At 36.6% G+C, this 144,179-nt stretch overlaps 6 protein-coding genes and 1 long non-coding RNA gene across 12 annotated transcripts; 6 read left to right on the forward strand and 1 right to left on the reverse strand.

The window, feature by feature from the left end:
• The first annotated feature begins 5,380 nt into the window (after window positions 1-5,380).
• Window positions 5,381-24,204, forward strand: LOC132280746 (protein ROOT HAIR DEFECTIVE 3-like). Its single transcript, XM_059782470.1, has 23 exons — window positions 5,381-5,561; window positions 6,589-6,738; window positions 6,979-7,045; window positions 7,127-7,229; window positions 7,831-7,901; window positions 8,034-8,097; window positions 8,185-8,250; window positions 8,407-8,454; window positions 8,532-8,594; window positions 8,706-8,762; window positions 12,042-12,200; window positions 12,303-12,371; window positions 12,605-12,696; window positions 15,489-15,567; window positions 17,119-17,284; window positions 17,433-17,557; window positions 18,274-18,536; window positions 18,652-18,748; window positions 18,844-19,005; window positions 19,715-19,819; window positions 22,249-22,343; window positions 22,452-22,548; window positions 23,517-24,204. The coding sequence occupies exons 1-23, from the start codon at window positions 5,558-5,560 to the stop codon at window positions 23,760-23,762; spliced, it is 2,448 nt and encodes an 815-aa protein (XP_059638453.1). The 5' UTR covers window positions 5,381-5,557; the 3' UTR covers window positions 23,763-24,204.
• An 8,325-nt stretch (window positions 24,205-32,529) lies between these two features.
• On the forward strand, window positions 32,530-38,430 carry LOC132286123 (protein HOTHEAD). Its single transcript, XM_059788387.1, has 6 exons — window positions 32,530-32,726; window positions 33,483-33,867; window positions 36,134-36,444; window positions 36,563-36,948; window positions 37,465-38,033; window positions 38,167-38,430. Exons 1-6 carry the CDS (start codon window positions 32,648-32,650, stop codon window positions 38,219-38,221), a joined length of 1,785 nt encoding a protein of 594 aa, XP_059644370.1. The 5' UTR covers window positions 32,530-32,647; the 3' UTR covers window positions 38,222-38,430.
• A 6,977-nt stretch (window positions 38,431-45,407) lies between these two features.
• Window positions 45,408-72,916, forward strand: LOC132286633 (uncharacterized). Its single transcript, XR_009472826.1, has 5 exons — window positions 45,408-46,666; window positions 57,151-58,034; window positions 64,000-64,089; window positions 64,183-64,284; window positions 72,689-72,916. It is a non-coding gene; the product is annotated as an uncharacterized LOC132286633 (long non-coding RNA).
• An 8,827-nt stretch (window positions 72,917-81,743) lies between these two features.
• Window positions 81,744-89,806, forward strand: LOC132286400 (putative disease resistance RPP13-like protein 1). 6 transcript variants are annotated; one of them, XR_009472763.1, is made up of 7 exons: window positions 81,744-86,262; window positions 86,531-86,877; window positions 87,666-87,728; window positions 87,859-87,928; window positions 88,019-88,317; window positions 88,637-88,738; window positions 89,389-89,806. XR_009472763.1 is itself a non-coding variant. In XM_059788732.1 (2 exons), exon 1 carries the CDS (start codon window positions 82,033-82,035, stop codon window positions 86,221-86,223), a length of 4,191 nt encoding a protein of 1,396 aa, XP_059644715.1. In that variant the 5' UTR covers window positions 81,744-82,032; the 3' UTR covers window positions 86,224-86,262; window positions 86,462-86,488. The 6 variants fall into 6 exon arrangements, 1 of the variants encoding a protein (XP_059644715.1); XR_009472765.1 differs by having other exon boundaries at window positions 88,668-88,738; XR_009472764.1 differs by lacking the exon at window positions 88,637-88,738.
• A 15,982-nt stretch (window positions 89,807-105,788) lies between these two features.
• Window positions 105,789-106,882, forward strand: LOC132285273 (NDR1/HIN1-like protein 6). The gene has a single exon (XM_059787440.1). It carries the CDS (start codon window positions 105,937-105,939, stop codon window positions 106,702-106,704), a length of 768 nt encoding a protein of 255 aa, XP_059643423.1. The 5' UTR covers window positions 105,789-105,936; the 3' UTR covers window positions 106,705-106,882.
• Window positions 106,883-129,370: 22,488 nt separating this feature from the next.
• LOC132284817 (chaperonin CPN60-like 2, mitochondrial) lies at window positions 129,371-138,414 on the forward strand. The gene is made up of 17 exons (XM_059786946.1): window positions 129,371-129,653; window positions 130,002-130,133; window positions 130,874-131,033; window positions 132,625-132,800; window positions 133,538-133,633; window positions 133,721-133,825; window positions 134,210-134,296; window positions 134,416-134,505; window positions 134,631-134,711; window positions 134,809-134,877; window positions 134,967-135,044; window positions 136,495-136,590; window positions 136,667-136,766; window positions 136,854-136,957; window positions 137,050-137,155; window positions 137,411-137,489; window positions 137,573-138,414. The coding sequence occupies exons 1-17, from the start codon at window positions 129,594-129,596 to the stop codon at window positions 137,676-137,678; spliced, it is 1,725 nt and encodes a 574-aa protein (XP_059642929.1). The 5' UTR covers window positions 129,371-129,593; the 3' UTR covers window positions 137,679-138,414.
• Window positions 138,415-138,961: 547 nt separating this feature from the next.
• LOC132281263 (LOB domain-containing protein 22) lies at window positions 138,962-139,906 on the reverse strand. Its single transcript, XM_059782981.1, has one exon. It carries the CDS (start codon window positions 139,670-139,672, stop codon window positions 138,962-138,964), a length of 711 nt encoding a protein of 236 aa, XP_059638964.1. The 5' UTR covers window positions 139,673-139,906.
• Window positions 139,907-144,179: the final 4,273 nt, after the last annotated feature.

Here is a 144,179-nt window from a genome sequence, read left to right on the forward strand (position 1 = left end):
CTACAGAACAATTCATCGAGGTGTGGTTTAATGAATGTGGTTTAGAAGCTAGAGAGAGGGATCTTGAGTCTAGCTAAAATCGCTGAGTATATATTTGCAATTTCTATCTCTATCTCTTACATTAATTGTAGTGATGCTTTCTTTCTGCTTGGTCCATAAAGACAAAATGTAAGACCAGTGACATAGTTCGTTATAGGAAAAAAGTACTCACTGAACTGGAATCGCTAATTAGCATTTATCTAATACCAATCTAATGAAAATATAATAGAAAATATTGATACTAATATTAAATAAATTAAATGAAAAACATTGTTAGCTTCTCATTATTTCTGCATATAGAGATGTCATCCCATATGCTCTTATAATTGTTGCACATTAGGTTTGACAGTGTTATTTGGCCAAGGTGAAAAAGAAAATGACCGACTTAATTTGTCCTGTACACAAGGTAAAAATTAAACTATAAAATTCAACGAATACCAACCCAAAATAAATTTTTTATCAATCGATTCCAATGTAAACAAAGTTGGAAAAATGAAAAGTAATTTTCTTTATAAGGAAAAAAGCAACACGATTTCTATTTATTTTTCCCTTCATCTCTTTATGAAGGTCATAACACACTGTTTTCCACAAAAAATAAAATAAAATAAAAATAAAAATTTTAAAAATAAAAGTCAAGTTTTATACCATAAGAAATTTCTATTCTCAAAGTTACTCAAGAAGAATTTACTTTTATCTTCTTGCATCTCAAAAATGGAAAGAAGGGATTGTTAAATAAAAATCATAGAGTTAATTAATGTTATTTCTATGGACATATTGAAAATCATAGAGGCCTATATATATATATATATATATATATATATATATATATTTATAGTTGGTACTCACACACACATGCTTTTACTGAGGCTTGAAGTCTTGATCTCTGTTTGAGAAATAAGAGTCTGATACGATTAGGCCACTGACCCGTTGGTAGTCTTTTTAAAATTTTTTGCCTTTATTGAGAGTATTTTTTTACTATGAATATTGCAAAAAATTGATTAAACAGTTGAATGAGAGATTAATGAATTCTTATTTGGTAGCATAAATAATGAAGTTATGGTATGCTGTTTTTAAAATTGTTGAGGACTAATGTAAACTTACTCGATGATGATATAAATTAATATTAATATTATTATTTTTGTTTAATATGATAGTTTTATTTATTTTTATTCAAGGCTATCCTCTCTCATATTTTATTCAAATCCGTCACCGACTATAACAATCATTTTTCGAGTGAATAAAAAAAAATAAATAAATAAATCATTTTTTGACTATAACAATCATTTTTCAAGGTTGCTTGTGAGATTGAGCAGTCTTTTTGGGCTATATGGAATCAATACTGCAGCATTTGATTCTTAGATCCATTCTCTCTTTCCACAGTCTTTTGGATTATTATTATTTTTTGTTTGGATCAGTTTATGTTTGTTTCGTTTTGTTGAGTGGGGTTATAGTGTTCTTGTGTTTGTTGCTCATATAGGGCTTGCTTTATTTTCTTGTTTTTGGCTTTTCTTTTTGTCAGACTTCATATATTTTTACCTTTTAATGCTTTGATTGATTTGTTTAAATGAAAATATAAATATATAGAGAGAATAAAGTGATTGTGGATGGAACACCATGTTGAGTAAATTAATTAATAAAATCAAATTATTGGACCAGTTTCTGTTTGTTTTTGCTCAAGTAGTGGACCCTTTAGTCATGTTGTACACAATAAAAAAGGACACTAAAACACCCTTTATATAAATATACCAATGTAATTTGTTCAATCATCCATAGTTGTATTTTATTTATTTATTTATTTTTTGGGTAAGGTGAGACAATCATCCATATTTGGAAAAACTAGTAAAACAAGTTATAAAAAATAAAAAAATAAAAAATGAAGTGGTAAAAGGTTTGTTAAGTTAATTAGCACGAGTGGCTAGTGGATGAGGGATTTTTTGTGGACAAAGGTTCTGAATTTAATTATCACAGATCACACAAAAATTCAAATTTAAATGATGACGATATACATACTTTACAGATGGTTGCGTATATGCAGAGTTCGCAACCGAACGGTACCCTAGAATAACTATAAAAAAAATGATTGGTCAAGATTCAGGCTTAAAAATGGATTCATTCAATGAACACATTAGTCAGCAATTGAAATGGCTCTGACACGCGTCATTGTCAGACTGCACAACACTTAACACATAAAGTTTCCATCCTTATTTGATTATCCCTAGTTTGATGTTGAGTTTCTTTTGGATGTGTACGTGTGTACATGTTTGCACCATAGCAATATGTGAGTGTATATATATAAAAAGAGGTTTTTAATTATATATATATATATATTGACTTCTTAATTATTTTATTTTATTAAAAAATATATAATTATGTTAGTTTAGATTTTTACTTTATTTTAAAAAATTAATATAAAACTTAATCAACTAAACACATTTTATTCCTCCGGTGTTCTCATTGCATTATCACTTAACAATATGTATTATTCCATTTTTGTGTACGAAAAGGATACACGCAAAAGTAATACTGTATAATTTAGCAGCTTCAATTTTTTATTTTTGTATGGAATAATTATGTAATTATCTAGTTCCATTAATGACTTGGTGGTTCAATTTTGGAAAAAATTATAATTTAAAGGAATTTTTTTTTAAATGTTAGAGCATTTTCGTCACTCTGTTAAGATACACAGTTATGTCACCAATGTACACTGTCGCGTATGACGTGTAATTTTTTTTTTTCTTCAGCAGTCTGTTAAAATACGAAGTCATGTCACAATATGTAAAATTATTGTGTATTTTACATAAACTTTTTACATACTCACATCAACAAATTTAAAAAAATCAAGCCTATATTAAGTCTATTTATAAAAATTATTATATAGTCATGTCAACATATTTAAAAAATCAAGCCTATATTAAGTATATTTATAAAAATTATATGGGGTCTAAGCATAACACTAGTTGATTGTTATTGTTAGCATCTCAAACTGTTTGTTAAAACACAATTTTATATAAACTATACACTGCCACGTATGATGTGTAATTTTTTTTTATCTACAGGCGTGGTTCACTTTACACAACCAAATCAGCATATTTCATTTCCCTCTCTCTTTCTCATTTCATTAACAAATTAACCTTGTATTAAATAGGTTTGTAAAAATTATGTGGGGACCGTGGAATCCAAACATGATAATTATTTATTGTTATTGGAGTATATAAAGTATAAAACAACCATTAAAATAAAAATTAAATAATTCAAATTTTTTTTATGTAAATCTATTACTATAACACATTAGATTTACTATAAAATAAAAAAAAATAAAAAAAACAATTGAAGATGAGCTTATAATTTATTTGAATGTGATATATGCATTTTGTCCTGTCAATCAAAAAGTGAAAATTTAAGTATCAAAGTCAATGAATACCAACCCAAAATAAAAAAATTTCCAATGTGACCAAAAGTAGGAAATAGAAAAAGTAATTTTCTTTATAAAGTTAAAAAACAAAACAACTTTTGTTTTCATTTTTTTATTTCCTCTTGTATGTTGGAGAATGTTGGCCTGACTAAGCGCGTGTAGATCTAAGCATTACGACGCCGTCCTCTTTGTTGAGAAAGGTAAATGGGCGGTCATTGGGTCCCACAAAAAGAAAAAGTCGGTGCAGGAAGGTTTGGCACCACTAAAAACCTCTCATCATCTTTGTCAAAATTATATTCATAATTATTAACCTTTTTTTAATGCACATTAAGTTCATTAACCACCCCTTTTGACCATTAAACTATATTTTATTATTCTGTTTTTTTATACAAAAAGACTTCGTTTTTTTTGACATAATATACAGAAAGATTGAAAAACATCATATTCTTAGATACCTCTCATTTCCTCTGTACTTGTATTTATTTTTCACGCAATGTTGTCTACACGATTATATTTATACAACACTGTGTAAACATGTGGTGTGCTTGTATATACAATTGATAAAGAGGAAAAACAAAATGGCAAATGGCAATTTCAATATTTTAATCTGTGAAATTCAATTCAGCATTTAATTCCATATCAGTGTTTATCTAATTAAATATATTTAAATAAATTAATTTGAATATCACTTTTAAATAAGTAACCAGTACTTAAATGGAATTAAATTTAAGTGACAGGATTTCACATTTCACTTAATGCTTTACTGTTTTGTTTTGTTTTAAAAATTCTCAATTTTTACTACCATAGTACTTATTTTTGGTTTTATCAAATAACAATTTTTGGTTTTATCAAATAACACTATGATGAATAAATCCACCAATGCGTCCAATGTCCTTGTAATAAAAAATGAATAAAACCTTTCACGTCTCGTATTTGACGATAGTCAAAAGGGTAAAATTGAAAATAAAAGAAATGGCTTATTAAATCGTTGTTTTTGTTACTTGGGGCATTTTTTTTTTCACTTTGACAGAAAACGTACATTTTTTTGTTTATACTTGGGCTCAAACACTTCCCCACCTTTCCGTTAAGGGTGGACAAATTATATTGAGTTAGACGTCCATTGTTAAAATGTTGAATCTTTTAAGATATTCTATAATCCATTATGAAATAAAATTTTAAAAATATATAGTCTTTTGTCCCCAGTATATCAACCAATTATCAGAAAATTTTGTGGAAGTGACCGGAGACTTAAGATAATACATTAAATCATATGATAGGTGATAAAATAAGTTAATTTTGTAGGTCATTGTTAACCATGTAACATAATAAAAAAAAATAATAAAAAAAAGCCAAAAAATTTGATGGTCACCACATAGGAATGCTATTCTTAAGGTCATAACTCTTTGTAGTTTTATTTTATTTTATTTATTTATTTTTGTAATATCAGTTAGATATTGTTTCAATTTGTCTAATTTGTAGATCAAACTATTTATTTATTTGTTGTTGAAGATTTGTTGTTTTTTCCAACAAATTTTGAAATTCTAATAAATTGAATGGAAACATTGAATCAATCAATAATCGCTAAAGAAGTTAACACAACCAATCCTATTATTATAATTTAAAATTAAATATATTTTTTTTATATATTTATTTAGTAGAAATGCTAAGTGCAATGCAACTATACAAATACAATATTAAAATCGTGAATTTAATCGCGACTACACAAACACAATTCCTAAATTTGTTGTTCATTGCCGGATTTGCTATTGGTCCAAGGTGATTCTTTACTTTTTATTTTAAAATTTTTTTAATGTTCAAATTATATATATATATATATATATATATATATATATTTCACTGGTAAAAATTTATGTTAAAAGATAGTGTGTATCAAGTGATTCTATAATTATTATTTATTACTCTCTGTGTTCTCTTCATTGAATATTCGGGACAGTCAAGCCTACTTTTAAAGAGCACAAAGGGGTTAAATGCCCATTTGAAATCTTTCTTTGGTTCTCTTCTCCAAAAATCAATCTTTTGCTGAAAAATTTCTCAGGTCACCTCCACCATCACCAATCTACACCGTCCACCAGATTTTACACACACATGGGTATGTATCAAACTTCCGATGATCTGATCCAATTGATTTGCAATCTGTCTTTAAATTCAATCCGTTTTGCATCCACAATCCGCTAATTGAACCAGGCGATTAATGATCTGCTTTTATTAGTTCCACAATTTAATTCGACTGTTTGGTAGGTTTATATCTATATAACGGAAATTCGTACATATATATGTATATGTATATACGCGTTTTTAGTGGTCTCATCTGCAACTGTTTGAAATTCGAAAGCTTGAATCTTCATGGTTATTTATTCACGATTTCATTGCTCTCCCCAATTTGATCTATTGGTTTTGTTGAATTCGGGTCCTATAGAGTTGTAAACTGGTGAAAACAAAGGCGCGATTTAGTTTACCTTTTTTATGTGGGTTTTTGATCATTTCGGTAGATTTTGTGAAGAAACGGTAACTGGGTCAGAGCTTACTTGTGAAATTCCATGGCCAATGACAATTTGAATCCGTTTATTTGCTAAATTACACGTGTATCATTTGGGATCTGAAAAATTGATAAGATTTGCTTTACTCAGTTTATTGCAACTACTTCGCATAGTCAAGGTGAGCTTTTTTTCTTTGCAAAATTGAAAAATCCAAGCTTAGAGTAAAGTTTTATATCTACTAGTGTTCATCTACTCAATTTTATAAGCAACCAAGTTCAGGGTTTTGGAAAGTATTAGATTAAGTGTGAATTATGTGGTTGTTGGTACCATTATTATATCTATGTAGTTGGTTAATGAAGGTGGCACTAGCAGGTATGAAGATTCACCAGGAGAATGCCATTTGAAATCGTTCGTTGATTATTCTTTTTGGGACTATGGTTCAAACACATGGAATATTAAAAATGTTATTTTGAGCTGAAGAAAGACTATTGTGTTGTGAAGCAATGAAACCTACTATAATTGATGGATTTGGCTCGTCTCTAACATAGATAAATATGATTTTTGCAAGCCATGATCAAGTTGTTCACTTACAGAAAATGTGATTCATACATTCTTGCTAATAAATTATTTATTTTTCAGATAAAGACAGTGAATGCTATTCTACTCACCTTATAGATGGGGATGGTACATTCAACACTGCTGGAATTGAAAGTTTTATGAAGGAAGTGAAACTGGCTGAATGTGGACTTTCCTATGCCATAGTCTCCATCATGGGTCCTCAAAGCAGTGGTATGTGTTCTTACCTATATAATCTAATTACTTTTGCGTTTCATCAGAGAATCATTGGTGGTGAGGCTTTATGTTTTCAACTTTTCGTCCACATTTCACATTACCATAATTCATTTGAAAAATATGAATAATTTCATGAACAAGATGATTAACAGTTAAGTCCTGTGTAATTTATTTTTCTCATTGGTTGTGCTGTACTTTATCCAATGATTTTGACGAGGAATTCTGTCATGCTAACAGGGAAGAGCACGCTGTTAAATCATTTGTTCGGTACTAACTTCAGGGAGATGGATGCTTTTACGGGAAGGTATAACTCATAAAGCATTATGGTGGGTCACATTTGGTTTTGTTCAGACATTAAAAGCTGACTGGATACTATTCTAATTAGGTCTCAAACCACTAAAGGTATTTGGCTGGCAAACTGTGCTGGAATTGAACCTTGCACTCTTGTAATGGATTTGGAGGGCACCGATGGAAGAGAACGAGGAGAGGTACCCATGCAGAAATTTTATTTATGATCAGGACTTTGCACATGTATTACTGTTGCGATTACTGAATGGTTTTCACAATTACTATTGGTTTTCAACTATCTTTATTATACAGTCCTCAAAAATTGAACTCATTTACCAAAATATAAAATCTTCCGTGCATGCATGTATATGTCTGCAATCATGTGATTACTATGTCAATGTAAATATCCATACATATACTTTTGTACATTGTTTGAGTATGAAACCCAATGATTTCCTGTTCCTAAAGGTTGCGTCACTTTGAATTTCTTTAGGGACTCAGTTTGTTGCATCTTCACTCACCTTCAGCATATTCATACTTACCTATATATATGAAATCATGGTCTAGTTTTGCAATTATATCAAGTGAAATTTTATTGTTGTAAAAAATAGGTGTATATATATATATATATGTATGTATTTATATGTTTGTGTGTGTGTGTATTAAATTTATTGCCATGAGTCCAATCGTTAATAGTATCTCTATTCTTCTCTATTCCTATTATTCTCTTAAATTTGAGAGATAAATGGACAACTGCAGTATTGCTTGCTGTCCCTCATTCAGTTTCGTTGTCCTTTTCAGGATGATACTGCATTTGAAAAGCAAAGTGCCCTTTTTGCCCTTGCTGTTTCAGATATAGTACTAATAAATATGTAAGATTGTTTCTCATAGCACAATCAAGATTCTTTTATATGGATAGATCACATTTTGCTACAATCTATAATTGATACATTCAGGATCATTATTAGTTTGTGCGAGTAATTTCCTCAAAATTGTATTATTAGGTGGTGTCATGACATTGGCCGTGAACAGGCTGCAAATAAGCCTCTCTTAAAAACTGTATTCCAGGTATCTCCTGTGACCTGCATTATGATAGCAATTATTTTGAAATGCGAATGCTTTAATTGATTCAACATTATGATGATCCTTCTTCAGGTCATGATGCGATTATTTAGTCCACGAAAAACAACTTTAATGTTCGTAATACGTGATAAATCAAGGGTATGTTTTCTCTCTTCTCTTTTATTTTGTTTTGGCTTTGAACAACACTATTTTTATTTTATTTTATTTATTTAGCTTCTGATGATCATCATGGATATGGCTTTGTTTATTTGTATTCAATTCTGACAGTTTGTGTAACTCTTTGTTTGTGTTTAGACACCTTTGGAGAATCTAGAACCTATTCTAAGGGAAGATATTCAGAAGGTAATTCCCCCCTCCCCCTTTTGCTTCTCATTTGCAATCTTGATGTTGCTGACTTTTAAACTTTTTCTTGGCTGTAGATTTGGGACTCTGTTCCTAAGCCACAAGCCCACATGGAAACTCCACTAAGTGAGTTTTTTAATGTAAGATGTCGTGTTCTCACTCTACATAAGTTAGGCATGTCCTTATATGTTTAGTGCCAAGCAATGATTTTACACGCATAGTAAGTGTGTTATTATTGATCAAATGGCCAGGTTGAAGTTGTGGCACTTTCCAGTTACGAAGAGAAGGAAGAGCAATTTAAAGAGCAGGTATACTAAACTGGACATGCAAAGGGTACCACACTGAAATAAAATTACTCAATTTTGTTCATATCGTATATGATGGGCTCGTCTTTTTACTACTGTTCTTGACTATGCAAAAAAGAAATAAAGGATAAATTGCTGTTGTTTTTTTAGTGATTCCCATTATGATCATTCTTTATTGTTAGCAGCGGTTTTATTGTTTTTTAAAATTTTATTTTATAATTTCTTATAAACTGAGTTATTTTATTTTTCATTTTTTTGAAAACTCAAATTTGATCATTTCATATTGTGTTGTTTATTAATGCCTCGTTATTGCGTTTGTAATTTGGAACACAAGTGTCACAGTTACTGACTGATGTAGGACAAGGGAGAAGCCTTAAATAGTTAAGAACTAAAGAATTCAGTGGCTGAAAGTTCAAAGAACTAGGGCTGAAATTTGGAGGTTCGATAGTAGAAATGTAGAAAAACAAAAGAGAAGTGGCTGGAAATTTAAATAAACAGAGTTATGGTTCAAGATATTAGTAGAGAGAAAGGATTGTAAACAACAAAAACTTATTGGAATCACACCAATAGGGCCTAGGCATCACACCTAGGGAAGGCCTCGCACCCTCAGAATTTGTGAATCACTCAAAAAGAAATCTCAAAGATATTTTTATTCATTCATTGACTGAGTATTCAGAGTTGCATAGTATCCTTTTTATAACAACTGATGACCCTTGGATTACCCTACACAATTGAGGTAATCAAAAGTTGATTGTAGCATAATAAAAGTAACAAATAACTTAATTGATGCAATTTACCACAATAATGCAATTTCATTATAATTGATGCAATTTACCAAAATTATGCAATTTTGACCCAATTCTCCCAACTATGCAAGACTGCAAGTGGACCCCACTTCACCTAACATGTGCCAAATCAAGGCTTGAGCTCTAGAATCCTCTTTCCCATGCCTTTTATACATTTTAAAAGGCTGCTGCCACTGTCCTCTACTTGCTGCCACTATTCTATACCAATTCTCTCTGGCTTGGAAAAACTCGTCTCCGGCGAGTTAAAGGGATGAAATTGCTCATAAGTGTGAAAAGAGTTAAGAAAATTTAAGCCTTGTATTCAGCAATTTCCATAATTTGCACCAAAAACAGCGCTTAAACCTCAGAGCTTGATCAGAAACAATAGTGTTGTGCAACCTATGAAGTCGGACAACTTCTTGATAAAAAGGTTTGGCATTGTGGACAGCATTGGAGGTCTTAGAACATAGAAGGAAATGCCCCTTTTTCGAAAAATGATCCAGAACAATGACTATAGCATCATGTCCTCGACTAGTTCTAGGCAACCCCAGAACAAAATAAGCATCTGACCCATCATCTCTGATACCAACTCCATGGCCAGTACCATGTCGAAAATCAAGGCTATCCTAACACGAACGTATTTGAGCAAGAACATAAAGAGCAATCCAGTTGGTTCCATCTAGGTACTGTGCTCTCGAATCGAATAGACAAATGCTGTTTAGATCAAGTCCTAAACATGTTTTCTCCTCTAGTTCATAATGCATATTTGCTGCATTAGGACCAACTGAGGAAATATTAGGCCTCTAAAATGCTCTTTTGATGCGTGAGACCCCTCTAGCTTCTCACAGGATTAGTTTCTTCTGGCAGTTGGTTTTTCCAGACCTCATCTACCAAGTTGGTGGATGTTTGAACCAACTTCTGTTACTTCTTGGCACAAGCATGCTCCCATTTCTGTGCAGTGCCCACTAATATTCACCAAGTATCTACTCCAATAGCCACATCTTTTGACAAATTCAGAGTAGAAGTACTATCTATCCAAGCCACTTTGAAAGGATGTGGACGTGGTTGGATCAAAGGCTTGAGGCGCTCAACTGTGACTTCAGACACAACATTCATGCAACTTCCGTCATTTCCACGACGAACTTGCATCTGAAAATTAGATGTCTGCTGCCCATCTTTGCCACCAACTTTAGGGTCTTCAAGGATATGCCTAACAACAGAGTTGGAGGAAACATTCTCTCCAACTTCTTTCAGATGACCAGTGTTGCAAGTCTCATTATCAAGCAGGTTCTCACGATCCTTGCTAGCCATCGTACTCTTTCCTTCAGAATGAGCCATGTTATAGAAAGATGCATTTGATCCACCATTTGGCAGCATTGTTGTTGTCAGTGTGCTGTGCGTTCCATTGCTCAACTTCTTTGGAATATCTCGAGCGGCATCATGTGGTTCATGATGATTCACTTCTAATGGATTTCTTGGAAACTCCAACATGGGAGGTAGTGGTGGATCGGCCATCACATTACACCTTTGCCGAGAGTTTAAAGGCTGTTGTTGCTCTTGTTTTCTGCCATCGTTAGTGCTGAATGCAGTTTCTTGTTCAGGGGCTACCGATTTATTAAAAGGCTGCGAAATTCGAGCTCCTATCTCACTGCATCGAGTATTCAGTCCTTTAAGTTGTTCCAAAATCTGTGAGAGCAATTCAATCTCCTGATTGCTATCCAATCTTTCATTTCCCGGTCATGTAAACATAATTTCTACTTAGGCTCTGATACCAAAAACTGATGTAGGACAAGGGAGAAGCCTTAAACAGTTACGAACTAAAGAATTCAGAGGCTGAAAGTTCAAAGAGCTAGAGCTGAAATTTGGAGGTTCGATAGCAGAAATGTAGAAAAACAAAGGAGAAGTGGCTGGAAGTTCAAATAAACAGAGCTATTGTTCAAGATATTAGTAGAGAGAGAGGATTGAAAACAACAAAAACCTATTGGAATCACACCAACAGGGCCTAGGCATCACACCCTCAGAATTTGAATCACTCACAAAGAAATCTTAAATATATTTTTATTCATTCATTGACTAATTAATCAGAGTTACATAGTATCCTTTTTATAACAACTATGACCCTTGGATTACCCTACAATTGAGGTAATCAAAAGCTGACTGTAGCATAATAAAAGTAACAAATAACTTGATGCAATTTCACCATAATTGATGCAATTTACCACAATAATGCAATTTCACCGTAATTGATGCTATTTACCAAAAACTATGCAATTTTGACCCAATCCCCCCTATTATGCAAGACTGCAAGTGGACCCCACTTCACATAACATGTGCCAAATCAAGGCTTGAGCTATAGAATCCTCTTTCCCACACCTTTTATACATTTTATAACGCTGCTGCCACTATCCTCTACTTGCTGCCACTGTTCTCTACCACTGAACCACAGGAGATAAATATTTATTTATTTTTGGTCTTATTTGTGTTTTTTATGATGAAGGTGGCTAATTTAAGACGGCGATTCTTCCATTCAATAACACCTGGGGGGCTTGCTGGAGATAGGAGGGGTGTTGTTCCTGCTACGGGGTTTTCTTTTAGTGCACAACATATCTGGAAAATCATTAAGGAGAATAAGGATCTTGACCTTCCTGCCCACAAGGTAATGACGTGAAAATATACTTTACAGAAGCTACCTCTCAAATAGTATTTTTAGATTTTTTTTTATAATAAAAATATTTAGATGCTTTTGATCCATTTGTAGGTCATGGTAGCTACCGTACGCTGTGAAGAAATTGCCAATGAAAAACTTGATTCTTTTGTTGCAAATGAGGTACCTGCTTCCATTTATTTTAACTTGTTTCTAATGGTTATTATTTATTTATTTATTTAGTTTGATAAGATAGATTATATAGAAAACGCTCAAAAGGGGAGCAGAACCCCATGAAACACTAGGGCCAAAGGCACCTCAAACCTTCAAAGAGTCCAATAAAAAATGATTATTTTTTATTTATGACTTAAATATCTTTGTATTGTAACTAGCCTGTTTGATCTAAATTATCCCAGGACTGGTGCCAACTAGAGGAGGCTGTTCAATCTGGTCGAGTGCCGGGCTTTGGCAAAAAGCTTAGTTTAATTCTTCACAGTTGTTTGTCAGAGTAAGTATCTGGTGTGATATTTATTTTTTAGTGGTTTAGCAGCTGGTTATGTATGGTTCTTGTGATAAATAAACTTTATACTCACATCCTCTTCTGGTGCTGGTCGGAAAAGAGTACCCAAGTCCAAACCTGCTTCATTGCCTGCCCTAATTAGGCTGCAAAATATGATGGTTTTATTTAATATTTTGCTGTTTTGACGTTGAGTAGGATTGAGGTATGATGGCTAATCTGTATGAATGCAATTAATAAATGTGGGAGGATGTAAGGGTTTTTAATATTTCGGCATTCTTATTTCTAAAAAACAATTGGAATAACTATAAAATGTAATCTTCGATGAAAAAGCTTCTAAATTTACTGTCATATTCTTATGGAAGACAGAAATGAAGAAAATATGTGAAAAAGGATGGGGAGTAACAATTAGCTTTGTTACCACCATGCTTGTTAGGTCTGCCTGTTGGATATATGAGTCATGTGTTGCCATATTCCCTACTCAAAACTTGTGTTATAATGTGTCAAAGTGTCTTTAGTCATTCTAGTATATTTGTGGAAGGCAAGGCAGACACAAAAGTGCAAAGAACACGACAGGTAATTCGCAACCTTATCACATATTTAGGGCACAAGTAAAATGACCATAGAAAGACCTAGTTAGATATTGGTGAGACTCGCAAACTTATTTTATTTTATATTATTTTTTTTTTTGAAAAATGGCCTTTTAGATTTAAAGTTTCAAACATTTTTTGAAACTTTATTTTACGACAATAGTATGCATCGATCAGTCAAACACCACCTAGTAGCCATAGGTCAAATGGTCAATCTATTGCGTTTAAGACTGAAAATTATTTTGAAATCCAGTATGCATCAATTGAAGGGTCGATTGATTGAGGTTAGTTCTGCAGGCGTCGATCGATTGAACCTAACAGACATATTTTTGGTAATTCTCTCAAAACACAAATTACTCTCAAAACTCAAGTTTACAAGTATTCTACTTACTAAAACATATAGGCTACCTATATTGGCTATAAATATGAGGTTATAGGCAGTCTAGGTATGAACTTGAAGTCTCTAATCATCTAAAGAGATAATCCTTGAGTAAGAAGGAAAATTCCCAATTTACTCAATCTAGGGTTTCTTTGACTACATCCTATGTGATTGAGGAATTCAACAATCCGATCCAACTGAACTAATTAATTGTTAGAGTAGATAAGTGAGCAATCACTAGAGAAATGAATTTGAGGATTGAAATCTGTTGATGAGTGGATGGACGGCCTGGAGACTTTTTGGGAAACGTTTGGCTCTGTGTCAAGAGGTAATTAGGGGTTCTAGGATGTGGTAACAGTTAATCTTCTTGTAATCTCTTTCTTATATAGTGGACTGTGCCTCTTTGGGCCTAAGTCACATGATTTGCCAAAGAGGGTCGGCGATTTACATTCCGTGCGCGGATTTACGAATTGAGAGCGGAATCGGCAGGAATTCGCAAACTCATTTTTGGGAATTCGTAAACTCATATTTTGGAACGTGGATTCAAATGAATCCCCATTCAACAGCCGCCGCGTGTACTGTCCCACTATTTAAATCACCTTTCAACAGGGCTTGGTTATTAACCATCACCGATTCAGGAAATCGCCTGTCTCTTTCATGAAATCCGACCTCCCATCTCCGACAAGGAAGAAGAAGAAGAAACACAGATCAATTTTTAAAGAAGAAATCAAATATTCTAATGCTTGACCTTAAGATTTGAAAGAGAGATATAGTGACCAGATCCATGAGAGAGTGCGAGCTGTGTGAATTGCCGGCGGATTATGCGGTGGCGCTGATTCGCTGAAGAGGACTTTGCTGCTGGTTTTAGTTTTAGCCTTTAGGGTTTAGTTTATGATCAAGGAAACCAAAGGTTGAGATAAATCGAAATTTAATGGCTGGGATGAAGTTTTATTTGGATGATGGGCTGTAGAAAATTATAATTCATTGGGCCTTATTAATGAAATAATGTTTATTGGGCCAAACTTATACTTATATGGGCTATACCATTAACTGTAGAAATTTATATAATAAGATAAGTGCATAATATATATATATATATATAAAATCCAGACGCTCCCGCTCTCAAATATTTTGGACTTTGGCGCTCCCGCTCCCACTCCCGCATTATGTGACTTAGCTCTGGCCAGATCTTGAGGTTTTTCCTGGTTTTGTTTTCCATGTAAAAAGTTCGCTTGTCTCCGCTTGTCTCTACTTTATTTTTTAATGATGCTAAATTGTGATTGTGGTTGTGATTGATAGAAATTGACAACAAACCAGTCCAAACTATAATTCAAAAATCAATAATCACAACAAACTAACATAATTTCAAATAGGGATATTATTATTTAAAAAAGTTAGTTAAGTGCAAAATAATATACTTTTTTTTTTTTCTTTTTTTTTTTCCCCTGGTTACAAAATAATATCCATGAGACCTATTCATCCCCCCTCTAGGTCTAAGTCGCCGTTTTTTTTTTGTGTCACGTAACAGACCCTTGGGTAACGATCTTACAATTTATAACTGCATTTAATAATTGATTTTTTAATCCATTTCCTGTACTTTCTTGTTTATTCATATCAATTGTATCTAATGGCATCCTTTGCTTCATGAGATTGTGGAGCAATTATTTTCAAAATGCTTCTTGTAATCTGATATGCTATCATTTTAAAAAGTTTTCCATAGGTGTTTGGATTTTTTAAAATCATCTCTTCAACAATAGTGTTTATTTTCTGTGACAAAAATTGGGTGATTTTATAACTTTTTTTTATTCTTTCAGGTATGATGTGGAGGCTACATATTTCGATGAAGGTGTTAGATCTGCAAAGCGAAATCAGTTGGAAGAGAAATTGCTTCAAGTAATTCTCTAAATCTTGTGTAAAATTGAGGTCTTTATTCTGTTCTCGTGTGATACATGATGGAAATATTTTTCAATAATATAGTTGTTATAAGGTTAGCAATCTATCCCTGCTGTATAATATGAAATGGTTCAGATTGTGAATGATAGCAAATTGTCTTATTTAATTTGTAATATTGGTATCTGAACTCTTGCGAGAATGTATGTACAGCCTATGGGTTGTTACTAGGGCTGCAAATGAGCCGAGCCGAGCCGAGCCAAGCTCTATGTTGTTGGGCTCGACTTGTTAAAGTCAGAGAGATGTTTGAGCTTGGCTTGTAGTTGAGTGAGCTTGACCTAGCTAAGCTCAGCTCGAACGTTATATGCACACACGAGCAATTAAGCTCTGTTTTTACTGGTGGAGGATTTTTTTTTGACATGACTACTACTTTGAACCTCTCGTTGACCTTCAATCTCCACTGTCGATGCCATCTGTGGGTCGTGCAATTCAATGTGAGCAGATGAGACAGAACATCTGTTTTAAGGCAAAAGTGGAGGTGAGAGGGAGTCATGGGAGAGTGTGAGAGGCGAGTAGATGAAATCACTTGAGAATAATGAGATTTTGTCTTGTATGATATGAAAAATGATGGACAGTTTTGGATGCAAGAGAGAGATCTTCATGGGTAGTGTTTTTTGATATGATTATGTGAGAGAAATGGTTTTGGACAGTATAAGGATATCGGAATGGGAGAGGGATGGGCTTAATGGGCCTTGCAATGATGAAGTAGATACGGACTTGATGAGTTAATCTTATATGAACCATGTTCACGAATTCATAAGACCTGAGCTGGACATTGCTCAGGCTCAGCTTATTTGTTAAATGACCCTTAAAATTATCTCTCAGCTTATTTTTTAAATGAGCCTTAAAATTAGCTCAGGATTGATTCGTTTTTTAAATTATTGAGCTTGCAGTGGAGGTGGCCTGAATTATGCATGAATAGCCTGGTTAATCTGCAGCTCTAGTTTGACATTAACTTAAATGAAATATGTGTAAGCTACATATGTTTTCTATTCACATGTTAGTTTTGAGACCCAGAATTTTGAATTATAGGATGTCTATGGTGTTGCATAGTGGCACAAAGAGGGACAAAATATCACTTGAAGAGTGTGGAATGCTGATTAAATAAGGGAGAAAGCCGAAGGAGGCTCTTTTGTGTCCTTATGGTGCTACCAAGTTGCCATTTACTACATCACATGTCCATTGAGTTATAATTATGTTCCTAAAATCTGTTTTATTCTTCTTTTGTTCATTTTGATAGTTTCACCTTGGACTTCCTCACCCATTAAGCTGTTACTGGGAGAGGACTTGGTCACTTAGAGTGGCCAGTCATTGAGGCTTCTTATTACCTTTGGGTCTCAAGGTCATTTGTAAAATTTTGATTGTTTCCTTATGTCTGTGATTTACAATATATGGCTTTATTTATTTCTGATAGTGACCCTACCATTCGGGCAGCTGTTTATGCATTTATATTTCCTCTTGTCCTCATTGATTTTCTTTTGATTTATTAATTAGCTTGTCCAACCGGCCTACCAATCGATGTTGGGACATATACGGTGTGGAACTCTGGATAAATTCAAAGAAACATTTGATAAAGCTTTGGATGGAGGGGAAGGGTTTTCTGTGGCTGCTCGTGATTGCACCGAGTCTTTAATAACTTTATTTGATGAAGAATGTGCAGGTCTAGTTACAAACTTAACAATTTCATTTCTGTTAGTGAAATTTATGTGAATCTAGGACAGCAGGATCGGTTCACAAGGCTTATTTTTTTATATTTATCGAAATTTCATTTTACAGAGTAAACCTAAACTAATCCTATAACTATACAGATGCCAATATTGAACAAGCAAACTGGGACTATTCCAAAGTTAGGGATAAGCTTCAGCGTGATATAGACGCACATGTTGCTGCAGTTCGTGCCGCCAAGCTGTCTGAGCTTACTAACCTGTACGAGGTAATGATTAGTGGTAATTCTTTAACCTTCAGATTGTTTACTTCCTCAAGTGATCTCAAGCTGTGGTGACAAATCTGAGATTGACAAGAATTTGGTTTTGGGTGACAAATCTGAGATTTGACAATAATTTGGTTTTGGGTATCTTTAGAATAGTTGGTAGATTACCAAAATTACATTCAACAAGGATTCCTGAAAGATGTGTATAATCTCTTGAGGTAGTATGAGTGGTTAAGAAGCAGAATATGGTGCGGGAAAGAAGCACAAACTGCCGTTCTGTAATTTTTTTTTCTTAGTTGATACACCCATGCCTCCACTGACGCTCGAACCCTTGACTTCTCTTTGAGAAGTAGGGTTCTAGTACCGTTGGGCCACTGGCCTGTTGGTATTCTGTAATTATTTGTCATGATGTGCTATTTACTGTGATTCATTATAGTCATGGAATACCAAGGGCCCTATAGCCTAGTGTTACTTCCCGCCTTCCAAAGTAGAAGGTTGAGGGTTCAAGTCTCCATAGGGTGTGTTTCTTACCAAGGTAAAAAAAGAAAAAAAAAAAAAACTTATGGTCATGGAATTTTGCATTTTATTGAGTTCTTGGTGATGAAAGATAGTTGAACATGGTGAATGACAAAGCTGCATAATTAAGGACTTCAAATTTGTTGAGCTTGTCCATGTTAATTGATTCCTACCATAAAATACTGATAATTATTCACGCGCAGGCAAAATTGAACGAGGCTTTATCGGGACCTGTGGAAGCTCTTTTAGATGGGGCTAGTGATGATACCTGGCCTGCCATAAGGAAACTTCTTTGGCGTGAGACTGAATCACTTGTCTCTGGGTTCTCTATTGCAATTTCTGGTTTTGATATGGATGAACAAACCAAGGATAAAATGCTTGAGAGGTTAAAGAATTACGCTAGAGGAGTTGTTGAAGCAAAGGCCAAAGAAGAAGCTGGAAGAGTTTTGATTCGCATGAAGGACAGGTAATGACTCTTTGCAGCGTGTGAATTAATTGTTTCGACATTTGGCCTTCTTGAAATAATTGTATCAGTTTTTTTGACTTTTAGCTGATGTGAATTTACTGTAAATTACCAACAGGTTTTCAACATTGTTTAGCCACGATGCTGATTCAATGCCGCGGATCTGGAGTGGGAAGGAAGACATTCGAGCAATCACCAAAACGGCGCGCTCTTCAGTATGGCACGCTTCATTAAATATCTTTGGTGAAATTTCAGCTCATATTATATTTGGATTTTTGTTAAAATCTTATTTATTAATTATTTTTTCCAGTCTTTGAAGTTGCTTTCTGTTATGGCTGTGATCCGTTTGGAAGATGAGGCTGATAACATTGAGAATACTCTAACTGTGGCTTTATTGGATACCAGAAGTGGTGCTGTTACCAACAAGAGCACCACATCATATGATGCATTGGCCTCAAGCACTTGGGAAGAGGTGACCATTATCAATTGTTAAAATTTATGTCTGAAGCTTTTGATTGTATGCTTGAAATTTTATTCTCTATCACAGAAAGTTGATGTTATTAGATAAATAACATGGGCCTTAAGGACTACAAACTTCCTATGTGATTATTATCAACAGGACTGATTTTTCTGGCCTAAACCATATTAATCTTTATGAGCTACTTTATTTCCAATGCTTTTAGCTTTAAACATATTTAATATCATGTCAACACACCGCTATACTGTTGCTGGTGAGCATTTTTTTAATTGCAGATGCCTGGATTTATAAGACAAAATTGGGTGTATTGCAAAAGTTCTAATATATATATATGTATATGTTCATTCCATTTGTTAATTATTGTAGGGTACAGACTGCCAGAGCTCTTCACAGTTGTTCGTATTCAGTGTCACTCTCTCACACATGCGCACACACATTGCACATACAATTCTTGCCCCCCACCCCCCACCCCCCCCCCCCCCCCCCCCCCACCACCACCACCACCACCAAAGAATGGGATAGTTTTATAAAAAAAAAAAAGAGCGCTCAAAAAGTTACAAGAAGAGGTGAAGACCAACCTTTACAACCAGGACATGCACCACATAAAATTTATTTTCAAGTCCTGTGAGAGCATTTCTTGAGAACCTATCCTCTCTATATCCTAAAGCACTAAAGTGTTTCTTGCTGTGATTTTTCTACTCAGGTTCCAACATCAAAAACATTGATCACACCTGTACAGTGCAAATCTCTATGGAGGCAATTCAAGTCAGAGACAGAGTACACTGTCACTCAAGCCATTGCTGCTCAGGCATGATCTCGTACATATTATACATCTAAAAAATTAACTTTATCATTTCTTATGCATTTTCCAAAAGCACAAACTGACACAGGATGGATTTTGAGGGCCTTTAAAGTGTTATGTTGTGTTCTTTTAAAAAAAAAATCACTGGCGCTAAGTTTCAGTACTTAGAAATGACAGGACAAGCGTAATTTTAGATGACAAAGAAAGAATGGGAGGGGACTCAAGACATTAAGCCGTAACTTTGTGAATAAGGGAAAAGCTTTGCATATGAGTGAAAGATGTAATTGCTTAAATATATGTGGGGACCCATGGGTTGTTACTGGTCATGTTTTTTTGGGAGGGTGGGCCTTGGCGTGAAGATAAGGTTTCCTCCATTGTGACTTGGAGGCCACGGGTTCGAATATTGAAACAGCTTCTCCTTGTGGAGATTGCGTACATCTGACCCTCCCTAGACCCCGCAATGGCGGGAGCCTCGTGCACAAGGCTAGCCCTTTATCTATAAGCTATTAGGACAGCAATATATATATATATATATATATTTTTTTTTTGAGCCAAAGGAAGAGAGAATAATAATTAGAACATATCCGAATTAAAAATGTTCTTGGCTACTTAACTCCTCAGGAGAAAGATTCTAATAAAGTCTTTTAACACATAAAGAGGGAGAGGAATGAATGTGAAATTTTGCTTTTCGGACTGCAGCTTTGGCAAGGCTGTTTATGCTTACCTTCTCTAATGTTGTATTTGCTTGGAGGGAAGAATTGGAGAGGCTTGCCTTCTTTGGTTGGAAGGAAGGGAAGGGAGGGAGGAAGCCAGGAGGGATGAAGATGAAGTATCCCTCCTTACCGATAAGGAAAGAATGAGCTATTAGTCTATAAATTTGTAATACCTACTTTAACCTCTATTTAATTTCAAAATGACTTATTTTAACCTTCATCAATTTTGTTTTGTTGTAATTGTGACGTTGTACTTCTCGTTGTTTGGTTAGGTGTTTTATATTATCTATTGGGTAATACTGCTGCAGATTATTTTTATTCTTGCCTTGAGAAAGGTTCTATAAAATGATTGTGTCATGCGTCCACCCTATTTGACCCATTTGTTGATCAGTATATGCATTTTGGTTAAACACATGGACTTATGGTTAAGCATGACCAGTCATCAGTCAAACTGATTAATGACGGTCAAAAATACGTGGTACGTGGACAATGCATATCAACTTAATTAAGGAGGGCATATTGGTAGAAGTATATAAAATTCTCCTTTCCTTACTTCCAACCAAAAAAAGAAGAAAAGTTGTCACTTCATCAATCCTTTCTACTATCCCTGATTCCCTTCTATTCAACCAAACACAAAGTGAAGGAGACACTTTCCTTTCCCTAGGGATGCCTCATCCATCCCTCCCCCCTCTCCCTTACATCCATTTTTCCATCTTTTCAACCAAACGGAGCATAAAGGTGTAGGGAGACGATGCATGTCCCCTTAAAAATTACTACTCCCCAAAAGCGATACTTAAATTGGGACGGAGGGAGTATATTATAAGGCCTGTGCTCTCTGACTGGGTATAGCACAGTGGAATTCAGTTACTTTGTGAAGAATCAATGTGTGTCGGACACGCCTCAAACACATTTAGAATCCCCAAATAAAATTTGACATTGCAGATGGCCAACACAAGTCAAGTACTCTTAGTACAGTTTTTTGTATGGAAAAAGAATTAAGCAATATAAAAATTCAAATACAATTAGAGTATGGTGATATTTGTACTGTATATAATGTATAATTGTTTGTATATCTAGTTTTAGTTAAATGAACCAGGGTATTAGATTTTTGCTATGACATCTAACTACATATATTTTTCCTATAACATCTAACTATATACATATATATAAATTCACACTTAACATCTAAGTATATACATGTAACATATGCCTTCACAGTTAACATCTAACTATGTACATAGAACATATATATACATTCATATTTCAACACTTAACTATATTAGCTGTCTTCTCATTCTAGTTGTCCTACTGTTCAAAATTTGCCGTGTCGGTGTAATTCTGTTTTGTCTGTGTATATGCTACATAGCTTGAAGTCCAGACCTCATTTATACAGAGATCAACTCTAAATGTATTATGTATAGATATAAAGTGTATGGACCCTTATCCTGAACCTTAGACTTGGCTTGAACTTGTTCTCATCTTGGTGAATGTGAGCCTGAGCTCAGCTTGTTTTAAGTTGAAAGCTGGAGTGGCTTAGTAAGTTGTTTGAGAGAGCGATTAATGTGTTTCTTTTGACTTATTATTGTACCAAAATTTTCAGCTGAGATCCCCATACATGCATTGATATGTTCATGTAGTTTTATTTTGCTTGTGAATATATTTCAGTTTTCACTTCATTGCGGATGAGGTCTGATTGTGTTTCCTCTCTCTTTCGATTTTCAGGAAGCTAGCAAGCGTAGTAACAACTGGTTACCCCCTCCATGGGCTATTGTTGCCTTGATTGTCCTGGGGTTCAATGAATTCATGACACTTCTGAGGTACTTATTCTCCAGGCTTATGGAGTTGAATTGTGTTGGCGTTAAACCATAAGTTTACCTCCTCGTCTACTACTGTATTTTACTTATTTTGGCTTTTCTTCATGACAGGAATCCTCTATATCTAGGTGTAATTTTTGTTGCTTTTCTACTCATAAAGGCCCTTTGGGTGCAGCTAGATATTTCGGGTGAATTCCGCAATGGCGCTGTGAGTGTCACACTGATTAAAACTTTAAATTATTTTTGCTTCCTAATTATTGTGGGGCTTGCTGGAAGCAAGTTTATTGAAGAATGGGCTCCAAGAACTGCCTTTGCTCAATATACTTGTTCAATCTTTTGTACAATTTTCTGTAGTGGTCCAGAATTATAACTTAAAGCGATTTTGCTGTTGTCTGAACTTCTGGGATTTTGCTGTTGTCTGAACTTCTGGGAGCAGTGGTTAAAAAATAATAATAATAAATCTTGGATCAGATTTCATTTGCTTAATGTGTAACGGGTGGGCGCTTGTCCATTTACCCAACAGCTCGAACTATTGGGTAGTGCTGCATACCCATCCATTTATACCCAATCGTCACTTTCCCATCCGATTCTGACGTGGGACAAATGACCCTTGTTACATTCTCTCCCACCCAAAACTCGCAACGCCCTTGTTGCGGCTCGGGCCACCTTGCCTACCCGAGGTGCTCTCACCCTGACGCCTTCCGTGCCGAGTGCTTGGCGTGACACCAGATCAAGGACTGGGTTTGGCTCTGATACTAACTGTAACGGGTGGGCGCTTGCCCATTTACCCAAAAGCTCGAACTATTGGGTAGTGCTGCATACCCACCCATTTATACCCAATCACTTTCCCATCCGATTCCTATGTGGGACAAATGACCCTTGTTACAGATGTCCATAAGAAAATTCTATGGAAAAAAGGGTTTTAAGATGGATTGAAAATGATGTATTTTGATGTTACATGCCCAAGCATCAGTTTCATTTCAGCAGAATTACTTATACCTGAAACTGATATCTGGAATGGGCATTGCAAGTTGCTCTGGTAGTCATTAGAAGTCATTGTTCCTGACAATTCCTACACACACCCTTAAATTTTTTGATATCAGCTTAAGTTTTGTTTCATGAAAGAATTCTTAGACGCCTAATTATCTTTTCTTTTTCTATGTTGCATACTTCCAGCTTCCTGGGCTTCTCTCCTTGTCTACCAAGTTCCTTCCCACTGTCATGAACATTCTCAGAAAACTAGCAGAGGAGGGCCAAAAACCTGCAGCTGCTGATCCTCAGAGAAACCCTCCGCTAATGACAAAGAACTTCCGGACTGGAGTGAGTGATGGTGATGATTTGTCATCTAGTGCTTCATCTGAGGTAATTTCCTCTGAAAATGGAACTGAATTCTCGAGCCCTCCAATGAAAAAGACCATGTGAAGTATTCTATCCGTGTAGAGATCAACTGTTTTCTGCTTGGCTGATGCTCAGCTCACTCTAAAGTGGACGCTGCAAGCCCATGCATGCATTTTAACGCTAATTGTGAGCATGCTAAAGGAACAAACATAATGGCATGAATTTTTGTTCAGATGCCACATACTGGGGCTGTGGTTTGTTGTGAAATTCCCCATGATAGTTTTATTTTTTATTTTTATTTTCTTTTACCCATAGTCTTTCAGGTGTCTATTTTGTTTTTGGTTTGTGGAATAATTTACGAGGCTCTCCTTTTTACTTCATTGATTCTACTGGTTTGCCTTCTCTTTTGTATTGTGAGTAGCACATTGCCCACATATTTGTATTATCAAAGATGATTGTTACAACAATTATGTCTCTGTATTTTTTTACGAGAAATATATTCAAGCTAGAAGATGAGTTATGGTCACTTGTATTATGATGATACGTATTTGATTTATGTTACTATATACAAAATGAATTATGTCCGCTTTGAAATGATTTTCATTTTTGGTCATGTTTAAGTTATTGCTTCCATTGGCAAGAATTTATTATTTTTCCTATTGTTGGGGTTCTTTTGTTGGATCAAAATCTTCTCCTGCGATACAGTGTATCTGTCCCATCTGGTAAGGAGAATGATGGGATGCTGGTAGGAAAAAGTTAGGATGCAAACATTTTGAAGAGTTCTATTAGGTTCATCATCGCAGACAACTCAGGGTTGGTCGAGCAAATCCAGCCGAGTCTAGTTTTAAATTGGGCTTGTGGGACCTTCAAACCAGTGGATGGGCTTGATGTTGGGACTTGGGACCTTTATTAATGAATGCAGGACCCAATTGGGCTATGTTTTATACGTTGACCACATTGCCGATGCTGTTCTCTCACTCTAGGACTGGGCACCATTGCATAATATGGCTCTCATGAATATGAAAAACAAATGTTATGCTGACAGAGTGGGTGTAAACAATATATTTAATATTCTCAGTCATGTATGGTTTCTTATTTACATGAACAAATTATATAAAAAGGGCTAGCAGGCTCTCGGCATTGCAAGGTTTGGGAAGGTACAGACGTACAGTGTCTTACCTTAGGTCTGGGGAGAGTCAGATGCACGCAGTCTTTCCTCCGCATGAAGACTTACTTTTGAGCCAAGCACATCCTCACGCGACCAAATTATATAATTTATGTAAACAAATTTTTAAAAATTAGAGAGTGACAATATTTGAGTATAAGATCTGAGGTCTAGGTCATTACCATAATCGAGGTGGTGGGAAGAAACAGATTGGATACACACCTAACCTTTTTTCGTCCACACATCACATCGTGTTGAAGAAACGTACACGTTCTCAAGGAATTAGTGTTGGGCCAATAGCCATTGAAACTGGTGTTTGAACAAGTGCAGCAATAGGCCACAGTGCCACATCAAGGAAAGGCAGAATTTTAGGTCTAGGGCTTTAAAGTAGATGGAGGTTGGGGCCCTAGAGTTGCTTTGCTTGTTAGATTGAATTGAATGTGAATGAAGTCTGCAGAGATGGGGATTAATGAGGAATTCAAGAGGGACGGTGTCATCAGTTGTTAACATGTCTTAAGCTCATCACATTCAGGTTGGTGGATTTGAGTTAGTTCAGGTTTCGATTTTTAGGAGAATATATATATGTGTGTGTGTGTGTGTGTGTTGTAGGTGCAGCCTATACATTACAATGCTCAAAAGTAGAATGGTGGTTTAGATCAATAAATGAAATTCCAGTACAAAAAGTGTTGTTTTTCTATTTAATACTGTGAGGGCAGCTGCCTTCTCACAAGAAGCTTGAAGCTAGGTAGTTTCTCTTCAATGAGGTGGGATTCAAGACAAATATTCAGTGTCACAAGCTAGTTAGGTGAGGTTGTCGAGAAATTATTTAATAGTTATGAACTGTAACACCTAGTAGTTCAGTTCAATTAAGATTCTACGATTAAGATATGTGGACTTACAAGAGTGTAATAAGATAGTATACAGAATTTAGATTGTAAAGTGACAGATCATCCACAACCATATAATAAAAATTTCAACGTGCCCATTATTTATTGTGAAGCCTTTTGACTGTCGAAAGTATTTTTTGTGAGTTATGGTTTCTAAGAAATAAAACCAATGCAGATTTAAAATTCACATGAATTTGTGTCAACTAACTCCATTTTCCTTCTTAACTCTTTCTAATCTAGATAAATTAATGGATCAGAATAAATCATTTGACAAGTCCTGCATAATGTTTAATTTTATTTTATTTTATAGTATTTAAAGGTTCACCTATAATAAATGATTAAAAAAAGATGGAATTCTATTCTTGTTCCGATTTCTCTAACCTATTTAAATTTATTTATTGGGCCGAGCTCCATCGGTTTTATTGTTCGGCTAAATAAATAAGCTTATTGTACAAAAGGACGTTATGGATGCAACCCTAAGGGTTGTGAAAGTAGCAATTTTTTTTCTACTTCAAATAAATTGATTGAACATTTGTTTTGAGTAAAGTCAATGTGTTAGGTTGGAATTACCAAATGAATGTAAAGCCTCAGTTAATGTCAAAGATTAGAGTAAAGATTGAAGATAGTGGTGGGAAATATCGGAAACAAAGTCTTGTTTGGCTTGTTTCCCCAAAAAAATGTTTTGGGATTCACAGATTCCAGCTTTCTGAGTCTACTAGAAATTCAAGGAAACGGGGTAGAATTTTGTGGATAATTGAATGAGCACTGAAACCTCTATAATCATCTATATATATATATATATATATATATATAATATAAAAATCCGTATATTACACGTTTTTTACACATGGCTTTTGGTTAAAACATCATCGTTGATTGGCTGCAAGTCTGCAAAGCCTTCTTTCTGTCTTTGTCATTAATTCCTTTTACAAACCCTTCTTTTTGTCTTTCTCAATAAGTGATTAATATCCATTATCCACACACACACACACACACACACACACACATATACACATTACATATTTATCATCATCGAAAATTGAATTGAGAGAGAATTATTTCGTTGATCACAGGATTCCAGATGTAACACAATTATATATATATATATATATATATATATATATATATATATATTTTGAGAGGAGAGGTTATTCTAATGGTTGGTTAAGTAACGAAAATAAAAATTTACGTCAGAATTAATCTTGTCCAATTTTCAAGTCCCAATGTGAGTCAACCTCCATATTGACCTTATATATTTGTTGAAAAACAAAGTAAAAATAATAAAGACAAAGAATATATTAAAAATTATTATCAAAAAAAAATTCTCATGACATGGAAAAGGAAAAAGTATCAATATATTAGTATATGATTTTTAAAATAGAGAAAAGGTCAAAAACAAAAAAAAAAAAAACAAACTAAAAATTACCATCTCCATAAATTTGTAATATAGTTTAATTACCATCAGATACTTATTGGAGTAAATAGTAATATCTCATCCCTCCTTTGGAGTTCTGACGTGAATGCCATTAATTAAGTTTGATGACTCTCCACCTACACACAAGTAATATATACAATATGCATGGAGAGCATGACATTAGTGGTACCATGGCATCCACACATTCCATGATTGATGTCAAAACAGCACATTCTTAAGGGTTATATATATACACACATGTATGTATATTTAATTGTATATGTACATATATACATACATGCAATAAGTGTAACATAATGCATGACATGTACGACACTGTTGTGGTTGCAGGTCGGTGACAATACAATGCGAAATATTAATGGTGGAAATGCAAGTCCAGTAATTTCGAAATAAATGTCTTGCAGTAAATTATATATCTACCTTTGTTATTGTTCTTAAATTACCATAATATTATCTGTACTTTTATTTATATATATATATATATATATATATTTTTTTTTTTCAACAGCTGGATAGATAGCTAGTTCTCGTGCAAATGTCTCTGTGGTGTTAATGGGACAGGTCCGGGTTGGGTGATTATTGTGTTCAAAGTAAATCTGAGTTACAGGTATGCAAATTATATATGGACCATGCAATGTGACATTTACCACATTATAGTGTGTGTATATATATATATATATATATATATATGAGGATGTACTCTAATAGAGTAATGCTATTCTGAGCTCTACTTTAGGACAATATATCTTATGACAATTGTCACGAATTCTCTTTTAAATTAACACATTTTAAACAAAAAAAAAAACATAAAAATAAAATAATGCACAATTACATAGTTACGTAGCTAATATTATGGTGATTTCATTATAAAGAAGAAAAAAATCAGCTCAAAATACCATGAAATAAAATTATACAATCAAAATTGATAGTGCATGTAATTTGGTGAAATGAAGTCGAGAGAAAGAGTGTGCTAAAATTTGACTGATTCGGATAATTTGCAGTAAATAAATTTTGTTATCAAATTTTGACTGTATTTATGGTTAAACGGTTAGATGCAAGCCTTAATATTTGTACATAATTACAATAAAAAGAAAGAGAAGTCAGGACAATGGTCATGAGACAGAGATTACATATGGAAAAAATTTGTCCTGACGTAGACTTCATTTATGTTACAAGTAGATATTTATCTCGTATTATATCCAGATGAAAAAGTGATTGAGTATAAATAGGTGGATATATAATATACCCAATACCTCAAGCTTTTGGGTAAATGAGTAAGCGCCCACCCGTAACAGTTGGTATCAGAGCCTAACTTAATTCTTAATTCGATGTTACGCCAAGCGCCTAGCCCGAAAGGTTTCTGGGTGAACCATTCGAGTAGGTAGGGTGGCTCGACCGCAATGAGACCGTTGAGGGTTTGGATGGGGGAGAATGATACGAGGGGGATATTTGTCCCACATCAGATCCGGATGAACAAATGATTAGATATAAATGGATGGGTATGCAGCTTTTGAATAAATGGACAATCGTTTCTATTTCAATACTATGTTTGAAAGTTCCAAATCAACACCATAGAACTAAAATTAAAATTGAAAAAATTTAAGCATTTTTTTTTTTTTTTAAATTGTAATTGAAGACGAAAATTTGATACTCCTAAATGAATCATAAGTACTGATATTTAAAATTTCTTCATAACATATTGCTCACTTGCTCCAAAACATAAATCGACTAGTGCATTTATTTGTTAGTTTAGCTGTTTCAATTAAAAAAAATTGAATACCCCATTTCACAAAAAAAGAAATTAAAGCAACACTTCATCCGTATGCTTAAAGAAAAATGGTTGAGCCGCAATGTCTCACTTTCAAAAACTAGTACTCCATTTTATATGAATGATTAAAAATTCCAATTAATGAAGAAAAAGTAATTGGAGAAGGAAAAGAAAGGAGTGAATAGATGATTTGATTATTATCTAATTTCATTATTAAGTTTTTGAAGGTTTTAAATTTTAAAAGAAATAGAAAGAAATGGAAGGGCCTTTGGCTTGGGTTGCTTAGTCCAAAAATCACCTATAATTGTGTTTATCCTTGGCATTTATCCAATCTTATTTCTCGCTTACTTATGTCTAGTATCTAGTCGAATTTGATTCTCATCTAATAAAAAAACTATTGATATTCACTCCATTGGTGTATGTAGCACCCGCTCTTGTATTTTAGAATTTTTTTTTACCAAAACTTACTTTTCTTGTTGAAAGACAAATAAGTCCTAGAATTTTCTCTAGGACTAACAAAAATTACTTTTAAATTTTTTTTTTTCTTTCATTTAAGTCCAAAATCACTAAATCTTTCATTTATACCCTTACTAAATAGAAAGTAAAATTTTATTATTATAAATTTATTCAACAATTGCGATATATAGATTCCTCTAAGTTTTAGTTACTTGATAATATTGCATTATGACTTAAAATAATAATTAATTTAATTTAAATTCAATTTAAAAAAACTCTTGCGTCGAAATGCACTATTTTAGTACATGTTTTTAAAACTAATCTATTAAAAATCAATAAAATGAATTTTTTTTTTCTTTTTATTCAATTTTTTTGGGTCTAATTTTGTAAGCGGATATATCAAAGTTTGATTTTATATCTAATTTAGCAGGAGTATATCTAATTTACTAAGGATATAATAGAAGATTCAGTGATTTAAGGCTTAAATAAAAAATAAATAAATCAAAAGTAAAATTTATTGGTTCTAAGGGAAACTTTTTAAAATTTATTTACCTTTCAATTAGAAAAATAGGACTTGATGGTAATTTTTCCTATATTTTGACATGCCACTTATTTCCCAATTTTCGCCATATTTTTGTTTCGAGAATACTAGTAAATATGAACTGAAATAGACTTTGACAAAAACTGGTCAACAAATTATTGAAACTTTGTCACGTGGGACACTGTCATGCCACATGGGTTGTGTTGAATATATATATACATATACGGACTATGTATTAGCCAGCTCCATCGATCAACCGATTGGGGGACTGCAATAAATTCAATCACTTGCATTGCATTTGAACAAGCATGTGATGAAATAAAGGAAATATATAATAAAATTATTCATGATAAAAGGAAAAAGAAAATGAAAAAGAAATGGAAGATGTCAGTGTTAAGCTCTACTTGTGTTTAGATAATTAGTAAGAGAAAAGAAAGGATATTCACTTTTTCATCATTGTTTGAAATATTATATAAAAAAAAGAAAGAAAAGAAAGAAAAGGGAAATGCAAATTGCATAAGACTCTTTTTTCACTTTCAATTTTTGGCACAATATTTCCTTACAAATTACCCAAAACCCTCCTAAACTATTCATTTGTTGCAATAGGCCCCCAACGTCACGTATCCGTTATAATTTAATAGCTAAAATGTGCACGAGTTTCAATGATGAAAATTCTCATTAATAAAAATTTGGACACATTGCATTAATTCCCACTCCATTTTCAATTTTTCGCACAATACTTTGTATAAAAAAAATTTGATTTCTGTTTGGTTTGCAACTCTGAGAATAGTTTTCTGTTTTCTAAAAACTGAAAACAGAAAATTGTAAGGAAAACTATATTTGGTTCAGTTTTTTGAAAACTCTTTTATAAAACCCAATTATAAAAAAGTTTGTTTTCAGAAAACTATCTTTTATAATTTTTGAAAATAGTTTTCTGTTTTCTGAATTCTTGAGAATTGTTTTCAAAGTTATAAACCAGGTCCTTATGATTTCTTTAAAATGATTTTTATTTTGGGTTTTCTTTTCGTTTTTAATTTTTTTAAAATAGAAATTTAAGAAAATTTTGAAAATTGTTCCAAGGTGTTTTAATTTTCTTATATATAGACTTATCTAATCAGTTTTTAATACAAATGTAATCCATTTAAATATTTCTTTTTCTGAATTTTTTTTTTGACAACACTATGCCGAATGAGTTGTTTGTATTAATTTTAATCTTATCACTGAAAAATAATTCTAAAAAATAAAATAGTTTCATCCATAAGCATTAAAGTCCTTTTCAAATTTCAAATTTATCCATTTTTTACAATAATTTTAATTTTATTATTGAAAAATAATTCTGAATTTTTCATATTTTTACAATACACCTGTTGCAAAGTATTTTGGTCCATTCAACTCTCCATTAGCCCCAAAATTGACACCCTAAGGGCACTGCAACAATTGGATAATACAATGCAGTTTTAGGTCAATTTATTTATTTATTTTTTTGGGTAAGGGTTATGTGCCAAAATTTGAAATTGGAGGGAGGTCTTATGCAATTTAGCTCTATAGTAAATCATGAATACACTCACAAATTCACAATAAGATATTGAGACAAATGAGTATATCACTAGTTATTGTTTTAAACATTATCCTATATATATATATATATATATATATATATATATTAGAAAGATACATTAATGGATTAACGAGATTCCCACCCTTCTTGTCTACTACGCGAAACCACAACTAAGGTACAAGCTTGGAGAATGAGCAGGGAAAGAAGACCCTGTGTATTATCCAGCTACAAGCACTTCTTTATGAGACAATCTGAAAGACAGGAATGAACTGTGGCAAAATCTGGCTCTCTCCTTCCCATTCTATTCCTCTCATTTCCCTTTTTACTTTTTTTTTAGAACAAACATAATGACAAGGGTCCTGTATTCGGTTGCATAGCACGTCGGAGTGCCTGAGAATGGACATTTCTGATGAGTCCGGTGCACCAGACACACCGAATATATTATTCTTATAAAGGTAATGCCAAGTGACGGTGAAGGGAGACAACTGCGGACTCATTTAGAAAAGTCATGATGGTACATTACTAAAGCTATGACATTGATAAAATGGAAAAAGTTACAGTGTGGTGAAACTGAAACTGATTTATGCTATGCGCGTGTTATAGTTGTACTGGCATAGACTTTTTCTCCTTTCATGTCCTTTCTCTCCAGCTATTTTTAAATAATCCAAATGCATTGTTAGGTGCACTGATTTGAATTAATTTTAGCTCTTTTTGGTTACCCAAATACGAAAGCTAATTAAAGCTGGTCCTCTTTTGGTGGTAAATGTTAATTTCAAATTGAAATGCAGGCTGGTCTTATTTGTGAGCTGTCCGGTAATGGAAGAAGTTTCATCAATGGCATTAAATACTGCTCCAACTGTGGCATTCATTTCTCCATTAAATGCCCCCCTTGGTGTAGTTTCTGTGTTCTTAAAGACAGTAAAAAGAAGAAGCCTCTGTTGGTTTTCTCATCATTATATGTTAGTTTCGCAAATATATTATTATGAGATAGTTATTACAATATTACTATATTAAAGAGTGTATATATATACATATATAATGTATGTGTTACACAAGAAATAAGGCCAACCAGAGGCAGCCACATCTAGGATAGGTTGAAGAGGGGAACCACTTCTCCAGCTGCTGAGTCCAATTTCTCTGAGGTGTTTGTCTGCTCTCAATGGCTTTGGTTGGCTGTGCAGCAGAGAGACTCTCTCTCTGTTTACTTCTATGGCTCATTACACTCACTTCTTGTCAAGGTCTCTGCTTCCACCTCTTTCACTGTTCACACACGCACACATATATATGTGGGTTTTTTTAAAATTTGTTTTTGATATTGATCATCTCTCTTTCTCTCTCTTCATATATATATATATATATAAAGTTCTCTGCACACAAACACACATACATAGAGAGAATTTGATAGTTGAATTACTCTTTATTCTACATTTTCTTTCAATTTTTATGGAGGAGGAAGAAGTCATTGGCTTGAATTTTCCTTGCATTTGCCTCATCTTCCTTTGTTTTAGTTAGTACTTATTCTCTCTCTCTCTCTCTCTCTCTCCCCCAGTAGTGCTAGAGGGATAAACTAGTAACATTGTGACTGAATATCCATAGGGATTAAGAAAAATTAAGGGAGTCTTCTTAATGCATTTTATTTTTTCTTCTCTCTCTCTCTTTCTAAGAACCAAATAAAAAAGATCTACAGCAGATCAGATCATATTTATATTGATCATCAATTAAATTAATTTTTTTTTAATGGGTTTATCCCAAAACCTCAAAGTGCAACATTTCTTGGTGAGCTAGTGGCATTTTCAGTGTAAAGATACTGCAAAACATAACAAATATTTGGGTTTTTGGACAGAAAAGGTTTTGTGGACGTTTTAGCCAAATTTACTACATTCTTGAACATAATTTCACAAACTATATTGCATATATATGTGTGTGTGTAATATGATCTGTTTGTGTATAATGTTGGACATATTATTGTGACATATATGAAAAGTGTAATGCAGGTAAGAAGAATTTCTGGGAAGATAGATATCCATTCATCAAACAAGCAAGCACTTTTTCACCATCACCATCATCATCATCAGCTACATCACACGGTGGCTACAAGGCGTATGACTACATAATTGTAGGGGGTGGCACAGCTGGGTGCCCCTTAGCTGCTACCCTCTCTCAGAAATTCAATGTGTTATTGCTAGAAAGAGGGGGTGCACCTTTTGCCAACCTCAATGTCTCTCATTTGAGAAACTTTCACATCTCTCTAGCAGACATTTCACCAAGATCTGCTTCCCAAACTTTCATTTCAACTGATGGGGTCTTCAATGCTAGGGCTAGAGTCTTGGGTGGAGGCACTTGCATCAATGCTGGCTTCTACACCAGAGCAAGCTCAAGGTATGGGTGCCAATCTGTGTGTGTTTGTGTGCAAGGTGGGGGTACACAAACTATACAGACCAAAGCATTTTTAGGTTGTTAATTATTATTATTATTATTAAAAGTTAAAAGCGAACACGCCCACCCATACCCACAACAAGCCCCTAGTAGGGCTTGGAACTCTGGACCTCCTCTCTGGGAAGGAGAGATCATACCATCTGGACTAGAGGCCTGGTGGTTAGACTGCTAATCATTTCTACGGTTCTAATATCTATTGTTCTAGTGGTAACTCACTAATTATTGAGAAAAAAGAAAAAAAAAACTCAGATATTAATTACCGTGGTCTTTGGAGCAGAGTTGGGGTTCAAACCCTTTTTCCATAAAAAAGAAAAAAAAAACTACACAACTTATGGATTGTATAGTTTTTCTGAACTTGTAACCATTTAATTTTTCTAATGCAAATTGTGTTTACATATCTAAATCTTGCTTGACCATGTTCTTACTACGCTAGTACCAATCTTTAAAACATTGACCTATAGTTGGTATTGTACTCATTTCCTTTAGTGCAAAGGTAGGTTTTTAGTATTACCTATGAATTGGAAATTTTTACTAATTCAAGCCAACAGCCTAGTGTATCTATAAACACACACACATTCATATTGAAAAGACCACCATGCCCACATTTAACATGGTTTGTTTATGTATAATGATGTTCATATTTGGCTTTTCCTAGAGTTGGCACCTCTTATTCTATTGAAAGCCACATAAGTGATAGAACAGTTTAATTAAGTCATAGTGGGTTCCACCCTACAAAAGGAAAGAGAAAAGAGGGTATGATTATCTAACATATTGTTCTCATCATCTAGTACAATGTCATTATCACAAAGACATATTATGATTAAAGATTTAATGCTTCTCTAGATGTATATGTTGTTAGAATTTATTACCTAAGTACTAACAAGTATAGTCTCATGGTCTTTTCAAATTAATAAAGTATAAATTGATTGTCATTATTAGTCTAATGGGCCTCACTAGGAGTCCTGGTTGGTCTTCTAGCTGCTGATTGGTCATGAAACCATGTTAGTCAAAGTCACGAACATTAACGGCCATGATGGTTTGATGAGGCTTGATTAATGAGGGTTGCAAGTGCTAATGGTGATCATATGATGTAGATGACATATCATTGTACTCAACTCAGAGCATTTATGATTTCATCTACCTCTTCATTTGCTTGTGTTAAATTCTAGGGTGGTCCTCATTTCAACTTTTTCCAAACTTTCTCATGCATAAAGGTGATTAGGTAGAGAGTTTATGTAGATTTAAATATATTTGCACATTTATGGCAAGTATATGGTGAATGAAAACTATCTTTGACCCTACATTAACCAAACCACAACCACCAATATATTTTGGCATTGAACTACAAAAATTGCTTTTTGCAGCTCAGATATGTCCTAATCATGCCACACAACATGTCATGTATTCATTTCGATTAAAAAGTGTGATTCAAAAACTTACCTACAAGTTCAAAAGGCTTGATCTGTAGCTGGTTTGGCTTAATGCTTTACCTTAACAGAATTAACAAGTTATAACTGAGTTGGGTGTGGTTGAGAAACAGAAAGTTTTGGAAAAACCATATCAAATACTAATTTTAGGGATATGTACTGCAAGAGCTTTCTGATTAGGCAGAGATTACCAATAAGACTATCTTCAGCTGCATATGGATTAATGGGCAACTCTCATGCTCCACTAGCTGTCTTGACAGCCCGGACATTTCCAAGTAATCCCATGCGAAGCAATCCTTAAACTCAATCAAGAGATTGATTAACTTGGCTTTGAACTTTTCACCCAAAAGACTGCTGATGAAGATCGGTCTTGGATCTTGGTTGGTACCAAGATTGATTTCTTCCAAAGGGTCTTGTACTTCGGCCTTGAGGTTGTCCAGCTTTGGCGGGACATTTCCAGCTCCTCCAATTGGATGACATTTGTGGCCAAAATTCCTCCCCTATTTCAACTTAGACAATGTGCAATTAGAAAATTTGGCAACATAACAACATAAAAGATTTCTTATTGAGAACTTGAGATAAGAACATGCTATATAGCTATATAAGCAGTGTGTTAGTAACATGAAACCATGACGATAAATGGGTGATAGTAGTATAAATGATGGCTTATTTGGATAGTAGTCATGCAGCCCTTGATAGACCATTATTTTTTGATTGATCAAATAATTGAATATTGAAAGTTACGTTAATTTGTGTTGACGCTGAAATTTCTGGCCCTGCAGTTATATTAAAAAAGCAGGTTGGGATGCTAAACTGGTGAACGAGTCATACCCATGGATTGAGAAGCAAATTGTTTACCAGCCAAAGCTTGGGCCATGGCAGACAGCGGTGAGGGACAGTCTTTTGGAAGTTGGGGTCTTACCCTTCAATGGATTCACCTATGATCACCTAAGTGGAACCAAGGTTGGGGGAACCATTTTTGACAACTTTGGTCGCCGTCACACAGCTGCAGAGCTACTTGCTTCCGCGAATTCCGAGAACCTTCATGTTTTGATTCATGCTACAGTACAAAAGATCATATTCAATGTAACAGGTTCGTTAGTTGCACGTACTCAGTATAGGCTTTTAGTCGTAAATAAACCAGTAAGATTGGCAACTATAGAATGTGTACTTGTTAACAGGCAGTAATGAGTTTATAATGTCCAATACAGGGAAAAAACCGAGGGCAGTAGGAGTGATCTTCATGGATGAACATGGGACACAACACCGAGCATTTCTTGCAAAGAGGCCGAGCAGTGAGATAATAGTGTCGTGTGGAGCAATTGGAAGCCCTCAGCTGCTGCTACTCAGTGGTATTGGACCTAAGGCTGACCTCAAGAAGATGAATATTTCAGTGGTGCTTGACAATGAGTTTGTTGGGAAAGGCATGTCTGATAACCCCTTGAATACTGTTTTTATTCCCGCTAATCAACCTGTGGAGCAGACACTGATACAGACTGTAGGGATTACCAAGAGGGGTGTGTACATTGAGGCTAGCAGTGGATTTGGGCAGTCTTTGGATAGCATTCACTGCCATCATGGAATTGTATCAGCTGAGGTTAGTAGCTAACTAATGATCCACTTATCAGAACTATTTGAACTATAAATTCAGTTGTTGTGGCTAATTTGCTAAAATTTGGGTTGGGAAAGTACCTTGATAGTAGTTCTTGTTGCTATTAAGAGATGTCCATGGATTAGAAAGAAATGCATAGACTGAATACTATGAGGCTAATGTCTCTAATCTTACAAGTTAAAAGTCATACCAAAGCCAGTTTACCAAAAATATGCTTTTGAAAGAAGCCTCAGAGAAGAATGACTTCTAATGAACATAACTAGAATGGTTGCACATGGCAATTGATATAAATTTTCTCCCAATTCCCCCTATGAAGTCTGTTTAATTTCTTTAAAGTAGGTCTACATGCATATCCAAAAATCACTTTGACATAAAAATTGATAAGACTACTTATAGAACTATATATGTATGTAGCTGCAAATTATGTGTAATTGATAGAATACTTATTGAGCACACACACACACGCACACAAGTAACTGCATGTTGCGTGTAATGAACCAGATTGGGCAGCTCTCTACTATACCTCCAAGACAGAGAACACAAGAAGCCATTCAGGCCTACAGAAAAAACAAGAGAGACCTTCCCCGTGAAGCATTCATGGGAGGCTTCATTCTAGAAAAGATTGCCAACCCCATTTCAACAGGCCACCTCAGCCTGATCAACACCAACGTCAACGACAACCCCTCTGTCACCTTCAACTACTTCAGCCATCCGGATGATCTACAGCGATGCGTTGAAGGTATTCGTATCGTGGAGAAGCTTGTGAGCTCCAAACACTTCACAAACTTCACACTGTTTGATAGACAATCAGTGGACAAGCTGATCAACATGAGTGTGATAGCTAATGTGAACCTTATACCAAAACACACTAATGACACAGAGTCATTGGAGCAGTTCTGCAAAGACACTGTGATCACAATTTGGCACTACCATGGTGGGTGCCAAGTGGGCAAGGTGGTGAGCCCTGAGTACAAGGTACTCGGCGTCCATGGACTCCGTGTCATTGATGGCTCGACGTTTATCAATTCGCCAGGCACTAATCCACAAGCCACTGTCTTGATGATGGGCAGGTAAGATCTTAATACAATGTATAGGTAAACCTTATAAAAGATTGTCCTGATTCTTGTTTTTCTATTATTCCTCTGTGATTTTAGGAGAGTAATAAGCACACATGGTTTATTCTCATGATTTGGACTTGTACAGGTACATGGGAGTGAAGATTTTAAGAGAGAGACTAGGAAGAGCAGCTGGTATATAAAGACCGATCAAGACCCCAATTAAGGGCAGATGCATGTGTATGTTGTGATACGGAAATGTAATTTTGTTAGTCTAATTGTTAGTGAGCAATTATATGTAGAGATAGGTTTGTCAAAAACCAATATTGGTTTCCACTTCTTTTGTATCTATGGTTTGTATGAGAACAATTTTTATTTTATGAAGTCACGTGTTGGTCTGTTTGCTGATTCACCTTCCATTTATTCAAAGTTTCATGTTAGTTTACAGTTTAGTCTGAGCAGTTACATTGATTGAGAAGGTGTGCGTAGAAGCAACTTTATGTGATGCTGAACAGGTGGCACGAACTATCTGGAGTAGTTAAACTATCAAAAGCTTAATCCGAAACTATAAAAAATTAGTCCAAATTTTAAACAGCAATAACTTTTAATCTAGGATGAGTTACAACACAGGTAAAATATACATGGTTAACATCCAGCTGCAGACAGTGACGGAGCCAGAAAATGATTCAAGAGGGACAGCCTTGAAAAGTAATAAGATAAAAAACTGGGAGGCTCCAGCTCATCAAAAGTGTGTTTTTTTCCTTTCAAGTTTTTTGGTCTTCCCATTTTGTCTTGCCCAAGAAAGTCTCAGACCAAAATCAGATCTGATTTATGGAAAGGAGTTGAGAATTCTACTTTTTCTAGAGTTGTTTGGTCAGCTATATCCTGTGATTTTCAAGAAGGCGGCTTGTATATTTGGAATAAAACTATTACTGCTGAGCAGATACATACATATATTATAGAAGGTCACAGTTTATGGGATGTTAAGATTCCTTCAAATTGTTCTTGGGTTTGGAGGAAGATTTTGCAGTCAAGAGAAACTTTTGGACCTTGTATAAAGCATACATTTGGTAATGGACCCTTGAATTCTCTCTGGTTTGACAATTGGCTTCATGTTGGTCAAGTACTTACTATCATGGTTTTGTTCTCCAACTGATAAGTTTTTTTAAAAATATGTGTGGTTCTGTATCAAACCTCAATTTCCTAAGGTGGGATGGTCCCATTTGGCTTGGTTTAAAGGTCATGTCCCTAGATTCAGTTTTATTGGCCATTTTAAACAAGCTTCAAACTCAAGATAGACTTCATAAGCATGGTCTTTTAGGAGCAGCAAACTGTGCCTTTTGTGGTGTTTGTATAGTAGATCACAACCATCTATTCTTTGTCTGTCATATTCGTTACAAAATTTGACATCATAAATAAAGATTCAGGCATTGATAATATAATAATAACACTTCAAAACCAAAAGATTACTCAAAACAACCAATTTTGTTATCTAGGATCGATAATACAAAATGGTGGAGAGATAGATAGTGATATAACAAGTAGAATTGAAGCAGCGAGTTGGATAAAATTGAGACAAGCTAGTGGGATATTATGTGACAAAAGCATAGCACATAGGCTAAAAGGAAAAATTCTATAGAACCATTATTAGACCAACTATGTTGTATGGAGCAGAATGTTGGGCCCTAAAAAAGAAACAAGAACAAGGCATTCATGTAGCAAAAATGAGAATGTTAAGATGGATGAGTGAAGATACTAGAAGAGATAGGGTCAGTAATGAAAGTGTGAGACAAAAATTAGGCGTGACACCTATGGTGGGAAAATTAGAGAAAGTATATTTAGATGGTTTGGACACTTAAATTGGAGACGTAGTGACGCGGTCAAATGAGGAATACTAGTTGTAAGAGAAAGTAAGAGACCATACATGGGAACCAAAAATAACTTTGGATCAAGTTATTAAACATGACTTAAAAAAGCTAAATATAGTAGGTGAAGTGGCATGTAATAGAAAATATTGCCCACTTATATGAGTTTTAAGGCAAGGATGATTAGTTCTAAGTCTGGCTTTTGTGTCCCATTCTTCTTGAATTCTCAACTGGTGTTTATTATATTTGGGTTGGAAGGAAGAATAGGTTGTTTGCCAACACTCTAATGGATCGTCTTGCTATCATCAGATTGGTTGAGAATTCAGAAAGATTAAGGCTGACGCTCACTAGTTTCGACTTTCAGAGCTGTCCTTCCCTCTTCTATTAGTAAGCATCTTCAAATTCTGTGGAGCTTACCTAAAGAAATTTTCAATGATTTCTGGTATGCTTCTATTTTGGCCACTTGCGTTCTTATACGCTGAACCTTTGGCCTTTGCTATGGTAATTTTGCCATGTTCATGGCCTGGGTTTCAATTTGCAGCACGGATGGAGTCTTGGATTTCAGTTCCTTGTTATTCAATTCTTAGCTATTCATGTTTTTAGGATCTTTGTCTTTAAAGTTTCTGATAGGTGACTTTGTTCGCTGTGCAAGATTCATGCTTTGTAATTTCATTTCCTCCAATTTTTCTCTTTCATATTTTCATTTTAGACCGGTGGTTCTGGTTTTTTTTTTTTTAATAGGGGTATGCCCCTTGAATTCTTGTACTAAGTTGTTTCTTGGATGAAAAGCTTGATTACCAAAAAAAAAAAAAAAAATTCAAATTAAATGATTTCTAGAAAGAATCATGTATATTTATAAAATTTATAATTTAGAAAAAAATATAGAAATTATAAACTCACATATTTGATATGATTAGTCTTAGATTTTTTTTTTTTGGTAAGATCAATATGTCAATTAAAGGCAATCTTAAAAAATTTGTGGTAACCATATCAAATATAGGACAATTTGATTTATGCAATACTACCAATCCAATAGAATAGGGGTTTATCTTAGCATTTCAATAATATGGATTTGGGCAATCTTCGGAAAGCATTTAGTGCCATCATGAAATTTTATCAGCTGACGTTAGTAGCTAACTGATGATCCACTTATTGGAACTATTTGAACTAGAAATTGGGGAGTCATAATGTGGCTAATTTCTTAAATTTTGGACTCGGAAAAGTACCTTGATGGTAGTTCTTGTTACCACAAAGGTCTGTCCATGGATTAGAAGGAAATGCATAGGCGGAGTGTAATGTCACTAATCTTAAAAGTCATACCAAATCCAGTTTACCAATAAAGATGTGTTTGAAAGAAGCCTCAGTGAAGCATTCATACAGTGCTTGGTAGCACTTGAAAGTCTTACGTTCACGGGATGCAACTAACTACTGGTGGCTTTGTGCAAGTATAATCCACATATATTTAATTCAGGACATTCTTCTTCATTGAATGTATACTCATTTAGATATTTAATTTTGTTCATTACGTCCTCGTGCAAGAAACCTTATTTCTAATTTGCTTTGTTCGTCTCGCAAAATGAAGGGGGAAAAAAAAACTAACACCATTTGGGAATTTTAATCACTTTTCCATTTACATGGAGGAGGCCTATTTAAACAGCCATTTTGGGCTGCTTGTGGACATCAAACTCTTTTTCCTCTGTGCATCACAGAAAGAGTCCCCCTTTTTTTGTTTCTAATTTTCCAGAATAAGAGTGAAATTTACATCTTGTCAAGGAACTATCAAAATGTCATTATTTCGACCTTTAGACACAATAATTATCATTTTCATGTTGTGTAACATTACTATTGACTGAGTTAGAGTGTGTTGTCATTGGAGGATACATATATATATATATATATACAGATGAAGTATAGAAGACTACAGAAATGTTGTTTAAATTAGACGTGCATAAGAGAAAATATATCAAACAGTAAAACCACCGACTCTTTACACTACACTACACATAATATAATAGTATCAGATAAACAAAAAGAGACATAAAAGAGAGAGATAAAAATTAAGGGACCTGTATTTGATTATAAATTTGTGAAGTGTGAATCGGTATAGCACTCGAAGCAGAGCAGCCATGGACGGAGTGATTTACCATCTATTAAGGTTAAATTACAGAGTCACCCCTTAAACTATGAAGCTAGTGATGACCCTAAAGGTTAATTATTTAATTGACTCATAATATGAAAAAACATTAATGTATTTTCTTCGGTAAATGAAAGGAAAAAAAAAAAAACGACCTCACTCTCCATTTACTCTCTCAGTGGATTGGTCTAGCGAGGGGTAAAAATGCTGACTTGGCACTTGAGTTAAATTCGTATTCATGAAGTTATCAATTTATACATGCCCGTGCACATTTCGTATAAAACATATATATATTATATATATATATATATATATTGAAATATTTAATGAATTTAATTTTCACTTTATGGGTCCCCACAATTTATACATACAGCTTTGTATAAGAGAGGCGATATTGGCACTCCACTTTTCAATGGTTGTACTATAATTATTAAATAAAATGACAATTCTAACACTAACTTTATAAATAAATAATTATTACTTTTAAAATGACAAAACTATCCTTTAAGTCTTTATTATTTAGGTCTTAATTGAATAATTGAATAATTTTTTTTTACGGGACCAAGAAATAAAAATTTATGTTGAATAAATTGACTCTTACCGGACCAAAAAAATAAAAAGTAACCATTAAAAAATTATCTCTTTTGACACGAAAAAAAAACCCGAAAAAAAATATTTATAGAAGAAATTATCCCTCCCTCCCCCCCCCCAAAAAAAAGTATGAAAAGAAGAGGATTAAATTTTTTTTATTTTTTATTTTTTATTTTTTATTTTTTATCTATATTGAATAAATTATCTCTTTTGATAAGATGCAAAAAAAAAAAAAAGAAAAAAAAGAAAAGAAAAAAAGAAGGTTATTTTTTATCTAATAAATTATTTCTTTTGACAGGACCCATAAAAAAATTATAAAAAAAAAAAAGTTACCTCTTTTGACTCAAAAAAGGTTAACATTGTTGAATAAATATCCTTTTCAATTGTACCATGAAAAAAAAAAAGTTATTGTGGAATAAATTATTTCTTTTGACTGTCAAAAATTAAATTATTAGTATAGAATAAATTATTTTCTTTGAGAGGACCTCTAGAAAAAAATAGTAAATAAAGTAAAAAAGGTAAAAAAAAGTTAAAATTATATAAATGGTAATTATGGCATTATAAATTCAGGGATAATGTATTAATGAATTTAAGAACCTTTTTGTCATTTTCTGTAAAAGAAAAAGATAAATGTAGTGCAATCGAAAAAAAGTGAAGTGCAATATTTAATGACTTTTAATAAGACAGACCGTCACAATTTTAATAATGAATCTGTCATCAAGAGTTCATATTGTTTTGTACATGACTAGATATTGTTTTGTACATAACTAGACATATGACAAATTATTATTAATATATTTTTTTGGGCGAATTGCAAAAAACCCCCTCGAATTTCACCGGTTAGCAAAAAATACCCCTTATGAATTGTTTTAGCAAAACCCCCCCCTTAACTATCATGAGGGGGGTATTTTAACTGTTGTCTGTTTAAGGGGTTATCTTTTTGACGAAAATACCCCTTACACATTACACCGTCCCTATCTCATCTTTGGCCGTTGTTCGTAAATCACGTGTTCTGCACCCACCACCATCACTTGCGTCATCCATAATTCCCCATCACCGCTGACAACTGATCAAGTTCAATTTTTGTCGCAGAATAATAATATTATGAAGCAACAACATGACTCCAGTAAGTGACGGATATATTCCAACTTCCAGACTGAATGTTTATCCCCAACAAAGGGGTAAAAAAGAAGAAAAAAATAAGTAAAAATGTGATAAAACCTCAAAGTTGTTTGTGTGTGTGTGTGAATTTGAAGAATAAATTAATTTTTCTAGAAAGTAACACACAAATACTTTGCCCCGTCTGTGAAACTGACCCGTCCCGGCTGTGTATTCGCCGGCCGCTTCAGCCTCGCCACCGTATTCCCTTCCATTCGTTTCGGTACATCTACAACTCTCTGTTCTCACTATCACAGTCCATTGAGTCAAATCACGAGTTGACTCGGTTCCAACACCAGAGCTTCATCGAGATACTCTCCGACGAACCGCAGTTGTGGGACCAGTACACAGCGAGAGGAGAGAATGTGATGTGGCCGGAAGTCCCGTTCGAGCGATTCCGAGTTGGCTCGCAGTTTTTCATATTGACTCGTCTCATTTGTTGATGTTGATCAGAGACAGAAAGCTATAGAGGAAGTTCAAATTGCCTTATTTGAGTCTCGACTCGTGTTACCCAGAAGTCCCGTTCGAGCGATTCCGAGGCGGCACGCGGTGGAAATGAGCGTCGGAGAGCCGCACTCTATTTTCTTGGCTGGGATGAAGCGGTTGACGAATACACCGCCGGGACGGGTCAGTTTCGCCGACGGGGCAAAGTATTTTTCAGATTCACATACACATACACAAAAACAGCTTTGAGGTTTTATCACATTTTTACTTAATTTTTTTTTTCTTTCTTTTTTGCCTTTTTGTTGGGGATAAGCATTCAGTTTGAAAGTTGGAATATATCCATCACTTATTAGAGTCATGGTGTTGCTTTATAATATTGTTGTTAAGATTATTCTGTGACAAAAATTGAACTTGATTGGTTGTCGACGGTGATGAGGAATTATGGACGACGCAGGTGATGGTGGTGGGTGCAGAACACGTGATTTGCAAACGACGGCTGAGGATGAGATAGGGACAGTGTAATGTGTAAGGGGTATTTTCGTCCAAAAGATGACCCCTTAAACAAACCGCAGTTAAAATACCCCCTCATGATAGTTGAGGGGGTAGGGGGGCAATATTTGACACGACACGAGATAAACAGGTTAGGGTTTGGGTTAATCGTGTTCGTGTCATAATCGTGTCGACACAGATTGACCCGATTAATAATCGTGTCGTGTACATGCTTGACCCTGCAAATACGATTATGACACGATTAACCCGATTAACTAAACGTGTCAGATAAACGTATCGTGTTCGTGTAAAAAATGACCCATTTAGCAAAATATGTCGTATTCGTGTCGAAAATGACTTAAATGTGTCTTTTCGTTTCATGTCAAGTCTTGACCCATTTATTAAACAGGTTATACGTGTCGTGTCGTGTTACACGTATAATAATCGTGTCGTGTTCGTGTCAACCCTAATCGTGTCCGTGTCGACATGAACACGACACGCCAACACGAATTGCCACTCCTAAGGGAGGTTTCTTGCTAAAAGGTGAAACTCGAGGAGGTTTTTTTGCAATTCATCCTATTTTTTTTTTGTAGCCAATCCTATTATAACTCGCACAGTATTAAAACCCTAGGTAGTTTGCCCGAGCCCCCTACCCATCATCTCTATCTACCCACCACCGGCCCAAAGCAACAGCCCACGAGGAACCAAAACAAAAGCCCACCCCAACCCCCTAATCTTACAAACCGAAGCAGAAGTAGACGCAGCATTAGAATCATAACAGAGATAGAGCAAGAAACAAGAAGAAGAACAAGAACACAATCAACGTACCATCAACTGAAGCATTGGTCACCATCATCTCTCTGTATTTTTTTTCTCATCTCCGGTCGTGATCTTTGATTGTTCTCCCTCCGAATGGATTGCAATATTCGTGTAGTGCATGGCAAGGGGATTTTGGAATCATTGCCATCGCCGACCCAAAACCTTACAACCAATTCTACATCGACTTCCGCGTAGGGTTCACATGTCCACCATCCGATGATGATGATGATGATTCGGACGATGATGATTATGATTCGGAGGATGATGATCGCTACGAATACAACACACGGTCTATGCAATTTTGGGTTCCATGCGACCGATTGACATGTCACAACAACAATTGGTCCACAATATCAGATATGCTCTATCACATAGGTGTCCCCCTACATGTTCAGCCTTTCGTGATTCCTGGTATCATTCAATCTGCCAAATTAATGGTGAAACAAAATCTCCGAAAAAACGTACCGGTACTACCCACGATAGTGTCTATAGATGCAGTGGGTTGTGCAGAAGACGAAGAAGAAGAAGAAGGTGCAGATACAATGGTGCCAATGGAGTTGAGGCGAGTGCCGGCCTGTGAGGCATCAGTTGAGGCCTTAGAGAGGGTGAAAGTCGAAAATTCGGGTACTAGGATGAAGTGTGTGATATGCTTGGAACAGCTCTTGGTTGGTTCGGAGGCAACCCGGATGTCTTGCTTCCATCATTTTCATACAGACTGCATTGTTCGATGGCTTGGAGTTTGTAACTTCTGTCCACTGTGCCGCTTTCAGTTGCCCACTTGAAGTATAACTTTTGAGATTAGTAACTTTTGAGATTAGCCTGATATTATAAAAGTTAAGTGTTATTATCTGTATTGATCAATTCATTGTTATTGTTTGAGAAATTCAGAAATTTTATTTTTTGGGCTAGCTATTGATCTGTTTATTTATTTATTCACTTTTTCGGTTAAGGTACACATTTATTTATATTTATTTACTTGTTCAACTAGATATAAATGTTACTGGTATAAAGTTTGTGGCAATAAATGTTATCATGTTCACGGTGATGATTATATGGTTTAGTCTCCAAGTAGCAGATTATATCTCTATTGGAAAGGGACATGACGAAATAAAAACATATGAATTTGATCTTTGGAGAGGCTCCATTGGGTATCGTGGAGGGAAAAAAAACTCCCTCCAATAAAAAGCGCACACGTTATCACTATCAATGTTTACATTCCAAGGACATATAAGACTCATCATGCTCAAGCCCAAGTTAAAGGTATTTACAGCCCAAGACCATTGTTATTTGTCCTCCAACTTCCATCAAGGCCGAATCAAGAAGTCATCAGCCCAGCTTATGAGTATTTAACATCCGGCCTGTTACTCAAGCCCAGCCGGATCAAAATATATTCAGCCCAAGAATGCACAAGTCATACCATTTGAAGGATTTACTGTAGAAGGAAAATTCTGATAGGAAGTTCTGTACAAGGCAAGTTCTATATATGGAAAATTCGACAATGGAAAGAACTCTATTAGAAAAGAATGGTTATATAGAAAGAATTGGAGGGCAAGTAAGGCGAGTCCTACCATAATTTTGCAATCTTTTGTGTATAAATAGAGGCTAAGACCTCCAATAAAGGATCAAGCAATTCCACGCTTCTCTATACACTGTTCTTATTTATTTTTATTATTTCTGAGTGAGTTGTTTTATTTTTCTCAATCATTATTGGTTGAGCGAAATTTTGCACCTACACTTTGGCGCCGTCTGTGGGAACCGTATAAAAATATACTCCCACTTGTTCTTCAAATTAAATCCTTTAGTCGTGTCTGGAATGTCAAATGGAGAGTCAGCAATGAATCAACAGATAGAATTGATGCAAAAGATGCGAGAAGAGTTCTTGCACCAATTTGAGACACTCCGGCAAGCAAACGATACGAGTGTCGCCCAGATAGCTGCGCTTCAGCAGCAGACTCATACGCTGCACACGACCATGGCTAGGCTAACGCCACAACCACCACCAGGCGATGCTGCAGCACCACCCCCCACCCAGAATTTACCTCCGGTTCACGAGCCTCCAGCCAACGAGACACCACCCAACAGGGCGCGACCTAGTGAGGTTCAGCAAAGGCAAGGGATGAGGTCCGAGGCGGTTGCTTCGGATAATCTCCCGCATCGCACACAGGACGAACAGGCCGAGTCCAGCCATAGGCTTATGGTATGGTCCAATAGCGTTCCAGATGGCGCACTCGCACAAGATGCCTTCGACGAAAAGAAGCTCTTGAGAGTCCAGACACCAGCCGAGATGGCTAGGGAGCACAAGAACTCCTTGGTCAAGACCCCCTTTACTGACGAGGTGTACCTTGTGGAGAGGCCGAAGAAGTTCACTATGCCATCCTTCACCCAATTCGATGGGGCAGGAGACCCCGCTCGGCATCTCGATCATTATGTGCAAAAGATGGCACTGGACGATCATAACGATCCGTGGATATGTAAGGTTTTACCTACCAGTTTAACCGGAGCAACGTTAGAATGGTTCAGGAATAGGCCACACAAGTCTATCCCTGACTATGAGACCTTGTGCACTATGTTCTTAGCCTAGTATTGCGGAAATAAGAAGCAGAAGAAAAGTATCGCCAGCCTTTTCACCATAAGGCAAAGGAAGGGAGAAACTCTGTAAGATTTTTTATCCAGGTTTAACATGGAGGCCTCGGAGATAACAGATTGCCACCCTGCCACGGCAATCGAAACATTTAAGTTGGCAATGATCCAGGGAACCAAGTTTCACACATCCTTGGTCAAATATTCCCCCCCGGATATGCAGACTTTGAACGCTAGGGCACAAATCTACATTCAGTTGGAGGAAAACGTAGCCCACCGTGCACAACACGCTACCCTCGTCACAGTAGAAAACAAGTCTCGAGAGAAAGCTGCGAGCACAAGGATGCAGAAGGTTCCTCATACCGCCACACAAGTCACCCAAGCGTCTGAGAAAAGGTGAAGGACAGATGACAGGCTTACCCCTCTCCGTACTACCTTGGCGCGCCTATTCCAAGAGAATAAGACGAGGCTTGCGACTCCTCAGCCCATGAAACAACCCTTGGAGCAGAGGGACAAAAGCAAACATTGTGCCTACCGTAGAGATTATGGGCACATCACCAATGATTGCAGGTCCCTACAGCGACAGGTAGAAAGCATGATAGCGAGAGGAGAATTGGTGGAGTATCTCGCCACGAAGGAGCACGTAAAACCTCGGGAGGTTAACCCTCGACGGGTAGAGGGCGGCCAGGTAAAGGTTATCCATGCTATACACGGAAGGTCAGAGGATAATGAAGAGTCTGAAGAGTTGTACAGATCCAGGCTGAGGGAGGCTCATAAGTTACGAAGATTGTCTTCGGTAAACACGATTGCACCAGGCAGCATCAACATTGGATTCGGTAACAATGATCTTTCTAAAGTCCAGCGCCCGCATGAGGACCCCTTAGTCATCAGCCTCCTGGTAGCGAATTATATGATCAGAAGAGTGCTGATAGATCCGGGAAGTAGCGCCAACATCATTACAAAAACAGCTTTTGATCAGTTGGGGGTTTCACCATCATCCATCAGGCCAACTTCCAGCCCCCTAATGGGATTTGATGGCACTAAGGTGAATCCGCTTGGGGTGATCGATCTATCCGTTACTGCAGCAAAGAGGACTCTGAAGGAAAACTTCGTCGTGACAGAGATTCATCTATCTTATAACCTCATTATGGGGAGAGGTTGGATCCATCGTATGAACGGAGTCCCCTCTACACTTCATCAAGTAATGAGGTGTTTATCCCCGGATTCCAGGTTGCTGCAAAAGAATGTTACATGCTAACGCTACATGAAGCAAAGAAAGCGTCGAAATCACCTCAGTCAGAGGCGAATCCCAAAGACGCAATCAAATAGCAGTTACAGTACCCTCTGCCCAAGTATCTCAAGGTAGAGGAAGAAGCCGAAGCTGAAGCACCTACCGAGGAGTCCCTCGAAGCTATAGAGGTAGTCCTCGGAGACCCTCAGAAGATCACCTACATTGGCTCATCTTGCACAGCCGAAGAGAAGGAAGCATTGATCAGGGTCATTCAGTGCAATTCGGATGTCTTTGCCTGGGATCACTCGGACATGGTGGGGATCGATCCTACAGTCTCATGCCATAGTCTGAAGGTTAACCCAGAGTTCAGGCCAGTCAAGCAGAGGCACCGACGGTTCGCACCTGAACGGAATCGCATAATAGCTGAGGAAGTAAATAAACTATTACAAGCAGGATTCATTCGAGAGGTGCAATACCCACAATGGCTCTCAAATGTAGTAGTCGTTCAAAAGAAGAATGGGAAATGGAGGGTATGCGTAGATTATACCAACCTTAACAAAGCTTGCCTAAAAGATAGCTTTCCTCTGCCCAAGATTGATCAAATGGTGGATGCTACGACGGGTTATGAAAGGCTCACATTCCTCGATGCATACTCCGGCTATAATCAGATTCCCATGAATCCTGAAGATGAGGAGAAAACCGCTTTCATCACAGAAACGGGCACTTACTGCTACAGAGTGATGCCCTTCGGTCTAAAGAATGCCGGAGCCACCTACCTGCGACTTGTCAATAAAATTTTTAATAATCTGCTGGGAAATACAGTTGAAGCCTATATCGATGATATGGTGGTCAAAAGTATACGGAAAGAGGACCACCCGAAGCACCTCCAGGAGGTCTTTGATACTCTCAAGAAATACAATATGAAGCTGAACCCCACCAAGTGCTCCTTCGCCGTCTCGTCAGGACAGTTCCTTGGGCACGTCGTAAATAAAAGAGGAATAAAAGTAAGCCCAGCTCAGGCAAAGGCACTCATACAGAACCAGGAGCCGAAAACCCGCAGGGAAGTGCAAGTTCTAACCGGCCGAATTGTGGCTCTCAGCCGGTTCATATCCCGATTATCTGATAAGTATAAACCTTTCTTTGATGCTATTCGATCCAAAAATAAAGATATGTGGGGACCTCAGCAGTAGGAAGCTCTCAATCAATTGAAAAGCTACATGACAAAACCCCCAATCCTTTCTGCTCCAACGCCCGGAGACACTCTCATCCTGTACCTGGCAGTATTAGCTGTAGCAACAAGCGCAGTGTTAATCAAAGAAGGAGGCAAGGTTCAGCACCCAATCTTTTACACAAGCAAAACGATGACGGATGCCGAGACACGGTACAGCAAGACAGAAAAGGTAATCCTGGCGTTAATTTATGCCAAGAGGAAACTTCGACATTACTTCGAGTCTCACAGCATAGTGGTACTTACAAATCACCCTATAAGGGCTATCCTAGCTAAACCAGACCTGTCTGGTCGAATTACCAAATGGGCTATTGAACTTAGCTCTTTTGACATCACCTATGCACCAAAGGTATCTCACAAGGGGCAGTCGGTAGCGGATTTCTTACTAGAGTACGAAGATCAACCTGAAGAACCGACACTTCAAGAGCCATACTGGGAGTTACGGGTTGATGGCTCTTCCAACCGGAAAAGGGCAGGGGCCGGGATTGACATCACAACACCCGAAGGTACCAAGCTGCAGCAGTCAATTTTGCTAGATTTCCCATCTACTAATAACGAGGCCGAGTATGAGGCGATGCTCGCCGGACTTCGGCTAGCTAAACAGCTACAGGTACGATGTTTAAAAGTTTTTAGTGATTCACAGCTTGTGATCAATCAAGTGACAGGGCAATATTCTCCCAAGGAGGAACGAATGAAGTCGTACAAAGATGCTGAAGAGAGTGCTATCCGGGAATTCGATCAAATCGAGTTCCATCAGGTACCACGAGATGAAAATGCCGAAGCAGATCGATTGGCCGCAGCCGCATCATCTTCAGATGAAGAGTTGATTCGGCTTGTTCCAATCGATGTTCTCGAAGAACCCAGCATTAATCCCCGGCAAGAGGTGATGGTGATCCCGGAAGTACCACGCGAGCCCTGCTGGATTGATCCAATCGAGGCCTACCTCAAGGAAGGGGTTCTCCCGAATCAGAAAGCTGAGGCAAGGAAGCTTAGGCTTACCGCGGCTAAGTACGCAATCATCAATAACCAGTTGTACCGAAGGTCATTCTCCGGTCCCTATCTTAAGTGTTTAACCCCTACTGAGGCTCTCACAATTCTAAAACAAGTTCTTGAAGGAGATTGTGGAAACCACTCCGGAGGAAGATCCCTCGCACACAAAATTCTAACCCAAGGTTATTTCTGGCCATACTTGGCTCGGAATGCCGAGGAATACTCAAGACGATGTGACAAGTGTCAGCGCCATGGTCCAATAAAGCACCAACCTGCCGAAGGTTTGCACGCCATGGCTAATCCATGGCCGTTCGCCCAATGGGGGATTGATATAGTAGGACCATTACCCAAAACCATGGAAAAAAAGGAACATGTGCTTCTGGCTACTGATTATTTCACCAAGTGGGTGGAAGCTGAAGCCTTCTCCAGCGTCACCCACGAAGAAGTAAAGCATTTCATTTGGAGCAACATTATTTGCCGGTTTGGGGTACCAAAAGTCATCGTAATGGACAATGGTAAGAACCTCGATAACAGAAGTACAAGGAAATTCTTTAGCGAACATGGAATCCTGCAAAAATTGGCTGCAGTTAGTCATCCACAAGGCAATGGGCAAGCTGAAATAACTAATCGCACGATATTCGGGTGCTTAAAGAAAAAATTGGAGAAGTTGAAGACAAAGTGGTACGAGAATCTCCCTCAAGTGCTTTGGGCCTATCGAACCACTCCAAGACGACCCACGGGAGAAAGCCCATTTGCTATGGCATATGGATCTGAAGCTGTCATTCCTACCGAGTCCATAATCCCAACCCTTCGGACATCCTTGGTACTGGAGGGAACAATGAGCAACAACTCGAACATAGCCTTGATTTGGTAGATGAAAGGAGAGATGCAGCAGCAATTCGTCTCGCGGCATACCAACAGCAGGTGTGTAACAGTTATAACAAATGCGTCAGATTCAGGAGCTTTGTGGTAGGTGATTGGGTTTTGAAGCAGGAGACAGCTCATGTAAAGAAACTGGAACCTAATTGGACTGGACCCTACAGGGTTACGGAAGTAGTGGGGAAAGGAGCATATCGTTTGGCCGAAGCTGGCGGACGTCCCATTGCGCGTCCTTGGAACGCAATACACCTGAAATGGTATTTCCATTAGTTAAGTTTGTCCATTTTGCTACAACTTCTTCGCAAATAAAGTTGCGTATGTCCACAGTCAGCCAAGCTTTTCTTTATTTTGCTTCTATGTTCTGTACCACTTTCCTCTATTTTTGTTTCTTTTTCTAAAAATGGGGGACCATACTATGCATGGCATTCGTCTGATTTTTTCCCAAAAACAAAACATGAGTTATGGCCTGTGCTTAAACCTTTCTATCCCATATCGACAAAAAAGTATGTGCCACATTCTGTTATATATGGAAATATTCAAATAGTTAATCACGGTGTAAGGAGGGCCCACTGGTATTTAAGGCTGTCAAGCTCAATACCAGAGGCATTCCTTACACCGACCTTTTTGACAAAATTTAGTCTATGTCCCACATCGGATAGAAATAGAAAAGAAATGTGGTTCATATATGCGTGGTCCACAACATTTGGTTGCCAAGAAGGGAGTATCAGTGGAGGCAGGTCTCTAAACTCAACAAATGGAAAACTTCACAGCCACTGTTACTCGCTTTCTTGGCCTCCTATCATTTTTGAGTCCTCGGCCTCATGATAAGTGGTTTGAGGAAAAATGTAAAACAAACCTCCCCTCAGGCTCAGCGCCGGGGAGTAATTCATTCGCCTCGGACCTTAAGTGTCCGATTCGGCACAACCTCCCCTCAGGCTCAGAGCCGGGGAGTAATTCATTTAACCTCCCCTCGAGCTCAGCGCCGGGGAGTAGTTCTCTCGCCTCGGACCCTAAGTGTTCGGCTCGGCAAAAATTTCGCCCCAGACCCTATGTGTCTGACTCGGCAAAAATCTCGCCTCGGACCCTGAGTGTTTGGCTCGGCAAAAATCTCGCCTCGGACCCTAAGTGTTCGGCTCGGCAAAAATCTCGCCTCGGACCCTAAGTGTTCGGCTCGACGAAAATCTCGCCTCGGACCCTAAGTGTTCGGCTCGACAAAACCCCCCTCCGGCTCCACGCCAGGGAATGTATAATTCGCCTCGGATCCTAAGTATCCGAGACAGCTTCGGACCCTAAGTGTCCTATTCAGCACTAGTCCTCCACGACTCAGTGCCGAGGGATAATTCGCCTCGAATCCTAAGTATCCAAGATAGATCTGGACCCTAAGTGTCCTATTCAGCAATATTCCTCCACACTCAGTGCCGAGGAGTATTCACTTTAGACCTCTGGTACCCGGATCAGAACTCTTTCCTCCGGACTCCAAGTGTTTAATACCCTGTGGATTCGGATATATCATAAGTTCATCATACTCCACCCCATATCAGGAACACACGAGAAGGAAATAGTATGTATACGTCTACTGCAGACAAGTAAAAGGCAAGGAGGGTTCATTTAACAGTTAAATAATTGTCCATATGAGTTATCCTGCGATATCAACTAAACTGTTAAAAGGATCTCCTTCTTCGCACAATCCTTGCGTTTTCACGGATAGCATAAATCCGAAGCATAAAGACAATGTTTAGTGTTTAAACACATTACCAGTCAGAGAAATATGAACAGTATCAAGAGCATACAGCAAAAACAAGTCAGGCAAGCCTAAAACAAAAAGTTATATTCATTACTTATTATCCCAAAACAGGCTGTTCATAAAAACAAAATACATGGTTCTACTTCCTCTTCGGATCGAAGGTACATTAGGACTTGAGGTAGGAGGAGTTGAAGCCGCAGGAGCAGGGGAGCTAGGAGTACCCTTCAGGTGTGCCTTCACCATCTCGGCAAAGCGGATTTCAGCTTCCAAAGCCTCTGGCCCTTCATCGTATGGGAAGTGCACCCCCACCTGCTTGTCAAAAGCGTCCGGATCCATCGTCTTAGGGCCTGAGCCCTGATTATAGCCAGACCGGAATGCTTTAGCACTAGCCAGGTGCGCCAGACAGGAGTAGCGCCCCTGCATTTGCTTCCCCGCCTTGAAGCAAGTAGTAAGAGCCTCGGTCAGGCGTTGAACCTCGGCCTGAAGAGAATCCACCTTAGCCTCAGAGGCTGACAACTGCCTCTTATACGCATCCTTGGCTTCAGAAGCTATCTTCAGATTGGTAGAGGCAGTAGTGGCTCTCTTCTCTGTATTGTCAAGATCCTTTTCCAACTTCTTGATGGAGAGGGATTGAGCTTTAGCAGTGGCGCAGAGGGCCATGGTGTGGTATAGACTCTGTTTAACAGGGAAGCAAATATAAGCATAAATGGAAACACAAGCAAGCAAGAGTAATATAATTCTGAAGGAGCAATGCGAACCTCTATGGCCTGAACTGGGGCAGAGGGGAGTAGTTGCTCCAACCCCATTTGGCTGATGGCTTCCTCGTCCTTTGGGAGCCACATTCCTCGAGCCACCGCCAGTGCAGCTGAAGGGTCTGTAATCACAGAATCCCCTGAGTGCAGGACTGACCTATCAGCCCTGGTGAAGGAAGGAGTCCAAGGAGTCCCGGTCTCAGCTAGAACAAAGGCCCTGACTTCATCTTCAGGTTCGGCCTCTCCAGCCTTTTTTCCTCTGCTTTTAGAAGGGACCTTGCCCTTGCCAGAGGATGAGGGGTTGAGGCGAGATTTCTTCATTGGTGGTTCCTCAACCTCCACCTCATCCTCAGTTGATCTAATAACGACCAAGGGTTGGGCATCTTCAGCTTTCTTTTTTAAAGCCTCAGCCCTTCGTATCTCCTCCTTAGTCATGGGAAAACTGTCAAAGGATGGTAGAGACAGATCCATGAGGTCTGCAGCAACGGCACTGGAGGCAATGTCCTTGAGGTTTGAAGAAGGTAGTAGGTCCTCGATAGGCGAGGGGTCACTCCAGACTCGTTCCTCAAGAAAAGAAAGTCTGTTCCTTGCTGTGGAGGATGGGAATGTAGCTGAAAAAACACCAAGAAACTCATAAATACGTCGAAACATTAAGACTTTGCAAGGAAAACAGCCAGAACACTTGGTATGAATGGAGGTTAAATATTCTATACCTAATTTCCCGAACTTGCGCGGGATGGGAAGCACAGTTGATTGGGACACGAACCATTTTCCTTTAACTATAACCATCCTTTCTTTCCATTTCTTTTCGGATGAAGGAAGGTTCGTGCATATTCTCTGATGAAGGGGAGAAGTAAAAAAGAAGCGACCAGGCTCGGTCCCATGCTTAGATATATTATAAGTAAGCAGAAGGTCGGCAAGGGTCAAATCTAGAGCCTCTAATTTCCGGCGCACCAACAGTGCCGAAAGAATGCGAAAGAAATTAGGGTTTACCTGAAGGGGGGCAAGACCCAGCTTATTAAACACTAAATGGTAGAAGGGATGAAGAGGGAATCGAAGGGCGTTAAGATGCCCCACCGAAAGAAGCAACTCATCCTCCTCAATTCCCTCGCCGGAGGTAAAATCGGCACCCTCGGGATATTCTGCAATTTCTACTCCCTCAGGAATATCAAATTCTTCCATTACCGAAGCAATAGAGAACTTGATGCGGCGAATAGAGATGATTGCTTTCTTCTCGTCATGAGTAAGAACATAATCAGAGCCTGAGGTAGATGTCTCGGTTGGAAGAGGGGAAGTACCTAATGGATTCGACAAAGGGCGATCTGTAGAAACCCTAGGAGGGGGAGCCCTAATGCGAACGGGGGAAGATGAAGGTGTGGATTCAGAATCCCCAAGGTCTACGTTCGGGAGTAGATGAAGTACTCATAAGGAAAGATTGAAGAGTAAGATGCGAGACTAACCTGACAAAGCGATGGAATGAAGAGCGCAGAAGTGCAGCAAGGGCAAATGTAACTCTTGCAAAATCTTGTACGTCGGAGTAATAATGAAAGACCTCGAACCGTTTCTGAAGCAAAGTAAAAAACCGGTTTCAATTCCCTCTTTAATAGGAGCCGTCGCTCAATTAAAAACGAAATTTGGGGCAAAGTGTGGAGGGAAAAAAAACTCCCTCCAATAAAAAGCGCACACGTCACCACTACCCATGTCTACATTCCAAGGACATATAAGGCCCATCGTGCTCAAGCCCAAGTTGAAGGTATTTACAGCCCAAGACCATTGTTATTTGTCCTCCAACTTCCATCAAGGCCGAATCAAGAAGTCATCAGCCCAGCTTATGAGTATTTAACATCCTGCCTGTTACTCAAGCCCAGCCGGATCAAAATATATTCAGCCCAAGAATGCACAAGTCCTACCATTTGAATGATTTACTGTAGAAGGAAAATTCTGATAGGAAGTTCTGTACAAGGCAAGTTCTATGTATGGAAAATTCGACAATGGAAAGAACTCTATTAGAAAAGAATGGTTATATAGAAAGAATTGGAGGGCAAGCAAGGCGAGTCCTACCATAATTTTGCAATATTTTGTGTATAAATAGAGGCTAAGACCTCCAATAAAGGATCAAGCAATTCCACGCTTCTCTATACACTGTTCTTATTTATTTTTATTATTTCTGAGTGAGTTGTTTTATTTTTCTCAATCATTATTGGTTGAGCGAAATTTTGCACCTACAGGTATATTTCAGGTTCACTCATAAATCTTGTTTTTTTTTTTTTTGGGTATGAATCTTGGTTTTGTATATATAACTTTTGGCTGGCCTAGGATAATTCCCATGTACAGGACTGGGATCTTCACTCAATTGCAGACATACCATAGAGTTCTTGAAGGTAGATGGAATAGGAATATAGATTTATTATTTACTGGATTTGCTCTTGCTCTTGATTTGAATTTATACATTCACAACTGACTTTATTTTTTTTTGTAGTTTGTGTACAGCCTTCAGCTAATAGTTTCTAATGCCTCTGCACTTATTCTTGTGTTGCTTTGGCTAGGTGTTCTCATTTTGATTTTGCTAGGACTTTGCCTCTTGCTCGGTTCCTAGTTTTTGTATGGCCATGTGCCTTGTTTGTACAGTTTTCTCTTTTATATATACAATCACCCTTTACGCAAAATATAAAATAAAATAAAATAAAACTTTTGGGTGATCATAGTCATTTCCTGTTATTCATGTAAGTAGTTTTGATTAATTAATTTAATAATCATGTTTAAGTTCAAAATTTTTAGGTTCTTATATATGTGTCTGTGCAGATGTTGAAACTTGAGTTGATCATGTTTCATTACAAAATTTTAGGGCTTATAGCAATGTGATTATACAGTTTGATTTGGTGTTTTCATGGCTAGTAATTTTATAATTTGTAATTATTGCAGGTTTTGGGAATTTATTGAATAATTTTGTACGTTGAGCTGTTCTATCAAAAGGGTTAAGATGGTGTCGGTGTTAGCCCTAGGGGATCTTCACATACCCCACAGGGCACCTGATCTGCCAGCAAAGTTCAAGTCTATGCTTGTTCCTGGGAAGATCCAGCACTTCATTTGCACTGGATATCTATGCATCAAAGTGAGTACTGTTCTTCAATTATATATTCTTATGTTTAATGGTTTTCTTTTTCTTATTGATTCAGGTCTAATTTGCTATAGCGGTATTGGATTATCTAATTTCCACTGTAAAATTTATGGATTGTTCATTCTTCTTGCATTTTGATGTGTCCGTGACTTATCTCCTCCAAGGTCTGTTTGTTAAGCTTCATACAAGTTTTACCATATTCATAAAGCACCTAACCTAGATAAAAAGCAGTCTATATGGTTCGATGTCTCTGGTTCAACTCACCTAGAAGGTGTTAGATAATACTTTATGCTAGGGTTGTAACTTACTTTCTAGGTATATACTATGTACTACTTGGTGTTAGCCTTAGGGGATCTTCACATACCCCACAGGGCACCTGATCTGCCAACAAAGTTTCCAAGTCCAAGCTTGTTCCTGGGAAGATCTATGGGGGCACGAAATTTGCAATGGTGAACTTGAGTCTTGTAGGCTGTAGAAAATGCAGATCTTTACCACCAGTCAAACAACTACCCAAGCTCAAAGAGTTATGCATTAATAGCATGCATGGCGTACAAAATTTGGGGGATGGACTTCCTTTTCCATCACTAGAGACACTGATATTTGAGGACATGCCGGGATGGGAAAAATGGTCTTCTATTTCCACTGGTGCTGAAGAAGCTGGAAGTCAATTCCCTCGCCTCCGTTATCTTAGTATGTGTGGTTGTCCCAAATTGGTTAATGTTTGCCCTTTAAGTCTTCCATCTCTTAAAAAATTATACTTGGAAGAGTGTGAGGAGGCGGTGCTGAAAAGTATAGTTGGCGTAACCTCACTAATTAGCTTGGAAGTTGTAAATATTAGAGGGCTATCTCAGCTTGAGGAAGCATTGGTGCAATCTTTGGTAGCACTTAAAAGACTTGTGTTCAAAAAATGCAACCAACTATGGCAAAATGAAGGACTGCATTGCATTAATCTTCGGGATTTGTGGATAGAAGATTGTGCGAGTCTTGAGAGGTTGCCAAATGAGGTGAGTAAGCTCACTTCTCTCACAATTGATGGGTGTTCAAAACTTTTGTGCTTTGCAAATGCAGGTGTCCCGTCCTTGCTTAGAAGACTTGAGATAAGGGATTGCAATGCGTTGAAGTCCCTTCCTGAAGGCATTTCTGGTCTTAAAAGATTGGAGATCGGTAAATGTGAATCATTGAGTTCCTGGCCCACTGAAAATATGTCACCCAACACTCTTGAGTATCTTAATATTCGCAATTGCATGAATTTGGAGTACTGGTAATCGGAGACGACTATGCTACAGCAGCAGCGATAGGAGGAGGACTTCAACCTCAAAATTATCGTGTCGTCACTTGAAACATTAAGCATCTGGAATTGGCCAAAAGTTGGAATGTTAGTTGGTGGTTGTGTAAAGAATAACAATTTTGCTAGTCTCCGTGAACTGAATATATGGTATTGCGATGGTCTGGAGTCCTTGTCGTTCCCAGAAAAAGGATTACCCAACCTCAGATCACTTGAAGTCTTTTATTGCGAGAATCTGAGATCCTTGCCTACGACCAACCAGATTCTTCAAAACCTCAATTTCCTACGTATAAATCGATGTCCAATTCTCAAGGACTTTCCGGAAAGAGGCTGCTGCTTGTCCCACCCCCCAACTTGAGATCGCTTTGGATCAGCGGCTGCAATAATATGAGGTCGTTGCCAATTATCAGATTCAAAGTTTGGCATCACTTGAATCCATATGGATAGATGATTGTCCATGCGTTGAGTCCTTTACCCAATGCAATGGGAATGGGAATTTGCCCCCCAGCCTATTTCAGCTTACTATTCACCGTTGTGGGAAAGTGCTGAAGCCCTTGTCAGAGTGGGGTCTGCACAGACTCATCTCTCTTCAACTACTCAGCATTGAAGGTGGATATCAAGACCTGGTCTCTTTTCCTCCTGATGACTGTATACTTCCTACAACTTTAACCAAATTACGCATCAAAGATTTGCCGAGTATGAAATCCATATCACTAGAAGGCCTTCAAAATCTCACCTCTCTTCAATATCTATGGATCGAAGACTGCCCATATCTGAAATCCATATCATCATCATCTAGGGGGACAGGTGGTGGCAGTGGCCTCCAAAATCTCACCTCTCTTCAACGTCTACAGATGTATAAGTGCCCTAAGCTTCGATCCTTACCAAAGGAAGGTCTGCCTTCCATGCTTCATTGTTTAGAAATCAATGAATGTGCACTCCTTGAAAAACGGTGCCAGGAAAATAAAGGTGATTACTGGCCCAACATTGCCCACATCCCCTACATCGGAATACATACCATTAAACTTCACTGTCAGTCAAGTAAGCTCGTGTTCCACAGTCTCTCTCATGCCTCTTATTTTAATCGTTCATCACCCACATCACACATGAATGGAAAATATGCATTTTTTGACTTAAAATTTTGACTTGACCAATATGCATTTTTTCCTACCCCTTTTTAGTATCTTCTCTTTTAAGATTTGTTTTGGTTCACTCAATTGCAGTGTAATGGTCCTCAATTTTACATCTATGGAGTGCATCTGTTGTTGGCTAATGAACTCTTTGCTTGGGGCAAAACAAGTACAACTAATTCACACTTTTCCAAGACTCGGGTGATACTTCTTCTTCATTCTTTCATAGCCTTCTCATTTTCATATCATGTTTAGCCTTTTAAATAATACATTCATGACATCCTCCTACACAAAGATTATTTCTATTTATCTTTCTCTTCATTTAGCAAAAGAGAAATAAAATAAATAAATAATATAAAAACAACAGCCTGTTGGGCAAATTGTGAACATGAAACTTCTGTGTCACAAATTTTGTAAGAATATCAAGTGAATTTTCCGTCTTCTTAAGGAATTGTTCTAAATTTCATTACACCTTGGAACTTCAGTTTCAACAATTATAATTCCCACATGATGTTCAAAATTATTCTTAGCAGAGTTAGAATCTATCGTCATTGGAGGATTTATGGGAACATGGTGTCACGAAGTGATTCCTAACGATGCCATGAGTATGGAAGACACGCATGATGGTTGGCAAAGAGCAGAGATTGACTGAGAATGATTCCAGGGAAGGGGCGTGCAGGACCACAGGATGGTACCTCTTCAGAGTTGAGGCAGGTTGACTTGGTTCAGTTCGACGAGTTTATCGCTGGTCGTGGACTTGACTATGAAGAAGGGAGTTGGCCATCCCTGCACAAATTAGTAGGGAGCTGGAGCCGTTCCCCTGACGAGGTCGAGGCAGGTCCAAACCAGTTAGCATGTATTCTTGGGAGGCCAGGTCATGGTGGTTGATCAGGGTGCTTGCGCGAGTTGAAGCAACTCCTTGGTGCCGCACAGGCCGTGCCGCTGTGCCAAATCTCTAAGCCCGTGACAAATGGTATCAGAGCAGGACTTGGGCTAAGCACAGAGGTGTGCCCCCTTGTCGATCCAGGGGTCTGAGAAAGAAGACAGTGCATTGAAGTAGCGTCGATGGGGAATCAATGCAGTTGGAGGAGAACCTTCATCTTCTCAGGAAGAAGCGTCCTTTGAAGTTGCGCATCGGAGGGTCGGAGGGCCGTGCGCACCAAAGTTTGTGCGAGCTCCTTGGGTGATGCAAACCGTGGAGAACGGCGGGCATTGTACACAAATTTCGTAGTCTGCAAATAAAGAACAAAATAAGGAGCAAATATAATTTTATTAATTTATAAAAATTTGAGTACAATCCTTTGAGATATTCTTTACAAAAGAAAGAAAATATCCTTTGATTCGATCTCCTTTGTTGGTTGGATTTAAGGGCTGTTGGAGCTTGAACTTGAATTAGTTTGTTGGCAATCTTCTTCAAGTATTTGTAAATGAGGAAGACCGCTGATGATTTCTGATCGAGGGCTGATGAAGCTTGATCTTGAACAGTGTTGCTTAGTGATTCTTCAAACTTATTGAATCGCAGGGAAAGAACGGTATTTTGATGTGCTTGTTGTTCTTTGTTGAATTTGGAAAGAACGGCAAGGTTTTGATGTGCTTGTTGTTCTTTGTTGAATTTAAGGAAGAACGGCACGACTTTGGATTGGATGTGCTTGTTGTTCTTCGTCTTCAGAGAATTTGTGGAAGAACGGCACGGCTTTGGTTGTGCTTGTTGTTCTTTGCCTTCAGAAGATTTGTTGAATTTGATGAAGAACGGCACCGCTTTGGTTGTGCTTTTTGTTGATCACTGTGGAATTTTGATGAACAACATGATTTGATGTGCTTGTTACTCTTCGCCTTCAGGTTTGGGTGTTAGGGATGCATGTCGGCAGAGCTTCTGTATTTCTCTCTAGAATTCTAGATTTCTAGAGTTCTCAATTTCTGTCCCTCTAAATTTCTGGCCTTTGGATTTTTGAGTCTCTCAATTTTTGGACCCCTTTCCTCCTTCCTCCATTCCTTTATTTATAGGTTTCTTGAATTAATAGGATGATGACATGTGTCCTCTCTTGATAAGGACAAAATCATAACTGTTCGGACCGGTTATATTATGATAATTATCCATATATTGTGATAATTATCCATAAAAATAATTACTCCAAATATATTTTATTAAGAATTATTATCTTTTTATTTAAACACCTGGACTGGGCTAATTAAATAATTTAAGTTGACCAAGTTTGGGCCAATTAAATAATTTAACTAATTATGAGACCCATATTTGATGGACCAATTTGTCAAGGGAAAAACCGATGAAATTTTAGTGTCTACATGCATCAAGTCGGCAGGAGGCCTTTGCTTGCTCGGGATGTCAGGGAGGTGGCATGACGAAGAGTTGCGTCCTAGAGGAGTGGACGTCCCCTTGGTCCGAGACATATCATTGGGCGAGTGCAATGCAGAGGTTGCACAAGGAAGCGATGGTGGGAAGGCGAGCATACAACTTGGAGGCTGACTTTGGAAAGGAGTGGACACAGTGGAGCAGCGCCGTACTACGACGAGGGCGTCACAGGATTCAGGTGGGAGAGTGTCACGAAGTGATTCATACTGACTCCATGAGTATGGAAGACACGCATGTTGGTTGGCAAAGAGCAGAGATTGACTGGGAATGTTTCCAGGGAAAGGGCGTGCAGGACCACATGATGGTACCTCTTTAGAGTTGAGGCAGGTAGACTCGGTTCAGTTTGAGGAGCTTGTCGCTGGTCGTGGACTTGACTATAAAGAAGGGAGTTGGCCATCCCTGCATAAACTGGTCGGGAGCTGGAGCTGGAGTCGTTCCCCTAACGAGGCCAAGGCAGGCTGAAACCAGTCAGCATGTATTTTTGGGAAGGCAGGTCATGGTGGTTGACCAGGGTGCTTGCGCGAGTTGAAGCAACGCCTTGGTGCCGCACGGGTCGTGCCGCTGCGCCAAATCTCTAGGCCCGTGACAATGGGCTAGCTGTGAACATCATTCTTATGGATTTATCGGAGCACTCTGAGCCACAATTTCTTTTTTCTTCTTGTTCTTCTTCTCATTGATGTGGTTTTTGTCTTATTTTCTTTTGAAGATTACCTTCCTCTGAAATTGATGAGAGAATTTTAGGAGTTGGTAAGTATAATAAGAAAATTCTACTTTTCTGTGAAAAAGTGATTGGTTTTTGATGATCATATAGAAAAGTAAAAGTGATATGAGTACTGTAATTGAAGGGAAATTTTGTAGCAGTGTTAAGAAGTGATTTGTTTTTGCCTAAATTTGAAGGGAATATTTGTTGTGGGGGACATAGCAAGAAAGTGGACTATGATATCAACTGGAGAAAAATGGAGGGATTTCAAGTCCAATCTGAAAAGGATTATTATTTGTGTTGGGATTTTGATGAAGAAAGATTGGCCAATGTACCAATGGGAGTATCTAGTCAAGTTTTGTAGTTCAAAGGAGGGGGAGGTGATCCTTTGGGTAATAGTTATGTTTCTAATGATATAAATGATCGATTTTGTATTATGCTAATTCTGACAGTCCTTATTTTTCTTTTTGAAGAGCCAAAGTAGAAGAAATCAAGAAAACCGCACAAAGCAAAATATGCCTTGTACAACTGGAACACTGGGCAATGCATGTGTGGCTCAACAGGTTTATTGTTTCTTTAACAATTTGAATTACACATTTGATAGTTATTTATGCATTTGAGCTACATATTAACAATATATATGTCATTTTTTATAGATAAAAAATTAGGGAGAGCGCTAACCTGTGCAGAACTATATTGCAAGACACAGGTTCACAAAGTTGGCACACCTAGTGATGAAGGTTTCTGAATAAGTTATAGTAAGACTTCTTTTCTGTACATATTAATAGTTCAAGTTTGGCTTGGTGTGCAAAATTTTGGTGACGCAATTCATTTAGAAGATGTGATGAGCTTGAACTCATTATTAGAGCATCTCCAATGCTAAAAGTCATTTTTGCATGCCAAATCTATATTTTGACAGGTGCTACAATGTCAAAATGCTACATTTTAGCAATTCTGCTCCAATGGTGCATTTAATGCAAAATGTTATTTTTTGACACAACCACCACTCTTTTTCAACTACCATTCCCACCATTCATATTTGCATCAGTAATATTAATATTAGGCACATTCCAAGTAAAGTTGTAGACATTAGAAGGAAACTAAAATTAAATCTAATTTAAAAGAAGCAAAAATCTAAAATATCTGGTCAAAAAAAGACCAAAAACAAAAAAAAAAACAATATTTTTACCACTATTTGTGAATTAATTTTTTTATATAATTTTATTTTTCTTTTTCGGAAATATATATATATATGTATATTATATATATTTGATTATATTATTATTAAAAATATATATATTTTTAGGGCAAATCATTTCCGCCTCCCCAATCGCCTCCATCTCTATTCTCATTCTCATTCTCAACTCTCTCTGTAACTACAAACTACCAGATCTAGAAGAATCAAAAGTTCAAAACCCATATATTTTAGTTGATCTATCTGTCTGCAAGAATCAAAAGTTCAAAACCTAAGACCTATATCAAAACCTATATCGGCATATCATCTCAGATTGTTCAAAAAATCAAAACCCATATCTTTCAGTTTCCATCGCCCGCTGTTCCAGTTCGGGTTCGCCGTTCGCAAGCTTCAGCCGCTGTCTCTCAACTCAGTCCACCAAGAAACATCAAGAAAGAAAATCACCGTCTTCGTCGGAAGAATCCCAGGGATAGAATCCAAACGGATCGTCGCCGAGGAAATTGCCAGAATTGGAAGCTTTTGTTCTGAAATGGACGAAGGACGAGAGCGATTGAGGGCGAAGAAGTAGAAGTGAGAGAAGAAGAAAGAGTGGAGAAGCAGAGGGCACCGGTTTCTTCCTCTGGTTCAGATCGGATGATTTTCCCTCTCTATACTATCAGTAATCGGAATTTTTTTCTCTCTATATTACAACAGACAAGGAGAGAGAGAGAGAGATGCGAGTGGGTGATGACTGATGAGAAACAGCATCGTATTGGAAAATGAGAGACTTGCCAAAAAAAATTGGCAGTTGGTATATGTGAGAGAAAATTTGAGAATCCCAAATTTTGAGAGCCCAAATAAGAGCCCATTGGAGAGGCCTTTTTTTACCCAACTCTCATATTTTGAGTTTGAGAGGCCCAAATGAGAGAGCATTGGAGTTGCTCTTAGGGCTCAATTAGGAGGCCCCAACACTGTTCTTATTGATTTGTATTCATTCATGAATACAGTGTTGACTGATGTACTTCTTTTGGACTGTAGTTCCAATGCAATTTTAACAGTAAGATTAATGTGAAATTATTTTAAGACTACCGTAAAGTAAATTGAAGCCAACAAGTGCAAAGACATCAACAAGTGGAAATAACAACACCATTTAAACTGTCCCAGTTAGGTTGGGGCAGAACTAGTATGGACCTTTTGCAAATTCATTGGCTCAACAAATGGATAAAAGTACTTCGAACAATTCTTAGTGAAGCATGTGTACCTTTACCGAGTCCGATTTTGAGTGTTCGTAGATGCTTGGAAGTGGCTTTGCAAGGTGTATGAGAGAGAAATTCGGCTCCAAATATTTTTCTGAAGTTTTTTTTTTGGTTAGTTGAACAAGCTGAACTATTTTGTTGTGGCTAAATTTGGTCTGATCTTTTGAGCCGGGATAAGCTTGGGCCTGAATATTCAATTTGCTGCTTCCTGAAATGGGCTAGATCTGACTAATTTAAATTTGAGTTTGGTCAAATCTGGTTTATAAGGGAAACAAAATACTCCCTCCGTCCCGCAAAGAGTGTCGTGTTTAGGGAACCGTGTCAGTTCAATTTGTGAGAGTCACGGTTCCCTGAAAGTGACATTTTTTATGGGACGGAGGGAGTATATCCTTTCCAAACCCAAATCTGAACTTTCCAAACCAGACGGAATAATCCAAAGTTGACTTTTCAAAATCAGTAGCGCTGAAATTTTGATGACAATAAGGATTGCAATGACCCAAAGTTGATTTTCCAAAATCAGTCTCGCTCAAATTTTGGTGACAACTAACGATTGCAAAGATTGTAATAATCCAAAGTTGACTTTCCAAAATCGCGAAGAGGATGCTGAAATTTCGGTGAATAATTGCAAAGATCTCGGCAGACGTTGACAGATTAGTGTGAACTAGAACTGGTGACGATGATGAAGTGATGAGTTCGACGGCGAGCTCTGGTGAAAGACATTGGCTGTTATGCGATGACGGCGTGACGGTGATAGACCCTTCGGAGATGGCTGTTGGTTGCCATCGAATTTTGTGGGTAGGGTTCTAAACTGAATGGCTGCTGGTTGGTTGTTCAAGGTTTGAGAACTGGTGTGGGATTACAGGGTTTTTTTTTTGGCTTGGTTAATGGAGTTTGTGTGACGTCACGGATTTTTCAGCATTTTTTGAATTTTCGGTTTCTATTTTTCTCGATGCCTCAGTTTGTGTGCAGGGTACTGATTGGCACACCATGTGGGTTCTGAGAGTCATTTTGGTCATATCTTTGAGTTTAGAACTCCTATAAATGCATTCCGATCCATTTCGGACATTTTCGAGTTTTGGACTGGGGGGATCCTATGTGGGTCCGGGGTGTCCTAAGTGCACGGGAATGGCGAGGGCCTATGTGAATAATCATTGGAGGGCTTTATTATTATATCTCCGATGGATTGTTGCCTTAGGATAATTTCATGGAAGTTGCTCGGAGGAAGGGAGTAATTAGTTATGGAATTTTGGGGTTAAGTGATGTAACTTGTGGAAGTGATGGGGGTCTATAAATAGGAGGAGTTTGACCATTTTTCCCACTATTCACCTTTTTCCTCCCCACACTTTCTCTTTCTATATCTATCGTAATGATCTAAACCCGGGGATTCAGATCGCTAACCGGGTCCATACTCGAACCCGAGGTCACACAAGGGTACTATGGTCATTTTACGTCATTATAATAGTTTTAGAGTCCATAAGGGTATAATAGTCATTTATCATGGTCAAATAATGGTTTAGAACCCAAAAGGGCAAAATGGTCATTTAGTGCGTTCATTATAGCTTCTAAACTTGTCATGGGTAAAACTGTCATTTCCTATTGTCAGTATGTGCTTTGGTTGACGTCTAGGGGTAATTAGGTAATTATACTAAAATCTGGGGTCAAAGTGCAAATACTCGCCCATCTAATCGGGTACATGATTTCATCTAACCGGTTAGATGGCTTAGTCTAGAGAACATGCAAAACTAAGGACCCATCTAACCGGTTAGATGACCCCATCTAACCTCTATTATGTTTGCCACCATTTAGATAGGAACATCTAACCCATGCACTGCCCCGCCCCGCCTAACTAACCGGTTAGACAACCCTATCTAACCGATTAGATGATGCCCATAAATGAAATGGTTGATATGATCACTTCCCAAACTTGTTCAAATGTTACCCCAAGTGCATAAACATTAACTTTAAGCTCATGAACATCATCCAACTTAACATCAATGATTCATTAAAATATAACCATTCATACATTGTTGAGAATCAAATCACCGTAAAACATATATACATGTCCAAAAGAATAGGATTTCAAATTAAGGCCTCCATGGCATAATATAACGACTTCGTATGGAGTCGACAAAAGAATAAGGTCATTACATGTAGTTAATTGTTCAAAAGAATGCATTTACAAAAGATAACAAAATAATGGTCGGCATACTACTTGTTTTACCCGATCCGTGTGGGGGGGGTCGCCTTGTACGGGTCCAGTGGATTAGTCGGGGCAAAGCCCTGGACACCCCGGTTATCGAAAAATGGTTGGCATACTACTTCTAAGCTTGTGGGGGTGTATCATCCACAACATCCTTGTTATGTCCTGAAAATGTTAAGATATAGGGTGAGCATAGCGGCTCTTTAGAGATTGCCTAAAGTATACTTATTGTAATCCCGTGAATCACACCCAAAGCAAGGGATAACAAGAGAAGGGATCACACAATGGGGAAAGAGACAATTATACAACATAAGTTTAAACTTCATGCCTTGCAAATGATGTAATGAGATGCAATGGAATGCACTCTCCCCATTTCCGAAACCATTTGTGTCACAACACAACCCACACCGAAAATGTTTACACAACCCGACCCTAGGCAACTCCTAGGCATCACGAAGGGAATTGGCTAGCCATCCTTGACTTAAGGCATCTCCCTAGCGTCATTTGGGGTCTAGGTAGCTCAACTACACACTTCCAAATTCCGTCTCGTGCCCCTTTCTAGATTAGTTAACCCCGGACCACATGGCAACTCCAAGGCGTCCGTTTTTACAAAACTTTTTCGAATAAAACCTTTCAAAACTTTCAAATCAATTTTTCACAAATCGTTGGAAACCATTTTAAACATCCTTTCCAACCCAAGAACCCAACCAATGTCCATGATATGCATGCAATATACCAATCATTAACATTTCTCAAGGAAATTAACATATAGCATCATCATCATAACATGCTCTAAATCATATACGTCAAATCATCACATTTATAGCATGAATCATGTAAGGCACAATCATCTCAAAAACATTAATTTGCAATTAACAATACCTTCACATATATCATGCTTTTCAACAATTACACATAATAGAAAACTCACAAAAATCAAAGAAATTGCAATTTAAACTTCCCTACCTCAAAAGATGAACTCCAAGCTCAAGATCCAAATACGAAATCCCACCAAATGGTTGCAAGACCGGTGCTAAAACGTAGCCCTCGTAGATCTACACTTTCTCTAACTATGGCTCTTCACAAATCTCACCTTAACATAGAGAAATTCTGGAGAGAAGGTGGAGATATGTAGAGAGAGAAGCAAATGAAAAATGAGGAAGAAGGAAAAGGGGTGGCCGAAAATGGGAGAGATAGAGTGATGAGATTTAGTCCAAGGTTTGACTAGCCTTTCAAATGTGTGGTCCATTATGAGTCTTCCCCTTTGACCCACTAAAGTACCAAACTAACCCCCCCTCTTTTAAACAATCACACACGTGCCACAAAGATATCATCCATCACTAACTACACACACACACACACACACACATATATATTCTTATATATATATAACAACCATCCATGCTCAAAAAAATAAATAAATGCAATAAAATCACCGGGTCCCACATGGCGCGTAAAAAGATGCATGGAAAATAAATAAATAAAAATAAAATACCGAAAAATCCATAAAAATCTGAGACATTACATCTATACATATATCATCCACCATGTATAAGCTTTGAAAAGTTTCGATTTAGAGGCCATAACCTTTGATTTTGAGTGTACCCAAGAAGAGAAAGTTCTTCTCCTTTACACAACCATGGTGAGAAATTAGAGATTTGACTACATTGAGATTTTTGAAATTTCTAGAGGTTGGATTTGGAAAAGGGGCTAGTTAGAGAAGTTGTAGAGCATCTCTTGATCTACACAATGATGTGAATTTGGAGGCCATTGGGGCACTTGGAGATTTCAACCTAGGCTTGGGCTTGAGCTTTTGGGGTAGCTCCAAGAGGAAATATTGTTCCCCTTCTCTTCCTCTTCATTTTGATGGTGAAAGCTTTCGATTTGGCGGAGTTTCAAGCTTGGAGCAAGCTAGAGTTTTGTATCTTTGAGGTAGGGGTTTGCTTAAATTGTGTAGTCCTAAGTTGTTGTAATCAATTTCTTGTTTTTCCCTTGAAAGCATGCTTATTGTGGTGGAATTTGAGTAATTTGTGTTCTAGGGTTTTAAGCATGATCTCCAATTGCTTAATTATTGTTTGAATTGAAATCAGTGCCTTTTTATGTGTTGAAAAGCATGATGATTATGATGCTAAGTGTGCCAAATTGGAAGATTGTATTAACTATGTGTATGATTGTGTATGGTATGTGGTTTAATTGAGGTAAATGCCAAGTCTTGTGAGTTAAACTATGTCTAGAATGCTTATTATATGACAACTTGCTTACACGAGATTATCTCTTGCATTAAAGTTAAATATTATGTGGTTTGGTTGCCAATGTGAACTTCTTGATTAATTATGAGCAAAACGATGCCTATTTTTCTAATTGTAATTGTGTGTTGATGATGGAATGTATGGTTGTCCTAAATTTGTTGTAATGCATCTTCATGAAATTGTTATGGTATGGTGTTGGTGTGGATAGAGTGGTGTGTGCAACGACCCTCACCCTGGCCAGATACAATATTGTCCGCTTTTGGCTCACCCAGACCATAGACTTCCCAGGGGGTCACCCATCCTGGTACTACTCCAAGTTAAGCACGCTTAACTACAGAGTTCTGATGGGTTCACGGCCATCACGGCTTTAAAACGCGTTGTGTCATAGAAGGGTGTTGAATCTACATATAGCACTTGCCCCATCCACACCCAGACGATGTGGGATTGTGCACCTGTAGCTCGCCCAGTGTGGTAGCCTACTGGTGCCCCCTGCACACGCTCACACACACCCGCCCACAAGGTCGCCACAATCACCCCCCTTTGGGGCCCAACGTCCTCGTTGGCCACACTTCCGGCTGGGTTAGGCTCTGATACCATTTGCAACGACCCTCACCCTGGCCAGACACAATATTATCCGCTTTTGGCTCACCCAGACCAGAGACTTCCCAGGGGGTCACCCATCCTGGTACTACTCCAAGTTAAGCACGCTTAACTACAGAGTTCTGATGGGTTCACGGCCATCACAGCTTTAAAACGCGTTGTGTCATAGAAGGGTGTTGAATCTACATATAGCACTTGCCCCATCCACACCCAGACGATGTGGGATTGTGCACCAGTAGGCTACCACACTGGGTGAGCTACAGGTGCACAATCCCACATCGTCTGGGTGTGGATGGGGCAAGTGCTATATGTAGATTCAACACCCTTCTATGACACAACGCGTTTTAAAGCCGTGATGGCCGTGAACCCATCAGAACTCTGTAGTTAAGCGTGCTTAACTTGGAGTAGTACCAGGATGGGTGACCCCCTGGGAAGTCTCTGGTCTGGGTGAGCCAAAAGCGGACAATATTGTGTCTGGCCAGGGTGAGGGTCGTTGCGGCCGTGAACCCATCAGAACTCTGTAGTTAAGCGTGCTTAACTTGGAGTAATACCAGGATGGGTGACCCCCTGGGAAGTCTCTGGTCTGGGTGAGCCAAAAGCGGACAATATTGTGTCTGGCCAGGGTGAAGGTCGTTGCAAATGGTATCAGAGCCTGACCCAGCCGGAAGTGTGGCCAACGAGGACGTTGGGCCCCAAAGGGGGGGTGAATGTGGCGACCTTGTGGGCGGGTGTGTGTGAGCGTGTGCAGGGGGCACCAGTAGGCTACCACACTGGGCGAGCTACAGGTGCACAATCCCACATCGTCTGGGTGTGGATGGGACAAGTGCTATATGTAGATTCAACACCCTTCTATGACACAACGCGTTTTAAAGCCGTGATGGCCGTGAACCCATCAGAACTCTGTAGTTAAGCGTGCTTAACTTGGAGTAGTACCAGGATGGGTGACCCCCTGGGAAGTCTCTGGTCTGGGTGAGCCAAAAGCGGACAATATTGTGTCTGGCCAGGGTGAGGGTCGTTGCACTACCACACTGGGTGAGCTACAGGTGCACAATCCCACATCGTCTGGGTGTGGATGGGGCAAGTGCTATATGTAGATTCAACACCCTTCTATGACACAACGCGTTTTAAAGCCGTGATGGCCGTGAACCCATCAGAACTCTGTAGTTAAGCGTGCTTAACTTGCAGTAGTACCAGGATGGGTGACCCCCTGGGAAGTCTCTGGTCTGGGTGAGCCAAAAGCGAACAATATTGTGTCTGGCCAGGGTGAGGGTCGTTGCAGTATGTAGGAAGTCGTGGGTGAAAACGAGTTTTGCAAATTTTGTGGAGTAAAGGTTTTTCTTAAAACCGGTCTTGGGGAGGTACCTCTTTAACGGCGGTACTAATTGGCTATAAGGACGGAAGGAGCTACCCAAAGTCCGGCCACTTAGTACACTTTTGATGTGAGTGTGTATGAGTCGGTTGTGTGTGTGGTTTAGACACATAATGCATGACATACATTTGATATTTGAATCCTAGTTTGTGTCCTTGGTGGTTGATTGGTGAATTAAAGTCCCTTGCATGATCCCTCTCCATCTTACTATGCTCCTACGTGTTTGTTGCCATGGTTACTCGACTCGAGGAAACGCCGTTTAGGCATCCTCTACTGAGCGGTGGTGCTTACCCCTTTATCTTAAACAATTTCAGGTTTTGGAAGTGACGGAGCAGATGACACCCTTTATATGCTAGGGGCGTAGTTAGGGAATTAGTTGGCATCTTGTAATCCATGCTATCATTTGTAAAAGTTTTGGGTATAAACATGTAATATTTTATAATCGTTTTGACGTTAATGTAGATGTATTATTTCGGTTGTGTATATTTGTTTAAATCACCTCATTTGGTCACAAAGATGTAGCCGGATTTAATTTTGATGAAAGAATGATGTACCAATTTCATTTAATGTTGAAATGTCATTTTATCATTATGTGAGTATGTATTTATGGTGATTGGGCAGACTTTGCATGGTCTAAGTGACCAATTCTTGACTGGGGGGAGAAAACAATTGAAATGGGAGTTAGAGCCACTTTCTGGGCTTGGAGGACCGGTCATTCCTTTGAAAGTTCAAAATTTTGGCCCAAACTTCGCCAGTGAGTTTATGTTTGGATGACCGGAAGCCAGAATCTACGACAGGTCATTGCTTGTCATGCAATGCGCCAGCGTGCTCGGAGGTGTCCATGGTGCTGGACGACCGGTAGCGAGAACCTATGACCAGTTGTCGCTTCCATACTTGGCTAAATTTCTCTCCCTTTCTTGCATTTTCAAACCGAACTTCGTGAAATCATAACTCTCTCATTTCAAAACCAAATGGGGTCGTTCTTTAGTTTAAATTGCACGTTTTTTAGTCACCTTTCTAATGGCATGGATCTTGTCCTGAAATTCTGATTGAAATTGACCATTTTACCCTTGTGAATCTCAAGGTCCCAGAGTGGACCCAAAGTTAAGGCTACTTCTATGTTCCGAGGTGGTTAGAAGCACCCATTACGACCTCGTTATGATGTTTATTGCATGGTAAGGAGTATAATGACCATTTTGCCCTTCGTGTCCTCGGGTCCTAACCGATTCAGACCCCCAGGTTCGGGTTGTTACAGTTTAAGAACGTATTATGTTTGGTGGCAGATGGTGGAGGCTGCGTTGTGTTTTAATTGATGACCAGTAATCAAAACAGTAACTTAGAGATTGTTATGAACACTGAAAGATTTTCTTAAGTATTTGCTTTGAATAAACTTGATCGTTTTGCTCTGATACCAATTGACGCGGGACAAGTAGTGTTTTGATAGTAACCAGAAAGAAATAAAGGGGTGAGAAAATAGAAGAATAGATAGACTAGAAGAAGGGGATGAGAAAATAGACGAAAGGGGCTGAGAACAGAGTGAATAGACAGGTAGGATAGACTGAACGGGTGAGAAAAGCAAGAACAGAAATGGGAGAAACATTAGAACACAGAGAGAGACTCAAAGAACGATAATCAATAATCTCCAAAACTAAGTTCCCAAATTACAAAGGAGCTTTTAAATAGGCAAATTATTAAGAAAACCCTAAAAAATAAAAATACCAAAATAATCCTAAAATTCAAACATGATAAAAAATAACAATAAACATAAATAAAACCCTAAATCACTAAAATCCCCAATTTTATTTCTCTTTCCCTCTCCTCCAAAAGTAATGTTGAAGCATGTGCTACTCATGTATCCGAGTCGTATCCCGTTCCCCATCACTTCTACATTTACAGGGAGGAGGCCCTATTTTAACAGCCCTTTGGGGCTGCTTGTGGACATCAACCCTTGTTCATATGTGCGTCACACCTTTTTGGGGCTGCTTGTGGACATCAACCCTTGTTCATATGTGTGTCACACCTTTTTAGACATCACAGAGAGTCTATCTTTTTTGTTTCTAATTATCCTGAAAAGATTGAATTTTACAAAGGAACTATGACAATGTCATTACACCTTCGACCTTCAAATTCAATAATAATCATTTTTCTTGTTGCGTAACATTATTATTGGCTGAGTTATAATTGTGTTGTCATTGGAGGATCTATGGGAGCATGGGGCCGGCTATGAACACTCTTTTTTTTTTTTTTTTTCTTTTTTATCTTATTCTCTTCTGAAGATTACCAATCTTTAAAATTATATTGCCTTCTATGGGTTCAATTGAATCTGAGGTGGAATTATTTTTTTGCATTCTTCTCATAAAATGTCTTCTAGATAGTGTCCTTGAAAACTGACGATATGCAGTTATTTCCTGTTGGACTGACTTACATCATGGTTAGCCAAAAGGAATTTGGTTAAACTAATTGTCTTTTTCACCAGGACAGTTGAATTTTTCTGCAAACATTAAAGTATGCAGTGATCTAATGACCATTTGATTAGCCAAAGAACCAAAGTTCTCCTTGATTGGTCAAAATAGGGTAATCAAGCTAGCTTTATAAAATCGTGTATTGTTGTGCAACAATAGGGAAATTTTTGTTTGTTTTCCCTCCATTTTAGCCATATTGATGTAATTAAATTTTTTTTTTTCTATCAAATTTTCACACAGAGCACTGGCATATCCACTGGGGGAGTTCTAGTTAAAAGAAGAGGAAGGATTAAAATTCATTAATCCTCAAGCACTTGAAGCTGATCGTGCATAAAAGAAAAGCAAACTGAACGATCTCCTTTTTCACAACATCTACTGATGATAATCTGGAAGCCCTATTTTAATAACTTGGTCACTTGATTTACTTTTAAATTAACTTAATTACTTTGTAGATTTATTGGACCTAGCATAGATGCAATTCTAGCATTTTAAGTTTGATGATCATTATACTCATAACTATATGATTTGATTTCATTGGTTGAGTCTCCCTTCCCAGAAAATAGAAAGTCCTGATGTTAACTCTTATCTCATGCCCCAAGATTCGATGAATCTTGCCATCTGACCTGTAAAATCCTTTAATTTCTTTAATGATTAATGTGACTAATGACCTGGAAAGGATATTGTTCATATTATATATATGTATATATTATAGTAGAAGGCTAGGCAGAAAACCTTGTTTTGCATATATTTCTCTCATTTGATATTCATACTTGCCCTGGACAACCTATTTTTGCTCATTCTTTCCATGAAACCTACCACTGCTCAAGGACTGAATCACACATATATTTTGATATATGCCCTCAGCCTCAGGGTCTATCTAACCTGGACCAAATTGAGGTATATAACGTATACCATTTTGCAAAAGATGATCAATAGATAATCTCATTGCCTTATCTGCAATGTCTAGTCATAGGAAGAAACATTTTTCATATTATCTTCCTAAAAACCATATATAATTGAAGTCCTTCCATTTAAGCCAAGTCCAAAAATGGTGAGATTGTAATTTACTATAATCTTACCCAACAAGTACAGTTATGGTTGTTTTCAACTTGTCGGTATATGTTAGAGTTAATTTTATTTAGAGGTTTATTGCTATGAGATAATATTTTTTGGTTCGTATTTTTAGTATTTACTTAGAGAATTGTCTAGACACCGTAGATCTGCAATGAGGCTACCACTTGTCTGGCAACATAATATTTAAGAGTATCCTTCTCATCTACCTATGTTATTCCAGCTCCCAAGGTTAAGTTGTGAACATGGTTCGAATGTCATGGAGGTCTGAGTTCTATGATTTAGGGTGCCCAAGAAGGGTGACTCTGCATACTTATGGATGCTTGAAGGAGGAATTATGGAGTTGCACAATGTAGTGTTGACTTGATTTATCTTAGTTTTGAAAGTTCTGTATCTGCCCTTGTTTGAAGGAGAAGTGATTTTAAAGGATCGTACACTCGCATGACTCTTTTTCACTCTATGTTTTGAAACTCACATGAATAACTAGTAATTATTGAGAAATAGCCCAAGGATACTTATTACTGTTTGAAAGTTTCAAATAGTTATAATCCTTTAGCATATGTTGCATGGATGTATAGATGACTGTAGTAAGATGTGAGCATTTTGAACAGTTGAGGCAGATAATTAGTTGTAGCAATGTTGATTTCTTGTGCCAAATGATTTGATTGGGTTAAGCTTTCAGAAGTGCAGGTTCATAAAAAAGATAAAAAACAAGTCCAAGAATTGCATCAAATTAGTCTTGGAAATTTCGTAATATGGTATTGTGATTGAAGTAAGAGTTTTCTATTCATGATTGGCCGTAGCTTTGGTATATTTGGACTGGTTCGGGTTGTCTATCTAAGAATAGGTAAGAGTTTTCGATTCAGGTTGTCTTTCTATGAATAGGACTAACTAAACGTTCATTTCTGTTAGTGATTAGTATCTTTCAATATATATCCTTAATAATGTTTCATTTGATATGTTTACACTTGGGCATTTGCATGACGTAGGGGATTCTAGAATAGAGTTGAAGATTAACTTGATAAACTTGGCTAGAGGAGAACAAATATTATTGAAGATTCGAGCATTGCGTTGTTTTCCATAGACGATGAACAAGAACCCTGCTTGATTTTGCTTTAGATCTCCAATTCAAGAATGCCCATATATATTAAGAATGGAATGCCTGCCATTAGAAAGTACAAAGAACAACACAAATATTGAAAATGATTCCAAATAGTATAGGAGAAACTACACAGAGAAAAAGAAAAGGATTGTGTTTCTTCAGCCAAGAGGCACAGATTGCATTATGCATACATTAGGTTGGTGCAAAAGCCTTACGACAGGATTATCCTTTGTATAGAGTCTTTCTAAAGCTGCAATCCATAAACAGAAAAACATTTGGGAATGGATGGCCGAAACTAGATTAAGGACTGCCAGTTTATGTTGTTGGTAATTGGAGGGGAGGGATGGGATAAGAATTCCAAGGTATGACCTAAGTCACATAATACGTCTAAACGGGTGTCGCTCCTGCGCTCCGCGCACGCTCTTTCTTCCGATCTCACTATGTGTGAGTTAAATTTTATCGTTTTCATGCTCCCGCTCTCGCATCTGCTTTGTGTGACATTTTGGGTATGACAAAAAGAAACTTTACCATTCGGGGAAGGCTTCCACAAGATGATATCTTTGTGAGATGAATTAGTGTTAGGTATATTTGATGGATTAATGTTAAGCCAAGGTACTAAATAGGTATTCCAATCTCGATCAAACAAAGCCAAATTGTTTGACAATAGAAGATTGGGTTTGATAGGGAACTTCCGATAAGAAAGTAAAAGAATGTTATTTGGAAGCATGTTATTTGCTGTATTTAATGATTTCGTTGATGCCTTTTTCATATGTTAATTAATTTCCTTGTTTCATATAAAAAAAAAAACCGTAGATAAATTAAAAATAAATTGTATCTAGTGTGAGGGGAACCTTTACATTGACCTTTTGGGCCATCTTAAGCATGATGATGAGACCGGATGGGAATTGCTTCCCGAATCGCTTGAGAGCTCACCACAACTAGAAACTCTTGTTTGTGAGGTGAAGTACTAAGCAATTTGATTGAACTAGTTTGTTGTAATGAAATTCGAAGTTATTTGTGCAATTACACAACAGTTGAAAGTTTTAATATTTCCTTTTCTGTTAGGCACTTTTTTATGACGGAAGAAAATATTTTTATTATGGAGGAGGAGGTAGAACCTACCGATTTGGTTTGGCATTTGCCAAGGAATGTGCCTTCCTGTTTGTTGTTTCACCTCAAGGTCGTTGAAATTAGGTATTTTTATGGGAGGAGTGATGAACTGAAAATGGCAAAGTATATCTTGAAGAATGTTCTTTCCTGTTTGTTGTTTCACCTCAAGGTCGAGCATTGTGTTCTTTCCATACATGATAAACACAAGCAACATCAGTGAGTTCAGAAACAAGAACCCTGCTTGATTTTGCTTTGGATCTCCAATTCAATAATGCCCATATAGGATATGAATGTCAATCATTAGGAAGCACATGAACACAACACAAATATTGAAAATGATTCCAAATTTATGTGTTTCTTCAGCCGAGAGACCGCGTATTACATACATTAGGGTGGTGAAGAAATCTTAAAGCAGGATTATTCTTCGCAGAGTTACTTTAGAGCTGCAATCCACAAACAGAAACAATGTTTGGGAATACAAGGCTGAAACCAGATCAAGGGCTGCTAGTTTATGTTGGTGGTGATGGAAGGTGAGAGATGGGATAAGAATTTCAAGGTATGATGAAAAAGGAAATTTAGCATTTGGGGAAGGTTTCCACAAAAAGTTATCTTCTTGAGATGAATTAGGGTTGGGGATAGTTTCCCACCTTTCCTTCCACTGTTAAACTTTGTGCTGAATTAAGTCCCTTGCAATATGCCCCTACTGGAGTAGTTTTTCCCAACACCAGGATGAGTTGTTGTTTGGAATCTCAACTGTCCAAAAACTCCACCTGGACTAAATATTTTACATCCAAACAAACGGAAAAGCCGTAGTGCTGCCTCTGTTTTTCAAAAAAAAAAGCACACACACACACACAATTACGCACACATGCACACAGATATCAGAAAACTTGAGCTTTTTAGTCTCTCATGAAGCCACCATGGTGAGTTGGTGACTGAATGGAAATACTTTTTAATCCAAATTGTTGCTGGAGAAAGTAGAAAAATGTGCTTATCAACTTTCTTGTGAAAGCCAAATTTTATGGTTTTTGACATACGAAATGGCTTAAGTCAGATGATTTAATTAATTAATTAACAGTCTTAAAATCAAACATAGCTAATTTGCTTTTAAATGAAATATAATGTTATAAAAATTAGGGTTAAAATTTTAAAACTCCTGTCCACTCTTAAAATCGTGCATAAAATCCTCTGGTTAATTAAAAAAAAAAAAAATCATAAAACAACAAAATTTATCAAATTACTCCAAAACTAATAACCAACCCGATAAATGGGTTGTGAAATATCAATTTTGACTTTATTATTTAATATTAAATTAAAACCTACAATTATTATTGTTTTAATTTCACTACGGTTTGATCAAATATCACACAAAAATAACCTTTCCAAAATTACTATTACTTAGACCTCAAATCACTTTTCCGTTAAGTTTAATGTCAAAAAATCATAAATGACAATTTTACCCCTATTATTAAAATTTATTTTAAATCAAAATATCAACTAACTTAAAAGACAATTTTACCCCTCATTAATTACCTCTTACACCTATCCACCCCACTTCTGTCAATATCATTCTCTCTCTTGACCATTTTGCTGAAGAACCTCCTCTACGTTTCACCAAGCTCGCATGTTCCTCTTCTCCTCCTCTCAATATGATAATCAGAATCATTCCAATCAAATCTCCTTTCTGGGTGTAAGAATTGGTAAATCCAAAGAGAGAACGATCGAAGGTGCAACAACTTCATAGGATCGACTCTATCAAATTTCATCGCCGATAACACCATCCAATCGTAGACGACGATCTTCTGGCTCTCACCATGAAATCGCTGACGGCCATCTCGTAAATTTCTGCAATACTTCTTATATCTCTCTATCTGGTTCCAACTTTCCTTTAATTTCTTTTTACTTCTTTGCACAAAACCCACAATCAAAATCTCTCAGTATTAGAGAACTGGTTGATTTCCTTGAAATTAAACTTTATTCCCATTCCAAATTATTAGAGAACTGGTTGATTTTCTTGAAATGCGAGTTGGAAATAATAGAAATAAGTTTTTCCATGCTTGAACCTTACCAATTCATTCTCTATCGAGGCTTGTTCTATATTCACATTAGAAGGAAATTAATAACTCAATTATTCGTCTACATGTAAGTAACTCTGATAAAGTAACAACAATGTCAGCAAGTATATTAATCAATAACATTGTTTTCAGGCATGGCTGGCTATGGAAAATTCCAAAAATATAAAATCATTCGTAAAGTTCCTCTTAATGACCAATTCAAACAAATGAATAGATATCATTTAAGTTGCAAAAATAAAAAAATAAATTATTTTTCCAGTAAATATTTAGGTTTGCTTCAATTGAATGCTACATTTTTAAAAATAATAATAATAATAATCCATAATTGCAATAAGGACGTGGTTGTGTTGAGACTCTGGGTTGACGCCATCGGGTCACTGTCCAACCTTCTACAAGCAATGATAAGTTGAATTCTGTGATTGTCTTTTTTTTTTTCTTTTTCTTTTTTTCTCTTTTTTCTTTATTCCATATTTTTGGAAGTTATTGGAAACTTGATGGTGATGGAGAGATGATGTAATGGTGGTGGTGACTTGGTCATTTCTGCTAATTCCATGCACATATGCATATGTATGTGTGTGTATATATATATATATATGTATGTGTTATATATATATATGTATGTGTATTTACTTATAATTGATTCATAGTTGTCAACTAATTTTCTCTCTGATTTATGTATATGTATATGTATATATATATATATACGTGTGTGTGTGACTGGTGGTGGTGCTGGCCATGGTGGTGACGTGATAGTGGTGATTGATTAGTGTGCGTGACTAGTGGCTATTTTGGTTACTTACCGTGATTTTTATGGGTTGTTAAGTTATTTTATACATTAATTTTTTTTTTAATAAGTCAATATAAAGTCAAAGGGGTCAACAATGTCTTTTCACATTTAAAAAGTGGTCTGACACATTTAAAAAGTAACTTTTGGGATATGAATGAAAACGAACCAAACTTTTTTAATGTGAGTGATAATAATTTTCGAAAAATGTATCTATGTGATATTTGACCAAACATGAGAGGCATCAGTGAAATTAACCCTTATTATTTTAAAATTACAAAAATGCCTCTTTATAATAATATTATTTATGGTTAATTTCAATAACACCTTCCCCGATTTGACTAAATATCACATTAAAACAACTTTCAAAAATAACTATCACTCACATTACAAACGTTTGGTCCATATTTCATTCACACCCCCAAAATTACTTTTTAATTATGTCAAACCATTTTTTACTTTATGTGTAAAAATGTATTGTTACCAAAATTCCCTTTAACCTAAAGAATTAATTAAAAGACGAAAATATCCATACCTTTTCCCAAACAATATAATCACCCAATTCAATTATACACATATTCAAATATATATATATATATATATATATATATATATTTATGGAAAATGATGGCAGAACTATGTGAAACTTTACATGAATACAGAGGCTGAGATGGCATCCTAAACAAATGAGTGACGGAGATTAGTGATTCCAAATTGTTAGTCGTCAGTACTCAAAATAATTGAAGCCTTGGCCGTGTCTCATTTTGGTTCACTTGTTTTTCCAAAGACTTTTGAAGCTTCCAGTCAACTACTCCTCTTGCTCTGGTACTTGGTTTGAATCCCAATTTCATATTCTCATACTGCTCAAATTTCCACCATCGTATCCCTTGTCTTTTCTTGCTTTGGTTATTGCTTTCGTTCACAAACTGATCAACCCCCTCTTCCTCTTGCTCTTTGCTCTTTCGCTTGGTTGGAATCTGATTAGGTGCAAGCAAAACCCACTTTGGTTTGTCAATCTTCCTCAAACCTATACATCTCTTTTCACAAAGGATCGATGGAGGTTGCGGGGATCTTTCTGGGGCCGATCATTCAGGTGCTGCTTGAAAAGTTGGTCTCTCCGGCGGTGTCAATTCATTCTCGTCGGGAGGGAATCCATGGTGAGTTGAAGAAGTTGGAGAAAATGTTGCCATCTATTCGTGCTGTTCTCGCTAACGCAGAGGACAAGCTATTGCTATTGGAAAATGATGCTGCTGTCAAATTGTGGATGGACGATCTCACCGACTTGGCTTACGATTTGGATGATTTGCTGGATGACTTGGCTACTCAAACTTTGATCAAGCCAGAATCTCATGCCAGCAGCAGTACTAGTAAGGTACCAAAACTCAACCCAGCTGTTAAGCTTTATCGTAATGTGAGGTCCAAGTTAACTACTTCCAAAAATGATATGAGGTCCAAGATAAAGGACATCACTAAAAGATTAGAAGATATTGAAATACGAAAGAGTTTTCTGAAATTGAAAGAGAATGCTGAAGTGATTGGGTTCAAGACAATCAGAGAAGGTCGGGAAACGACTTCTTTGGTCTGCAGCTCTGAAGTTTGTGGCAGAGTACAAGATCAAGAGGCTATCATTGCGGAGTTGTTGAAGGATAAAGCTAGTGCTGACAATTTCTGTGTCATTCCCATTGTGGGCATGGGAGGCATTGGTAAGACAACTCTCGCTCAGCTCGCCTATAATCATGAACGTGTAGAGGGTCGTTTTGATGTCAAGGCATGGGTTTGTGTTTCTGATGATGTTCGTGCATATGTTCATAGAGTGACAAAGGCTTTTTTTGAGCAAGTCTCTTTAAAAACTCACGACTCCATGTCTTTGGAAACGCTTCAACAGAATTTAAAGGAGAGCTTGTCAGGGAAGAAGTTTCTTCTTGTTTTGGATGATGTTTGGAACGACAAGTATGAAGATTGGGAGGTACTAAAACGTCCTTTTAAAGTTGGGGCACCTGGGAGCAAAATTATTGTCACAACTCGTAATGGAGCAGTTGCAAAAACCATGGCTCTGTCTCGGTCGGCTTGCCATCTAAAAGGCCTGTCGGAAGATGAATGCCTATCTTTACTTGCCCATCATGCACTCGGGAAAGAAAACTTTGATGCATATCCAAGTCTAAAAGGAATTGGTATGGAAATAGTGAATAAATGTAAAGGCTTGCCTTTGGCTGTAAAAACACTTGCATGCCTCTTGCGGTCTAGACCCCCAAGTAAGTGGGTAGACATATTGAATAGCAAGATATGGCATTTACACGAACAAAGAGGTATTCTTCCAGTCCTTCAATTGAGCTATCATCATCTCCCATCTCATTTGAAGCAATGCTTTGCCTACTGTGCAACATTTCCAAAAGACTATGAATTTGACAAAGCTGAGCTAGTTCTACTGTGGATGGGGGTAGGTCTTTTGCAGCTATCAAAAGAAAAGGATCGAATGGAGGATTTTGGCAATAAGTGTTTTGATGATCTATTATCAAGGTCATTTTTTCAACAATCTGGTGGTAGTAAATCATGCTTTGTGATACCTGACCTTCTACATGATCTAGCTGTACATATAAGTGAGGATATATGTTTTATGCTAGATAAGTTGGAGGGTAATAAGCACTTTGAAATTCCTAAACGAGCTCGACACTTGTCATTTGTTCGTCAAGAATTTGAAGTCTTTCAAAAGTTTAGGCCTATTTCCAAAGTTCAGCATTTGCGGACTCTATTAGCATTACCAAATCAGGCAAATGCTTTGCCGAGATATTTCTTAGCAAACAAGGTTTTGTTTGATTTATTGCCAAATTTGCAGTGCATAAGGGTGCTATCGTTGCTTGGTTATTCGATAACTGAGTTATCAGACTCAATTGGCCATTTGAAGCATCTCAGGTATCTTAATTTATCTAAGACTTCAATCAGATCGTTACCTGAATCAGTGAGTACTCTCTACAATTTACAAACATTGTTATTGCACAGTTGCAAAAATCTTTGTATGCTTCCTCTAAACATTGAGAATTTAATTCATCTGCGCCATCTTGACATTGTTGATACTGTGCAACTACGAGAGATGTCCTCAGGGATTGGTGGACTGACGAATTTGCAAACACTGTCAAAGTTTGTTGTGGGCAAAAACTGTGGGGCACGACTGAAAGAGTTGGAGAATCTGAGGCTTTTACGAGAGAGTATTTCTATTACAGAGTTGCAAAATGTAATGGATCTTCAAGATGAAAATGAGGCAATTCTAATGGATAAGCAGTACCTCCATGAATTAGAGTTGGCATGGTGTACAGAATTCAATGATTTTCGAAATGGAAATCTTGAATTGGAAGTACTTGGCAAGCTACAACCTCACGGAAATTTGAGAAAGCTCAAAATTATGTTCTATGGGGGCACAAAATTTCCAAGTTGGATAGGTGATCCATCATTCTATGAAATGGTTAAACTGACTCTTGTAGGCTGTAAAAAATGCAAATGTTTACCACCATTGGGGCAACTATGCATGCTCAAAGAGCTACGCATTCAAGGCATGCATGAAGTGAAAAAGTCGGGGGATGATTTCTATGGGGATTGTTTTTCTTCGGCAGTTCCTTTTGCATCACTGGAGAGTTTGATATTTGAAGACATGCCAGCATGGGAAGAATGGTCTTCTTCTATTTCTAGTGGTGCTGAAGAAGCTGTAAGACAATTCCCTCGCCTCCGTGAGCTCAGTATACGTTGTTGTCCCAAGTTGATTATGGTTTCACTTTCAAGACTTCCTTCTCTTCAAAAATTATACTTGAAAGAGTGTCAGGAGGTGGTGCTAAAAAGTATAATTGATGTGACCTCACTAACCAGCTTGGAAGTTGAGAATATTACAGGCCTATCACAGCTTGAGGAAGCATTGGTGCAGTCCTTCGTAACACTTGAAAGTCTTCTCATTAAGGAATGTAACGAACTGGTGGCTTTGTGGCAAAATGGGGTGCCTTGCATTAACCTTCAGAAATTGCATATAAGAGATTGTGTGAATCTTGAGAAGTTGCCAAATGAGCTGAAAAAGCTCACGTCTCTCACGTCTTTGGTAATGAAGGGGTGTTCAAAACTTGTGTGCTTTCCAAAGGCAGGTGTCCCGCCCACGCTTAGAACACTTGAGATAGAGAATTGCAATGAGTTGAAGTCCCTGCCTGAAGGCATCTCTGGTCTTGAAGTATTGAAGATTGAAAGATGTTCATCATTGAGATCCTGGCCCGCCCAAAATATGTTATCCACCACTCTTAAGTTTCTTTTTATTTCTGATTGCATGAATTTAGAGTTGATGATGCTACAGCAGCATCAGGAGGAGGAAGACTTTAAGAACATTGATATTATGTCATCAGTTGCAGATTTAACCATCCGGAATTGGCCAAACATTGGAATGTTTCTCGGCTGTGAAAATAATTTCACTAGTCTCTGTGATCTGGAGATACGTGATTGCGATGTTCTAGAGTCCTTATCCATCCCAGAAAGAGGCTTACCCAACCTCAGATTTCTTACAGTCTGTAATTGCGAGAATCTGAGATCCTTGCTTACGACCGACCAGGATCTTCAAAACCTCAATTTCCTTCGGATATATAAATGTCCTGGTCTCAAGTCCATTTCAGAAAGAGGCTTGTCCACCCCCAACCTTAGATGGCTTAGGATCACCAGCTGCAAAAATCTGAGTTCGTTTCCATTGGATCAGGTTCAAAGCCTAGCATCACTTGAATCAATGCATATATATAGTTGTCCATGTCTTGAGTCCTTTCCTCAAGAAAATTTTCAGTTCCCTCCCAACCTTATTGAACTTCGTATTGGCGGTTGGTGGAAACTCAAGCCCTTGTCAGAGTGGGGTCTGCACCGACTCACCTCTCTTCAACAACTTGAAATTGATGGTGGATATCCAGAGATGGTCTCCTTTCCTCATGAGGAGAACTATCTACTTCCAGCAACTCTAACCAAATTACGAATTCAAGATCTGCCGAATCTAATATCCATATCATCCAAGGGCCTTCAAAATCTCACCTCTCTTCAACATCTAAGCATCTTCGACTGCCCAAAGCTTCGATCCTTACCAAAGGAAGGGCTGCCTTCAACGCTTGAATGTTTACAAATGACTGATTGTCCACTTGAAAAACGGTGCTCGAAGGAAGACAGAGGTGACTACTGGCCCAAGATTGCCCACATCCCCTACGTCGGAGTACATGGCAATTTGCTTAACTACTATAGTTGAGACTGAACCCATGTTCTACATTCTATTTTCTTTTGTCAGGTAAGCTCATGTTCTACAGTCTCTCTCATGCCTCTCATTTTAATCGTTCATTTCGAATTAATGCCAGCTTCGAGTGATTAAGTGTAGTTGCTGGTGCACCTGTAATGTCTGTGTATGTATGTGCATATGTGTATATATGTATGTGTATGGTGCAATTTAAAAGCAAAAGAAAAAGAAAAAAAGAAATTCAAAAATATAGGCATGTCTAAAAGAAACTTGAAGCAAAGTGGTTATTTCTATTGTTGAATGTAACTTTTTGTACATGCAGGCATGTCTAAAAGAAACTTGAAGCAAGTCAACCAGCAGCTTCCTCAAGCTCCATTGCTGGCCCTTCCCCTAATGATTTGTACGCTAAAGTGATGGGAGAGGAGAGAAGGGGTTGTGTTCGAATGTGTGGTTTGGGATTTACACCAAACGATACTTGGGGACCTCCTCTCACTTAAGTGGAGCTGATGAGGAGGACCATCCAATCCGAGGAAGAAGTGCGTGTTGTACTTGCATGGTTGGAAGGTGTTGAACAGACCATGTCATATTTAGGCCGAGTGCATAAAATTCAAAACTTACAGCAACAAATGGCCATACTTCTGCACCAAAATGCAAAATTCTGGTAGACAGGTAAATTCAAATTCTACAATGGTGCCAAGTGAATTCTACATAGTTTAGCCTCATACTTCTGTGACTAGCTCTTACTTTTGAATTGTGATATTCTACAAAGGCTGAAGCTTATGATGACTTGAAATTCTACAATATTTAGTAATCAGTGGTGAAGTTGAAATCCAATTTCTATGATGACTAGCTAATTAAATGAAACTAAGAGTTTGTTTCTGAACAATTGATGTAAACAAAAAAAATAAAGTTGATTATGAATAAATAAGACACTTTTTTTCTCGGGCAAGTGAATAAACAAGACACATTACACATCATTTTTTATGAGAAGAGACTAGAATAATTAATTCACACTCATTGCCAAGGAGTGCTGCAAAGAGATCAATGCCAATTGTACATGAAGTAGGATTCCGGTATGTGCGTGTTACATTAATTAAGATTAAGACTAAACTAAGTTATGAACTGAATTACGACTAAGATTACTCTTAAGTTATGTTAGAAAATTGAAGATGGAAATTAATACATTGCAAGAATGTAAATTGTTGGGTCTATGTGAATTGTCTTCTATATAGAAGACTTTACCTTTAATAATTGATTTAGGATAATTGCTGGTGTGAAGTGTTATCTCCACTTACAGCTAGAATCATATATGCAAAATAATTTTTTAATTAAGCAAAATTTAGGAAATTTGATACGTTCAAAAGCCAAAGCAATAATACCCATAAACTGAGCTGAAATTAACATATCACTTGTGAGTCGATGATGTCTATCTTCTAATTATTTCATACATATCATAGTAAGCGAAAATGCCGAAGGATTGAAGTTGCCCTGAGGAAGAAACTGCATGTCGTTATACGGAGGTAACCAGATTTTATGTAGGCTGTTTAGTAAGTTAAATCCTTGCAAAAAAAAAAAAAATCTTTTTAATCACTGAATCAGATTTGTGATAGGTTTCTAATACTAACCATTTTTGGATAAAATTTGTGATAGGTACCTCATACTTCTAGTTCTCCAACAAATTCTCTGCAATTCCTGTTCTAGCCATGGAACTTCGTCTATGGTGATCATCTTAAAAACTCTTACTTCTAAATTTTGAAAAACTGATTGTCTGATTTTGTTTGGTTTTTTTTTTGGGTAAAATCTGTGATAGGTTCCTCGTACTTCCGATGCTCCAACGAACTCCCAACATTTTGGTTCTAGCCGTCGAACCTCATCTGTGGGAGTCCTTGTCCTTCCATCTTCGACTGCCTGAAATCCATATCATCATCATCCAAGGGCGGTGGCCGTGGCCTCCAAAATTCTCACCTCTTCAACATCTAGAGATAAATGCCCCGAGCTTCGATCCTTACCAAAGGAATGCCTACCTTCCACTCTTCGAAGTCTTCAACTCAGGAAATGTCCACTTCTTGAACAACATATTTGCCCTCATCCCCTTTGTCGCAATATATGGTAATTAACTCACCTTTTTCAGATTATGAAACCTACTATATTCTATTTTTTTCTGTCAGGTACGCTCATGTTCTACAGTCTTTCTCATGCCTCTCATTTTAATCGCTCATCATCACCACATCACACATGGAATTTCCTGCTCTCAATATGCATCAATATATATATATATATATATATAACCACCTTGATCAGGTGTAGTTGCTGGTGCACCCAATTAATTTTCAGGGATTTAAATTTTAGGCTTAACCAAAATGGCATTTTCTCCTTCCCCTTCTAAGTGTCTTCCCTTTTATTTGTGATTTGATTCACTCCATTGCAGAAAATGGTCCATAAATTTTACATTTATGCAGTGCATGTGTTGCCTAATGAACTCTTGGTTGGAGCAGAACAAGTAAAATTATTTTACACTTTCCAGACTGAGGTGATACTTCTTCTTCTTTCACAGCCTCTTCATTTTGATACCATGTTTAGCCCTTTAATTACAGTCCTTATACACAAAGTTTATTTCTATTTATGTCTCTTCTTCTAGCAACAGAGAAAGAAAATAAATAAATAAATAAATCTGACACTTTGTTCTGGAATATGAATCACTTTTGCATGTCCCATTTCACCAGCCTGTTGGGCAAACTGTGAACATGAAACTGCTGTGTCACAAACCTTTTTGGACATCTTGGAAGAGTCTATCCTTTTGTCTCAAATGTTGTAAGAATGAGAAGTGAATTCTGAGTCCTGTTAAGGAAATGTTTAAATGTCATTACACCTTGGAGGTTCAGATTCAACAGTTATAATTTGTATGATGCATAAAATTATTGTTGGCCAAGATAGACTATTATGTCATCAGTGGACAATTTATGGAATCAAGGGCTGCCTATGAACATGATTCTACTCTTTTTGCAGAATGATTTTGATAATTTATGGGTGCTCTAGGAGGGCGATTGTATTTGAAGGAGGAATTGTGTTGTATGTTTTGCTTGTGAATATTTTGAGTTGTATGTTTCAAAGGAGTTGTACTGTGTGATCTTGACTTGATTGATCACGTGGTCTAATTTGAATTTCTTCGTCTTTTTGAAGGAGGAACATGTCAACCAATAATGGATGCACACAACCATCGACGATGAAATTCATGCCAGCGCTAATCATGGTGAGATTAGGTGACTATTTACATGTATCAGATGAAGTATAGATGATTGCAGTAAGATTGTTGCAACTTTTTTGATCCTGGATTACAGTTAAAAAAGAGATTGTGTAGCAGGGTTTGAAATTTAAAATCTGAAGCGAGTGGGATTCTACTTCATAAATATATATATATATATATATATATATATATATATATATCTTCCCTTCCATATGTATTTGAAGTACACATTTATTTCATCCAGACATCCAAATGTGTATTATCCAATTTCTATCTCTGTTCTTGAATTCTGCAATCTTTTGCGTTGGGCATTCTTTAATTTGATCCCTAGAAGAATTGTTATCGTGATGCGTATATATTTTTGTGTGTGTTTTATTAGAATCATTGACTCTGCCAGTCCTAAGATTTTTGTTGATTAAGCTCTTGGGAACCACTCATTAAAAAACATTCTGAGGCAACCACTTGTATTGTTTTTGGTCAATCTCATCACTTTGATGTGCATTAAAGTTCATTTTGAACAAAAAAAAAATTCCGTAGTTGATTCTTTTCTAACATAATTTTTACATTGTAGTTAGCCATCTACAATGAATTTATTTTACTTCTATAATATAATTATTTTATTAAATTAACTATTTTTCATAAATCAACAATAATCATTTTTTTCTTTGAAAATTAAATTAACACAATTAAATATATATGTGTATTAAAAGGATTTTTTCATTCTTTGTATAGAATTGAAGAATTATATTAAGCCACTTTCAAAAACTTGTCCTTATGTAACTAAACATTTTTAAGATGATACGTTTGAAATTAATAAATGCATCATTGCTTAGTATGGCACGTAAGACTCGTATTGTCAAGTGCAAGAAATTGGTTTGATTTTAACAAGGTAAACCACTTTGTGAAAGTAATACAAAATTAGATATGCTCACATTTTGTTCTTCTAACACCTCAAATTTACATAATGGCCATTTAGTTTTAAAAATCAATAACAATTTTTAGTAATTTTTTAAATCATTTATGCATAATAATCTTCATATTTTGTTGATGGGTTTTAAATTAAGCCACTATGGCAGGGTAAAAGACTCTGTAGCCACAATACTAAGACCCAAATAAAAAAATAAAAAATACTCAATTAACAAGTTAAAAACCATAATAGGACCATGCTTAGATTTATAATATAATAAATAAAACTATTCATAATAATTGGCATGGAGTCATGGACTAATGAGAACCATAAATCAACTTTTAATAGAATAGACTAATAACAAATATTCTTACGTAATATCTTGGAAATCAAAAATTTTAAATTTTTTATAGTCATTTTCAAACGGACATTATTTGGCGCATGTGAGACGAGAAAATGTGTTCGACGATGGAATTTTGAAATATTCGACGAGGCTAACACCACCAACTTTCATAGACAAATTAAAACCATAATAAGTCCATGTTAAAATTATAATATAAAAATAAAAATATTTAAAATAATTGACATGATAGTGGAAAATACAAATTAATTTGCTGGTTGTTTTGACTTGCATCCAATCAATGATTGAGAGGAGGAGTGGAAGAGAGAAAGAAGTCTTCCTTTATAAGGTAGCAAAAAAAGTGAAAGGAAAGGTGAAGACTGGTGTTGGGTTTCTCTCCTATTTCTTAAATAAAGGGTTTTGATTTGATAATACCAACATCTTTGCTGCTGCATCACATTTCAGGTTTGCCAACCCTTGATTTGTTTGATCATCAACCTTCCAAAACTCAGAGAAAGCAATCGAGCAATGACAACCGTTGATCTTTGTACGGTTATGTGGGCCCCTTCTTCATCATCATTGATCACTTTCACACGTGGTTAACAACCAGCTGCAGATGAAAGAGATAGGTGAGAGAGTCCAGAGTTGGTGTGGTGGAGACATCTGTGTGAATTGAGAATGAGGTGGACAAGTAGGACCTACACTTTCTACAAAGCGCGTGTTTTGTACACTCAAATAAATAATTATTATTTTATCATAGCTAAATACTATATTCAATTATTTGATAGTTAAACATAATTTGGATGTAATTTAGTTTATGGTTCGCGATTCCGCAAAATCGATTCGCGACATATTGATCAGTTTGTAATTATTTTTTAAGAGTTTAATATTGTTACATATTTTTATAAATTGGTCAATTTAATCGATTTACACTGATATTCATCTAAATACGGTATACTGTGATTCAAATATAAACTCAAATTTTCATATATTTGTAACAATTTCTATACTGGCCGTTGAGGGCGCGTTGAAAAATTTCGATTTAAGTTAAATTTGCTTTGGAATTAGGATCGATACATAAATATGAATCAGCGTATAGTTTTAACAAATCTTAACATTTTATAAGTTGTTACATGATTTTTTTTTTTTTCCCCGGTTAAGCAAGTATTAATGTGTATAAAAAAAAATAAAAAATAAAAATAAAAAAAGGAAGAAAGAAATTTATAATTAATGAATATGTATAAGTTGTTACTTGATTGTTTACTGAACATATTTTAAAATTGTTGTTTAAAAATTCTTGAGAGTTTTTAAATTTCTTATTAGAGCCCTTTTGAGATTGTTGTTGGAATAAAATAAAAAAAAATAAACTTTTTTATCAATAGAGCTATCAAAAAATTGCTAAAAAATGTGTTTAGCAATGTTAGGTGTTTGGTGACACATTATAATAAGTATTTTTTATAATTAAATTATTTTTTAATTTATTATGTAACAATATTTTTTTAATATTTCTATTGCTAATTTTACAATAATATTCTTTAATAGGATGTTACCATATTTGATAATAGTAAATTTATTAAGGAATAAGTGTAATTGTCTTTATAAAAAATAAAAAGGACATAATTGACTAATGAAAAAAAAATTAACTAAAATATTCAACATCTATTATAAAGCAGTTTTAAAAGCTCCAAATTATAATTTCATTCAAAAACACTTTTATGGAGCTAAATTTGGTAACCATTAAAAGTGTTTTTAATGGTTTCCAAACACATCTAAACACAATTTTTTTAAATAAATTATTTTTAAGTAGTAGGCTCTTAAAAGTGCTTATGAAATGAAAATGATAGTTTATGAAATTTTAGTTAATAATTCTATGACAAAATTGTATCAGACCAATCTCACGCTCAAGTATTTGAGCTTGGACTATATACATAATTTAAACCAAAATTGAGCTTGTTTGAAATTGAAAAGCAAAAGGCTCGAGTCTGTCCAATTGCATTATGAAAGTCAACCGTCATGATAATAATAATAATAAAATATTTCGAATTAATTTGAGTCAACACCTGAAAATCCGATCCCTATTTTCTTACTAATTAAATCATTATGTGTGTGTATACATGGAAGGTCATATTTATGCTCCACTTTTATATTACTGCACTCTAATTTTAAATAAAATGACACATTTAACCTTGACTTTAAAAATTAATACTGTAATTGTTTTTCTCAAATACCACCCTATCCTTTTAAGTTGTGGTAAAATCTTTTTATTTCCTCCTATTTCCCAATCAATGTTTTTGATATCATACGGTTTTTTTTTGTTAACCTTCTTCCTTGCTTTCAACCTTTCCTCTTTCTATGTATTCTATTAATTTTTTCTTCTCCCTCTTTTGGATTTGATATTGATCTTTGTAAGTAATAGTATAAGATTTAAAATTTCACAAATAAAGAAATAAAAAAATTTAATATGTAATTGATCTTGTTAGCATAAATTTTTTTGAGTAACTATTAAAACTTCATTATTTTTCTTTTATTTCTTTTATTTTTCTTTTGTGTTTTATGCTATGAGTTTATGTTTGAATTTTTTTTTTTTTTTTTTTTTTTAGTGACGTAATTTTTAAAAATTAATTTGGATGGTGATGGGAATGTTAATTTTTTAAAAAAAATCTTTTCTATTTTATGCTTTGAGTTTAGTTTCATTTATTTTTTTGTATGTAATTTTTAAGAATCAATTATAATTTATTTGAATATTTAAGTTTACTTTCTACTTGTTGACAAATAAAAGACATAGTACAGAAAGAAAGAAAAAAAAGAAAAAAAAAGAAAAAAAAAACACCCTCAACTTGTAATCTTTTTCAGTAAACTTTTATCTAATTTTTTACCAAAGAACTTCCTCAACGTGTAACCCTTTCCAAATATTGTAAATAATATATGCACGGAAAACTTATAAAACAGGGATTTCAGAAATATAAGATTTGTTTAACAAAACTTTAACCAAAGAGAAATAGACAATCTAAAAATCTATGCAACAATCTTACTTTATTTTATTTGTATAAAATACTCTGGTTATTTGCAAGAAAATTTTCAGAATTATTCATTTTCATATGGAGAATAACATATAAAAAAAATAGCTCTAATAGAGACCGGATATTTATTTTATTTTTAAATGGTGTGCCTATAAAATAATGAAAATACTTTTATGCAAAATATGATACCTCATTAGATCGATCTCTGTTGGGGTTAAATTTTTATATTCGGCTCCATACGTAGATGAATAATTCTAAAAAATTTCTTTCAAGTATTTTAGTTTTATTTTTAGATTTCTTATTTCTCTCTGGTTATGAAAGTTTGTTGTACAAAATCTTATATTTCTGAAATCTTTATATTATACGTTTTTCGTGTATATCTTATTTACAATTTTTAAATGCACTGTTTGTGATATATGAATTTTTGAAGTTCGGGAGAATTAATATGTAAATAAACAACATTTTGGTCTAAATATCAACTCTTTTACCCCCTTCACATAGTTGAGGGGGTTCTTTGGTAAAAAATTAGACAGGAGGATTTATTGGAAAAAAGGGTTACAAGTCGATGGGGTTTTTTTTTTTTTTTTGTACTTTGCCCTAAATAAAATCCTAACTTTTTTTTACAATAAAATTAAAAGATTAGGAATTTTGTGAAAAGAAAAAATATATATATAAAGAGAAAGGGAGAGTAAAGAAAATAAATAAGGTAAGAAGAAAAAAATTATAGTGAAAAGGGTAAAGATAAGGTATTATAAAATGAGGGAGGATTTTTTTTTTTTTTTTGGTAAGTAAGTGTAAATATATATGTGCTTAATTGTTGACAAACACTGTGTTAATAGGAAGGAATGAAGAGATATAGAGAGAAAATGAAATAAATGAATGAATTTTCTTTATTTAGTGTTAGATGATAGAAGGAAAGAAAGGAGAATGGAATTACGAGTCATCATTCCTCCTTAAAAAAATTTCATCTGCCAAAAAATGGAAGAAAAAAAAAAGAAAGGAGAATGGAATTACAAGTCATTATTCCTCTCTTAAAAAATTTCATCTGCCAAAAAATAGAAGGAAAAAAAGGAGAAATGACAAGTAGTACCATCCTAATTTTAAATTACAGTACTATCCTCTATAAATTACAATATTTAAATTATGAGTTTATTCTCTTATTTTTTATCAACTGAACAAAAATAATAATAATACACCATCTCTTTTTAGAATTAATTAACAAAACGTAAAGAGTGTGGTATATGCCTGTTCGCGCGGTTTTTGTTCCCTACGCCGGTCGATGGACTCTTCGCGGGCGTGCCAGAGTATTTGTACAAAATACCCAAAATATGTAATTGAACACCAGCCTATCCCTTTTTCCGATGGCTGACTCTCAGGCGATTGTGTGGGAGAGAGACTAGTAAGAATTCCCAGCAAGGTTCTTTTATGCCTTGTTTGTAGTAAGGACTTTTTAGAGTGTCTAAAGAAATGCAACGGCTGATGAATGTTTGAATGGATGGAATGGCCGAGTGAAGACATGCGGCAAGAACTTAATCGATCGCCGGCCGAACGTGATGGCGAGAACTTAATCAATCGCCATCAGCCAAACACAATGGCAAGAATTTAATCGATCACCACTGAAACGTGATAGCAAGAATTTAATCAATTGCCATCAGCCAAGTAATGACAAGAATTTAATCAATTGTCACTACGATTCAATGGCAAGAATTTAATCAATTGCCATTGAATTAAAAGCCTAACTAAAATTGCGTAATTTAAATTGGCATAATTGAAATTGAAAGAAAGTAAATGGCTGAATTGAAATAGTTGACAATGATCTAATCAATTGCCATTAAATTAAAATAAAGAAACTAATAGGAAAAAATGACGTAGAGTCAATTGAAAACATTTTTAGTTGAAATGCATGTTTTGTGGTGGTGCTGGACGAATTGGAAATGGAATACAATACTTCTATTTATAAAAGTTCTATCTCAACTTATTTTCCTAATTAATTGCTAGAAAATCTCTTTGCTCCTTGATTTTCTTCACTTTATTATTCAAACTAAACCACGTTCCAGTAGTCTTTTGCGTCTCTTCTCTTCTTGCTTCAATAGAAACTCCTTGTTGAAAACTCACCTTGATTTAGTCAAATGCAAGTTGTCGAATTGTTGCTGAAAAGTTGCTAAAGAAGTTACTGGAAAGTTGCTAATTTTTAGCAACTTCTTTCCTTATACTTGGTTACCATTTCTTCCCTTAAATTGCCCAAAAGCCATTTATCGCTTTTATATTCATGACGCGGCTGCCTTTTGTATTTTTTCCTTGTTCCATCCAACTAGAATTCCTATAAAATATGAATTCAGTTGTCTGATTTCCTTAAAACTTTAGTCTTTCCTTTCCTGTTGATAACCCAACTTGAATAAAGTCAAATGTTTGTTGCTATATTTTAGCAACTGCCTTGTTAATGAAGTGGCTGAGTAACTTTCTCCAATACTTGCTCCTGATATTTCTTAACTGGCTGATTCCCTTGACGCCATGTTAAAAATACTTATCAGCTTTTCATTGGTCCACGTCATCGCTGAGATGGCTGCCAAGTTTTGGTGCCAACAAATGCCCCCCAAATTTCAAATGTCTTATCGGCCACTCAGGCCGATTAGATTTTTGGAATTTTTATAACATGAAAGAAACTGGCAGCTAGCGAGCTTCTAGACTTTATTTCTTCCGAACCACCTCTATGTTGGTCTTTATTTTGCGTCGGCCAGAGCCAGGGCTAACCGATCCTGGTTCTTCTATTATTCCCACAAAGCTGGCTGATACCTCTCAAAACATTGGCCATTTATAAATACATGATAGACCTCACCATTGAAGTTTCCCAACTCTACTAGTAAGGTATGATCATGATCGGCCGGGATCAAGTTGTTATGTAATATTATTTGGGCCGATCTAACTGGCTTCTCCATTAAAAGAACAACATTCTGCCAGTATAGAGCTTTTCTAATGGCTGATCCTCTTGAATTTTTAAACTTTCTTCCGCGAATTTCTTCTCCACTTAACCCTTTTTAGTTTCCATCCCCGCTTTCTTTTCTTGAAATTCGGTTGAGGATGACGAGCTAAAAGAATTCTCTCAGTCAATGATGGTTCTGGCTGAGGATTATATACCACTATCGGCCAAGCATTCTGGTAATCTGGCCGATTTGATCCTGAAATTCTTTTACTTCGTTGAGAAGTGAATCTCTCTTGAACATTTCTGTTAGAAAAATCGAGTTTGGACTTTTATTTTATGAAAATTTTGAATTTTACCTCGGTTAATAACCTTCCGCTGAAGGCAACAACTATGTTGAATTAGAGCAGATTGTGTTTCCTTCAATTATTCTTCTAATTCTTCCACCGCTTTAACACTTGGAGTGGCTGACGGTTTGCTCTCAGCAACCTTAGGCTGATTCCCTTCATCAAACTTTTCCTTGGGAGCCTGGCCAATCACATTACTACCTGCTATGAAAAGATCATTGTTGACCCCTATGACTTTATCATTAGCTCCATTTTTGGCCGATACAGTAAATGTTCGAGTGCCGGATGTGGCTAGTTTTGGCTTTTTGTACATTGGTCGGCTTATTCCCCTAAGGTTATTACCATATTCTTGCTTAATAATATTGGCCACCTAAACATTATCGACTATTATTGGCTGATTAGGATGATCAACGACCACTAGCGGCTTATTTACCATTTGTGGCTGATTGGCCATCGACTGCCCCCCAAGTACCAAAGGTTTTGGCTGATATGCCACTGGCGGTTGATTTTAGCTAGTGGCTAATTATAATTCTGCCAGCTTTGTGGCTGATTAGCCATCGGCTGCCCCCCGAATATCGAAGGTTGTGGTATGGAAGCAACAGGCTGATATTTTGGCCATTCTTGTTGCGATTAATTTACCATTAGCGGCTGATTTTCCGCTAGTGGCTGATTATAATTTGACCAATCTTATGGCTGATTAGCTAAATATTTCCCTTCAAGTCCTGGCTGTGGTAATTCCTGAGCATAAAGTGGATTCGAAGCTCTCCACCATACCTGATTGCCTCCCAGGTTAAAAGATTTTAGCAGATGTATCACTTCCGGTTGATTTACCGCAGGTGGCTGATTGTAAATCAACCAACCTTGCTGTGATTGTTTTACCACTGGTGGCTGATTTTCCGCTTTGCAAGCCTTGGCCTCAATCCATTTAGTAAAATAATCTGTGGCAATAATCACCCAGTGATGGCCTTCGCTTGATGGTGGATTAATTTTACCAATAAGGTCAAGGCCCCAACCTCTGAATGGCTAAAGTTTGATTATTGGCTGTAATTCTTTTGCTGGTACATTTTGAATCGGCCCGTGTCTTTGACAAGCTTGACAACCTTTTGAGTAATCTATGCAATCTTTCCTCATCCTCGGCCAATAATATCCATACCTGCGAATCAGCCATCTCATTTTAATCCCAGCTTGGTGAGCCCCACAGCTGCCCTTATGTATCTCGGCCATAACCTGAAGTGATTCTTCCTTGCTTATGCATTGTAGTAGGAGCCCATCTTCTAACCCTTTTCTGTATAGATCCCCATCTAGAAGCACAAAGTTGATCGCTTTTCTTTTAATACTTCTATCAGCCTTGATGTTTGGATTTCGAAGAAACATTATAAATGGTAACCTCCAGTCATCGTCGGCCAAATCTTCTACATCAATTGTCCAAGTATCAAACAACATAGTATTTCTCAATTCGGCCGATGGCAAAGATCTTCGTGTTATCTTTATCAACTGATCTTCTATTCCGGCTGGTACTCTTATTCCAGAGGCTGCTTGGGCCATGCTGTTGGCCTCCTTATTCTGCCGTCTTGGCCAGAACTTAAGTTGAACATTATCAAATTGATTAATTAATGAAGTGGCCAGAGAATGAAACGGCCTTAATTGCCAACTTAGGCACTTAAAATCTTCAGAAATTTGGCTAAGGACTAAGTTTGAATCTCCCAAAATCTTTACATCTCTAACAGCCATTTCAATTAAAATCTCTAGGCCGATTATAAGCGCTTCATATTCGGCCTGGTTATTTGAACATTTAAAATCTAAAAAGAAAGAGAATGAAGCCTTTCTGCCAGCTGGCGAAATAATAACAATACCTGCTCCTGCTCCATCAGTCGTGCTTGATCCATCAAACATCAAGATCCAAGGAGTCAAGAATATAGCTGATGACTCAAATTCATCATAAACCCATGGATCAATATCAGTTGAAGGATGATCGGCCAAAAAATCAGCCAGAACCCTTCCTTTTACTGATTTTTGTGAGACGTAGATAAAATTGAATTCCATCAAAGCCAAAGCCCACTTACCTATTCGGGCAGTGATCAATGGCCTTGATAGCATATACTTGATCACGTTAGTCTGACAAAGAATGTAAACATCAACAGGCCGCATGTATACTCTCAACTTCATGGCCGAATAGTACAAAGATAAACAAAGCTTCTCAATTGAGGAATATCTGCATTCTACATCAGTCAGTATTCTACTCAGGTAGTAGACAGCCTGCTCCTTTCCATGTTCATTGTCTTGTGCGAGCATACTACCAATTGATTCTTCTGCGGCCGATAAATAAAGCTTTAACGGCCACTTCTTTCTTGGAGGCATTACAACCGGGGGGTTTGCCAAATACTCTTTTATTTTTTCAAAGGCCTTCTGATGGGACTCGTCCCAATGAAATTTCTCATGTGACTTTAATTTCACTAAAGTCGAAAAGACATGCACTCGGCCAGCATGGTTAGAAATAAATCTTCTAAGAAAACCTACCTGGCCGAGGAACCTTTGCACTTGTTTTTTGTTGGCTGGGGCCCTAGCATTTATAATAGCTTTGACTTTGTTCTGATCAACTTCAATACCTCGTTTATGTACCAAGAACCCCAAGAAATTCCCGGCTGAAACTCCAAATGCGCACTTCAATGGGTTCATTTTCAATTTGTGAATCCTCATCCTTTCAAAGGCCCTTTTCAAGTGTTCCAAATGCTGTCTCTTGGCCGATGATTTCACAACTACATCATCTATATAAATTTCCATGAATCGGCCAATCATATCATGAAAGATAGAATTCATTGCCCTTTGATAAGTAGCCCCGGCATTTTTTAGGCCAAATGGCATCACAATCCACTCAAAAGTACCAATTGACCCAGGACATCTAAAAGCCGTTTTATGAACATCTTCCTCGGCTAAATAGATTTGATTATAACCTGAATGGCCGTCCATAAAAGACAATATTTCATGCTTAGCGGCCGAATCAATAAGTTGATCGGCCACAGGCATTGGATATTCATCTTTTGGAGTGGCATTATTTAAATTGCGAAAATCCACACAAACTCTAAGTTTGCCATTCTTTTTCATTACAGGAACAACATTAGACAACCATTCAACATACCTAACTGTTCGAATAAATCCTGCCTTAAGAAGTCTTTCAATTTCTTCTTTAATTTTGAGCATTACTTCCGAAGACATCCTTCTTGGGGGTTGTTTATATGGCTGAAAATCTTTCTTGATCGGTAATCTATGTTCTACCAATTTTCTAGACAGGCCAGGCATCTCTTCATAACTCCAAGCAAAGCAATCCTTATATTCATTTAATAATTTAATCAAATCGGCCTGGAATTTAGGCTCAAGCAAAGCACTAACAAATAATGGCCGATTATCTTTTTTAGTACCAACATTTATTTCCAATAAAGGATCTTGCACCTCTACTTTATTATCTTCCATCCTGGAAGGGGCTGACTCCAAATCTTCAAGTTGGATTGCATCCAGCTTTTCGAAACCTTCTTCAATTATATCGGCCGTGCTGGCCGATACCTCTTCATATAGTTGTTCTTCTCTGGCCAGTCTCTTCTCAGCCAGATATGCTTTCAGTCTGATGCAAGCGGCCCTGAAAGCTTGCCGCTTCTTTTCTTCATTGGTTTTGTGATCCATCAGTAACATCTTCAATGTCCTTGATGGTCGACCTGAAAATATCAATTTTCGGCCGAGCTGCTTCTGACAATAATTCTTTAATATCAGCATTAATTAAATTCTTCTTCATTGTTGCCGCTGCTGGTCGTCCCATCCTGTTAATGCCAACAAATTTGATAGGTACAACAATTTCATCATAAAGTGCAGCCTCAGCCGAATACACCCTAGCTATAAAGGGTTTGTTATCGGCCTCAACAATTTTTACCTCATTTCCGTCCCAAAAAATCAACATTTGATGCAAGGTTGATGGGATGCATATGTTAGGATGAATCCAATCTCGGCCTAAAAGGAGATTATAGGCCGCGGTTGAATCAATGATAAAGAAAGCCGTAAAGGATGTCTTACCGCCAATAGTAATTTCCAAAGGTAGAATACCTTTGGTGTTACTAGATCCTCCATTAAAACCACTGATGGCCACGTCGGTTGGAACTACATCATCCATGGTTTTACCCAATTTCTTCAAAGTAGTTGATGGAATGACATTCACCACCGAACCATTGTCAACCAAAACCCTATTGATTGGCTGACCCTCAACCCATACTTTAACATACAACGGCCTCAACTGTTGTGTCATGGACAAAGGTGGTTTTTCAAAAATAATTTTATCGGCCTCAGATGGCTGATCCTGAGAGATCAATCCTATCCCGGCCGATGAACTTGTCGAATCGTTCTTAATTTCTGAAGATTCAGCCTTTTCTTCCTGCTTGGCTGACTCAACATCCCTGTTCATCATTGGTTCTATCCTTGCTTCAAACACAGAAGGCAAAACAAATACCATGTTACAATTTACCTCATCCGGGAGAGAACCAAAACGAATTCTGTACTTGGCCGCATGCTTTGGATCCTGGTCTGGCTGATCATCTTTTTCTTCATAAAAGCATGCCTTATTCTCAAAGGATGTAGCGACCTCCATGTCTTCAGCCACCACTGGTTCATTTTTCCTTTCTAGTTGATCATGGTCGATCTTGTCTTCTTTCCTTTTGAGTTCTGCATTTTTCCTTTGCATCCTCCTTTTTTGGGTACGTGTAGGAGGCTGCTTAGGAAACTTTGGGTGACTTACTCGAGTCCATCTGCCATGGTCAACCAAAGGAGGTCTAACCGTTCTTACACGGCTAGATTCTTCTCCTTTTTGAACCCATATTTCTGACTGAATTGTTGGTTTCCTTTTGAAACTAAGATAAAAATGTTGTTCTGGCAGGACTCTATCGGCCACCGATGACCGAATGATTCTCACTGCCCTCGGCCCATTTTCTCTAAATATTGATCGATTGATTTCTTCGTGATTCTGTCTAGGCTGATGGCCTAACCTTTCATGGACACTGCGCTTCTGGTTGATTGGAAATAGCCCCTCTTGTTTGAGTCATTCCTTCGGCCTTTGCAATTTGGACAACAACCATGGTTGATGAGGGCAATTTGAGCTTCTCTTAACTGAATTTCCAAGTCCTTAACTTTCTGCTCATCATTACTGGCCGATGAACTACCAAGAACTTTTGGTAATCTTTCCTGTCTACCATTATCAGCGGCTTTTTCAGTTGCCAGGCTGATTACATTGGTACTGACAATATTAGGAAATGGATCGCCATCAACCCCCATTACATCTGGCTTCTTTTCAAGGAATTTCAATACACCTTCATCGATAGATTTCTGCAATACATTTCTAAATACATAACAATTGTTAGTAGTATGATTCCATGAATTATGAAATTTACAGAACTCTCTTCCTTTTAAATCATTGGTCGATGGTATATTGTGTCCTTTTGGCAAAACGATTTGTTTGTCGGCCAACAAATGATCAAAAATTTGTTCTGTTTTGGCCAGATCAAACGTATAAACCTTACTAGTATCAGCCGTACCCTTCCTGGCCGATGAAGTCGATGGCTGAGTACCACTGGTGGATACATTTGGTTTTGTTAAAGCGTCACATACATAAGGTTTATTTAGAATGACTTCGGCTAAATTAGCTTCAAAATCTTCCTCTTCAACCACATCAGTTGAATAAACTTCATAGTTGGGGTCCCTATAGTACGTACCTTTAGAGGAATTTTTTCGTTCTTTCTCCTCTTTAAGAACCAACTCATACCTGGTAGCTTTCTCGGCCAGGTCATACATGTCACGAAATGGAACTCCTTCAAACCTCTTCCGAAGTTCAAAATCAAGGCCGTTCAAAGCCAAACGAATGTACTCCTGTTCTGGAAGAGGTACACGACATCTTAATCTTGCTCTCCTGAATCTTGCAATAAATGTCTCGACCGATTCACTAGGCAATTGACTTAGCCTGGATAAATCGGCCAGAGTAGGTTCTGTCTCCGTACGGTAGAACTGATTGTGGAATAATTCCTCCATCTGTGGCCAATTAAAAACAGAGTTAGGAGGTAGACGAATATACCATGAAAAAGCTGCCCCTGTCAAAGAGTTAGGAAAAAGTCTCAATTTCAACCACGGGCTAACACTGGCCTCTCCACATTGAACCGTGAATCGGCCAATGTGTTCCACGGTCGATTGATTCCCCTCTCCACTAAAGGTTACAAAGTCAGGGACTTTATATCCTCTAGGGAACTCAACTTGGTCTACCACTTCTGGATAAGGAGTTCTATAAATTGGTCGGCCGGCACCTCTAAGTTCCAGGCCATATTCTTCTGTGAGTAAATCAGCTAATTGTCTTCTATCTAACATGACTTGAGGTTGCTGATTTAATATTGGTGGTACCTGATTAAAAATTGGCGGCTGATTAGCCGCTGGTTGATAGCAATTCGGCCAATCATGTGGCTGATTAGCCATATTCTGCCCCCCGAGCCCTACCTGTGGCGGCACATGAGTATACAGTGGGTTCGGTGGCCTCCACCTGATCTGATTGCCCCCCGAGTTCAAAGGCATCCGAGGAGGGTTTGGTAGAATTACCTGTGGCTGCGAACCTACTACTGGTGGCTGATTAGAACCTGCCAACGTAGGCTGAGGATAGCTTTCTGCCCAGGTGAGTAGCGTATGAACCGGCTGACTTGATGTTGCAACTGGTTGGAGTGTCACTATTGGCGGCCATGGCTGTGATGTTTCAATGGCCCTCTCTGGCCGAGCAGCTTGGGATAGATTCGGCTGAGAAGCCGATTCCTGATTGTTGGAGCTGCTAGCTTGAGTCGGCTTGTTCAAAATAAAGGCTGAGAGTTGGGACATATTTTCATGCAAGTCGTTGTAGCGTGCTCCCATCCTTCCCATTGCATCTACCAAGGAGCTAACCTGTGCCTGAAGTACGGCTAACTTATCAGTAGGACCTGCTGCAGAGTTCTCAGCCTGTACTGGCTGATCGCCTTCCTCCAAATCTTCATCAGTAGCCACGGCCTTAGAATTTTTTGTGAGCCGCGGCATATTTGCCTCTTTTATAACACTCTAGTAGTGGTCCCACCGGGCGTGCCAAAACGTGTTCGCGCGGTTTTTGTTCCCTACGCCGGTCGATGGACTCTTCGCGGGCGTGCCAGAGTATTTGTACAAAATACCCAAAATATGTAATTGAACACCAGCCTATCCCTTTTTTCGATGGCTGACTCTCAGGCGATTGTGTGGGAGAGAGACTAGTAAGAACTCCCAGCAAGGTTCTTTTATGCCTTGTTTGTAGCAAGGACTTTTTAGAGTGTCTAAAGAAATGCAACGGCTGATGAATGTTTGAATGGATGGAATGGCCGAGTGAAGACAGGCGGCAAGAACTTAATCGATCGCCGGCCGAACGTGATGGCGAGAACTTAATCAATCGCCATCAGCCAAACACAATGGAAAGAATTTAATCGATCACCACTGAAACGTGATAGCAAGAATTTAATCAATTGCCATCAGCCAAGTAATGACAAGAATTTAATCAATTGTCACTACGATTCAATGGCAAGAATTTAATCAATTGCCATTGAATTAAAAGCCTAACTAAAATTGCGTAATTTAAATTGGCATAATTGAAATTGAAAGAAAGTAAATGGCTGAATTGAAATAGTTGACAATGATCTAATCAATTGCCATTAAATTGAAATAAAGAAACTGATAGGAAAAAATGACGTAGAGTCAATTGAAAACATTTTTAGTTGAAATGCATGTTTTGTGGTGGTGCTGGACGAATTGAAAATGGAATACAATACTTCTATTTATAGAAGTTCTATCTCAACTTATTTTCCTAATTAATTGCTAGAAAATCTCTTTGCTCCTTGATTTTCTTCACTTTATTACTCAAACTAAACCCGTTCCAGTAGTCTTTTGCGTCTCTTTTCTTCTTGCTTCAATAGAAACTCCTTGTTGAAAACTCCCCTTGATTTAGTCAAATGCAAGTTGTCGAATTGTTGCTGAAAAGTTGCTGGAAAGTTGCTAATTTTTAGCAACTTCTTTCCTTATACTTGGTCACCATTTCTTCCCTTAAATTGCCCAAAAGCCATTTATCGCTTTTATATTCATGACGCGGCTGCCTTTTGTATTTTTTCCTTGTTCCATCCAACTAGAATTCCTATAAAATAGGAATTCAGTTGTCTGATTTCCTTAAAACTTTAGTCTTTCCTTTCCTGTTGATAACCCAACTTGAATAAAGTCAAATGTTTGTTGCTATATTTTAGCAACTGCCTTGTTAATGAAGTGGCTGAGTAACTTTCTCCAATACTTGCTCCTGATATTTCTTAACTGGCTGATTCCCTTGACGCCATGTTAAAAATACTTATCAGCTTTTCATTGGTCCACGTCATCGCTGAAATGGCTGCCAAGTTTTGGTGCCAACAATGCCAAAATTGTGAAGGTTCCATTAGTTGCAAGTTAAAATGACAAAAATTTTAAAAAAAAATACTTGAACACGCCCCTAATTAACAAAAATTAGATGAATACAGATGTCAAGTATTATAAAAAATCACCTTTAATTAACAAGAATAAGAATGGAATAGTCAGTAAAAAAAAAAAAAACAAACAAACAAGAATGAGTAGTTAGACTGTTAACGTAACAAAAATATTATTAAATTTATCTTCAAAATACGCGGTAATAAAACAAAAATATTATTAATTTTCTCTTAAAAATTACGCGCTAATAACGAGCGTGTTAAGATTATTTTGGTAACTTGCACCAATATTTATATTAAAGTATCTCTGTCTTCCTCCTCTTGCCATTCCACCTTCCATTCCCTCTCTTTACGAGTCTCTCACACACAGACACACACACACCAACTTTCATAAATAAAAATCAGTCTAAGAAACCCTAAATCCTACACAATTTCCAAGAGAATTAAACATGACAGACAGAGTCTACCCTTCCAAACCCGCCACCAACGGCACCGCCGCAGCACACGGCGGCAACCCGTCGTTTCCCGCCAACAAAGCTCAGCTATACAACACCACCCGCCCTGCCTACCGCCCGCAGCCCCACCACAGCCGCCGCCGCGGCCGTAGCTGCTGCTGCTCCTTCTGCCTCTGCATCACCCTCTTTTTCATTACCCTCATCGTCCTCGCCACCGTCGCCGGCGCCGTCCTCTGGGTCCTCTACCGCCCCCACCGCCCCTCCTTCTCCGTCTCCTCCCTCCGAATCTCCCAATTCAACTTCACTTCGTCTTCGCAGCTCAACTCCAAGTTCAACCTCACCGTCACCGCCCAAAACCCTAACAAAAAGCTCGTCTTCTTCTACGACCCCATGAAAATCAAAGTCACCGCCGACGGAATCAACGTCGGCGACGGATCAATTCCCGCGTTCGTTCACGGCACGAAGAACACAACGACTCTGAGATCAACGATCACAAGCAGTGCTCAGAGCATGGATAGTACCTCAATTAGTACATTGAAGTCAGATCTGAAGAACAAGAATGGATTAGATTTGAAAATCCAGCTGGACACGAAGGTGAAAGTGAAGATCGGGGGGTTGAAGACGACGAAAGTGGCGATTAGGGTTTCGTGCAAGGGTATTAAAGCTGCCGTGCCGACCGGAAAGACGTCGACGACGGCGACGACGTCGGACGCGAAGTGTAAGGTTTATCCCCGGATCAAGATCTGGAAATGGACGATATGAAGAAAGTTCAAGAAAGTTTTATTTTCCATTTTTATTTTGTTTTGAATTTAGTTTCTTTATTCAATTTGTTGTGAGGAATATTTTATTTTATTTTATTTTTCTGTTTTTTTGCTCATTTTCTGTGCTTGTAAATGAAGGAAGATTTATGGGTGATGGATATAGAAAGTGATTGCATATATATATATATATATATTTCAGATATATAGTAGTAATAATTGTGATATGGTAGGGAAGGATTGCATCAAATTTGATTCATGAACAACAATTAAGTTCCATTTTATATTTTCATTTCCATATTAAAGAAATATTTCGGTGACATTTCAATGTATCTAATGCTATTTGTTTGAGGAAATATATTTGTCACGCTAGGCGATTTAATTCTTATGATATCTTTCATGTTGCTTGGTTTCTAAGAAAAGAAAGGAAAATTATAGTGTGAAAATGCTCCTCTTTCTGACAGGAATTTTTTTAGTGCAGTAACTTTTTTTTTTTTTTTTGGGTATAAAAATGGGTATCTTGGCCTTCACTTTTTTATACTGAATAATGATAGGAAGATGAATAAGTATCGTGTTTTTGTCTATCTCATTCATTTAAATAATTTTTAAAAATAATTATTTAACACGTGATAAAATTATAAGAATGATCAATTAGGTCGATAATTCTTTTTCGATTTCCTTGTCATTACCCTTATAAACATGGTTGAGTTGATGATGATAGGAAGGAGATTACTGGTCCCATTCCTGTTGTGCATGTCGACGTTGACTCCTCACTTAGCTATTCATTTATTGAATGATTGAATGTAAAGAGGTTTTTTAGCTTGATGTTGAGTCATAATTGTGAGTTGGACTGAAGTATTGACCTTTAGTGATTCTAAATACATTGATTCAAATTCCATAGGCTTTGATACAAATACAATAACAATGGTACTCATTGGGAAAATTACTTATTGCTTTCCATCAAAGTAGATATATATTGTATGTTCATTTCACCGGTGTAATAATTGTAATGAATAATTTATTCATTTGTTGTTTCATTTGATTTTTGTTACTTTAAAATAAATGGAGGTTTGAAATGAATTGTAAATTCAATAATTTGAATGAGAATGTCATAGATCATTAAGGTCTTATTTGGATGGACAAAAACAGAAGAAAAAGAAAGAGAGAATGAAGTATTTATCGAGAAAAATAAAAACCTACTACTTCACATGTCTATCTAGCTACTTATTAATATAATCAGATCTATTAGTTGTAGACCATTGGTGATCTATTTTATATATACATCACATTGCATCTATTTAAAGACTCTTGAGATACTTGGGATTGCATATCCTATATATAATTAGACTGTGCATCCCTCTTTTATATATAAAAGATTGTGTTCTTGATAATTAATATTTATCTATTAATTTGATAGACATTTGTTAATGGAGAAAGTGATAAATAAGGATAATAATTTTTTTAAAAAATAAATTCAGTCATTTTCCTGCTAAATAAGGATAATATATATATATATTTGAAATAAATTCAATTACCCTCTCTAATTTTCTTATCTATTACTTTCTAAATTTTGTAATTACATATTTGTGCAGTTATGATTCAGCCATCAATAAGAATGTCCTCTCATTAATGAGTTGTTCAAAACAATTTGAGAGAATAAAATATAAAGCTTATGAATAAATAAGCTTATGAAATTAACACCTCGTTGTGGTTGGCATATTGAAGAGGACATTCCAAATTGACATAAATTATACATCTCTTAGAAAGTAGCATGTGAACAAACTAAATGCGCGTTTGGTACGTTTTGCAGCTCTTCCCCACATGATGACGAGTGGTTGTCACTTGCCAATTATATTGTTCTTTCTTAATTTAACCTAGCCAACATTATTTAGTTAGTGTCGGTGGGAGTTTTCAAATCTATATATATATATATATTTAATGTGTAATTGCTTTGCGACCAACTTACCAAAATAAAATAAACAAATTAAATTTCATTTTGACTAGCATATAAGGTGACTCCACAAATTAGATTCACATTAAATTTCATTATTTTTCCATTTGATTATGCCGTGATTAATTATATGTGATTAGAGATTGATTTTATCATAAAGTCAGAAATATTAATGACAGCACTTATTGTTCGATTTTAGATTTTAAATCATTTTTCATATTATAATCACATAAAAATGGGTGAGATTTTAATTTAAACTACATATTAGACATTATAAATGGGACAAGAGTTGATTATGCCGTGATTAATTATATGTGATTAGAGATTGGTTTTATCATAAAGTCAAAAAATATTAATGACGCACTTATTGTTCGATTTTATATTTTAAATCATTTTTTATATTATAATCATATGAAAATGGGTGAGATTTTAATTTAAACTACACATTAGACATTATAAATGGGACAAGACTTGATTACGCCGTGATTAATTATATGTGATTAGAGATTGATTTTATCATAAAGTCAAAAATATTAATGATGCGCTTATTGTTTGATTTTATATTTTAAATCATTTTTTATATTATAATCATATGAAAATGGGTGAGATTTTAATTTAAAGTACATATTAGACATTATAAACTCATCTAAGGTCATTCCTACTGTGGTCCAACCACAAATGCACAAATAATAACTAATTGCAAAATTAAAAAATTGATAAATAAAAAAATCAGACATGATGATTGAATTTATTTCAAAAAAAAGTTATTATCCTTATTTGGTGCCAAACTATTTTTGTCATCAGAAAATAGTTCTGAAGAACTTAAGAAACTATTTTAGAAAAGATACAAAATATATATTTTTATAACCAATTTTTCAAAAAAAAAAAAAATTTAAAATTAAACTAAACAGAATTTTTATACAATTTTTATTTATTTATTTTCAAACATAACTGTGTTTCCAAACAAGTCAAAGTTTGTGGATATCAGACTTCTTGAACCCACGTGGAGAGAAGAATACTATTTTTTTAGTGAAAATCTACCATAAAGTTGTGAAAACAAATTGTAATATTGAGAATGTCAGTGTCATTGAAGTAGTAAACTAGTAGTAATTAAATGTTGTATGGAGAACAAAGCCTGCATAGTGATGGATCCATGACATTATGAGTGACATTGCAGTGGTTGTGGTGGGCCGGTGGCAGTGTAAACTGTAGCATAGGATGTATTAGCGGCTTAAATTTATAAGGCTTTCACAATCTTTCAGATAGGGTTCATTCAATGTGTAAAACGCGAATGAAAAAAGACCAGCCGACAGAAACGCTCCCACCCCTCTCTACCTTTCTCTCTCTAAACCAGCCCTCCTCATCTTCCTTCTGTGCTCCCTTTCATGGTAGTGGGGAGCTGCTATCTGCCGTTCAAGTTTACAGTTGCAATAATTTGACGTGTTCGAATAAGTGAGCTCTGTGAGTGTTTTTTGATGCCTTTTTTGTTTTTGTTCGGCTAGATTTGCGGCGTGTTCAAATAAGTGGACTCGTGAGTGTTTTTTTACGCCGTTTTCGGTTTTGTTCGACTAGATTTGCTCTTGTTTGTTTTGTTTTCGATTCACATGGATAGATTTGTTGCTTTTCTCCAGCTAGATCTCTGATATAGGCCGGTTTTGGGTTTTTCCCCGCTTAGATTTGATCATTTTCTCCTTGATTGGATCTTGTGCGGGGTTTTGTGTGTCGGAGCGCCTTGTGGTTGTAACTTTAGAGCGGTTGCCATACTGACGGCCATACCTTTCAGTCTCTCCAGTTTACTGCTTTCTCCCATTGTGGTTCCGTTTATTAAGTGTTGAACTCTATTTTTTCCACAAATTTGGAGCAAGTTCTTTATTTATTTGCTTTACTTCAAGATTTGTATGCCTTTTCTAGCTTGGCTTTATACTTCTATACTTCTATACTGCTTTCTTGGCTTAACACGCGTAATTTTCACACACATACATACATATAAGATAAATTATACCGACTTTTTTTGAAATTTGGACAAATTACATGTAAGTAAAATATCTTAATATTTTGATTTGAAGTGACAAAAATAACCATAAAATGCCTTTGAAATGCAAAATATTGATTTTCATATCAAATTTATATTATAAATTCTATAAAAACAATTTTTACTATTTTTTTTTGTTAATGACATTTGATTAGGTTTTTTTTAACAATTTGATTAGGATTTTATATGTATATATAAAAAAATAGGTATGGTAGTATATTGTTTATAAGATTGAAAAAATTAATAAAAACATAATAAAGTCTTTTGGTTTGATAATTAACACTCTAACAGTGTGTACTTTGCCTATGGTCAAAAAATAAAAAATAAAAAAATAGTAATTTACCCATATATATATATATATATATATATATATATGCATGTACACGCGCGCATGCATTATATACTACATGGAGAGAGAGAGAGAGATTGGTTTGGCCCACAGTTTTCCCCTCCAATACATGGAGTTGTGTTGTTTCCAACGTGATATTTTGTTAAATGATCGCATGACTCTGAATTGTTTATAACCCCACAATTTTCAATTTTTCTGTCTAAATTCATTCAAACAGATTGATTTGTTTCACAAAGTAATCACATAATCATCTGGCATATGCTTATGGCCCAAATCATTGGTTAAGTAGTTAATCAAATGCCAATCAATAAAGTTGATGATCTTTTTAAGGTGGATTTTGTCGTCTAAGAAACATGACATGAAGGAGTGTTAATTGCACTCACGCATGTTGAGTGTTCTTGCAGTTGTACTTTTAAAATTGAATTTCACGTTAGTTAATTAAATATCTCTTATCATTACGAGGCATTTAAAATATAAATTTATAAAAAAAAACAAATATCTTTATAATTGTTTCTTCTTTTCTAAATTGATCCGTATGCATATACAAACATGTGTACATATATATCAATAACATTCATGATTATTTTCTTTCTAATTTTTTTTTTAATGAATTCTTTTATTTCTTTTTTTAATTGTCTTTCAGCTATACACGGATTGTGTATCTAATCTTTGCTAATCAATATCAAAGAAAGTTGTTGTTTGTGTATATATATATATATATATATATATATAGACAAAGATGTTGTTTGTATATATAGATATTCAATCTATATATACAGGTAGGTGTACAGTGTGAGGTAAAAAAAAGAAAAGAACACACACGTACACACAGTGTGAGGGGAGAAAAAAAAAGAAGAAAAAAAAAAGAAACGAACACGCGCGCGCGTCATCCAAGTGAGGAGAGAGAAGAAATAATTAAACGGATACTTTTGTCTTACAAATTTAAAGACTAATTTCATAAAAATCTCACTACTTTCAAATTTTGATTATAAACCCACAATTTATTTTTTAAAAAAAGCCCTGCACTTTTAAAAGTGATCACATTGACCCGTCAATCGGATTATGAAATGACAAATTTGACCTTGTTATTATTTAATGTTAAATTAAAAACTGAAAATAATTTTTTTTAAATCACAAAACTACCCTTTTCTTCTTCACCCCTCTGAAACTCTCTCCCTTCCTCTGAAACTCTCTAATAGCATGATAAAAATAAAGGAGACAAGAGTTGTGGTGGATTCATTTTTGACCAACTGGTGATAGTTAATTGTGAGGCAGAGGAGGAAAACGCTGAATTGGAATGGGACAATAAACCCTAGAAATCGAACCCTGTTTATCCTCTATCGTGTGATGATTGACCGTCGCTTGAACGAACGGCTCAGATTCTAGGGCTTTGTGTCGTTATCGAGGAGGAGGAAGAAACATGACCTCTTTGGAAACGGGCGTGACCAGTTTTGGTCCGATCAAGCAAGGAAATGAACTTTTTGAACTTGTTGCTGGCGACCGCCCTATAATAGGCATCGCTGCCATTCATGGCCTCTATAATCTACACAGTGACCTTGGTCGCCATGCTCGCACCAGCAATCTTTAAAGACTTAACCATAATTTCTCACCAATCGCAACACCAAACCCAAATCAATCAATATGGTCACTCCTTCCCTTAACACCCTCAAACCATCCTCCATCTCCACCATCAGATTCATATGTAGCTAGCTACGGTGACATTATCCTTTCCCGCTACCCCAATGGCAACTCTGCTACCACGGCGCCACACCCGCCTCCTCTCTATCGAACTCTCCATCTCCTTTGTCTATTAGTCCCTCTTCTAATTCACGCGCACACACACACACACACACATATACTGATAGTATGTATGTACGTTTAGGGTCAGTTTGGTGAAATGGAAAAGGGAGGAAAGGGAAGGGAAGGTGATTGAAGGGAATTAAAAATTTGTGTTTGGCAAAAATTGTTGGAAAGAAAGGGAAGGACTTGGAGGGTTAACACAAGGCTTCAACAGTAAATTTCTTAACCTCCCAAAAAGGGGAAGAAATGAAGGGAAAGGGAAGGAGAGGCTTGGTGTGTGATTTCTGATGCCAATTTTGCCCTTGATTACATGTGAATTTAGTTTGCAAAACAAGAATTACAGACCTTGATTAGTTGATTTAGCAGTTGTAGAGAGAGAGGGGGGCAAGCTTGAAAGTTGAAAGAAAGAGGGTCACTGGCTGAAGCTTGCGAACGGCAAACCCGAATTGGAACAACGGGCGATGGAAACTGAAAGATCGATATGGGTTTTGATTTTTTGAACAATCTGAAATTGGGTTTTGATTTTTTGAACAATCTGAACTGATGCCGATATGGGTTTTGAACTTTTGATTCTTACAGACAAATATATAAACTAAAATATATGGTTCGAACTTCTGATTCTTGTAGTAGTTTGCAGTTACAGAAAGAGAGAAAGAAAGGGCAAGTTCAGAGTTAAGAACGAGAATAGAGATGGAGGCTGAAATGATTTGCCCTAAAAAAAAATTTCATTTTCTGGTGGCCGATCCATGGGCCTCTATATATATATATATATATAAAAATTTATATTTTAAAATATAAAAGGGCATAATAGGAAATTTATTAAAATAATTCTCCCTCTTATCCTTCCCTTTCTTTCCCCAAACATGATTATTATCCTTCCCTTTCTTTTCCATTCAATAATCAACCAAACACGATAAGAGATTAAAATTATCCTTTCCTTCCTTTCCCTCATAAATAATGTTATCATCTCCCTTCAAACCCACCGTACCAAACATAACCTAATTACTTTGTTAGAAGATACATGTGTGGATGTGGAGCGTGATATTTGTGATGTTACAGAACCATCACTTGGTCTGGTTTGGATCTGTTTTAGATAAAGAGAATTAGAGAGAGAGAGGGGAGAGAAGATGAAAGGATATTTTTGTAATTTTATAACAAAAAAAATTCAAGATTAAATAGTAAGGTCAAATTTGTCATTTCATAGCCCAATTCGGGTATGGATATTGAAGCAATGTGATCACTTTTAAAAGTATAAGAGGTTTTTTCAAATAGGTTGTGGTTTATTATCAAATTTTGAAAATAGTGCGGATTTTATAAAAATAGTCCTAAATTTAATTTTAAATGTCCCATGGTGGTAAGAGACATTTAATTAATTAGGGTGTAATTTTTGGAATGACCAAATTAGGAGTGCAACTGTATAATGCACTCTTTGGGGCATCTTTCAATTTTCTTTCGGCAAAAGTGCAAAAAGCTCCAATGAATAATCAAGAAAGTGAAAAACACTACACGAAAGGTTGTAAAAAAGACCCTCTCGATCACCAGACCACATTTACCAGCTTTTGTTGAGTCAAAGTTACTGAAATAACCTCATTTATTACATTATATAAAAAGGATAAAAAAATAAAAAAAATAAAAAAATCCTAAATGTCAAATATATTTACCCCCAAAGTCTTAAGTTGCCATAAATACTACTATGCATATGAAAGAATTTTTTTTTTTTTTTTTTTTTTTCAATGGTATGTGGTATAACGGATTAAAAAATATATTCCCACGAATGTGGTATAACTGATTAAAAAAATATATTCCCATGAATGTGGTATAACAGATTTTTTTTTTTTAAAAAAAAAAAAAAAATTCCATGAATGTGGTATAACGAATTTTTTTAAAAAAAAAATAACAAAAAACAAAATTCCCATAAATGTGGTATAATGGATAAAAAAATAAAATAAAATAAAATAAAATAAAAAAATTCCCATGAATGTTGTATAGCGGATTAAAAAATAATAATAAAAAAACCCATGAATGTGGTATAACAGATTTTTTTAAAAAAATAACAAAAAAAAATAATGTCCCATTAATGTGGTATAACGGATTAAAAAAAATACCATTAATGTGGTATAACATATTAAAATAATAATAATAATAATAATAATAATAATAATTGTTGAAGTTAAAAATTTGCCGCGGTCTAGTACGACACCGTTTCCTGCAAAACAAGGATGGCAAAGTCAAACACCGGTGAGGTGCCGGCCGTTGACCCTCCGACGATCAAGTTAGTAAGGGTTCTCGATAGGGAATTTTAATCGTAATTTGCTTAGTAGGAGTTTTTGTGTGTGTACCTTGTTCCCGAGTCATTTTTGTATTTATAGTCACTTCCCTTATTCTTGATAAGGGAATTTTATCGTCCTTAGCCCATGGAGCCTATCTCGTGGAAATCTTATCCTTGATAAGATTTGAACTTACCCCATGATAAATCCTATCCTTAATACGATTTGTCATCATTCTTATCTAGTAGAAATGGTTATCCTTGATAACGAGATATTATTGCCTGAGAGTTGAAGAAATCTGGTGGCCGGTCAATATTTAATTACCTTTTTTGTTAAGTCAAGATAGGCTAGGGTTATTTTTTCCTATCAGTTGCCCCCTATTTCCGGGTACGTTGTGGACCAAGGAAATACTTTCTATATTCCATTTGTTTCATTTTTACTACAGGCCCCTTTCATATTGTAGTAGAACTCCTTTACAAGAACTTCATTGTTACTTGAAAAAGAATTTTCCTATAAATAAATAAATATATTTACTTATTTATTTACCTTCTTTTTTTTTTTTTTTTTTGTCTGAAATCCTCTAAACTGGATCCTAACTGTGAGTTTCTTGTGGATCGTTGTAGATACGTAATTGGGTCAAGTTGTCTCTATCGGGTTATCGGTGTAATTCCAAAGTGGTTTCGCTATTTTCGCGATATCCGATACCTCATCATGTTCGTGCAGAAAAATAACTTGAATACTGAATCTCAATCCGAGGACTCAACCTCTGAAAGTGTTGAAGAACTCGATCCTGACTATGGTGATAAATCTGGTGTGGATTACTCCTCAAGACCAAGGACTGCTTTTTATAAGCAACCTCCTCGTGAAGGAGAATCCTTAATTAAGGATAAGAATTTACAGAATTGTAGAGTTAAATATTTCATTTCTTCATCTATTCGTCTTCACAAACCCAAACCAGAAGATAGATGTTCTTCTATTCGTTTGGGTGAGGTATGCTTTTTCGAGTTGACTTTTGCTGCGGGCTTGCGTTTTCCGATTCATCCATTTGTAGAAGAAATTCTTTCTTATCTGAAGATGGCTTCTTCTCAAATTGCTCCTAATTCATGGAGAATTATTATAGGCTGTTTGATTGTTTGGGGAAAGTGTGGCAATGGTCGTCTAACAGTAAATCAATTCCTGCATTTTTATTATCCAAAGAAGAAAAAAGACAACTTTTGGTACTTCCAGTGTAGATCAAAGAAGACATTCCTCCTTGTTACAACCCCTGAAAATAATAAAGGTTGGAAGAGTCGTTTCTTTTTTATGTCCAGTATATACGGGAAATTTCTAACTGTTTGGAATAATTCAGATCCAACAGGTAAAATTTATATGTATATAGTTTCCAAATTCTTCTTCTTTTTTTTTTTTTTTTTTTTTTTTTTTTTTTTTTTTTTGCACCCGAGGGAACAGTAGCCTCGGGTACTGTTCATGAATAGTATTATTATTATTATTATTTTATTTATTTATTTATTTTACGTGCAACTTACAATTCTTTTTCCCAGAGTTTAAGGACAAACCAACACTTTCTATTCAAGAAGCCGAGTATGTTGGTAATGCCTCTTCTTACCCAGTGAAGACCTTTAGCGATCTCATGACTGACGAGGCTTTAGATTTGTATGTACGAGCTCATAGCTCAAAGGAAAGCTCCACCCACTCAGAGAAAGGTAAGAAAAACAAAGGTACTTATATGTGAACTTACTGATTTTAGTTAATATCTCATTAAGTATTTCCCTTATTACTCTTTATGTAGGCAAGAAGCTCAGTAAAAGGCTCCTAGCCCAAGTCTGGTCAAGTAATCTTCCTTCTACTCCTGCTTCCAAAAAATTATGAAGGGTAGGAGAAGGGAATCATGGTACATCCTCAAGCCCTGGAGTGTTATCAGGTCCTACTCCTGTACCTCTAGGTTTCAGCGGATTTGGTGGGGTTCCTACGAGTTTCGAAAGTTTTGGTTCGGTATCAACCAACCAAGCCTTTTCCCACGGGGAATCGGTTCTCGATGACACTAATGTCGCGAATGACAGGTTACATAAAATGATAGTAAAAGATGATACTGCTAGATTGCAGAGTCTGCAAGCATTTGAGCTTTCAAATAAATTTCTTCATCTAATCAGCCAGGTGAGATTTTACCCTTATTATGTGCATCTCTTTCCTTTTTATTTATTTATTTTTTTTTTTAACTGTTCACCACTATTTATTTATTTATAGGGCACTACATACTCTGTTGTTATCGCCAAAGAATACGAGAAGCTTTCCCTAGAGATGGCTTCCCTCAAGGCTAAATATGAAGATGTTACTTCTGTACTTAAAATAAAAGAAGATGATTTAACTAATGCAAAATTAAACTTTCAAGATGAGAAAGTGAAACTTACCAAAGAATACTCTGATAAGCTGGAACTCGATAAGCTAGCTGCCGTGGAGAGTTTTAAAAATTTTGATGAATTGAAGGTGCTCATAGGCAAGGCTTGCTGTGATGGTTTTGACCGGTTCAAAGCTCTTGTCGGCAAAGATCGTCCAGACATAGACTTTTCTATGTATGACATTCTAAGTGAGAGCGAAGAGGAAGATGAAATTCCATAGTAGTAGTTATATATATACACACACACACACACACACATATATATATATATATATATATATATATATATATTAGGTTTTTTGATTTCTCAGTATGTTTTTCCTTTAGAACTTTTCAGATATCTCTTAATCCAGAGAATAGTTGCTCTACTTTTGTCTTTCATGGTATTGTTTCATACTTGTTGTTTCCTTATGCAGAACTCATTTTACTTTTCCAGGCTTCACTCAGCCCGTCCTTCTTCCGAAGGAACGTATTTTTCGAGCTTCACCCAGCTCGTCCCTTTAGTAAGGGAAAGTCACTTATTTCTTTTAATAAAGAAGTGGACTTAATATGTTACTAGTCTTTATGTGATTTATTAAATTCAGTAGAAACACGTGCAATAAATACGAATAACCATTTTATTAAAGACCTATCGAAAATAATAATCGATAGTCGAGTATTAACATCCGTTACACACTGGTCTGCTTTATTGAAGCTAAAAATATTCTATCACTTTTAAAAGTGAAATAATAAAATAAAACACAGCCTGGCATGAGTACCTACTGGTAATATTTCCTCAAATGTTCTGCATTCCACGAGTGGGGAAGCTGGCTCTCACCAAGTGACTCTAACCAGTATGCCCCCGGTCTGTTTCTCTGGGTTACTCGATAAGGGCTCTCCCAATTGGGAGCTAACTTTCCTTCCCCTTTTTCCTTAGTAGCCGGGGTAACCTCGCGAAGCACCAAGTCTCCTGGCTCGAACCTCCTTAGCTTGACCCGGGCATTGTAGTACTTGGATATCATCCACTGGTAAGCTGCAACCTTGACCTGGGCCTGCTCCCTTTTCTCTTCTACCAGGTCTAGGTTTAATCGTAGTTCCACCTTGTTCTATTGAGGTTCAAAATACTTGGTTCTGAAGGTAACAACCTTTATTTCTATTAGGATCACAGCTTCACTTCCAAAAGCTAACCTAAAAGGGGTCTCCCCAGTGGGGGTTCTTACGATAGTGCGATAGGCCTATAAAACCACAAGCCCTTGGCCTTTTCTAGGCGTGTCTTGATCATCTTCAATATTATCCTATTCGTAACCTCAACTTGCTCATTGGCTTGGGGATGGGCAGGAGAGGAGAAATGAACTTTGATCCCAAGTTCATTACAAAAATCGAGGAACTGCTCACTTTCAAACTACTTCCCATTATCGGTCACAATTACCCTTGGTGCTCCAAACTTGCAGATTATTGTCTTCCAGAAAAACTTTTTTACTTCATTCGCTCCAATATGAGCAAATGGCTCAGCTTCTACCCATTTGGTGAAATAATCGATAGCCACAATTGCGTATTTAGTTCGTCCTTTCCCTTGGGGTAAGGGGCCGATGAGGTCCGTCCCCCATTGGGCAAAAGGCCACTGCCCTGTAAGAGGGGTTAACTTTTCTGCTGGTTATTTTGGGACACTGGCGAATCTCTGACACTTGTCACATTTCTTCACAAACTCAAGTGCATCTGTCCTCATAGTAGGCCAAAAGTATCCTTGTCGGATAGCTTTATGCGCTAGTGATCTGCCCCCAGCATGATTTCCACAGAGGCCTTCATGTATGTCTTTTAGAATGTAATTTGCCTCATTAATGGAGACACAACGCAAATAGGGTAGAGAAAATCCCTTCTTGTAGAGAACCCCATCAATGGGGGAATATTTTGCCCCACGCATCCTAATCTTTCGTGCTACCGTGCGGTCCTAGGGTAGCTCTTCGTTCTCAATGTACCTGATAATAGGTTCTGCCCACTCCATGCCATGGGCCACCTGGTGTATTTTCTGTGGCCAATCCCAGACCGTGCTTGGCTCAGTCGAGCTAGGGCGTCTGCCTCCTCATTCTCTTCTCGGGGAATCCGGTGAATAGAAAACTTCTTAAAAAAACCCTTGATATCCTCTATCTTATGTAAATAAGTCTTCATCTTCTCATCCTTGGCTTCATATTCCCCCTGAACTTGTCCAGTTATTAGTTGAGAATCAATATATGCTATTAGTCGTTCAACTTCCAAAGCTTTCGCCATCCTTAGGCCTGCTAAGAGGGCTTCATACTCTGTGTCATTATTGGTTGCTTTAAAACCAAACCTGAGTGCATATTTGATGCATTCCCCATTCGGGGAGATAATTACTAGCCCTGCCCCACTTGCACGAGCGTTGACGGACCCATCCACATATAATGTCCAAGTAGATTCGGCTTCTTCCTGCTCATTTGCAGCATGCTCAGGCCCATCTTCTGGTGTGAATTCCGCTATAACATCTGCCAGTACCTGGGCTTTTAAGGCCGTTCGGGGTTTGTATTGGATATCGAACTCTCCAAGTTCTACCGACCACTTCATAAGTCGCCCTGAAGTATCAGGTTTGCGGAGAACCTGCTTAAGTGGTTGGTCCGTCAATACTATTATTGTATGAGCTTGGAAGTAAGGCCTGAGTTTCCTCGCAGAGATAACTAGAACAAATGCCAACTTTTCTATCCTTGGGTACCTTTCTTCCGCCCCTCTGAATGCATGGCTAGTATAATATACCGGTTTCTGGTTTCCATCCTCTTCGCGGACTAAGGCTGAGCTTACTATCGAGGGAGAAACTGCCAAGTACAAATACAACTGTTCTCCTTGCATCGCCCGCGACAATAATGGTGGTGAAGTGAGATACTCCTTTAGCTCTGTAAAAGCTTGCTCGCACTCAGGGGTCCATGAAAAAGCTTTCCTTAGCACACGGAAAAAAGGCAAACACCTATCGGTCGCCCTAGAAATCAACTTGTACAGAGCTGCAATCCTTCCTGTCAATCTTTGAAGTTCCTTGGTCGATGCTGGAGACTGCATGTTGAGAATCACCTGGACCTTCTCAGGGTTAGCTTCTATCCCTCTTCTACTTACCATGTAACCGAGGAATTTCCCAGAGGAGACTCCAAAGGCACATTTACTTGGGTGGAGCTTTATCTGGTGTTTCTTGAGGACTCGGAACATTTCCTGTAGATCAGCTAGGTGGTCTTGAGCTTTCAAGCTTTTTACGAGCATGTTATCCACATACATTTCCATATTCCTTCCGATTTGGTCCTTAAACATCAAGTTTACTAGCCGCTGATATGTTGCACCATCATTTTTTAGCCCAAAAGGCATCACCTTATAACAATATAAACCTCTGTCCGTGATGAAAGAGGTCTTTTCTCTGTCTGGTGTGTGCATTGAGATTTGGTTATACCCCGAGTATGCATCCATAAAACTGAGCAACTTATGTTCAGTTGTCCCTTCTACCAACATATCAATTCTTGGTAGAGGGAAACTGTCTTTGGGGCACGCTTTATTTAAATCGGTAAAGTCTACGCACAACCTCCATTTTCCATTGGCCTTTTTTTACCAAAACAACATTGGGCAACCAGTCGGGATAATGAACCTCTTGGATGAAATCAGCTTTCATAAGCTTATTCACCTCTTCTAATATAGCCATATTCCTTTCCGCAGCAAATGTTCTTCGTTTTTGCCTGATAGGTTTGAATGTAGGATCTGTGTTTAATCGATGCTCAATCATAGTTGGATTAATACCGGGCATGTCTTCATGTGACCAAGAGAATACATCTTGATTCTGTCTGAGGAACTATATAAGAATATTTGTGAAATTTGAGGGGAGCAGAGACCCTATCCTCACCTTTTTTGTTACATCAGTGTCATTCAAGCATATCTCCACCAAGTCCTCGATTGGCTTAGCCCGGTTTTACTCCTTCTCTTCAACTTCATCGACAATCAAAGCCTCCTGCTACCTCTTTTCTTTGAGAGAGGCAACATAGCATTCTCTGGCAATGGACTGATCTCCTCTTAGTTCGCCTACGCCATGCTCCGTAGGGAAACGCATTAATAGGTGATAAGTCAAAGTGATGGCCCTCATCGAATTTAAGGTAGCTCTTCCTAGGATGACATTATAAGCAGATGGACAATCCACCACCAGGAAGTCTACCATGACAGTGACTTGTTTTGGGCTGGTTCCTACAGTAACAGGAAGGATGATCGCTCCTAGAGGATAAACCTTGTGTAATACCCCTGATTTTGTAAGGGTTATAATTGGAATTTTAATATTTATTTTATTGTTTTCATTATCTATTTTAATTATTTTTGGTATTTATGTGGCTAGGTGCTTAATTGTTTTATTTTTTTTTGTTTCCATTTGATTTAAATTTAAATTTTGTATTTAATTGTAATGTTAATTAGGGTTTGAGTTTGGTACATCTCACGCCGACTAGAATTAAGTTTTCCATCGTGGATTAGGATTTGGGTTTAGGGTTTCTTGGGGCTTATATATATATATATACTGCTATGGTCTTCAAAGGGTGGAAACCTTATACACGTACAATATAATGGAGAGAGAACAGAGAGGGAACAGAGAGAGATGGTGAGGAAAACAGAGGAGGAGACGAGGGTTTTGGCCAAGAATTAAGGCTGAACCAAGGAGAGGAGGAAGGGATGCTGCTCATGGGTTGAACCTAGGGCAACAATGGAGTGGATGATAGTCAAGAGGTCACCGGAAAGTCTGGACAGAGGACGGCAAACTAAAGTTACATAGGCAAGTTCTATTCTGTCTCTCTCCCCTTGGCCTGTGTTCTGTGCACTCTTAGATGGTATCTAGGGTGTTAATTAAATATTAATTAAGTTTTTCATGCCTATCATATGCCAAATTAGTCGTCTGTATATGTTTACAACATGTCTGAAAGTTTCCTCGTATCTCTGTTCTTAGTTGTTGGTTTTAAAGCATGAAACTGTTATGGCTTTAATTGTTGTTGTGATACTCACTGTTGTACACTAAGTATTGGGATGATGTGGTATAAATATTAGACCATTAAATTAGTTTCAAGGAAGAACAGAAGGGGTAGGAATCGATCGGAGAAGGAGCAGATTGACGGAAACGGAGCAGAGATGAACTGGAGGCTTTCAAAAGGGAGAGAGCCGGCTCTAGAAAGTCAAGAGCTGGCTCCCCTTCAGCAAGAGCCGGCTCCTAGGGAATTGGAGCCGGCTCCAATAGGGGAAGAGCCGGCTCTTCCATTCCAAGAGCCGGCTCCAATTTGTTTTACGTCCAGAAAGTGTTTTCTAGGGCTCTGTTTGGTATTTTGAGCACTGTTTGAGCTTCTGAGTGATGCTAATGAACTGTAGGGACTTAACAGAGGATCTAAGTAGTTAATTTTAAGTGTTATTAAACTTATTGTTGTATGGTTTAAGTCTCTAAGACAAAGGATGAAGCAGTGTAAAAATATACAACGGTGTATGCTACTAACAGAGAAAGGAACTAAATGGCTTGATTAAATTTTAGAAATTTAATGAGACTTCACGGGGGGGATTAAATAGTTAATTTTGGGTGTTATTAAGACCCTAAATTGATTTAAGGTTAATTCTAAATTAACGGATCAAACTATATAACACTTATGTACAATTGTATACGGTTAGTGGATGGATGAAGTTTTAAATGCTTAAGCTTATTTTTAGGCATTCCAGTGGGATTTAATATATTATAGGGTCATTGGTGTGTTAGATGTGATCTATGCATGCTCTGGATGTTAGTTGTTGATTTATTAAATCATCTCCTGCAACTATATGGTTAACTGTTTGGATTTAGATTACTGAAACTTTAAACAGTTTCTTACAATGGTTTAGATATTGGTTTGGACTGTAAATTGCTAAACTTTAATTTAGGTGTTGTAATTTACTTGGTTTGGATGCCAATTGTGAAATCTTATATATTATTCTGTAATCAACTGGATTAGGGTTTTGAACTGAAATTGCTATAATATTGTATAAACGATGCTGCAATTACTTGGCTTTGGTTTTGGATTTAAATTACTTGCTTATTATATATGTGTGGTAATTTACATGGATATGGATGATTATATGTACCGGTATGGGACGGTGACATACTAGGTATGGATTAGTTAAAACACTAATCCTACCTAATTTGGAATGAGTTGGATTAACCATACAAAGGTTAAGTCCTACTTAAATGGATGTATATGAACCGGTATGGGACGGTGTCATATTAGGGATGGCTTAGTTCAAAACACTAAGACCTACCTATATTGGGAATGGATTAGCTCAAAACACTAAGTCCTACCCAAATTGGATTAAGGTATGGATTAATCATAAAGGTTAAGTCCATCACTTATTTATGTCATGTCTATCAAATAAATTGAATGACCTACCATGGTTTCAGGATGGATTTGTTATACATATATTAGACCACTATACAGGTGGATGATATTTTATTTTAGAAGTACGGACTTTATATATTTATTATATGGGCCATGGTATGAGGTTGAGTCTTAGGACCATGGTTAGGGGGCGTATATCGCCTAGGATGGATAACTGGACATAGGTGTTGTTCCCTGGTAGGTCTAGGTACTCATGCCCACCTTAGGGTGCATATTTGCATGATGCCTTCTATTCAGGCTGAGACAGACCTACTGGACTAGCGAGCGTCCTATAGTGTGTACTATATACATATATGGACTACTCTAGCTATTGTGAGGTATCTATGGTGTATCTGCGTATCGGGTCACTGTATGGATTGTAGTTAGATTAGAACTTGCTCGTGGGCCTGACCCACCCTTCTATTATATTTTTCAGGTGTTCGTCAGTCCAAACTGTAGAGTTTGATCGTGCTGAGCAGATAAAGTCATTCACTCCACCGAAGGCATAGGATTGTATTTCATGTGGTAGAATTGAGTTTTATTTCCAGTTCTTTTGAATACAATTGGAATTTGAATAGGGGTCCACTAGATGGATTCCCGAGTTGTATATGGAGGATCAGTTGTACCATAAAAGTTATTTATTAATGAAAGTTTATTTCGAGGTTTTATTCAATGGATTATCATTTTAGTTTTTTATTCAGCATATTTTATTTATTCTTATTTATCTTAAATTGTACTCTGTGTTCGTTTATTATCAATTTGTTTTGATATCCTCGGGTATTCGGGCGTGGGCCTGGCCAACCACATTCGGAAATCTGGGGGTGTCACACCTTGTCTCCCGTGAATCCCACCAATGGTGATCTAGTAGGTCTGAGTTTCTCCTTACCAATCTTCATCTTGCTGAATGCATCAAGAAAAATGATATCAGCTGAACTTCCATTATCTACCAAGATTCGCCGAGTATTATAGTTAGCGATCATCATGGTGACGACAAGAGGGTCGTCATGAGGTTGCTGCACATCCTTCATGTCTTCATCTGAGAATGTAATAACTGGATCACCTAAACGAGGCATCTTTTGATGTTGAATCTGTACTCCTACTTCGCACACCTCAGATGAGTTTCGCATTCTCCTGGCATAAGCCTTACGGGCTGAGCTCGATTCTCCACCTCCTGCACACCCCCCGGCTATGACCCTGATCTCTCATATTGGTTGTTGATCAGGAGGGTGGTTGTCTCGGCCTGCTCTTAGTGGATTAATGTCGGTTCTGTCATTCCCCACAATAAACTTTCGCATGTGCCCCCTTCGGATTAGAGTCTCAATCTGATCCTTAAGGTCGAAGCAATCCTCTGTAGCGTGCCCATGGTCTTTATGGAACCTGCAATACTTATCACGAGTTCTCCTTGCCATATTTGACTTCAACTTCGGTGGCCACTTCAGATATGGCTCTTCCTGGATCTGCAGGAAAACTTGATCTATCGGCATATTTAAAGGAGTGTAATTTGTATACCTCTCCGCGTTCTTATAGCGAGATGCCCTTTCACTCTGGTTGACCTTGGGTTTTTTATACTTAGTTTCCTTTTCATCTCTGATTGTCAGGGCCGGTCTTTTCTTGTCTGACTTCTTATCCTCCCCTTCTTTTCCCTTTCTTGTAACCATTGCATCTTCAACATTCATATGTCTTTTAGCTCGAACCAATAACTCGGCCATGCTGGTAGGAGGTTTCACTGATAAAGAGAAGAGGAATCTTGAGGTTTGGAGTCCTCCCATGAAGGCGGCTAGGGCCACCTTGTCATCCGCTTCCTCCACCTGTAACATCTCTGTGTTAAAACGACTAATGTAATCTCACAGTGACTCTCCCTTCTGTTGCTTCACAGTAAGGAGGTGGGTAGCCGGCCTTCTATGCCTTTGGCCAGCAATGAAATGGTCCACAAAGCCCTTACTTAATTCTTCAAAGGTTTCGATGGTTCCTGGCTTTAGTTTGTTGAACCATACCCGTGTTGATCCTTTGAGAGTCGTTGGGAAAGCCCTGCACATGATCTCATCCGGCATCGCGTGCAGGTACACAAGCGCCTGAAAAGTCTCCAAGTGGTCAAGGGGATCTTTAGTTCCTTTGAAACTCTCAATTGTGGGCATTCTAAATTTGCTTGGCAAAGGGCATTTCATAACCGAGAGGCTGAATGACAAATTGGTCTTCTGCACCAAACCATCTATGGCTGCAATGCCTTTTCCCTTCATGGCCTGCATCACACGCTCCATCTTTGCCTTGAGATCTTGCATCTTTAGGTCAACGTGGGAAATCTCCTCGGTTTTTTCAATGACAGTCGTGTCTTCATGGGGTTGGGAACTCCGTGGAAGAGAGGGGTGGATCACCTCTCTATGTCGGTTTCCCACCTGGCTTTGTTCAACTTCGGTCTCATGTCGGGGAGGATGAGTATCGTGCTCTTCCAAATTCCCATTACCCCTGTTTGGATTCGAGAGGTCTTGGAGTGGCAAGCTCTGTTGAACCGGTGGAACAAGGTGTTGCAGGAGTGCTACATTTTGTTGGATCAACTGGTCCATACCCTGATTCAAAGTTTGGACTTGCAGTTCCAACGCTGCAAACCGCGTCTGGTCATTTGGGACGTCTAGGTTTCCACCCGACTCTTCCCTTTGACCAGATCCCTGCGACGGTGTTCCTTCGGTAACCATACCGGACCGCAAACGTCTATACCCAACGAGTAATAAATCGATTCAAGGGAATCGTCGTTCCCACAGACGGCGCCAACTGTTGAGGTTGAAAATTCGCCGCGGTCTAGTACGACACCGTTTCTTGCAAAACAAGGATGGCATCCTTGATACGATTTGTCATCATTCTTATCTAGTAGAAATGGTTATCCTTGATAACGAGATATTATCGCCTGAGAGTTGAAGAAATTTGGTGGCCAGTCAATATTTAATTACCTTTTTCGTTAAGTCAAGATAGGCTAGGGTTATTTTTCCTTATCAATAATAACAAAAAAAATCAAATTTCCAATGAATGTGGTATATAACGGATAAAAAAAAAATAATAATAACAAAAAACAAATTTCCCATGAATGTGGTATAACGGAGTAACAAAAAAAAATCCAGTGAATGTGGTGTAATAGATTTTAAAAAAATAACAAAAAAAAAAAACATCCATGAATGTGGTATAACAGATTAAAAAAAATAATAATAACAAAAAAGAAAACAGTGAAAAATAACAAAGTGAAAAATAACCCCCCGGAGAATCCTCAAAAAGGGTAATTTGGGTATTTATTAAAAATACACAAGCATGTGAATCAACCGATACCGATATTGTCTAGAGGATTATTTTTCACTTTCTTGATAATTCAGAGAGATTTTTTTAGCACTTTTGCATTTTCTTTTTTTAGAGGATCAATATCTAGCCAAAGTTAATTACCTTTAAAATGGTACAGTTATTTTGTGGTATGACAATTTTCGAAAATATTTGTAATTTAATTTACTTACCATAAAAGGAAAGAGAGAGAGACGAAAAAAAAAAAAAAAAAACATTCTTGAAGGTTATGGGCCTACTTAAATAAATACGGAGTATTTAAGTTCTTATTGAAGAAAATTTTCGTTAAAAACCTAATACGATCTGATTGAGTATTAGTAGTTGGGAAAAGATTGAAAGCTTTATAATCTACACTTCTTTGACTTTGAGGTTTCCATGGAACTTCAACCTGACTGAGTCCAAATGGATATCACCATAGCTTAGAAGAAGCTTCGAAGGTTTTGGAACATCTTTGCAAGGGTTAAACTACGACACACACACTCTAGTGTAATTAAGATGAGTCTAAAATTTGGTCAATTAGAAATAATGAATTTATCACTATGTTAGCTATAAAATTAAGCCCATTCAATGTTAGGAAAACAATAATAATGATTAAAATAATGAAAGAAATAAATGATCCTGAATTTCATGGACTTTGTTGACAAGAAACAAGACTCATTCACCCACTTTGCTCTTAGTATTACTTTTATGTTATGTCAAATGATTAGGGATGGGTTATGGACGGGGCACCCCTTTCCCAAATAATTTTTTTTTTTTTTTTTGTACAAATCCAATTCGGGGTGCTCCGCATTAGAATCATGATGGTTTGGGGCGTCATGATATAATGTGTTGTTGGAGAATTTTTATATAATTTATAAAACACTAAAAACAATACAATTCAATTATACAACAATTCAAAACAAAATAGTGAACAACGCATCAACGAATAATATTTCAATATGAAAACATAACAATATTTCAGTATTTATTAAAATAAATATTGTATCTATTTAACAATATGGATATAACAATAAATTTAGAATTTCAACAAAGTCAATTACTTAATAATATAACAATATAATATTAACTATAATAATAATTAAGAAAAACAATAATAATAAACTAAAAATAAAGAACTTACTTGGATAATGAGAGACATGCAAACATTGTGTTAAAGTCTTATGACCTTCTTACTTGTAGATAATAACAATCCAATACGGCTCCAAAATACAATCCACGTTGTCTTTTTCAAACACGCCCAAAGAGAGACAATGTTGTACTAATATTGCCTTCAAAATTGCCATAAAATACTATCGCAATGGCCTCATAGCCTTACTCCCATATCACCCAAATATATTTATCTAAAAAGGCACGCACAAAGAATTGGTTGAAAACTCTTTTTATAAGCTTACAACTTGTAAAGTTTTATACCATCAATATAGTATTAAAATGACATAATAATGGGAATAAATATAATCATAATAATAATTTACTAATATTTATAATTATAATATTTTAATATTATTTATGATTTTTATTAAATAGCAGTAACATATATTTTTAAGAATAAAAATTAAAACTTGAACAAATTGAAGATAATTTGTAAAAATTTGTTTAGTATAAGTCAAATATTTAACAAACATAATAACAAAAATATGTTTAAAATTTAACATTATCATAATAAATAAAAATAAATAAACATTATAGCTAATAAAATAATATTTATTATTAATCGGGGTGGATTCAGAACTTTACAGGTTTTACATTCTTTTCCCAAATCACCCCTAATCCGATTAGGAATATCCCAAACCCGTTTCAATAAGGACAGGGCAGGTTAATTTGACATCGTACAAATGATAAATTTGCTTATGTCAATAAAATTAACATTTTAAAATATGTGACTTGCTTTTATCTTTTCAATTTAATTCCGATTTTTAACTAAAATAAGATAGAATCACGCTCATTCTCAAGAATCTCACCCAAAATATTTAACATGAGAGATCAATGTAAATTTTGAATTAATAGAGAAAACCTACCTAAACCGGGTAAAGTGTGATAATTTTTTCTCATTTGAAAATGTTATAAAAAAGCAGGAGGAAAAAAAAAAAAAAAAAAAAAGTTCTCAAAATGGTTTTTCGAGAACTAAAGGGGTAGTGTGTGACTCTGTGTGTGTGACATATTGCAAAATAATAATAATAATAATAATAATAATAAAAAAATAACAAAATAGAAATAAAGAAAAAGAAAACTAAATTCAATCAAAATTGTGAGAAATAAGTTAAATAACTCAAGGAGAGAGAGAGTGGAATCTGTTCATAACCGGGTCCGAAGGTTTTAGCCTTAAACCCTAGCCAACTCCGACTCTGCTTCAAAGCAGTAAAGCCTCCTCCTCCTCTCTCTCTCTCTCACTGTTACGGCCATGTACCGAGTCGCTGCTTCCTTAGCTTCATCGTTCAGGTCCCCTACTTCCAGGAAACTGGTAAAGCCTTCGATCTCCATTAACAATACATTTCAGCAGTTCACTTCATTTCTTATATTTACATTTTTCTTTTTGGTTTGCTGGAAAAAAATTGAGGAATTAGAATTATTGTTCTCTCTTTTCGTCCCTTCATTTTCTGCTCAACCGAACAGATTGTATTATACTACAAACAATTCAACTGCAACATTAAATTTTCAATTTGGCACTTTTAGTGTTGATCGAGACTATCTTGTTTAGATTGAACAAATTAATGCGAAATGCATCTATTTTTTAAAATCTTGCTTTCGCTTTTGATGGGCATGAATTGATTTTGATCTGTTTGCTTTGTTGACTCTTTGGATTGGAAAGTTATGCAGTAGGGTTATATGTAGCAGAGATTATGCTGCAAAGGATATCATTTTTGGGAGTGGGGCTCGTGCAGCCATGCTAAGTGGTGTTAACGAGCTTGCCGAGGCTGTTAAGGTTACAATGGGTCCCAAGGTGATTAAAATTTATCTTCTTGATTTCCTTTCTGTTTGCTTCTTTTAAACTATGGTGAGATATATATAAATAAAAGGACATCATTGGAAGGAACTCTTTAGCTAATCGTTAGTGGACAATGTTTTAAGAATTTGTTGATCTTCCTTCATATTTAGTTTTGTAGATTGAATCATAGACAATAGTTACCGGTGCCTTTTCTTTTAACCTGTAAGTCTTGTCAGAGAAGAAATGTAAGTTTGGTCTCTTATTAATTGGTCAGGACTGGAGGGACTGAATAGGATTTCAAGCTTTCTTATTTTTCATTTCTTTTCTTCGGAAGTAAGCGGAGAATCCGAAAGATGTAGAATAATGCAAGAATTCTCTATTGATCTTTGAAAATTAAACCTTTTGTTATGTTTAAATCAGTCACCTAATTCCTCATTCTAGGTTTACAAATCGTAATCTCTAAGTAGCACAATGGTCCCATAAAGCAGAATGAATATAGCTCCCAACTAATTGACACTTCTTCTTTCATTGATTAATACAGGTTCGTAATGTGATTATTGAGAAAAGCCATGGGGATCCTAAGGTCACAAAAGATGATCTTTGAAAATTAACCCTTTTGTTATGTTTAAATCAGTCACCTAATTCCTTATTCTAGGCTTACAAATCGTAATCTCTAAGCAGCACAATGGTCCCATAAAGCAGAATGAATATAGCTCCCAACTAATTGTCACTTCTTCTTTCACTGATTAATTCAGGGTCGTAATGTGATTATTGAGAAAAGCCATGGGGATCCTAAGGTAACAAAAGATGGTGTCACTGTAGCCAAAAGCATCAATTTCAATGAAAAAGCTAAAAATGTTGGTGCTGATCTTGTAAAGCAAGTTGCGAATGCTACTAATAATGCTGCAGGAGATGGTAATTTCTTATTTATTTCTATATTTTTTTTGTCCAAACATACCTGAGCCTCCCTTCATTTATAGAAAGATCCATTTACACAACATCTCATATATATTTGTTTGCTTTAGAAGTTAAGGAAAGTAGCTAAAAATGTTCACTTGGCTTGTGTACTTTGATTTTTGATTTTTGAATTATTTTTATAAAGAACAGCAATGCTTCACTGTAAGAGAAAAATATTCCTTTAGAGCAGAATTCTTTTTCACCTTGCAGCACAAGCTGACTATTAGTGCCGTCACCTGCATGCCTGCATGTCCACTCTATCACCACCTCCATCTATCTTCATTCACAATCATCAACAACATCACCAACACTAATACTGTCATTGCTGCCATCAAGACAGGCTCTGCCTTAAATACTACCACATTCATCATTACCTTGCATCATCTCTTCTTGCCATGCTTTGCTACCATTCGTATATGCAACCAAACCACAGGCATTGCCACTAATTGAACCCACAAATGCTCTTTCGATATGTCTAAAATGTAATATCGTTTTCTCTAGCATGTACCTTTACAATGCTTTTTGTGGGGTGGGCGGGCAGGGGGAAGAAGCTATAGAGTAAGAGAGGGAATAGTTCCATTAAAAATCAGAAATTTGGCTTTTTCCCTTTTGCCACTATCATTACGGGCACATTATCACTATGTGACGTCCCACGTCACTTGGGGGGAGACGTTCCTGGCACTTATAAGGAGGGATCCCTTCAACCTGTGTAGATGCATTTTGAAAACCGCGAGCGCTTGTGTAGCGCAAAACGGACCGTATCTACATAGTGCGAGGCGGGTCCTAACACCCTACCTTAATGTTCATATGCCTTTATAGTCATTGACAACATTTATTATATGTTAGATTTTATTTTTCTATGTTGGCTATGCATTACACAAAAAAGAGAACTATTTAAGAAAAATCTACTATTTAGTCTTGCTCTTTTGAAGTAGTTTCAAAATCGCGACTACTTGTTATCCAAATAAACGAAATTTTATTCACCAATGTTATGAATAATTATTGCATAATGCATAAAATTGAAGGTTAGAAGGCACTCATTTTCATGCACTACATCTTATTTAAAATCTCGTGTAGCATTTTGTCTATCAATGATATCACTTCATTTTATTTGAATATGTCTCTGTTTCATTGTTTGTGATGGTTTTGTTAGTTCATGTGAGTCTATATAAGGATAAATCCTTGGATCCTCAAACATTTTTTCCATTGAGGAATCGAATTTGACAATTGCATTTCACTCAAGAATCCTCATATAAGTTATTACCCAAAATATACATGAAAAGGGGAGCTTTTGTTGCAGCGTCATCATATATGCAAGACTAGAAGATATTGGTGGTATAAATATTTGATATTACTTTTCTTCCTCAAATGATCTTCTGGTGATTCTTCCATCAATTCAGTTGAATTGAGCATTATTTTTTTGCTTGGATTTGATATATTTATCATGAAACAATGTCTGTCGAAATAAAAAAGCCATTTTATTAGTGCTATTTCCGTTGCATCATTTAGCAAGATTTTATGACAGAAGAGATGTATTATCTGGTTGCAGGTACCACTTGTGCCACAGTCTTGACTCAGGCAATATTCACTGAAGGTTGCATGTCAGTAGCTGCTGGTGTAAATGTGATGGATTTGCGAAGTGGTATTAACATGGCAGTTGATGCTGTTATAGCTGACTTGAAGAGCAGAGCAAAGATGATAAGCACACCCAAAGAAATTACGCAGGTAATGGGATTACAAACAAACAAATGATTGCCTTCTTATTGTTGTTGCATTTAGTAAGGAATAATACATTTAGGAAATATCTATACAATGCTCTCATGTTTGGAGCAGTACAAAGTTGATACATTTTAACATCAAATAAGTTAGTCATTCAAAATGTTGGGAAATATATTGTTTACTGTTTTCGGTTTCTCCTCAAATTTGCTTTGTTGAATGTTGGCTGATCAAAAGGTGTGTTTGGAACTCAGGATGATTTTTGTTCATGTTACATGGATAATAACAAGGGACTTAAGATACAGAGAGGAAAGAAAATGAAGTTGGAAGTAGATAGAGAAACATGATAGAATAAGAGATCTTTAGCAGAGATATTGTGAAGGGTAGGGGTGCATTGGCTGGCATCTCTTGCCCTTGTGAGCAAAATCCCATATTCCACTTAAAAGTGAAAGCAAGTAGGAACTGCTTTGTTTTAGAAAAGTAAAATTAACTTATGTTGCATATATGTATGTTTTTTTTCCTTTTAAAAAATGTTAGTGAACAAGGGTGAGAGCATTGAGTGTTTCAAGAACCATTTTATAGATTTGAATAACAAACTTAAATGAATGAATATGATCACTTTTATGATTCTGGGTTCTAGTGCACATTTGCTAATCAAACTTGCTTAATTAAACGCCGCTACTTTATTTACACCTGTGCTTAATAATTTGCTTCTGTACATTTCTTATATATTTCCTCTGAGTTAGGTGGCCACTATTTCTGCTAATGGTGAGCGTGAGATTGGGGAACTTCTAGCACGGGCAATGGAGAAAGTTGGAAAGGAAGGAGTCATTACCGTTGCTGTGAGCATATTTCTGTCTTTACCGCTGCTACATATTGGTCAACCAGTGTTTAAAGCTTAAGCAAATTCTAACTCAAGGATTATGTAGGACGGAAACACTTTGGATAATGAATTGGATGTAGTGGAGGGGATGAAACTAGCTAGGGGTTATATATCTCCATATTTCATTACTGATGGGAAGACCCAGAAATGTGTAAGTATGGCTCTAGAATGTTCTAAATGCTGATAATTTTTATAATTTAATCTTTGCATGTCGGATATCCAACCTGTCTATGCTAAAATGAGGTTGTGACTTTGAAGTCTGCAGTTTAATTCTTGTGAGCACATTGTTATCTATAAAACACGGAGCTGTTAAATGTGCATATGTTCTAACCTATTTGCTGGTGTTGATAAAAATATATGTTCCAAATTCCAATATGTTAATTTGATCGTCCCATATATTGCCCCTTTCATTTACTTATCAAAAAAATATATATATATTGTCCCTTTCATTTGTTATAGAGCTCTTCTTATTTATTCGGTATTGTAACTTTCAATCTCACATAGTTTGAAAATTGTTTGATTTGCATGTAGGCAGGAACTGGAAAATCCCCTGATCCTTATCCATGACAAGAAAGTTTCAGACATGAACTCACTTGTGAGAATATTAGAGCTAGCTATAACGGTAAGCAATTCTGAATGGGTTATATTCCACTTGGGGCAGTGAAAGATTTTTCATGTTCTTGATCTCATCAAGCAGCTTATCATCAATAACCTCTTTTCTTGCTTTGCATTTATGAAAAGAAAAATCGCCCACTCTTAATTGTTGCTGAGGATGTAGAGGGTGATGCACTAGCGATGCTTATTATCAACAAGCATCGTGCTGGGGTTAAGGTAATGGACTGGCTCTGTTTTGGAGATCCTGGGTCACTGCTTCAATGAATGTTGTCAAGTTATTGTTCCTTTTTGTAATTCATGCTTCTTCTTTTTTTCATTTTTTTTTTTGCATTGCCTTGTAGGTTTGTGCCATTAAAGCTCCTGGTTTTGGGGATAACAGAAGAGCCAATTTGGATGACCTTGCCATTTTTACTGGAGCAGAGGTGAGACAAGTGTCTGCACCTGGTTTTTTTTTTTTTTTCTTGTTTCTGCACCTGGGTTTTTCCTCTCTTTTGTTTATACTCACTAAATCACATGTAGGTTTTCAATGAAGAACATGGTTTAAGTCTTGACAAAGTTCAAATTGATATGCTTGGTACAGCAAAAAAGGTTTGTATGCGATCATGCGAGTTTGTATAATATTTAGTTTATTCTTTATATGAGCCACTATGGAACATATCTGAGTTTCTTTGGAGCAGGTCACTGTTTCTCTTGATGACACTATAATTCTAAATGGGGCTGGTGACAAGAAGATGATTGAAGAAAGATGTGAGCAGGTGCTGGTGGCTTTAATTGAGAATATATGCTGATTTTATTATGTTTCTTTTGGCGTTTTCCTCCCCTTTTACCTTTTGATTATTATTTGCACTTGAGCAATTGTCACTACTGACACAGCTGCACGTGTACGATCTGCAAGCATCTGAACTTATTATATGAAGTAAAATTAGCATGTAGATTTACATTGAAACTGTATACATGAAAGTCAAAATATTTTATATTGCCTCTCTGTAATATAGGTTATGCAGGCTGTTATTTGATTAAATTATTATTACTGCATAACTGTTTAAGATGGTGAAATAATATTTTCGTTGTTTTTCATATTTGTCTACATTTCCAAGTAGGAATCAGTAAAGACATTTTCTCTGCTTGTTTGGGCATCCGTGTGCTTGTGCAAACATGCACAAGTACAAATTTGTTTCAGAACTAAGGCCTGCAGCCGAGACATTTGTTTTGCATTGATGCTAGTAAAGTAAACAAAAAAATTCAGGGTTCACTAACTCAGAAATTAAAATAGGAGAGTTAAAAAAAAAAAAAAAGAATACATTATTATGCTTAAAATGTATATTTAGATATCTTACGTTTAATGTAATTGAATAAGTGTAAATGATTTTTGGGTCTTGTTTTGAAGCTTGCAAGGAAGCACTTCTACATTTTGGAGGATGCATGCATTTCAGCATAGATTTTTCCAAAATGCTTACCATTTTTGCATTGTCATATGCATATAGTTTTTGTCCCTTTTCTTGAGATATTTTCTAGATGGACTTGTATACTTGAATGTGCACCATGTCCAAAACTGTTTTAGGTACTTCCTTTTATAATCTTATGTAATTAATGTATTTAGAGTGTTCTGTCACCTATTTGTAACAGAAAACATGAAATCTACACCATTATTATGTCTTTGCGAAAAGTCATAAATTTTCAAGGCATTTGATTTAATTTTTGTTTTAGCTGTAGTTATTAAAAAAAAAATTTACTTTCTTCTAATGGGAAAATTTTATTTTCAGCAGTTAACTTAGACAAAGAATTTATTTTCATTTAATTGAGATAAAAGTCATCGACTTGCAAAGATACACTGTATTGATCATCAATTCTGAATTGAATATACATGTGAAGATGCATTGTATTGATCATCAATTTTGAATTGAATATAGATGTCATCACATGTTGTGAACTGAAAGGTGCAACCATGGTGAGGTTTACACTAACTCAAAATAGATCATCAATTCTGAATTGAATATAGATGTCATCACATCTTGTGAACTGAAAGATGCAACCGTGGTGAGGTTTCCACTAAAGGTTGTGAACTGTACAGTGCAACCATGATGATGTTTACACTAACTAAAATTAGATCTGTTAGATATATGTTGTGGCTTGTGAGATAACTGTAAATGAAGAAAAATGGTATTTTAGATGGGGTACATTGACAATATACATATGTTTGAACAGCTGAGGGCAGCCATTGAGAAAATTACTGCCACGTTTGACAAGGAGAAAGCACAGGAGCGGTTGTCAAAGCTATCTGGCGGTGTTGCGGTTTTCAAGGTATGTTCTTTACCTTACTAAATCCTTTGAGAGGTATTGTCTCTGATGTCCTTCACTGCAATTCTTTTTCTTTCAGGTTGGAGGAGCTAGTGAGGCAGAAGTCGGAGAAAGGAAAGATAGGGTTACAGATGCACTAAATGCTACAAGAGCAGCTGTGGAGGAGGGCATTGTTCCAGGTTAGTTGTTTTGTGCTCTTAAAAGTTGATCATGTATTATTCTTCAGGTTCTGTACGACTACAATCACAAAGTGACTTTTCTGATAGGCGGTGGTGTTGCTCTCTTGTATGCCACAAAAGTTCTGAAGAGCCTTCGAACTGCAAATTATGACCAGAAAAGAGGAGTCCAAATTATTGAGAATGCTCTTAAGGTTCCATCAAGTGCAAATTTCTCTGTCAGCATTCTCCCAAGTGGTTAATTATAGTTCCATTTTCATGATACTGCAAGTTTCTTAATTAATAGGCTCCTACTTTCACAATTGTTTCAAATGCTGGTGGTGATGGTGCCCTGGTTCTTGGCAAGCTATTGGAACAAGATGATCTTAATTTGGGTTATGATGCTGCCAAAGGTTTGTTATTGTGATTGTACTAATGAAATTTAGGAGAAATTTGCTTTCTTAAATCTCATCTGAGGTTTCAATTAGCGTCTTGATCTTAATTTTGATTAGAAATTGCCCATTCTGCTGCTGCCTTCATTTTAGTTAGTTCCAATTTTGGCTCCTTTTCCTTTTCGAAAATTGATGCTTGTTGGATGTTAATGACTTTATCTACATGTCAAATTATTCGTGTTATTAATGCACTCAAGGTAGCTTTTGCTTTACCAGGTAAGTATGTTAACATGGTGGAGGCTGGGATAATAGATCCTCTCAAAGTTGTCAGAACAGCGTTAGTAGATGCTGCCAGGTGAAAATCATAGTATATCATGTTACTTTGTGAATATGTACAATCCTTCAATATACCTAACAAACTTTGATCTTTGTTGGCAGTATCTCGTTGCTATTGACAACCACCGAGGCAATTGTTGTGGATCGTCTGGGGGAGGTAAACCCACTTGCAAATCGAATGCCAAATATGGATGACATGGGCTACTGATTTGGGTGACAGAATTTGAGGATATGATATTATTGAGACGCCGAATGAGAATTCAGGCTTTCATTCTTTTTTGGGAGTTGCAAAAAATTTCATTTAGAGACCGAAACAATTCAGAAAATTATGAGATAGCTGATAGAAGTTGTGAAAGTGCAAGCATGGTCACCATACCATCTTTATGGAAAAGAGACTTGAGATTTATGTTACAGTAATGTTAACACCGGTTTAGTGTTGAGTACTACACCTGGTTTGATGTAAATATTTCCAGTAAATGACTAAATAGTGCATGGTGGTAGATCTTTAAACCTTAATCTTGAATCAATTGTGCTTAATCCAAGGGGTGGGGTAAACCAAGTGAATCCATTGCATCAATAGATGATCACATTGAAGATCTTGGTCATATAGACCAGCATGGCATACTCCATCCTAATGTGCAACAACATGACAGTACAAGCTTCATTTGAAGATGGCAATTACAGTGACTTCTATTTTTATTTTTTTTCAATCGTCAATATTGGTTCAAGGGTAGAAGGTTAAATTGCTTGTTGTAAGGGCAAAATATGTGGTCTGTAATTTGCCATTACATTCTACTTTTCACATTTTTGGAAACTTCAAATGATGATTTGTTTTTAGAGTTATAAACCAGACCTTTTTTTTCTCTGTTATAAAAATAATAATAATAATAAAAAAAAAAAAAAAAGCCCTAACTTTCCTATTGTTTTAGGAAATTTCTGGTGAATATTTACTGTGCATATTTTGGTTTTTGACTGTTCATGGGCTACTCCGGCCGGTTATTCATAGTAGGGCCTGGGCTTGGGACAAAATCCCAGGATTGGCTCGTTAGCTTAACCGACTTACAGCTGAGTTTGGGCCATTAAAATATCAATGGGTCAGGTTAGGTCCATAGAAGCTCGAAACCCTTTAAAAAGATAGTGAAAAATTACACTGATCTCTTCTTAGGTTCGGTCAAATTTTATGAACTACACTGATCTTTCTTGAGGTTTGTATCTTGAGAACCCGGATTACAATTTCTCAAACGAAATGAAAATGTTATCTTTAATTTGTTCACTCAAATTCTTAATTTTTTATTAATTTCTACTGAGTGAACAAAAATTAATTAAACAAAATACTTTCATCGACTTTGTTCCTCAACGGTAAACATAATGTCTTTGCGTGTCTCTGTGTGTGTATATATGGGACCGTGCGTTTATATGCATTGTAATATTTTTGGTTTCATTTAGTGTCACAATAATGTATCTAATACAAACAATATTTAATTCTGCAACCTATGATGATACAATCGATAATGTCAATGGTTCAAACCTCCCTTCAATTGTTTCTTCATGCTGAAACTTGAACTCCTGTCTCTCTCCAGCTTCATCTAGAGGCAACTTCAAATGATCATCACATTCATTAACAAAACCTTGCTTGTCTTGCAAGCTAGTCGACGTGGAATCCTGCATGGCCCATGCAGTGCTAATGTCTTGCAATGGTACGTGATTATACTGTGTGGTCGTAATATATTGTTCTTGATTCAGTTGGTTTTGATCATGGTAGCTCATCGTATTATACGGATTCAAGAGGTCCACATTCACACCGTCACAATTCAATGCTGAATCAATATGATCATGATTTTGTTGCTGAGCTTGAGCTCGGTGTATGGCAAGCTGATGAAGAACAACGTCGAGCTCAACTTTACTGTACTCGATCTGGCGCTGCAATTCACAAATTATTCTGTAACATCCACCAACAGGATCGCTTGCTCGTACGTCGGACTGGAAGATGATGGTCCTCATGGCTAGATCCTTCTTGTGCTTGTCGAGTTTTCGGATGATCTTGGTGATGTTGCTAACTCCGAACAATTTATGGGCGTTGAGGAACTGTTTTTGACGATCATGTGGGAAATAAGGCGCGAGAATGCAGTCCGGTGCGCACTTTCTGCGCTGGTATTTACATGCAGCGCAAGCTTGGGTGCCATTGCCCCTTGGAATGCTCATGTTGGATGGGGTTTTCTTTTTTGTTTTTTAGGGGAGTGTGGGTCAGATATCGGCTGCGTTTCCGGCGGGGGTGGTGGTGGTTTCTTGATGAGGCTTTGTTTGGGGTGTTATTTTCCTTTCTTTTCTCGAAGCTAAGAAAATGAGGTTTGATGGGAGATGGGGAGAAATATTGGGAGGAAAGACAGAGAAACAAGATGGATTAAGAGAGAGAGAAGAGAGAGAGAGAGAGAGAGAGAGAGATGTATTTTAGCTGAATTTAGTTTTACTATAAACGATATTTTGGGCTATCAATTGTGAGTCTGTTAATAGTAAATGTAGGTTTGAAATTTTTTCTAATTTTCTAAAATTAATCACTGACCATGTAAATGATTGCCATAGTTAGTAAAGTAATTCCGAAAAAATAGATGATATATTGATATGTATGGGTATATATATTAGAATTTTTTAATTCAAAAATACTAAATTTAAAATTTTGACACATATGAAAAGAAATTAACATGAACACTCGCATAAATGTGCATATATATATATATATATAGAATGTGTTTATGCTCGCGCGTGAATGAATATCGACTAATATCAATTAGTAAATAAAAGATGAAAGATTAATAAATTATATTAATTATTTAATAAATTATATTAATTATTTATAAAAGGACAATACTTGTGTCCTTTCAAGGATAAATTTTATATTCCAACTGATGTGGTCCAATGTAAAAAAGTTTAAAGATGGGTATTACCCATTTTGTACTGATTAAACCTTTTTTTATTTTCTTTTCATAACGGTTTTTTTTTTTTTTTTGCGCATCTTAATCACGATCATCTTCCTCTCTTCCTCTTTCTTCATAGCAAAACAAATCCTGTTTTAGCCCTAATATTATTGTATAGCGATCTCTTTTTTAACCCTAATATTATTGTATAACGATCCTTTTTCTTTTCTTTTTTTTTACTTGCAAATTTTATATTCTTGATATACTAATAGATGATTATTCAATGAAAATCAATAAGAAAACCTCATTGTTTTGCTTAAATAATAAAAGTTTTGATTAACTCCATATTAAAATAAAAAATGAGAGATTTATTGATTGAGGGATACTTCGGATTCCATCCATGTTGTTTCTAGGTTTGCAAGAACTAGAATATATATGTAAACGATATTGATTCACAAAGAAAGCTAAAAGAAAAAAAGAGAGGGTAAAGTACATCAACACCCCTAAGGTTTGCCATAAGAACAACCATATACAAGATGAGTAATTTTTGAACAAAGAACACCCTCCTCAAGTTTGATATAGTTAATAATTAAAGATACCCCAATGGTCTTTTACATGTAATGAATTGACATTGTTGCCCTTTGACTTTTATATTGACCAATTTAAATGTTGAAATTACCTTTCTAACCTCCTATGTGTTTAGTTTGTGCATACCCATTTCTTTCCTTCTCTCCTCTCTCTGTTTTCTTTCTTCCTCCTCTTGCCACTCCAACACTAGCCGCCCCTTTTCCCACGACATCGCCGGCACTAATTCCACTAAACCACCACCTCTTCATCCTTCCATTTTTTCTTTTTTACACACACACACACACAAGGCAGCAAAGACGATGAGCTGTCAAGGATAAATCAAGCCGGTGAATTAGATGATGATGATGAACTGGAGGCCTTCAATTTGGCTTGGTCGATTTCGTTTTCCGTTTCGGCGATGGCGGCTCTGACGTCACCCTCATCAACTATGATTGCAGCCAAGTAGCCATAGAAGGTCTCGACATTCTTGTCGGACTTGATGACCACAACAATCTTGCCTTTCGAGCGCTTATCGTACCAGCTGAATGTGGATTTAAGGGCCAAATTGGGGATTACTGTTGTGGGTTATGGATGTGAAAGTGGGTAGTGGTGGCGATGGTAAGTGGTGGGGGGGGTGGGGTCGTGGAGAGAGAGAGAAGGGGTGGGGCGATGGTGGTGGCAATGATGGGTGGTGTTGGAGCGGCAAGAGGAGGAAGAGAGAGAACGAAGAAAGGAGAAATAAGGGGAATGTGTGTGTGTGTGTGTGTGTGTGTGTGTGTATCTATATAGCCCCAAATTGTCTAGCTACGACTTCGACGGTGGTTGTAGTAGAGGCGTCGATACCACCACAACCTTAATGTGCTCCTAAGCGAGAAGGATCCGAAAAAGCGCGCGTGTTCGTCTTCGGCAACGACGTTGACGCCTGATTTAATGTGCTCGAATTTCCCACCCAATTTGGCAACTATATACGAGGATTTTGCTAAAAGAAACAATAACGGTGAGGGGTTTAGGGCTAGAGATTTGGATGTGGAGTTGAGATAGATCTTTCCATAAAGGAAATTGACTTCAGACCAAGAGGCTTACTTCTTAGCAACAAAGACGATTAATGAAATTCTTCAATCGGATTCAATGAAAGTTTAATCTTTGCAAAATATGGGTTTAAGGGAGAGGCCGTGGGTTTGATGGTGGGTTTGAGAGGTGATGATTGCTCATTTGTTGTGGGTTTGAGAAGCGATGTTTCGTTTGTCATAGGTTTTCTGTGATGGTGGTGGTTGTCTGGGTTTAGTATGTATAGAAGTGAGAGGGGTGATATACTAAAGGTAAAAATGTCATTTAAAAGTTATTATATTTTATAATTTAAATTAATAAAATTATTGAAGGGCAATATAGACTTTTCACAATGTTTGGATTCATTTTTTGATAAGGGAGTGTTTTTATCCAAAAAAGACTCAACTTATATATGGTTGTCCTTATCGCATACCTCAGGGATGTCGATGTACTTTACAAGAATAAAATAAAATTAAATAGTTTAACCCTTACAAAATGGGTAATACCCATTTTTAATTTTTTTAAAACAGTGATATCTCTTATAAATGAAAAATTGTTAGTAGAATACCATTAGAAAAAAAAATTTAGTGAGGGCAATTGCCTATCGACTATATACTTCGTGCTTGACGGTAAAGGTTCAAGTCGTTGGGAGTCTTGGGACATAATTGGGCAAATGAGTTTCTTGGCAAGAAAAAAAACCTATAAACACATTCATGGTTTTATGCATATTTGGCAGTTCGATCATGATTTGTTTTTTTAGATTATTATTATAATTTTCGATTTATCTGCCTATTTTATATTTGTTTGTTAGGACTGGTTTCTGTGATGGCTATTTAAGGTTCCAATGGATCAGACCTTTTTGAGAAAAAAACTAAGATTTTTTAATACATTATAAATGAACAAAAAAAACACACACACAGACACGCATTAATAGACACACACATATCTTATGATAAGTTCTGGTTTGAATGCGATTCTTTGTTTATGGTCCAGGCAGTTGATGGTGATGATTGTGGTCCGGTTGAGATTCAGTCAGTAGTGTTTGATATTCGAGTGGCACTTCGGCGACTCTCTTATTCTCGACTTAGCCATGTACTTAGCCATGGTAATGAGGTCGCTCATGTTCTTGCTCAGTTTTACCGTGAACACATTATCAAGGATACTACTTTAACTTTTATTCCCGCTTATATTCTTGCTCTCGCAGCCAAAGATTGTGTCCTTGATTAGGCTGTTGTTGTTTCTTTGTCAGGGAAAAAAAAAAAAAGAAAAAAACATTAATATACTTTTTTTCTTTTTCTTTTTCTTTTTTTTGCGTATCAAATGCCATTATGTACTTAAATTTTCATTCAGAGAAAAATAGAAAAGTCATTTGATTATAACAAATGACAAACATGCCACCATCTCCTAATCCTGCCATCTCTCTCTCTCTCTCTCACACACACACACACACACACACACACACAAGAAACAATCAGATACAGACAAAACAAACAAAAATATATGATGAAAATGGGTGTGGGGTTCAGAGGAATCTCCTGTTGTGTAATCTATTTTTTTCATTATTTCCTTTCTCTTGCCACTGGAAAGACATGTGCCAACATCACCTCCCAAGCTTGCCAAAAACTCTCTTTGACCTCAACGTAACAATATCTCTAGAGATTTGCTTCTTTCACTTACCTTTTTATATAAAGTTTACCTACACCTATATATATATATATATATATCTTTTATGATGATGATAGGCTAATCATACATTCATAGCCTAGATTACAACAATAACACATGATTACACACAATAACACACTCCTTTTTTTGTTTGTTTTTTTTCTTTTTCTTTTTTTTTTTTTGATAAAAAGATAAAATAAAATGATGCTTGTAATTATTTTTTTTCATTGACATATTTATGTCACAAATAAAAAAGTGAAATCCGTCAATTATTTGTATTGTACATCAATAAACAATAAAAAAAACATTTGGTTGCATTCAAGTATCAAACATGACTTTCGGTTATATCATCAAAATATTAAAAGAATATATATATATATTTTCTTTAATTTAGACAACCCACTTTTTCTTTAAAATATTAACCTTTATTTTTAAAAATTAAAAAATATCACTAAATTACATTATTGACAAACAAACATTAAAAGAAAATTAACATAGAAGACATTCCTTCATGTTTG

This window comes from Cornus florida, unplaced genomic scaffold, assembly GCF_030987335.1.
Source record: "Cornus florida cultivar Cherokee Brave unplaced genomic scaffold, ASM3098733v1 CherokeeBrave_3.0.0_Hap2_Chr11, whole genome shotgun sequence".
In the NCBI taxonomy this organism is placed as follows: domain Eukaryota; kingdom Viridiplantae; phylum Streptophyta; class Magnoliopsida; order Cornales; family Cornaceae; genus Cornus; species Cornus florida.

What these genes read in the sequence shown, in the direction of transcription:
- LOC132280746 (XM_059782470.1), top strand. An exon ending in ATTCTTTTGTTGCAAATGAG is followed by an intron (nt 12,372 to 12,604) that starts GTACCTGCTTCC and finishes AAATTATCCCAG; the next exon opens with GACTGGTGCCAACTAGAGGA. An exon ending in AGCTTACTAACCTGTACGAG is followed by an intron (nt 17,558 to 18,273) that starts GTAATGATTAGT and finishes ATTCACGCGCAG; the next exon opens with GCAAAATTGAACGAGGCTTT.
- LOC132286123 (XM_059788387.1), top strand. Translation starts at nt 32,648, where the DNA reads ATGGCTTTGGTTGGCTGTGCAGCAGAGAGACTCTCTCTCTGTTTACTT. An exon ending in ATGGAATTGTATCAGCTGAG is followed by an intron (nt 36,949 to 37,464) that starts GTTAGTAGCTAA and finishes GTAATGAACCAG; the next exon opens with ATTGGGCAGCTCTCTACTAT. An exon ending in ACTGTCTTGATGATGGGCAG is followed by an intron (nt 38,034 to 38,166) that starts GTAAGATCTTAA and finishes GGACTTGTACAG; the next exon opens with GTACATGGGAGTGAAGATTT.
- LOC132286400 (XM_059788732.1), top strand. Translation starts at nt 82,033, where the DNA reads ATGGAGGTTGCGGGGATCTTTCTGGGGCCGATCATTCAGGTGCTGCTT.
- LOC132285273 (XM_059787440.1), top strand. Translation starts at nt 105,937, where the DNA reads ATGACAGACAGAGTCTACCCTTCCAAACCCGCCACCAACGGCACCGCC.
- LOC132284817 (XM_059786946.1), top strand. Translation starts at nt 129,594, where the DNA reads ATGTACCGAGTCGCTGCTTCCTTAGCTTCATCGTTCAGGTCCCCTACT. An exon ending in TAATAATGCTGCAGGAGATG is followed by an intron (nt 131,034 to 132,624) that starts GTAATTTCTTAT and finishes ATCTGGTTGCAG; the next exon opens with GTACCACTTGTGCCACAGTC. An exon ending in GCGGTGTTGCGGTTTTCAAG is followed by an intron (nt 136,591 to 136,666) that starts GTATGTTCTTTA and finishes TTTTTCTTTCAG; the next exon opens with GTTGGAGGAGCTAGTGAGGC.
- LOC132281263 (XM_059782981.1), bottom strand. Translation starts at nt 139,672, where the DNA reads ATGAGCATTCCAAGGGGCAATGGCACCCAAGCTTGCGCTGCATGTAAA.